This window comes from Lepidothrix coronata, unplaced genomic scaffold (genome assembly GCF_001604755.1).
Source record: "Lepidothrix coronata isolate B3197 unplaced genomic scaffold, Lepidothrix_coronata-1.0 Scaffold2, whole genome shotgun sequence".
Taxonomy (NCBI): domain Eukaryota; kingdom Metazoa; phylum Chordata; class Aves; order Passeriformes; family Pipridae; genus Lepidothrix; species Lepidothrix coronata.
The window spans coordinates 7,685,733-7,828,635 of NW_016690182.1; the positions used below are offsets into that span (position 1 = coordinate 7,685,733).

At 48.4% G+C, this 142,903-nt stretch overlaps 1 protein-coding gene across 2 annotated transcripts; it reads left to right on the plus strand.

The window, feature by feature from the left end:
• Window positions 1-12,327: 12,327 nt before the first annotated feature.
• On the plus strand, window positions 12,328-70,401 carry PCDH19 (protocadherin 19). Of its 2 annotated transcripts, none has more exons than XM_017819238.1 (5): window positions 12,328-14,468; window positions 17,482-17,809; window positions 39,462-39,520; window positions 42,849-43,021; window positions 66,273-70,401. In XM_017819238.1, the coding sequence occupies exons 1-5, from the start codon at window positions 12,328-12,330 to the stop codon at window positions 66,860-66,862; spliced, it is 3,291 nt and encodes a 1,096-aa protein (XP_017674727.1). In that variant the 3' UTR covers window positions 66,863-70,401. The 2 variants fall into 2 exon arrangements, with proteins under 2 accessions (XP_017674727.1, XP_017674735.1); XM_017819246.1 differs by having other exon boundaries at window positions 42,852-43,021.
• The last annotated feature ends 72,502 nt before the right edge of the window (window positions 70,402-142,903 follow it).

Sequence of the window (142,903 nt, forward strand, 5' to 3'; positions counted from 1 at the left end):
ATAATGGCCTTTCCTTGCATCTAGCTATCCATCACCACGTAATTCCCAAAATAAACTGGGATTGTGCAATATATGTGAGGTATGCAAATGTCACAGCAGGTCTGGAGTATTCAGCCCACAGAATTTTTGGCAGTGGTTGGGAGCACCCACACAAAGCTTTCTGCTGGTTGGTGTCAGCTCCTGGTTTGGAAAACCCCTGAGGAGGCTTGGGCTAGGAAGGGATGCTCTGCTAAGCCTGGGTGAGACCTTCTTCTGCAGCTTGGGAGATGTGGCTGTGACACTGATGCTTCTTGGTGTAACCAGGTTTAATAAGGGGTTTGTGTCTTACCCTACAGTTCTCCCTTCTGATTATACCAACCAGGATCATGCAGGCCCCCTGGTGACTCCACCTGTCTCAGGTCAGGAGGGGGCTGAAGAAGCAGGGGAAGGAGACATCTCATGGCCCTGTTCTGTGTTTCCTTGCCTCACATTAGTGGAGCTTTGTTAACCACACAGGAATTGTTTGGAGGGTGGAGAATCTGTGCTTGCTGCCTACAATGACCTTCTACCTGAACTTGGGTGCTCCCACCACAGGGGATATTTTGGCCATGGGGTGTCTCCTCATGCCATCCAGCTGCATTGACCTCTCCCCTTCTCCTCCAGCACTGGTCCCAGGGTGCCATCGTGCCTGGGAAGGTCCTGGGCTCATGCCCTATGGCATGTGCAGGGCTGGCAGGGGGGCTGCCTGTGGTTGAGATGCCCCAAGGCTGCTGCCATGGCACCATGTCCAAACCAGCTGGGGAGATGTGATCTTTCCCAGAGCTGGTGCACTCGGAGCACAGTGCAGATTGGTGGATATTTGTTTCAATAAGAACCATGCTGGTGTTTGCAAACCCTTTTAAATTGCTCTCAGCAAGAGCTGCTGCGTCTGGAGCAAAGTCTGCTTCCAGAAAAGCCTGTGGAAAGAGGAGGTCTGGGGGGCGGCAGTAGGAACCTGAATCCTTGCCAGGTTTCCGTCCTGCAGAGCCTGTCGGGGCCGGAGCAGGGATGTTCTGTGGCTGCTGCTTCCTTTGAACAACGGGTAGGCAGTCCCCACTCTGGAACATCCCCATTAAAGCATCCCTGTGCAATTTCAAATAATGAGCAAATATGAAGAAAATCAAAGACTGTTTGAACTTCGTTAATGAACAGAAAGAGGGCTAAATGTTTTCAATAAACTGTTTGCTGCAAATTTGCAGAATACCTAAACCAACTCTGTCCATTCCAGCTCAGGTTCTGCAGTGCCTAAAGCCATGAAAATCTCAGTGCTGGAATGATGGGAGCAGCCAGAGCCTGGTGGGCGAAGCTGCTGGTGGTGGCTGTGACTTCTGGAGATAGGAGACAGCCAAAATCCCAGTGTGTTCCATTTCCTGGTGTGAGCAGGAACATCTCTTTAGGGAGAGCAGCAGGGAACAGCTCGCTGGTGCTGCTGGCCTCGACAGCAGCTGGAAAAAGGTCCTGGGCTTGGAAGAAATCAAAGTTCAAGGGAGGTGCCTTCGGGTGGACTGGCTCACAATAAAGAGGATGGTCCCCATGGCATTTTCGTGCACTGCAAAGGAACCGTTTAGTATTTATTTCCCTTTATTTGTTGTTTACAGGAGGCTGAGAAGTGGTGTTGCTGCTTTGTAGGGTCCACCTGAACTCCCGGCCGTGCAGGCAGAGCCGGGGCTCCCAGCCCGGAGCAGCAGCGGGCTTTGTTTGCGAAGGCAGCCGGAATTTCAACAAGCTGTGTTTTCATTCTTCAGGGCTGGAAACCTGATCTCTGTCACGGGCTGGCTGCTCAGACCTTTTCCTACGGACAGACAGACAGGGAAGGATAGCTGAGCCCCCACCACTGCACCCTCCGAGCTTAACGCAGGCTCGGGGTGCCTTGCGAGGGTGGCTCACACCGGTGGCTGCCTCCACCGGGACCCTCGGTTGTCACTCGGTGCCAGCCCTGGCTCCACAGCGCCGTCAGCTGATTAGCTCGCCAATTAAAGTAAATCATGATGACAAGGCTGGGGTATATGTTAGATCTCTGCCGTGGGGGGTGTGTTTTCACGTAGTGTATCACGTAACTCTGACGCGTGGTCTCGGCTGTAATTTTGACTTTTCCCTTTGAACGTGGTGCCTGCCTTAAGTTTAATGGTTACTTATTTCCTGTATGCAGGAGAGCTTGGTGCTCTGAGTAAGTCACAGCTTGGCTGCATGAGGGTCCTGGATGCTGTTTAGAGAACCTGGGAATCATAGAAAGGCTTGGATTGGAAAAGAGCTTAAAGTTTGTGTCATTCCAACCTGCTGCCATGGCAGGGACACCTTCCACTAGACCATGTTGACCACAGCTCCATCCAATCTGGCCTTGAACACTTCCAGGGATGGGGCATCCACAGCTTCTCTGGGCAATCTGTGCCAGGGCCTCACCTCCCTGTCTTTTAAAGAAATTCTTCCTTACATCTAATCTAAATCTCTCCTGTTGGTCTAAAACTGTTACTCGTTGTTTTATCATTATCTGCCCAGGGAAGAAGTGTGTCAGGAGGATGTGCATGTGGGGCTGTGCTGTGGGCAACTGCTTTCTCTGGGATCCTGGCATGTTCCCCACAGGTTCCAAGGGTGGATCTCTGGTCCCAGCTCTGCACAGTGCCTGGGTATCTGTCCCCAGGCTGCTGCCACTCACTACTCTTTACCCAGAGCTGGGGTGATGGCAGTGGGGTGTCTCTATGCTCCAAACCTGTCCTGGACATATCCATGTGGCACCTGGTGCTGCTCCTGAGTGTGTCACATATTGGAGCAGGTCTTGCTTTAAAGGCAGCTCCTCCATCAGGTAGGATGCTGTCCCTCCTCAAGTGCCCTGCCTTGCTTCCAGGGGTGACTCAAGACTGCGGAAACACAAAATTTCCCAAAATGCTCTCAAACAGAAGACTGGTCCCTTGGTCTTGTTTACATCACCTGTAAACAAGATGAACCCAGAGAGCAGATGCACCTTTTTGCTGTTAATAGATTAAAATTATAGATGATCACAAAATAACAGTACAGAATAAATGCTTAGCTGATGTAAATTACTATTTCCTCCATTTCCTTCCATTAGCCACCAGCCATTTACCCCAGGCAGAGCTCTGTCCCTGGGAAACACCCAAGCTGGATGCGGAGCAGCAGGCTGGGTAAGTGCTGGGGAAGATAGCACTGCTGATGGACTGAGATGAGATGAAGTGAGAAAATCAGAGGGACTGGGAGATGAAGGATGCTACCTGTCATATTATCTCTATTTCTTAAAAAAAAAAAGGAGGAAAAAAAGGCTGAAAGCTGTTTCTGCCTTATTTGTGGTCTTCTGTTCTGAGTATCACTTGCTACAGGACAGGATTTGGCCTGCAGAGCAGTAAGGAAAGTTTGCAGCATTGGCAAGAACCCCGTGATTCAGGAGCAAGCCCTTAAACAAGATTATTACTCATTTTACCAGGCACAGCTATCCATTATGGTTAATAAAACACTGCATAAGTGATTCTCAGCCTGACCCAAACGATATGTCTTGCGGCCCAGCTGGGCTTACTTTTATCCTGAGCCTCATACTTAAGATATGTTGGTGTCCAGTAGACACTGAGATGTTGGTACCTGATGTAATGGACAGACAAGATCTGTCTCTTACTTTCCAAAGAGAATGAGTGGTGTGAGATGCTGGATATGCATGGCTGCCACCTCCCTGCTGTGTCCTTTTCTGAAGGATAGGGTCCATGTCAGCTGTGGTAGCACATTGTCTCAGGGTTCTGGGGAGAAAGCAGATCCACCCCAGGCTGGGCACCCTGCACACCTGCTCCATGGCAGGTTGGTGGCCTCTCGAGGGACCATGCTTCATACTTTTGCACTTCTGGAGATGCAGCTGCTGTTTTGGGTGCCCAGAGTGTGGTGTTTCATCAGCCCAGAGCAAATGAGGTCTGCAGGCTGGGGAAGGGGAGGAGGACCAGCCTGCGCTGCAGAAGCAAAGCTTTGTCCTGGCATTCCTGTTGGAAATGAGGCCCAGGAACTTGTTTGTGGAGGTGCACCTGATGCAGGGATGGTGATAAGGCTTCCTCCACGTGCTCATGCTGCTGAGCAGCCTGTGCCGTGGGAGGACAGAGCTAACAACCCTGCCTGTACGTTGCCTTTTGCATCCAGCATTCCACCTGTTCTGTGAGGCACCGGGAACAGCTCGAGGAGCGCTGGGGCAGTGGTGTGAGCTGGTCCCTGCCAGGATGCTGTTACCCCACAAATAAGGAACAAGCCCTTGCTCTGAGGTGTGCTGGTGGCTGGCTGGGGGGCTCTGCTCTAGGCCATCCATCTGGCATCTTTTTGAGACACTGCTCATTTTTTCCACTGTGCCAAAACAAATCCTTGCAGACTATTAATCACTGGCTTGGAACACCATCCACCCGGGTTCAGTTGTGGTAAGATATGCCAGCCCTTGTCTGACACGTGTAGCCATTTCAAGAGGACATAATTACAGCGATTGTTAGGCATTTTTCTAGCTTTTTCTCCCTTCCCTCGCAGGTAATGTTATGCGACAAATCACTTTCCCTGACATCCCACATCACCGAGTGCTCAGCTCAAACACCGCTGGTGTCCCGGCTGTGCTGCAGTGTGGGAACATCAGGCTCACTGCAGAGAGCACAGGTGGGGTGCCAGAACGTGAGAATCTCAGTTTGATGGGTGAAAATGATCCACGTGGCGATGCTGGGGCTTTGACAGGAGTATTCTGCAGTTTCCCTATGTCTGCAGTTGCAGGAGTAGCAGGGGGTACCGGAGAGGAGGGAAGCACACCATGACTGGTGCCTGGACTGCTAATTGCCAGGTGTAGGATAAGGCAGGCAGTGTTTGAAATGTCAAACCGTGGGATGCTGCAAAGTCAGTACCAGTGAGGAACCAGAGCCAGATTCCCCAGTGTGGGCACCTTGGTGGGATGGAGCTGTGTCCTGGCCCTGCAGCTGCTTCTCATCTGGTGCTTATGTGTCTCCATCAGCAACTCTGGAGCTGGGGCAAGTTGCACCAGCTGAGGAATGCTGCTGAAATCTCCCAGCTGGCATTCAGCGTTGTGGCAGGAGGCTGTATATCCCAGAAATGTGCTCTCCTGCCTGTTGGCATGCTGGGCAGGAGGCTTGTGGCTCAGGGGTAAAGGCAGATGAATGTCTGGGAGCTGTCAACATTCTGCCAGTGCCAGGTACCTAATTTGTGCTGGAAGATGGAAGAATTGCGCTCTCTCTGACCCCTTGCATGGGGTCAGCAGCAGATAAAGTAGCATGCAGGAATAAAGGGGAGAAAAGTAGAAAGAGGAATGTAGAATAAGTGATTTAGTTGTGTTCATGACTGTTTTGAAAGATGGGATGGGCGTTGCTGGAGCAGCTGTGTGGAGTTGGCTAAGCTCTATGTGCTCTCTGTGAAGCTGTTCAGACTAGAGGCACTGCACTTCTCTGTTTCACTAAATCACTGTCCTTCCCCAGGTGTCTTTATTCCCCGACCTTCGCAATCTGTTTGTCCACGCGGGGACCCGGGGACTGAATTAAGACATGCTATTTGTAAGCAGGGTAGAAAGAGCAGAGATTCTGCCATCACCCGGGATAACCTTCTCCAGCAGGCGGGTCTCCTGCAGAGAGAGGTTTGGTTGCCTCTTAATTCATCCATGGCAGTGTTGCCTTGTAAACCCTGAGGCCGTCTGTTCTTCACCTGTGCGGGGAACAGCACGTGTGGTTTGTAATCCAGGCAGGCGTCCAACGCGCTGCGCAGAAGGTCCACCATGGAATTGTGCACTGAGCTGCACTGCCGTGCTCCCCTGGCTCGGCTCCCACATGTGCCAGTGGCACACATTCCAGTTTCCTTGTGCTTCATTTTCTACCCTCCCTCTTCTCTCCTCCTTGCTTTTAATCTTTGCTTAACTTGTTGTGCAGGCAATTGCAGGGCATTTAGCGCATGGTGATGTGTGTTTGGGGCCTGAGCTGGAAATACAGCTCGTTATCTGGAGTGGATAATATTAAGCACTTCTCTCTGTTGGCCATTTGATCACAAGGTTATCCTGTTTGATGGCTTTATACCCTGGAATTGATTACATGGGAAATGTTTAGCCAGCATGCCTGGAACCTGTGTCTCCCCACAGGCTGCCAGGTGCAGGCGAGCTACAGCACTGTGGGGAGCCACTTGTAGGGGGTGACAAGCAGCCCCCTTCAGACTCTCAAGTCAGCTTTTCTTGCAAGCTATGGGATTAAATCAAACTGCACAGTGTTTTGGTGTGATCCTGCAGCAGCCAGTGGGGCACAGGGTCACAGCCAGTGAAGTGGGGAAAAAAAGCTGTATCACTTATTACAGCCCCCTGAATCGTGCAGCATTTTTTGTTTCAGATCTTGAAGGCTCCAGAGAGACCTTAGAGCACCTTCTAGTACCTAAAAGGGGCTACAAGAGAGCTGAAGAGGGACTTTGGAAAAAGGCATGGAGTCACAGGACAAGGGAGAATGGCTTCAGGCTGACAGAGGGTAGATCGAGATTAGATATTAGAATGAAATTCTTGCCTGTGGGGGTGGGGAGTCACTGGCACAGTTACCCAGAGAAGTTGTGGATGCCCTGTGAGTGTTCAAGGCCAGGTTGGATGGTGCTGTGAGCAACGTGGCGCAATGAAAGGTGTCCTTGCACATGGCAGGGAGGTTTGGAAAGAGATGATCCTTAAGGTTCCTTCCAACCCAAACCATTCTGTGATGCTGGCTGCCCTTGCCTTGCTATTGCTCTGTGCAGGCTGCAGAGAGCCAGCCACTTCCCAGCTCCTTGCTGTGTCCTGTGCTGCCTTTGTTCACACAGGATGTGCCTGCTTGGCTCCTTAGGTACTTCCAGAAAGCACCATCCGACCATTTCTCCCCTTTCCCCACATTTTGCTGCCAGGCAGGCTGTGTACATCGGGAGTGGGTCCAGCGGGCTTCCTCTGGACTGACACCAGTGTTGGAGCGGAGAATTAGCCCTGCACCTGTCACTTTTTTAATATAGGCTTTAAATCTGATTATAACTGCCTATCTGGCACTGCATTATGTGCTTCATGATTATTCAGCATTATGTAATCTTTGATAAAAGATGCTGCATCAGTAAAAGTGAATTAAACTATTGAGTGATAGGAGTTTATCGAATTCCTCGGAGTGATGTTGTCCTCTCTTTGGCACTTTAACCTCTCCTGTGGAAGGAGCGTGCCAGACGCTGCCCTTGCTAACAGCCAGGAAACCCTGCTGACTTGGGTGGAATTGCAGGAGTACAAATAAAGTTAGATTTCAGCTTAGAAAGACAGTTTTTTATAGTCTAAAGACTCAATATTTTACAGCAGCGGTCCCTTATCTGCATTATGTGCAAACTGCTAACAGAGTTACACAGACAGATGTCTGCAAGTCCTGAAGATGCTCAATAAAGTTTGGCTCTCAGAGGGCTGATGGGCAGAGCTGGCCAAGATCTCTTGACTCCAAACCCTCTTGAGAATGGGCACTGAATTCCCACAAGATGAAAGGGAAAAAAATGGGTTTAATTCTAATGTCTTATTTTCCAAATTCCCCCCTAAATATAAAATCCCGTATTTTTCTCCAGTTAGGCCTTTCCTTTTTCCTTCCACAGTAGATGTCTGAATGGTCCAGGGATTTTGCTCTTAGTTTTCTTATTTCTTCATTTCCTTTTTCTATACTGCAGGTTGGTGGTTTTTTTTACTTTACTGTGATATTAGAAACATTGCTAGGAGAAAAAAAGCACAAATCTAAACTGTAACTCCTGACACCAGATGCTTTGAAAAGCTTTCAAGTTGTGCAGAACTGGATAAGCAAAGAAAGGAAAAAATAAACCTACATCATTTATTTTATTTCGCCCAGGAGCTAAAAGGAAAAGGTGCTGGAAAGGGGAAAAACAACACTTCAGAAACATGAAATTAAAAGAAAGGTTCTGAAAAATTAAAAAGATAAAGTTCCTCCTTGATGTTTAAAACAGATTTCAAATTTTCAAACTATTTTGTGCACGTTCTTGTAGAGAAATGGGATGCTCGGGGAGTTAGAGAGGGCTTTACTCCCCCCATGCTGTAGCAGAGGATGTGAGTGATTGTTTGGGTACCACCAGCAGGGTCAGGATCCATAGGGGCCTTGGATAGGGAGGGATGCAGAGCGGGCATTGAGCCCCCAAAGCCCACCGTCCTCTGCAGTCTCACACCCCAGGAAAGGCAGGGATGCGAGCAGGAGCTGGTCAGGCAGGAGATGTTTGTGGGCAAGGGCCCATCCCCTGCTTGTCCTTTTCCCTCATCCCTGCACAAGGAATGTTTAATAAAACCCCTAGGCTTGCCAGCCCTCTTATATCATAGTTTTAAATATACATGTTTCAGATGCTGAGATTTACTCTTTGACAGGTACAAGAGAGACAGCTATAAATGCTGGGCTGGAAAGCAGACATCACATTAGCGCTCTAACAAAGGGCTGCAAGCTGCAACACTTGCTTTTGATCAAAAGCTTTCCTTATTCTACAGCGTGGGCAGAACCAATATCTCCATTCCATGCTGCCTGGACCCATCAATGAGGTGGGTGACTGGCAGGTCATGGTGCTGTCCCACTCCTCAGCCTTCAGGCTGGCCCTGTGGCCACCCTGGACCCCCAGTCTGATGCTGGGGTCGTCAAGCTGGCTCTGAGGGGGGTGATGCAGCTCCACAATGGCAGCAGGACTGGAGCATGGTACTACAAAGTGGGCTGCTGTCTTGTATGGAGAGCTCTTGCAGGTGGTTTGGCCAAAGGGGGCATGGGGACCACTATGCCACCAGCTCCCTCCCTCCCAGCCAGGCCACCAGGCATTGATGCTAGGGACATCATCAGGTGCATTGCAACAGGAGTGTTGGGCTTTGGATAAACTAATTGTGTTGCAAGGAGTGGAGTGAAGCTTTTAGATTTCAGAGCCAAAATGTGGCATCTTTATTAATGTGTCTACTTGAGTTCCCTGGGACGCGATGTTTTCTCCTCACCCTGGCCATCCATCTGAACTGATAATAGGACTATTAATCCATTTTGTTGACAGCACGCACAGACCTCCAGTGAGGCAGGAGATGGGGAGGGGTGGGGCTGCAATTGACGCTGTTTTGTTCCAAAGGGATCTTGTCACAGCCTCTGGCAAACTGAGCATTAGCTGGAGGTGAAAGGATGGAGTGTTAACCAAGGTTATGGGTGATCTGCAGCTGGCCAGCTGTGGCCTGGCTTCTCCTTGGTCAATTGGAGAGCATCCTGAAAAAAGCCACTGAGATAAGAGATGTTCTACAGAAGCCAAACCTGCAGGAGACCTTGTGCTGCAGGGCATATCCCACTGTGCAGGTTCTACACTCAGCAACCTCAGACCTGTCATTAACACACCTCTAATGCTCCTCCATACCTGTAGTGAAGTTTCTCAGAATTCAAGGCCTTTTCAGCTCTGCCTGGCACAGCATCTATCATGTCAGTGATTTTCTCTACAGTAGCAGAAGTACATATATATAATAAATAAAAAAACGCAAATCTTTTATATATGTGATATATGAAGAAATATTTCAGTGGAAAAAGAGCTGGGAAATGAAGTGCATCCCTGCCCAGCTCTTACTCCTCTGCACAGTCCCTGCCAGTGGCTGATCCCAGGCGCCTTTATATTCAGACTGATCCTGTCTGGTTTTAAATATCTCAAGCCACAGAACTTTCTCCCTCCAGGGAACCACGTCGCAGCCTCATAATTTTCGCTGTCAGCAGAGGGGATTTTTTCCCCTGTGACATTCAACCTAAATGCTCCATTTCTTCATTTCCTGTCATCCCTTCTGGTGATGCCCCTTGTACTCTATTAAATAATTCCTTCCCTCCCTCTCTATTTACTCCAACCAGATCTGTAAGGCTCTTAGTTTGTCTCCCCATGGACAGCTCTTAACCAAGCAATATATATATTTAAGCCTTTTAATCTTCTTTCAGAAATCAGTCTCCTTGTGCCTTTGATCATTTGTGTGGCTTCCCTCTGAACTGCCGCCAACACGTCTGTGCCGAGGGAGCCCTTCACTCCGGCTCCGGCCACACCTGAGCCTCCCAGTGCCTCCCTGCTGCCCTTGGATGTGCCAGGCCCAAACACCAGTGGCTGATCCATCCTTGCTGGCTTTATGCACAGCATCCTCCTGCATCCTCCTTGCTGACCTCCAGGCCCTTCACTGGGGAGTTGCTCCAGCACTTGGCTCAGCCCATCCTGCTGTTGTCTCCTGCTTGCCTTTGCCTTCCAGCTGCGCTCACTCACATCTGTCCAAGGCACAGCTCCTTTAGCTGCTTCCTGCCCATATTTCTAATCTCACTAGGCCCTTTTTGTGTTAATTTTCTATGCTTGCTGGAGCTCACAGCACCTCCCAGTATAGCATTATCTGCCAAATTCATTAATGTGTAGTTTACTCCCTCTTTCCAGGTCATTAATGAGGGTATTAAATGAGAGCAGCCCTAACCTAGATCCCTGCAGTACCCCATAAACACCTCCCCCTGCTTCTAATTACCCTTTGTTTATGATCCTTCAGCCAGGTTTTCAATCCACATGGCACAGTTCAAGTCATCAGAATTAATTTTTCCATGGAAGACTTCGAAAAGGCTTTGCCCCTTTGTGCTGTCCCCACCTGCCGCCTCCCCATGTCCCACCCCTACTCCTCCGTGGGTCACAATGACCTACGATGCTGCTTTCCAGAGAGGGTAAGGAACACCTGGCAAAGGCTGTTTCCTCTGCCGGGGGATGGCGATCGTGGATGGATGCTGTCGCGGGGAACGGTGTCCCTGGAGGCAGGGGGTGTCCCGGTCACCTTCTAGGCTCTCTCCCAGGCGGTGGCGGCCCGTGGCCGTGCTGTGCCGCCCGAGGGGCTCCGCCGTGCGCGGTCCGGGCCGGTCCCGCCGCAGCGCCCGCGGGCGGCCGCGAGATGGCGCCGTTGTGCCTGGGAAGGAGCGGCGGGGCCCGACGGCGCGGCCGGGCGGGGCGGGGAGCGCCGGGCCGGGGACACCGCGCTGTGCCCGCGGGGCGCGTCGCCGTCCAGGTGTCGGGTCCCGCTGCCAATCGCCCCGACGGGACTTGTGCCGCCGCAGATCCGCCGAGCCTCTGCCCCGCTGCCCTTCCCGCCGGCCGGCCGCTGCCGACGGGTGGGCTGCGGGGCGGTTCGCGGCGTGGGTGCGCAGGTATCGGCCCTTCTTTAACCCCCTGTCGGGGAGCGGCGTGTTGGGAGGTTTCCGAGCCGGGCGTCGACGGCGCCCGCGATGCGCCAGGGTTGCGCCTCCGCCCCGTCCCAGTGACACCTCCCCTGGGCCCCGTAACGGGACCACGGAACCCCGCGTACGGCGAGCGCGGAGTCTCGAGGTGAGGCACCGGCACACGGACAACGAGACGCTTTATTTCACTGTTAGGAGGAGGCGGCACCGCGGGGATTTGCCCAGGGTTCAGCAGGGCGCAGCGAGCGCTGCCTGGGCTGGAGCCTCCCGGGAGCGCCCGGCGTTCCCGGCTCCCAGGGGTGTCACACTGCCCAGCGGGGCGGGCTCCCTCCTGCCAAAGAGGGAAAGAGACCGAACGGGCCTGGGGGCGCTCCGCGCGGACCCGGTGGCCCTCCCGCTGCCCGCAGGGACCCACCGGCGCCCCGCGCGATGAAGAAGGAACAGCCGGTGACCGCGGCCGCGCAGACAAAGCGCCGGCGTGCCGGCAGCTCGCGGGCAGCGGGGCGAGCTCAGCGGCGCAGGGCAGCAGAGACAGCAGGGGCAGCAGAGGCACCCACGCTCCTGGCTGGGCGGCAGGTCCATCCCCATCTCATCCCATCCCGTCCCGTCCCGCTCCGCTCGGCTCCCGGGCCGCGCCGGCCCCGCCCCGGCCCCGCCCCCCACCCGGCGGAGCCTTCCTATTGGCGGCAGCGCGGCGGGCCGGCCACGCCCCCGCGCGCCCATTGGCCGCGGCTCGGCACCGCCCGCCCCCGCGCCGGCCGCCCCCGCGCCGCCCGCCGGCGCTCCGGACTGCGGGCAGTGGCGCGCGGCCGCCGCAGCGAGCGCCGGCGGGAGCGGGCTCGGCTCGGCGCGGCTCCGCTCGGCTCTGCACGGCTCGGCTCGGCTCGGTACCGCTCGGCTTGGCAACCCCGCACCCGCTCGCCATGCCCGGCCCTTCCGGGGCGCCGCCGGCGCGGAGTGCCTGAGCGGGCGGCGTTGGCGTGTGCGCGGCGGGACCGCGGCTCCCGGTGCCCGCACCCGCCCGCCCGCCCGCCGCCGGGGCAGCCCGGCGGGCGCTGCCCGCATGAGCGCGGCGGGCGCCTGAGGCTGGCGGCCGGCGGCCGTCGAGGCGCGGCGCGGCGGGCGGAGGGGCGGCGCGGCGATGGGGGCTCTCCCGGCACTGCTGGGGGCCGCCTTGCTGTGGGCCGGCGCTGGGGCCCTCGTCAACCTCAAGTACTCGGTGGAGGAGGAGCAGCGGGCCGGCACGGTGATCGCCAACGTCGCCAAGGACGCCCGGGACGCCGGGTTCGTGCTGGACCCCCGGCAACCCACTGCTTTCAGGGTGGTGTCCAACTCGGCCCCCCACCTGGTGGACATCAGCCCCGGGTCGGGGCTGCTGGTAACTAAGCAGAAGATTGACCGGGACCTGCTGTGCCGACAGAGTCCCAAGTGCGTCATCTCACTGGAGGTGATGTCCAGCTCCATGGAGATCTGCGTGATCAAGCTGGAGATCAAGGACCTCAACGACAACGCGCCCAGCTTCCCCACTGACCAGATCGAGCTGGAGATCTCAGAGACAGCCAGCCCTGGTACTCGGGTGCCACTGGAGAGTGCCTATGACCCGGACTCGGGCAGCTTTGGTGTGCAGAGCTATGAGATCACCCCCAATGACCTTTTTGGGCTGGAGACCAAGACACGGGGTGATGGGTCCCGTTTTGCTGAGCTGGTGGTGGAGAAGAGCCTGGACCGTGAGACTCAGTCCCACTACAGCTATGTGATCACGGCGCTGGATGGTGGTGACCCGCCCAACTTTGGCACTGTGGAGCTCAGCATCCGTGTCATCGACTCCAATGACAACAACCCGCTCTTTGAGGAGCCGGCCTACACCGTCAGTGTGCCTGAAAATGCCCCACCAGGTACCCCAGTCATCCGCCTCAACGCCTCTGACCCGGATGAGGGTACCAATGGCCAGGTTCTCTACTCTTTCCACAGCTATGTCTCAGAGCGGGCCCGGGAGCTCTTCCAAATCGACCCCCAGAGTGGCCTCATCACGGTGAGCGGTGCCATCGACTACGAGGAGGGTCATGTGTATGAGCTGGATGTGCAGGCCAAGGACTTAGGGCCTAACTCCATCCCTGCCCACTGCAAAGTGACCATCAGTGTCCAGGATGCCAATGACAACCCGCCCCTCATCAACCTGCTCTCTGTGAACAGCGAGCTGGTGGAGGTGAGCGAGAACGCCCCGCCGGGGTACGTCATCGCCCTGGTGCGGGTCTCGGATCGTGACTCCGGGGCCAATGGGCGGGTGCAGTGCAAGCTCCTGGGCAATGTGCCTTTTCGACTCCAGGAGTATGAGAGCTTCTCCACCATCCTGGTTGACGGGCGGCTGGACCGGGAGCAGAGGGACCAGTACAACCTCACCATCCAGGCCAGGGACAATGGCATCCCCTCCCTGCAGGCCACCAAGTCCTTCACAGTCAAGATCACCGATGAGAATGACAACCATCCCCACTTTTCCAAGCCCTATTACCAGGTTATCGTGCAGGAGAACAACACCCCAGGGGCCTACCTCCTCTCAGTCTCTGCCAGAGACCCTGACCTGGGCCTCAATGGCAGTGTCTCCTACCAGATCGTGCCCTCCCAAGTCAGGGACATGCCTGTCTTCACCTATGTCTCCATCAACCCCAACTCTGGAGATATCTATGCTTTGAGGTCCTTCAATCATGAACAGACAAAGGCTTTTGAGTTCAAGGTCTTGGCGAAAGATGGGGGTAATCCCTCTCTGCAGAGCAATGCCACTGTCAGGGTGATCGTCCTGGATGTCAATGACAACACCCCTGTGATCACAGCCCCGCCGCTGGTCAACGGGACGGCAGAGGTGTACATCCCCAGGAATGCAGGGGTCGGCTACCTGGTGACAGTGGTCAAGGCAGATGACTATGATGAGGGTGAAAATGGCAGACTTTCCTATGAAATGGTGGAAGGAGACAGAGGATTTTTTGAGATAGACCAGGTCAATGGAGAGATAAGGACCACCAGAGCCTTTGGGGAGAATGCCAAGACAGCCTACGAGTTGATTGTGGTGGCTCATGACCATGGGAAAACATCTCTCTCGGCTTCTGCCTTGATTTTGATATACCTGTCTCCAGCCCTGGATGCCCAGGAGTCCATAGGATCTGTTAACCTCTCCCTGATTTTCATTATTGCCCTGGGGTCTATCGCAGCCATTCTTTTTGTCACCATGATCTTCGTGGCAGTTAAGTGCAAAAGGGATAACAAGGAAATCAGGACCTACAACTGCAGGTAAAGACATATTTGTTTCTGTGCACCTGTGGGTCTGCTTTGATTTTTGCCATCGCAGTTACTTTTGCATTTGCTGCTGCATATCTGGTGGGGGTTGAGGGAGGGAGGTAGATTTGCTTTAGGAACAAAAGTGAGGTTTCCGTCCCTCTAAGAGAATTTCCTGCGAAGCTTTAAAAAATTGTTCCCTGGGAGGAGGGCAGGAGAAATCCCTGCCGAGTAACGAATCGACTTAATTGTGCGGCTTGACAATCTGTTGCAGCATCCCTGATTTTCCGCGCTCCGTCGCAGGGAGCGGGGAGAACGGTTTTACTGGGGGCATGGCTGCTTCCCCTGAGCAGCCCCCCACCCCCAGCACAGCTCCCAAGGGCTGGTGATGGGGGGAATCCCCCCAGCCACCGCAGCATCTCCGCAGCCGACGGTGCGAGCGGCGCGGTGGCATCCCTGAGCCCTCGCTCGGCGCTCAAAAGAGCTATTGTGCGCCCGCTGCGGCTCCACGCCACGGCCAGCGATGGGGCCAACTGCATAAAATAGTGGCCACCCCCCCCTCGCCGGTTGTCCCCGATGCGCAGCTCCAGCACCCGGCATGGCTGGCTGGGCTGGGAGCGATGGGGCGAGGGAGGATTTTTGCAGTGCTGTGTCATTTTGCCCTGGCTGGATGCGTGCTCCGGGGTCCGAAATGCCGGCGGGGAGGTCAACCCCGTGCCCGGAGCCACTGAAAGGCTGATAGGGGAAATCCAGTCCCCCTGAATATGTAACAGCCTGGCGATTATTGTCTCTCTTTTACTATTCTCTGTGTTACACAAGTTAGGAGACAAATGCTAACCACACATGAATATCAATCAGATGCCATAAAAGAGCAGCTGCAATGCCTCATAAATGGTTTAATCCTGTTACTAGTGAAATAGCCATGACTTCTCCATTCCTTTGGCACTGAGTCGTTTCAGAAGGGAGGGATGGAAATTAATTTTGCTCTACCTTGGAAACGCACGCTTGGCCCTGGCAATTCAGCGGCGCGGGGGGATGTGCGGTCTTTAAAGTTTTATTTACGCAGAAATAATGCCGGAGAGTTCGGGTATTGTACCCCGTTTTCACAGTGTAAAGTGCGTATATAAGCCTTTTTGCTCGATGGGGGAAAAATCATCTGGAAATAAAGGTCGGTCTGTGCTGTATTATGGGATGTCTAGCTTCAAGTGAAAGCTCACAGACCAGATTTCTTGCCAGCTCGGCCCATTAAATGAGGATAGGACCTGAATGGATAAAAATCATGTTGTGGTGGTGCCCCTAACAGCTTCCCACATATGTATAAGAGCTGGGTTTACTGTGACGGCTTAGGGATTAATGAAGTGCGGTTTAATTAAATAATTGGTCAATAGAGAAAGGACAGCAAAATGAATGCCTGCAGGAAATAATTGGGCTCTCGCATTGCCAAACTTAAACATTTAGGTAAACAAAACAATTAAAGCTTCATCAAGCATTGTTAGACGAGTCAGCAGCATATAGATTGTTGGCACAACAGAAATCCCTGCCTTCCCCTGATTTATTTGCACACTCAGGGGGATGCTTGGGCTGTTATCAGTGTGTCTGAGCAGAAGTCAGCTGCAGAGATGGGGGAGCACCAGGCAGGCTCAGCAGCGGCTTGTGACCATGGGGCACCCTCTCCCCGTGCCTTTAGGCTTTGCAGTGCCTTGATGTAGAGATTCTTCACAAGAGCTGCTGGAGAGTCTTCAAAAATGCATTAATTTATGAGACATATATGAGGGCTCTTTGACTTGGTGGCATTTTCATGCTCAGGCAATTAGCTTTCTGGAACAAGAATATTTACCCAATATTTGCCTTTCCAGATAAACTATATTATTTATTCACCCCATTATTTCTGTTGCAGCTATTGGGTTTTTTTTTCTTTCTTTCTTTCTTTTTAATGCTGTTATCATAAGAAGAAGAGGAGCAAAATCCTGACTTTCAAATGTGTATTCTCACTGTGGTTAGCATTTGTGTGCTTCCCTGGGAAATACTGAGCTGCCCAATGCCATGCATGTACAAATTCATGGCAGGGACTCTTTTGTTGCTCACTACAGAAAGAGGAGCCACAGACAGTCTGAGCTCAGCATACCCAGCTAATGCAAGGTGCAAATAATTTGTCATTATTTGCTTGGGTGGTGTTTTGCAGTAACTTTTTTCCTCCGATGTTTTGCAGAACACAAACAAGGCACTTCATCAGTTGATTCTTTTGGCAGGTGGGAAGCAAAGAGGGAAAGAAAGACAGAGGAAAACAAGCTTGCAGTAAAAAAAAAAAAGGTCAAAAAGCAAAATTTCTCTTTGCAAAACACGATTGTTGTTATCTGATTTCCAGAAGGTAAAAGCATTTCCCAGCAGAAGGGGATGTGTGTGTCAGGGGGTGAGAGAAGAATGGGATTCAATTGGAGAAAAGATTTCGAGTTATCAGGTATAATCAGGAGATAGTCAAAACACCAGCAATTTATATAAAGCATTAATAAACAAACAGCCTTTGGAGTGTGAGAGAATAGAGTTTGCCAACTAGGACTGCTTCTGGATCTGCTTTATTTACTGCTATGGAAGATGAACTGGGAAAGAAATCCGCTATTCATTTTGAATTTTCATTACAAGGAGCAAATTAAATCACTTTTAAAATCCTTATTACGCATGGAAATGAATGCAGGTACCCTTTTCAGTTCATGGATTTTTAACATCTCCATTTTTCTCCTCTGTAGGCTGGACTTTACTCCTAGTAACTAAATATCAGCAATTACAAACACTAGAATAAAACAGGGGCATTTTTCCTTCCCATTATTTTTCATATTTGACCCGAAAACGTTACACATACAAAAATAAGCTGAAGACGGTGTCGTGCCACCAGACCCAAAACATGACGTAATGTGCCTGACTAAGAAACCTACATGGAGAAGGGGGCCAAGCCCTCTGGGTTTCTGTATGTGTATTTAGCGAGACAGGATCTGGGATGCTCTCAGCTTCTCATTTTCTTTCTGTCCCCCAGAATTGCAGAGTACTCCTATGGGCATCAAAAGAAATCAAGCAAGAAGAAGAAGATCAGCAAGAATGATATCCGCCTGGTACCGCGGGATGTGGAGGAGACAGATAAAATGAACGTTGTGAGCTGCTCCTCTCTCACTTCATCCCTCAACTACTTCGACTACCACCAGCAGACCCTGCCTCTGGGCTGCCGCCGCTCCGAAAGCACCTTCCTCAACGTGGAGAGCCAGAACAACAGGAACGCCGGCTCCAACCACATTTACCATCACACCTTCACGGGGCAGAGCCCCCAGCAGCCCGACCTCATCATCAACGGGATGCCGCTGCCGGAGGTGAGTGCAGGTGGACAGCCCGAGCCCTGGGAGCATCGGGAGTGCGTTTGTGCCTGGACTGTGCGGACTGTGGAGTGTGGGTCTGTTTGTGTAAGCGCTGCCAAAACGAGGTGTGGAGCAAACAGGCAGTGGTGGTTTTTGTGTGCTGGACACCCCAGGGCATGGGAGTGATGGAGGGTGGACAGGGGGGAGCAGCAGGTACCCACCTTGTAAGTTCTGGGGTAGCCCCAATGTGTGGCTACGGGTGGATGTTTCACTCCCAGACACTGCATAGAAGGGCCCAAGTGGGGATGGGCCAGGCCAGGCTGCCTCAAGGCTGGAGGTGGCTGCTTTGCAGGTGGATTTTGAGTGTGGCAATGCTCAAGGCAGGAGACACTCGTTGCCTTCACAGCAGTTTTCTGTGTTCTGAAGTTTTCAGCAACAACAGTTGTTGAAAGTGGTGTTGGTGGCTGTTGCTCTGGAGGCAGCTGGTTGTATTGGGGATGCTGACAGCACAGGATACCCCAGTGGGATCACCTGTACACCTGGCCCAGTGCTGTTCCCTCACCATGCAGGACCCTTGCTGGCATGGGAGGGATGTGTGGTACCTGCCGAAGGCAGGGAAAGGGGCCACTCTGATCCACTCCATCCTCATCAGTTTCTTTTAATTCTTCGGCTTTCCTGTACATCACAGGCATCATTTAATGTTGCTTGTTTGTCTCTCTTTGAGTTATTGTTTCGTATTAAACAAAACAATCAAAGGTTTGTCATGTTTCCTGCTTTGAACAGGATAACAAAGCTGAAAAAGCAGTTGAAATATTTATGGCTTGCTCTGTTTTGTGTTGAGTGTGCTGGTGTAAATGCAAAACGATGTTGCTGAAGTCGGTGGAGCTGCTTCAGATTCATCTTGGTGCTATGGGGAGCAGAGCCCGGCCCTCTGTGAGAGTTCGCAGGGCTGCTGGAGAGGGCTGGTGCCGCTGGCCTGGTCCTGTGTGGCTGTATTGGCAAAATGTTCATTGAACCCTGGTGTTTAACCTCTGCTGAGGCCATACAGAACCAGCTCTTGAGAGGCTGTAGTCCAGTGTTGGCCCAGTTTTGGGCACTTGCTCTATGGGAATGACTTGGATATAAGCATTTGTATATTCTTCTTGCGTGTTTTCAGCCACAGAGCTGCGTAGGCATTTCTGCTCCCAAATGTCCTGATGGGTAGAGGCAGGGACTTTGCATCTGAGTCTGGATGGGAGCAGTTTGGGATAAACCAGTCTCTGGTAAAATAAGGCAGAAGAGCTGCTAACAAATCCACCAGCTCCTTGTGCTGTGCCTGGGCGGGTTAGAGGTGGGAAATACCACCCTTCATGTATTAGGGGGTCTCCACTGATGCTCAGATTTACCTGTGCTCTTTGCTGAATACCATCTGGGGCTCAGGATGCCCAGCTGCCTGGGTTTGTATCCCAAGGTTGTGGGTGAGCACTGTTGTTGGGATGCTGGGGGCAGCAGTCCCTGAGGAATTCCTGCCTTCCTGGAGCAGTGTCCTTTGGAGAGGGTTCTGGTGTGCATCTCTGGCTGGTGCCTTGCTATGGGCACTGAGCACTGGAACATCTTGTCAGCCTCTGATTCACTGCCACCAGTCATAAAATCCATCACATGTTGGCACTATCCAGAAGTGCATGCCAGCAGTGGGAGGTCTGTGGTGGCAGGGAGGAGGAAAGGACCATCAGGAACATCATAGCTTAGCTGATAAAGTTAACAGTCAGCTGCAGGCAGAAGGCAGTGCTGCCCATGCTTTTCCTCCACACAGCAGATAGCCTGGGGTTGCGTGGAATGTGCCCTCCAGAGACTCCCCTGCTTTGTCCAGCCTCACGTGAGGGATCTGGGACGGTTGTTGTCTCTCCCTGTAGCTCCAGCTCACCCCATTTCCCTCAGGCAAGTGGGATGCACTGCAAAAAGCCGGTACCTCATCTGGAGAAAGAAGTTTGTCTCTTGTAATAAGTGCCCTGGAGTGTCAGTGAAACAGCAGGAGGGTAGAGGGCGGCTCACCAGTCCTGCGAAGGGACCAGCAGCTCTTGGGTGAGAGAAGCATGTCCTGGTGGGGGTCTGCTCGCTCCCTGGGGATGCTTTTGGACAAAAGGGCAGGGCCAGGGCAAGGGGAGGAGAAATCCCAGCTGGAAGCTGTTTGGAAGTTTGGTCTAGGGTGGGAATGTTTATTTTTTTGGCAGAGTCCCAGTGTTATGCTTCCAGCTGTTGCTGGGGAAGTTATTGCACTGGAGGTGTGGGTTCTACTGGCTTCTAAAAATCCCAGTGACCCACTGAGGATGAGGAGGTTCAGTAGTGACTAGAGTGAGAGCCCTGTCCTACCACACAGGGTGACATGGAAATTCCATAAAAGATGCTTCCATGGAAGACCATCACAACCTTTCACCTCCCGTAGCACATCACTGCCGTGGCAGGCGCTGTGGTGTGATGCTGTGGCTGTGCAGTGTGCTATTGGTACACCTCTGGGTGATGAGGATTTAATAAACACAGCTCCTGCCCAGAGCTTCCAGAGCCAAACCATTCTCTGCACATCATCCAGTGGTACTTTGTCTGGGCTGGTTTGAATCGCCTCCAGTGATGAAGCCGCTGGCATTTCCCCTGGGAGCCTTTATGAGGTGTCAGCATCGGGAAGATATCACTGCTGCTCCACCTAGGAGTGACTTTTCCTGATGGGAAGGCAAAGCATCAGTTGATAACAGATAAAATACGGAGGTAAATGTGTTGCTGGCCGTGTCACTTAGCATATGATGGTTGTGGCTGGGGGTAAGTGATTGCCTCTGCAGACATGCACTGCCCCAGCAGCGGTGCATTTGTGATGTAGCTGGTCTTTAATGTGAGGCTCATTTAGTTTAACAGTCAGGGACCTTGAAATAAAAGTCCCCAAGGATGGCTTGTTTGTGGAGCCTCAGGAAATGTTTCTTCCCATGCGGTGGCAGTTCTCTGGGACTGGTGGTGCTGTGCTCGTGCTGGCAGTAATTGGGTTTGTTGGTGCTCCCCACCTTTTCCCTGCTGATCCAGAAAGGATTAACACTAGTGTCTTGTGGGGCTGCAATCCCACTCTGAGAATGCAAAAGAAGTTTGAAACCACCCTTAATAAGCTTTTCCCTTTGGGTGGGGTCAGGCTTGGCTGCTGGCTCTGCTTTTGTGCCAGGGCACGGCTTCCAAGAGAGCATTGGCAGGCAATGGGGATTATCCTGGGGTGTTCTGGCCCTGCTGGGGTTCAGTGGTCCCTTGGGTGCTGGGGTACTGCTTGAGAATGCCTGCCTGCAGCCTTTGAGCATCCTTGTGGCTGTAGGCAGTGATGGCAAAAAGCATTTGTGAGTAGCTCTGGTGATCATGACTGACAGCAGGAGGCTTGGCCCCCGTTAGTGTTTTGAGTTGTTTTACAGGAGGGAGAGTGGGACATGTTGGAGCTGCAAGGGCATTGCCGGTCAGAGGCTTTGCTGCTGCCAAGGGCTCTTTTTTATCTTCCTTCTGAGCTGGAGGAGAAGTCAGTTTTGAAACCAAAAGGGCTTGTTGTCAGGTTTTGCATGTATATTGCTGGGACTTGTACCAGGAGATTAAAAATCAAAATTAATAGGAGCCATTAGGCAGCTTCCTTGATAAAAATGCATGTTGCATTGGGATGGTGTGGAAACCGGTCTGAATGCCGAGCCTTTTAGGATCCCGGGAACGCGACTTGCATGTAGAGCAGCCACCCTTGGGTAACACTTACATGCCTGGATTTTGACTTCAGGGTTTAAAAAGTAAACAGTGTATGTGTAATGGCTGCATCTGTGTTTCAGAAACAGTTTTACATCCCAAATCTGCACCACTTTGGGAAACGGTGCCAAAGCACTGTTTGCTGTCCCGGGTTAGGGAATATACCCTGGGGAATGGCAGCTTACTCTGCCCCTTGGTCTCCCCTGGGGCCACCGTGGTGGCCAGTCCCAGACAGGACCTGGCATGGGAGAGGCGAGGAGGTGTGGAATGGGAGTGGGTGAGCCTTCTTTGCCAGACTGGATGTGCAAAGGTGGAATTAGCAAGGAGGTTCTTCACTGGGGGTCTGGGATGGCTCCATCATGGCAGCACTGGGGAAGGGAAGCAGCAGTGCTGACATTACATTGTAAGCAGTGTGTGGATCAGTCATGGTCTTGCTCTGGTGCTGCTTTGGTAGGTCCCACTGGAGAAGTGGGTCAAGATGGAACAGCCCCTGACCCGACAGGACCTGAGTCCTCCAGGCACTCACACACCCAGTGGCTCCCAGACCTGGATCTGGAGCTGGGGGTGTCTGCTGCCTCCTGAGCTGATGGCCACCATCAGTAAGATGGGGAATTACTGGTTTTAGTGATAATCCCGGTCTAATCCCCCAACCTTGATACACTCCTGTGTAATCCTCACTCACACTGATTTAGTTTGGGCTCCTCGTGGCTGCAGGGATTATTTGAGGGAGCAAGAGTTGCAGGATAAGGCCCTGTTGGTTTCAGATCTGCTTTGTACTACCTGGAAAGTGTTCTCCTCACTGTGGGAAATGGTTTTCTAAGCACAATAGAGCAATTTTCGTTTCAGGCAGCACCGGCAGCTTTTGCTCTGGCTATCTGATGGTGTTAACTAAAGCACATTTCTACAACACACAAAGATTTTTGTTTTGTCAGAAATGAAATCAGCGTGGCTGTTTCTCTTTCTCTGTCATTTCTCTACTTGTCAATTCTTTCTTCCCCTCCAGCTTATCCTCCTCTTCTCCGCTAGCCTTAAAAAGCCCCCAAAGTGTCTGTTATAATCACATTTTGTGTGTTACAACCAGAATGAATGTACTCACTTTAATATGCTGGGTTTGAGGAAATCAGTTTCTGTCTGGTATAACAGACAATTTGTTATAAACCATGCCATTTAGAAGTGAAGGGCCTTGCTTTAGTGCAGCGCTGGGGAAACGTCATGATACATAATTGGAAGGGATTTGGCTTGTTTCTGAGTAATGCTGAGCTGTATAGAGGAGGGGGAAAAGAAAAAAAGGAGATGATTTCCAACACGGAGAAAGTTTGCGGTGTTGAGACATGCCAGGCAGATGAAATAAGGCTGATTTTCAGCAGGGATAATAATTAAAGCATTATCAGTGATGATGTTCCACTAGCGGGAAGGCTGACTTCGCAGCCAGCGTTGCCAGTCTTGTTTTCTCCTTGGGAGGTCACTGTAACTCAGCACTTTTTTGTGCCTGCGACGTGATGTGCACCGCGACTGGTAAGCACAGGTCACAGCTCTCTCCTGCCTTGGTGTTTCGGTGCATCCCTCTCTGGGAGCCAGCCCCAGCCTTTATCCTCCAAGAACCCATCGGAGAGGAGCAATGCTTTCAGCTTTAGACAGCCACAGGTTATCTCCACCCTGGGGACAGTTCCCAGTCCCTGTCCGGGTAGCCAGCGTCACGCTGCATCGCCAAGGACCAGAGCCTCTGGGGTGGGAACCCCAAGCCTCCCCGGCTGCTCTCCCTCCTCACTCCAAATCCCAGCAGATCTCTCAGCTTAACTACTCCCAAAGTGTTTTGTGTATCGCTGTAGGTTCCCTGACCTCTCCGAGCGTTGGAGGCTGACATTATGGAAATCAGCCGCTTTTTATTCCATTCCGAGGTCAGCCTAACCAAATTATACATCTCCTAATGTAATCGCTCCAAGCTGTTGTATGGAGAAATTCATTTGAATACCTTGCAACAGAGATAAATACGCCAGCTCCCATTCATGTTTAACCACGACACCCTTGCTGTGCTGGGTCTTAGGGAAGCCTTTAGTTCAGCACGCTCTGGCTTTTCCTAAGATCACAGAATCATTTAAGTTGGAAAAGACATCTAAGATCATCGAGTCCAACTGACAGCTGAACACTGCCAAGTTCACCAATTAACCATGTATTATTTTGTATTGATGGTATGGGGCTGTGACCCCATCCTGACAACTCTTCAGGTTTTCCAAGGGTTTTCCAGCCTGCAGTAGGGTCCTGGTTGGGTCGGATCAAGGGGGTTTGCTCCAAGGGTCTGTGGAGGATTAGGGCTGGTGTGTGGTGTGGTGGCAGTAGCCATGCTGTATTTAACAGTAAAACCCCTCTCCTCTGACAGCAAGACCTGAGTACTCCCATGGATATGATTATATTGTTATGTATTACATACTGTGTATTATATCTTATATATAATAGGTCATATGGTACATAGAATCACAGAATCATTTAGGTTGGAAAAGGCCTCCAAGATCAAGTCCAAACACTGACCTAACACTGCCAGGTCCACTCCTTGTATCCATATGCAGGTAAAAAGTGTGTATAGAAGTTTTACATATTTCAGTGAGTGTGGAGTGTCATATAATCATATACATCTCGTTCATTTTTGTGCTTCTGGTTTGGGTTTTATGGTTCATTTTTACTAAACGTAGAGAGGCTCCTCTTGTTTTCATAGAATCCTAGAATGATTTGGGTTGGAAGGTTCCTTAAATATTTCCTCTTAGTAAATTTGAATTTCTGATTCATATTTCTGATGCATAACTTGTGAAGTCTATAAAAAAAGATTTTGCATGGCAGATAAGAATTTTCCCTTAAATTGGGAAAGATTTCTGCTAAGCTTTTTGTAAAATTACATCAAAAGGGTGATCTTGTATGCTACTTGTGGGCTTTCTAATAGCAGTTTCCAAGTGAACTTGTGTTGTATTGAGAAATTTGAACTTTGTGGTTTCTCCATCTCGTTTCCTTTACATATAGCACACGCTCATGCAGAGGAATCGTTGAGGCCAAGTGCAGTAGCCTTTGAATAACCTTATGTGCATCTGCTTGGCTGGGTGGAAGAGCTGTATTTTCCAGCTGCCATCTCCTGAAGTCCCTCCTGAGGGCTTTGAGCCAGAGAAGCTCCTCAGCCAGGTGCCCTCCCAGATCCTTGGGCTCCTGCCCTCCTTCACTCTGCCCTGCTCAGGTTTTTTCTAAATTCCCATCAGCCAGCAAGGGCAGAGCCCGGCCCACCCATCATCCCCTGCCTGCTTCCATCCACAGGCTCTGCCTGCAGGGTCTCCAGGGATGACCCCTCCATCTCTCTTGCTCCTGGGAGCCCTCTCTCCTGACCCCCTTGTCTGCTCTGACAGCAGCTCCTGCTCTCATGTGAGGGCTCAGATGGGCAGGACCCCCATCCCTGCCTGCTTCCTCTTTCCTGCCAGGCTGCCTAGGGGGCTGGGCACGGCTGTGCTTCAATAAATTATTAGATATTGTTCCCAGTAGTGGCTATAGTTGAGTTCCAATCATTTTCTGTTAATTAAAATACAGGATGGTCTTATTTGTAGCATAAACAGTTGTAATCTGTGTACTTATAAGTGTAATTATAATTTAAATTAGAGCGTGCTCTGAATTGGTGATAGATGGGGTGCTCTGCAGGCAGCGCTGCCCTGGCTGTCCCCAGGAGAACATCACTCCAGAAAGGGACACTGAGGCTGTTGATGGCTCCCAATTTTGCTGCTCCTGCTGGGGCAGAGCTTGCCAATGGCACCTGTTGGAGGGTCTGCTAGAGAAGAGAGCACAGCATCATTGCTTCAGTGTCTCCCTCTAGTTTCTTGTCTAAGTTTGGAGTAAGATAGTGGCTTATGTCAGCCAGACAAGTGATTAGTGCTGAGCTGTGAAGTGACTCCCTGTTTAACATGGAATTATGGTGAGTTCTCCTTAGGCTGTTGAAGGCTGGAGTGCAGTGACTGCTGATGCTGGCAGATGTGCATGGCAGGTATTGCACTTCATACACCCTCTGATGGAAAACTGGAGCATCCCACAGGTAATCCCAGCACTCCACCTGACACCTCATACATGGGGCAGGTCAGTGATAAATGGCAGAGGTCAGTGTGTGCTGGAGCCCTGTAGATGAGGTCCTTGTCTCAACACCCTGTTGGTCACCAGAGACCTGGATGTGAATCCTTCATGTTTCTCACGGGGATCTGGAGCTTGTTGGATTATACCATCTTTTGTAATGGCAGGTGTATGCCACAGGGCAGGTTTTAAAATTCCCGTGTTGGAGGATTGCATTAACCCATCCTAAGTCAGGTATGTAAAATTCCATTAAGCGAAACCCCTCTGGCATTTTCTCACCCGTGCTCGAGCTCTGCAGGCTATGCTAATGCAGTGTGTTTGCTCATCTATTAGAAGGATGATGGCTTTAAAATAATAACATTTATCTTTGGCAGCAGACCTACAATAGTGCACTCCGAGTACAATTTTGTGAAAGGCTCTGCAGATGTTGCCTCATTCAATCTGGGTCAAAAAGAGTGCTTAGAATCATAAAGGTTAGAAAGAGATCAAATAATTCGGTAGTTTTATTGCTGAATAATGTACTTGGAAAATATCATTCACCGTTATTAGACTAAGTGAGTACAGAAAACACAAGACTCAATAGTCATTTCTCAGTATTGGCTGATTTTACTGTTTTTATAATGTAGCTAAATTCCCTGTTATTGATTCTAGCATCGATTATCGATCTGGAAATCTAAATGTATGTGATGGTGGGAGTGCACGGGAGTCAGACAAGTAGGGAATTAGGCTTCCACACCTCCCTGCAGTGCCTAGTGCTGGGCAGCAAACCCGGGGGGAGATTGATGCTGCTTTTGGGGAGCTGTCAGGGTTTTGGGAGCTGTTTTCTCAAGCAAAGAAGAAAAAACAGGAAAACACCCATTATGCGTGTTCTTTTCCATGCCTGAGAGCTTATGTAAACTTGGTGAGACAAACCCAGATGGGCTGGGATGCCGGCACCAGGACGGGGCTCGGAGCCCACGCCTGTGCCTCCCATCACCTGCTCCCTCCTGGACTTTTCATATTCAGATTCACATCTGGATGCTCTGGCAGGGACCCAGCTTAGGCTACATTCAGTAAGCAAATCCGCACGGCTGTTGGCTTAGAAACAGTATCCAAACCTATCTGCCCAGCGAAACACTTTTCCAGGCGTTTGCAAGCGGTTCCTCTGCTTTCTTGTTCTCCCCCAGTGTGGCTGTGTTCCTAATCTGCGGGAAGTACTGTGCTTGGACTCAGATCCCTCCCTGTACAACAACTAATTGCAGGGGTTGGGTTAGTGAGAGACCAAAGCTGTGTCCCATACGGGCTCTGCATCCCGTGGTGAGCCCAAGGACCAGAGCTGGCAGCATCGCTGTGGGAGCCTCAGGCTCCTGCCGGGCTGGGGCTTGTTCAGCCATGCAATGGATTCTTTTGTTTGGAAGAAAAAAAGATGAATTTTGGAATATGTTCATCTCTTGTTCTTTGCACTTAGTTGTTGTCAGCATTAATATGCCATTAACACATGCTCATTAGGAGGAGAATGATTGTACCCTGCAGAGTATGGGGGAAACCTTCATTAGGCACTAACATATTGAACTGAGCTGCAAACTTCACTTGGGAAAACTGGGGAACGTTCTGCTCAGCATCAAGTTTCTCTAATTTCTGCTTGTTGGTCTGATAAAAGTGCCTCATCTCCTACCATGTGTATTTGGCCAGGACTAGGAGGAGGGATGTGCAGGAGGGCCTGGGCTCGGCCTGGGCTCAGGCTCCAGCACTGAAATCCTTCTCAGAACCTCAAATCCATCTTCCCTCAGATCTAAGATGTCCTCATCAGAGCTTATATTGGCACACAGTGAGGACACAAGTGCATATACCCCCTCCAAGGACCCTGTTGGCTCTTCGGGCTTAATGAGATGAATTCTTCGCAGAGCTGGGAGATGCTCTGGGAACAGATTTGTTGAGAAAGGAGGTGTCATTTCTACATCCTCGCTTTTCACACTGTAATGACGTTTTAAGCGTTCATCTGGCCTTGCTGCCTCCAGTCTCAAGCCATAACCTGCCATGTGTGACAGGGCAATTGCTCGCCCCGGTAATGATTACAGCGGAGCCCGGCGTTGTTCCCTTGTTTGCTCGGCGCGTGGCAGCTCGAGGCATGTGCACGGTGCTCTCTTAAAGTCAATCAATAAGAATAATTGCAAGTTCAGGTGGGGGAGAGAGAAGAAAGGGCTGCAGCAGACAAATATTTGCCGATTAAGACCCTGTTTACATGCAGATGCCTCTGTGATAGGTAAGAAGGGATGTACAATAAGAACCATATGTGGTATTTAATCAGAATTTATTCTAAATGGGGTGATTTCATAGATTTCCCCAGAGTTGGCAGCTGTCCTCTATATTAAAAGTGAATGTCATGCCTCCATCTCTGCCCCACTGCCCTCTCTGCACCAGAGTTTTGCAGGATTTTTTAGTGTGGGTGCAGTCTGGTCCCACCCCCCTTTGCAGAGGAAGAATGGTATTTGTCAGGCCTAGGTTTCCTGTCATGAATGTGATGAGAGCACAGTCATGTCAGGAGCTCAGGAAGGTGCTGGAGGAGGTAGCCCCTTCTTCTGTCTACAGCAGCCTCAGGAGCAATGATGCTGGGCTGAGTGATGCCTGCTGCCCACAGGACAGCAGTGTGCAGGATCTCCAGCCAGTTGTGGGGAGACCCAGTCTGCAGGCTGGAGGGTCTCTCTGTCTTCAAAGATGAAGATAGAGAAGGCTAGAACTGCCCACCCCCAGCTCATGTTGCCTTTGGTGATCTGCCCCCCTTTTGTCATTGATCCTGAAACCTAACAACAAGGAAGTGTGCCAAAACCAGAGGGGTGACCCATGATCATCTGTCCCTGACAGGGAGGGGACTGAGGTGCTGAGGTGAGATACCAACACGCAACAGGTCAAGTGTGTGGAAGGTTTTCAGTGCCATCATTAGAAGTACAGCACCGTCTCCTGGTGGCTGGCAGGGCGGACAGACAGACACTCCAGCCGTTGAGGAGGCAGGTCAGTGGCTGTCCTGACTCAACCCAACTTCTCCATGGTTGTTTCTCCTCCGACCCTAATGACGTCTCCCTCTCAGCCTGCTGTGCTGTCTGCAGGCAGAGCAGCCACAGGCTCCCACCTAATCACATCTCTCCATGTTGGAGATGTGGCGGTGTCCGTTTGCTGGATGCTGCATGACTCATGTAATCACCATGCGAAATGCATCATTCATAAACTGTTTAGTGCGACCTTTTGTACAGTAGCACTAATTATTATTATCACAGAAGACCAGTAAACTAGACTAGTAATTATCAGGGATTTATTTGAATGGACAGCTAAGCTATTCTTGGCAAGTTAGTCAAAGCAGTTGTCATGACAGCCACACAAATGTGTCTTATGAATTGGGTTAATTAGGGTAATTAATAACTGTTGTTTTGCCCTTTTTAACAAGGTATGACTTAGACGCTATCAAAAAATAGCAATTGTACCTAACAGAAATAGTCTTCTTCTAGCAGCATCCTTCACATCACAAAATAAAAGTAGTAAATACCTGTTGGGTTGTTGTTTCACAAAGAAATGTGTCATGCATCCTTCTCCTTGAGAAAACGCAGAAGGTTAGAGGGTCTGTTGTAATTTTTCTGCTGTGCTTCCTGTCCTGGGCAGTATTACCTGGAGATTGATCATCCTCATTATTGATATTATCATTATTTATTGTAATGCTGGGCTGCACTGAGCCATTGTCGCAGAGAGGCCTCTGCTGTGCCTGGCTCCTTGCGAGTGGTGAGGGCAGTCCCAAGGTGCTTCTGTCGGTCAGAGCAGGCCCCACAAGGACTTAAAGCCAATTTCAAAGTCATGACCATAAATTATTGTTGTTTTGCTGATGCATCGTCACCATCGTCGTCAGGACAGCAGGTGCCAAGTTGCCGCGTCCTCGCTCAGCAGAGCATCTGCTTCTTTTGAAAGGAGGGTTTTGCTGAATAAATGGTTTGGTTTTCATAGAATATCCTGAGTTGGAAGAGACCCATGAGCATCATGGAGTCCAACTCCTGGCTCTCTCCAAAAATCACACCATGATTGTTGTGGTTGTTGCTGATACTGAGCAATGGTGGTAACTAAAGCTCTTAATAACCAAATAGCACCAAAAAGCCTCGAAAGGAAAAAAAAAAACATAGTCCCTATCCCAGGGAGCACCCTGGGCACACTTTTCTGCCTCACAGAGGGTTGTAGCCCATGCCAGTGGTCTGGGTGCTTACCAGCACAGAAGCACCATCTCCCTGAGGACTGAAAGATTTGGTGCTGATTGTTGAAAATGGCCCAAGATTATGGATGCATCTGAGGAATGTTATGTAAGTTTTGTAGAAAAATGACCTGAATAGATGAGTGAAGGCTCTGGCTGGTTCTCCAGCTGCACCGAGCCCTGTCTATTTATATCACCTCTGGGCTTTCAAAGCCCTCTTTTAACTAAAGCTTATTTGATAATGCATGGTTTTTTAAAAAGAAAATAATAATAAAAGAAAAAGGAGGAATAAAAAAGGAAAGAAGGAAAGTGGTAAAAAAAATACCTAAAGAAAAACACCTCTATGAAGAAGGTAGGGTTTTAATGAAGAAATATTTTATACCATTCTCCTACAACCTTAGGGCTAATAGCCTGGAACTGGTACTTTGGCTCCTTAAAAAGCCCAACAAGACAAGCCAATTACGGCCTCTGAAACATTTTTATTTTTAGTTCCTTGTAATAGCAATTTATCCTTGGCTATGGTACATTAACTGGAAGGAACAAGAAGTAGTAAGGTTTTGGCATCTTTGTAATAACCAAAGGGCTGTGTTTACCAAGCTGTTAATAACGTGGGGTGGCTGTGGGCAGGGGAGAGGGCAGTGTGGGAATGGAGAGGGGCATCCAGGTCTGATCTCCTAACCTGGCAAGTGCTTTATTATCATTTATTTCCCTACAGTTTATTCTGGAAGAACACAGGTTCCTGTTGGGCTGAATTCCTCAGTTGTCTACCACCTCTGAGCTGGTAGCATGGCTCAGAGGGGAGGAAAGGCTCTTTGGAGGGTCCTGGTGTGCCCCCAAGGGTGCTGGTACCTTTGGGAGGCAGTGGATTTTGAGGGGGGATGAGCTGAGCTGAGCTGGACTCTGCTCATGGTGCCGTGGTGCCGAGGACAGCGATGGCAGCAGGAGGAAGGCTGGTCCTGCTCAGGTTTACAGCCAGTCTCATGGCTGCAGGGTAATTTTGTGGGCTGGAGAGCTGTGTTTTTCTCCCCAAGTAGGGAAAAAAAATTAAAACAGGGGAAAACTGGTTTTGATAAAGAGTTTTGTTGTGAGCGAAATTCCCTCGAGGCTTTGAGTGGGAGCTGCCTGAGGCTGTCCTGATTGCAAGCCTTCCCAAGCAATTCCAGATAAACAATGTAAATGATAACACCATAAGCACGCAGGACAGTGTTTGCCTTGGTTTTATTATCCACCAGTGCTGGGGGATTTTAGCTGAAGCCAGGTGGGAGCTGCTGGTGTGGAGGTTCCACTCCAGAGCTGGGTCTGGATGTGCATGACTATGTGCCCTGGGCATGCGTGGAACCAGATCCAGCCTCTGGTGAAGCCACAGGATGAAGACATCTGTGGGGTGTGTAGGTGACATGTGAAGCACTGTCTGTTTGCCCAAAAATCAGAAGAAATGGGGTTTGCACTGAAAAATGGGACAGGGCCAAGGTCCCTGTTCCCCCTGACTGCCCTGGAACTTGCTCACATTCGGGGATGCATCCAGTGGGGTGGCCAGCCTGGCATCCCATCACTCTGATGTGCAGAATTGGCAGCAGCATCTCACACCTTCTCTATTTTTAACCGAGCTGCAATGATTTTTGGTTTTTCTTTTTCCTTCTTTCGTTTTCTTTTTTTATATTTTTCTTTTTTGCAGTGACAAATCTGTGATTTCTCCTGTTCCCTACAAAACGCATCGGCCTGACCTGCCTCTCCAGAAGGTGAATGACAAGGAGTTTTATTTAGCCCTAGCGATGGGAACATTTAAAAAAAGGTTCATCTGTTATATTTGTTTTCATTCCTAATGGCAAGAGGCAGGGAAAGGACAGTTCTGAAAGGTTTTTTAACAAATCTGTAAGTCATGCCCCATTACCCTGGGGCTGCTGATTAGATCCAGATTGTTTCTTGCACTACTTAGGGAGGGGTGTAGTCTGTGCTGGGAGCTGCATGCATGGATCCATTACACATCTGAAAGTCCCAAGCATAGGTGATGGGAAAAAAACCTTTTATTAGGTTTATTGGCTTTATATCCCTGCAGGGAATTTTCCTTGGTGTATTGAGGCAGCAACCCAGTGCAGAAGGCTGTGCCCCAGGGGGCCAGCAAGCTGAGCCCCATGCCCTTCAATGGGCACGTGGGAGGGAGGCATTGCCCCTGCTGCCCCCAAATCCCTCCTGTCCCAGCCAGGGGGGAAGCTCTGGGCAGCTGCTAGGGCATGGTCAGACTCCTGGCTGCTCCTGGTCCAGGAAATGTGTCTATAAGCTCTCCCCTGGAAAGCCTACCTCACTTCTGGGTCAGTATTTTGATTTTCAATCGATTTTGAGGCGTGGTGTCAAACAGGTGCCTGCCCCAATCGTTCTGATGGAGAGACCCCTGTGCCACGTCCACCAATGAGTTCTGGGTTATAGATGCCATCTGGATGTAAGGCAGGTTTTTAGGATTGCATTTTTGCTCTTCAAAACCGTACTGTGTATATCTGATCTGTTGACAAGTCCAGCTGGGTGACACTATTTATGGCTTTGTGGGGTGCAGTTTTGGCTTTGTTGTGCGTTGCTGCTCTTGGGATTCAATCTGAGTTTTTAATCCTGTACCCTTTTTTGAAATCACTTCTCAGCAGCTCCTTTCCTCTTGCCTCCGATCCATTTTCAAACAAAAAATGACAAAGCCTATATTTATTTGGGGAGGGGACAGGAGTTCAGCACGGATTAGTGGGATAACTGCACTGTAATAGTCTGGTTTGATACTTCTGCTCACTCTGATGAGCAGAGTGATGCTAAAATCACTCTCCCAGTGATTTCTCTGCAATGCTTTTTATTTCATCAAGAGAAAATGGAGGCTGGACTCTTTTCCTTCGGTGTTTAATAAAGTCCATCAGAACCAAATGCCCTTTATTTAAGCTGCAGTAGTGATTAGAGGGTTGGTGGTGTTAAGTAGCCATAGAGTCTAGCTCTGAGGAATGTTCATTGTACCTCATTAAATTTGAAATTACTGCTTAAAAGACCAGAAATAAATATTCTGTTTATATTTCGGGGATAGTAAATCTAAATGGATGCTGTGTTTGCACATCCTTGTCTCTGCTCGTTCCTGCTGAAGTGAGCGAGGCACTGCTCCAGTAGACTTAGGCAGCAATCAGAGTGTCTGCAAAACAGCCCAACCCCAAACCCAACCCTGGTTTCATTGATCAAGGGCAGGAAAATGATCTGCTGTATTACATCTAATTATAAAACATCAATATCAGATGCTAAATGCACTTACTTTTTCAGAGACGCTATGTTGGTAGTTCACAGTTTGCAGTCTCCTGTATGGGAGGCTTTGGCAGCAAACTGGGTGTGGGGAGATGGCTGCAGAGGGAGATGCCAGAGGTCAGGTCCTTTCAGCTCTTCCAGGTGACTGGCTTTTAAATGCTGCTTAGAAGCTGAATCGCTTCATGTTTTCCTTCTGTCTTGCCTGGGGCTGTTGATGGTCAGAGGTGCGTCCTCTGCCCCTCTCCCCCGGCTTGTGCTCTGGTGCCCATGTAGCTGGAGCTACTCATGGACACAGGTGGACAGACAGGTCCTTTCCAGAGGCCCTGAGCCTGTGAGGGTCTCAGAGCCACAGCACAGCTTGGCTGTTGGAGGAGAGGGTGGTGGGCTGCTTGGGGGTGACACAGGCTTCGCTCTCCTCACTGTGTCCATCAGCATTTGCTGACTTTCCCCCACGGTGGAAGCCCCAGTAGCTATTTGGGTGAAGTTTGCACTGGTGTTTAACCCAAAGCCTTGGGCTGCTGCTGCTCTTACATCTCTGACACAGTGCCAGGAGTTGCCAATTCTGAAAAGTTAGGAAGTGGGAAATACAGGTCTGCTTGCTGACACACCTTCCAGGCTGTGGCCATGGTGCTCAGACCCTCACACACGGTTTCAGATGTCACAGATGCTGCCAGTGCCTGAGCAGAGCTGGTGGTGAGTGCAGGGAAGGAGGAGCAAAGCTCTTCAAGTGGGTCAGGCACCGTGTATGATCACTGGTCCTGGCCCCTGACCCACACTCTGAGGCAGCAGCGTCCTTGTGAGCAGCCAGTAGCACAGGGGCTAATTACGTGGCATCACACACAATGGGAGAAAATCTCTCCTGACGTCCTTTGTGATCCGCTCCCAGCCCGGAGCTGGATCTGACGAGTGTTCCACCGGTGTGCAGAGAGAGACCAGCTGCACTGCTGGGTGTGAGAGCATGAGGACTAGCCTGGCTGTTCCTCTCAGGGCCATGGGGTTAGATTTCTGTGGGGTTTCATACAGCGCCTGCTCCCAGCGGGAAGGAATCTCAGACCGCTTGCTTATTTCCCATGGGCTAAATAAGCAGCTTGGTAAATGATAATGACTTTCCCTCATTGCTGATGCGTACTTCATTTGACCTGGGCCCTACTTTGAAATTTTCTCTGTTTCCCAAGTGCAGCTGGAGTGTTCTTATTTAATTTGCATGAATTCTATATCACCCACAATATAATTCAAACCATAAGAATTAAATGCTGGCGAGATCTCCTAATAGGCAGCAACAGTTCTATTGCAGATGCTGGAGGCTGTGATTGAGTGGCCCATGGAGAGCAGGACTGAGGATACAGAAGGACCAGGAGAAGCGGTCTTGTGAACCCTGCCCTTCCCACCAGGGAGGCCCAGTGGATTTTTGGGAACAATTTGCCATTTCTGTGGTCCCCTATGATGCCTACAGCATGGAGGGAAAGTCAGGAGACCAGTGCTCCGGGTGAAGATGTGCAGGTTGATGCAGAGGATGAGAAGCCGTCGCATGTTTCTGGAGGACTTTCTGAAACCCAAAAGGAGAGATGCACATTGCAGCCTTGGAGAAAGGTCCGCTTTGTTTTTTAATAATAAAGGGTGACATGCAAGCTTTATTAACAAGGCACGTAGAGGAAAAAAAAAGGCTCAAGGGATAACCCTGAAAAAGTGGCGCTAAATGTGTCATTTTTATGAAGCTGATTTTGTGAAGTGTCCCTACATGCTTTGGCAGGAGGTTGCAGCAGGTTTACAATAATTTGTGGAAAGATAGAAATGTTTTCACCCTGAAGTGAGAAGAAGGGCAAAAAAACCTTTGTTGAGATGCTTTAGAGTCGTCTTCTGAGGCAGAGACTGGCAGAGGGATGGATACCTGTCACTTCGGGTCAGGAGAGATGGGTCCAGCTTTGAGCAACTGTGGACTTTGCTGGGGGCTGATGTGTGGACTGAGAAACCAAACCCTCCATCAAGAGCCTGGATCCAGATGCCGTGGTGAAAGATGGATTTTCACCTCCATGGTTATTAGTTTGGAAAAAACCCTACATTTGAAATAGCTGAAAAGAAGGAAGAGTCGTAAAGAACCAGATCCTGGGCATTTGCCCCGAAGCGAGCAGGCTACATGGGCATGGCTGTGCTGTTCTGAGCCTGCTGGCATGGCCCAGGACACATCTCTCACACCCTGGGGACCAACCCCAGCCAGCATCCTCTGTTTCTCCAGCAGTCCACAGCAGTGGTGGTGTCCGGAGTTGTTGCAGCCTGCTGACCTTTCCACTGGCACTTGCATTAATTCCCCTTAAACCACCTTTGGATCCTCTGGGTTTCATTTCTTTTTCTAAGGCAGAGAGTGAGCAGTCGTGTTGCTAACAGACCTTTTGCTGTCAGGGAAGTCACCCCCACCGATATCCAGGACAAGAAGAGTTGTACTGATGTTTGTATATCTTTTCTTTTTTTTTAAATTTAATGGAATTGGCAGTCCTAAACTGAAAGCAACCGCTGGGGGGAAAAAATAGTTTAATATTTCCCTCCTGATTGCTCGATTCTGTGTCTGTTGTTATATTTATATTTGTGTTGCTAAGGCAGCGTTTAAAAACATTTTTCAAATTAGGCACTGGTAAGCTGTATGCCGAGCCAGGGCTCTCTCATTGATGGCATTGACACCAATATGCCTGCATCTGGAGAGCAAATCCTGAGCCCAGAGGACAGCAGGATTTCTCTCCTCCAAGAGAAATGCAGGCAGAGACCATAGACTTTATGCTAGGTGTTTATCCAGTGCTTTCCAATGTCTGGAATGTATTGTTTATTCATAGCACAGAGGCTGAGGGGCTGATCATGACAAGTGTGAGTGTTCTTTATTTGTGTTACAACGAGCAGGAGATAAGAGTTGGCAGCGTGTTTGGGAGGTCCTTGCCATACCCAGCTCTGAACATGGAAAGGAGAGGCTGGACTTGGGGCTGGGCTCCCCTTTGATTTCTACAGGAGCAATGCTGATTAGTGAGACAGTGACAGTTTGTTTGCTTTTGCCAAAATAATGAAGAAGATGAGGGCCAGCCTCTTGATGATGCACTTGATGAAGAGCACACTTTTCATCAGCACCAGCCAGCCTTACCTTTTCCCTCTTTTTTGTGCTGTGAGTTTGTTCTTTGGGTCTCATTAAGAGAGGGAGCGGAGCCTTTCCCAATTAAAATGTTGAAATGTTGAAGATGCTCTCCTTCCCATCATTTTGCCTGTGTTTATAAGTGATAGCACCTCGCAGGATGAACTAGAATTAAATCAAGTGAACTTCGATCGAATAATGCAAGCTATAAAGCAGCCGTTCTCCATGAAAAATCTAATTTCTTGTTTATTTTTCTGTTTTTATCCCCTAGTCTGCATGGAGATAACCTTGATGGATAATCCCATGGCTAAGGAAAGGTCTTGTAAACTGCTGGGCTGCCCTGTGTACTGGCAGAAGTGTGCTGGTGTGTGCAGGACGGGCAGCCCACCCTCGTGCCAGTGTGGGCAGCACAGGCAGCTCTCACCAAGGGTGCAGACCCTAGCCCAGGGGGAAGCGGATTTCCCATCCTTGTGGCCACGTGGCTCCTTGTTTTGTCTGAAATCTGGAAGCAATTAGCATTACTCGTGCTGTGTCCAGTGGCAGGGGCATTGGAAGCCTGGGAACGGATGTTGTGACCGACCCCGCGGGAACCCGCTCGCTCTCACGTGTGGATGTCCGGGGTTGTATCAGTGACGTGGTGCAGAGCATCCCGAGCAGGGGGGCACGTGGGGCAGGGAGCTCACAGGAAGGACATTACTCCAGGCCATCAAACATAAATCACGGGGAATTTACTCGTTGGTGAATGGTTTCAGTTGAGCCAGGATATGGTCTTCTTTTTTGGTCTGAAATCAATAGCAAAGCTCCCAGTGATGTTGGTCAGAGGGGGATTTAGCACCAGGTCTGTATCTGGGCTGTGGCAGATGTGATGGCATCATGTGTGGCATTTCCTCAGCCTGCAGAGGGGTTTTGGTGGCAATGGTCAAGCGTTCCCTGCAGATGACCTTGGGTATTCCTTGGCCCTGAAGCCTGGGTGGTGCGGTGTCACCGCTCTGAACATTTTAAAGCTCTGTGATGTATTTGTATATATTGAAATTTGCTGTCTGAGTCCTCTTGCCCACCTGTCCCTCTTCTGGTTTTCCCAGGGCTTAACTGTGCACATACAGGGATGAAGGTGATGGAGGTAGTGGTGGGTACAAGGGGTCTCGCTGCTGCTAGGCATGGCAGTGGGGCTGGGGATGCAGGGATGGAACCAGCTGAGGCTCTGGGGTTGTGGGAGCTGTTCCCATGTCTGTGGGTGCTGGGTGATAGAGGGGGCTCCCCACTGAGCAGGGATTGTGTGGAAACTGGCTCCCATCCCTCCTGCCCTACATTGTTCAGCTGCCCTCATTCCTTTTGTGGGGCTGAGATCTACACTGCGGCTGCTGGGGGTGGATGCTGTGGGGTTGCATCCCTCCCTCTGGGATGGCTGCGTCAGAGTTGATGGATAAACACAGGATCAGGTATTTTCTGCGGCATTTAAAGTCTTGGGCATCATACACTTTAAAAATACATGTGTCTGTTTGCTCCTGAGCTCTAACCATCAAAGTCGTCCAGCAGGACTGAGGATGCAGGAACTGCAGGGACCAGTAGTTTGTGCAGTAAATCTCCTGCGTGACTCTCCAGCAGTAATTACTGTGTGAAAGTAATAACTGAGCTGTGCTGAGTGCTAGGCCAACTCCCCCGACTCGCAGCTCTTCGTGTGTTTCTCTCTGGGAGGTTCCTGTTTGGTAAATTAGATATTGTGCTGTACTTCAGAAAAGGTTACACTTAACCAACGCTGCCTTTGCTTTATTATCTTGGCAGAGTGGTGTAACCTCTGCTGGGGTACGATTGGATTTCATGTTCGGCTCTGCTGCAGCAGCCCCTCTCCCTGCCTCCTGCCATTGTGATTACGTTAGAAGCAGATTCTGCTTTCCTTTATTTATTGAGACATTAAAGATGCATGCATTTATTTTTACCATGTTCATAATTGCCATAAAAACAGGCCATAGTATCACAGAGTGGCTCTTTGGGAAGGCGAACAACCGCGAGGATGGAGTGAGGAGGAGCCACAGCAGAGAGGAGGCAGGACATGGCTCTGGGGCAGGTGGATGTCCCTATTTCTGTCCTGAGAGGATGCTGCTGTTGTCCTAGAGGAAGGAGGGCAGAGCAAAGTCTACCTGTTCTGCTTCCCAGGAGGCAAGGAGCATCCCCTGGGCTGGGGGTGATGCTGGTGGGAGCCTAGGTGGGATCTCTGCAGATCTGGGGGTCTTTGGGTGGATGGACAGGTGGACTGTGGTGCCTGACTTGTACAAAGGACCCTGCATCCTCCTGGGTCCCTGAAGCTCAGGAAAGATCCTGGCCCAGCTATGCAGATCCCACCATCTCCCACCACATGACATCCACTATGACTCACCATGCATCTCCTACCACATCCTACCATGCATCTCCCCCCACCACATCCTACCATGCAGCTACCACTGCATCCCACCCCATGGCTCCCATCATATCCCACTGTGAAGCTCCCACACGTCCCACCATGCAACAGCCACTGCATCCCACTGTGCATCTCCCACCATGTCCCACCGTGCAGCACCATCACATGCCCCCACATGGCTCCCACCATGGCCTTCTGGTTGCTTTTTTTGGTTGTTTACCTGCTGCCAGCACCAGAACCCTGGCACTGTGTAATCTGAGGTTATAAGATGCTGTTTTGAGTATAGAGCGAGTTAGTGGGTTTTGCTTGCAAGTGACAAGTCCTTTGACTTTTCTGCCCTACTTTCACTCCCCCCCAACTTTTAAGCATGTCACCCATTGTTTGCTTTTTTATTAATAACAGAGCCCACTGTCTCTGCAAATGAAATGATGTAAAACAAAGAAAAGTGCCCGCATTAAATTCTCTGGCAGGGGATTACCTTGCTGGCATTTACATATCTATGCAATAAATATTTTAACATGTTAATTATACACTAATAAGAAAAATACCTTTTGAACTTTCAGTCAAATTGACACACACAGAACTGAGTCCATCAGGGAATTAAAAGCAATTAGTTTTCTAACAGAGCATAGTCACATTGTTTCTTCTCTGCAAATTGTTCGGTGGTCACCACCAGCCTTTCTTTTTGTTGAAAATAGGTGGAAAGACTAGGGAGAACTGGAGTTTTCCATGCCTGGCTCTGTCCTGCTCGCAGGGGCCTGTCCCATGGTGTGATGCTCCTTCCCTCTGGCGGGGTTTCATCCTGGCCCTGCAAACCTGACTGTTCCCAGTCATGGAAATCAGACTTGTAACCATCTCCATTTTCTTTTCCTCCTTCCAGACTGAAAACTACTCCTTTGATTCCAACTACGTGAACAGCAGAGCTCATTTAATAAAAAGGTACGTAGGCTCGCTTGGTTTGCCCAGCCAAGTCTTGAGTGTTTAATGTCCTTCCGTACTGCGTTATATACTACTTGCTTATTTTAATATGCAAAACTTTTCAAGAGTAATCATTTGATTTTAAAAACAGTACTTACGTCCCATTAAGCCCCTCTGCTCTTGGTTTGCAATAAAGGAAAATCTTTTTTCCTTCTCTTTGGTTCCTTCACACCAGGAAGGTGCAGTGAGTGAGGTGGAGTGCTGTTACCCTGACAACTTTCAAATTCTGAGAGTTTATTCCATTTGATTGCACAGGAATAAAGGGATAGATTTGGGTGGTGGGATCTCCCTGCCATGTGAGGCGGGGAAAATTTAAAGAAAGAAAAGTTGTTTGGAGGCAGGTAGTTGGGTTGTGTGCACGCTCACTGTTTTAGTTTGAATAGCGAGGCAACCAGCACTTTGCTAGGCTGGTTTCTTCCATGGGTAAAAAGGAAACAATCAGTTCAATTGCAACTTGGCAATTGCCCTTGGAGGAATTTAGCCCTTTGGATGAAACACTGGTCTCCTCAAGGCTTAGCAGTGGTGAGGAAATGTCTCTGGGAGGTTAACGCCGGGGTTATCCGGATGAAACCCACTGGATTGTGTTAAACTAGAGGTGAGCATCCCCCCGCGGGGCAGGGGGTGAGGTTTGCCGCTGCCTCGACTGCCGAGGCAGGGAAAGGCACTGACACAGCACGATCAATACTCATCAGGAGCCGCCGCCGCGCAGGGCGGGAGGACCGGCTCCCTGCGCAGGATGCGGGCGCAAGGAGGTGGCCGGCAGCTCTTTACCCACCTCCCCTCTTCTCCCCACGGACCGGCCGAGGTGTGCGGCGAGCAAGCCATGCCCGTGCCCGTGCCCGTACTCGGTGGCTCTGCAGAAGGCATCGCTGAACCAAGGGTTTTACAGAGAGCAGGAGCCGGCTCTGAAGTGTTAAGATCTGATCTGAACAGTAAAAATATCCAATTATCTGCCTGGCTGAGATCCCATTTGTTTACATCTTAAAAATCTGAGGAGTAAGGGAGCTGCGAGCGCATTGTTTAAGCAGCGCGGGTTCAGCCGGAGAAGGGCAGGTATATTTGCCTGTGTGGCTCGTGATGTTTAACGATGCTAATGCGACTGTGAGAGTTGGCTTGCCTACACCACGCTGCTCCTCGCCAGAGAGTCTTCAGGCATGCTGAAAAAAACCCAAATCTATTAATCTTTCCTCGTTCACACCTAAGATAAAGGCAAACAGCGCTCCCGCCTGCCGCAGCGGGGCTTACTCCGAAGCTGTATTGTTTGGGAAATGCTGCTGCCGCTGATTCCCCCAGACCTGCCCATCCTTTAGAGGTGTCAGCCACGGAAACATGTCGTGTGGCTGCTGCATTACGGTCTGGTTCACTGCGGGGAAGATAAATGTGTTGTAACACAGGTTGCCTGTGCATTATGAACAGCAGCTCCGTGTAGGACAGCGGTTCCCCTCGCTTTCTACCTTTGTCTTGTATCTTAAGAACAACGAGTGCCAGGAATGCTGTGCAGACATCTGAGAACAAAAAATATTTTCTGTAACATACTGCGGCATCATTTTCATCCTTTGCCTTTATGAAGATGTTTTAGCTCTTCTATCTTTGGTGAGTGAATCTCCTCAAATCCAGCACTTAATTAATCTATTTGTACTTTTCCTGTGTTGTCTGCCTGCTTCCCTCGCTCATCTACACGCACACAAATGAATTGTAGATTTGTAGTGCTTTCTTAACTTAAAAATCTTTGATGTAGCCTGGAATCAAAGTCAGTGGCTTCAACAGGGACATCTTTATTTAAAAGGTAATGTTTGAAGGTTTACCAATTTATATGTATTTCAGAGCTCCCCCCTCACACGCTTTTGCAGAGCATCAGATGGTAGGTGGTCTGCTTGGTTTCCGTGGAGACACAAAAGGGCTTTTCAAAGTAATGAAAATCTCCAGCTCTTTGGGGCTTTGAAGCACAGGCCATGTCTTCCACTGATGTTTCACACCAAACCAGCCAGCGGGAAAGTTCGGAGTGGTGGGTGCAGGTGGATCCTCCCAACAAGTGCAGATTTCTCATGCCAAGGCTGATTGTGGAAGGAGTGCAGAGTGGCTGTACCACCCAGGGCAGGTGCATCTCAAGATGTCCCTGATGCTTGCTGCAGCCCGGTGTCCTGGGGCATTGCCCCTCTCAAGGCGCTGGGGAGCAGCAGAGGGGACCCGAATGCTTCCAGAAATGCAATTCTTCATAGAGTCTAGAATGGTTTGGGTTGGAAGGGACCTCAAAGATCATCTAGTTCCACTCCCCTGCCATGGGCAGGGACACCTTCCACTAGACCAGGTTGCTCAAAACCCTGTGCAACCTGTCCTTAAGCACTTTCAGGAATGGAGTATCCACAGCTTCTCTGGGTAACCCGTGCCAGTGCCTCACCACTCACACAGAGAAGAATTTCTTCTTAATATCTAAATCTCTAAATCTTTCTTCTTTTAGTTTAAAACCATTCCCCCTTGTCCTATTACTATCTGCCTGTGTACAAAGTCACCTTCCCTCTTTTTGTAAGCCCCCTTTAGGTACTGGAAGGGGCTCAGAGATCTTCCCGAGGCCTTCTCCAGGATGACCAATCCCAGCTCTCTCAGCCTGTCTTCATAGGAATCGCCCCTCTAGCCTGAGAGCTGGGTTCTATGGCGTGATGGAGCTTCTTAGCCCTTGGGGGAAGTCTGGGAGCAGCTCAGCCCTTGGATCTCCCCAGCAAGTGGGTGTGCTTGCAGGGGCTGTCAAGGATGTTTGACTGTGTATCAGATTTAAAGCTGTGTGAACTTGGACCCAGAATCACTGGTCTATTTTTAAAAACAAGAATGGCATCATCATGATGAAAAGAAATTCCCATTTCTAGGAAGACTTTTGTTTTCAAGCGTTAAGTGATTAGGATTTGACCTATAACCTGAAAAAATGGAGTTTAGATCCTATGTTGTTTCAATATGAAGTAGTACGATATGGGGGAGTCAAGTTATAGAAGCAGCTCACTTTAATGTATATTTTTAAAATTTTATTTCAAATCCTGTTTCACTCTCAGCTTCCATAAGACCCACAGCAGCTTGACTGTACCCACAGGCTCACACCATACCCATGGGCAGAAGAGATGGTGCAGGCTGGATGCTGTGTTTTGGGGTGCAGATGTGCCAAGCAGGGGGTGCTTCACTCTCTCCCCCTGCCCCAGCTCTCCATGCCTGGGGAGCAATCCCAAGGACCTTCCCTTCCCAGCTTGCTGAGGTGTCAGGGCCACCTTGTCCCACCCAGTAAGTGACAGCTGTGTTTTCCCAGCAGCTCCACGTTCAAGGACTTGGAGGGGAACAGTCTGAAGGACAGTGGCCACGAGGAGAGCGACCAGACAGACAGTGAGCATGATGTGCAGCGGGGCCTCTACTGCGACACGGCTGTCAACGACGTGCTGAACACCAGTGTCCCTTCCATGGGGTCCCAAGGCCCTGAGCAAGGTGAGCCACTGCCCTGCGCCCTGGGGGGCTTCTCATCACCCCCCATGTGACCCATCTGGTGGCTCTGCTGCCTCAGTAGGTGTGCAATGAGGATGCTTAGTGCTTGCTGGGGATAATGCTGCGCATCGTCAGAGTGCTGGGTAGATATAAATTAATCTTCATGCCACGCCTGTCAGGTAAGCAGGCAGTTAGGATTATCCTCTGTTTCACAGGCAGAAAACTCAAGGCCCTGAGCATCTGCCCGACAGTGAGTGAGCGAGTGGCAGAGTTGGGATTAAGGCAGGAATTACAGGTGCTGTGCCCAGAGCTGGTCCCTGCCCACACTCCCCTCTGGAGCACTGAAGGTGTGCCCTTGTCCACATGCTCCTTTTGCCAGCTCTGGAGCTCCTACGCAGGCGCCGTGTGGGCAGCTTTTCCAAAGGTCAGCACAGCATGTAGGCAATTAGTCAGACATCCCACGAGGGATTAGCTCAGGCCAGTGGGTGAGGGTTTGCATCTTTTCCCCTGCATAGGTGGCAGGTTTCAGCTCTTGTCATCCCCATGTGCAGGGGTGAAGCCCTGTTCTGAAATCAGACTGGTATTAGCTAGAGGAAAGAAGTCAGAGGAGTTCAGCTGAGCCCAAGTGTCGTTTGTACTTGGGCATGAATGTCGCTTTTAATGTCTGAGGGATGCAAACATCCTATGCAAACATCCTGTCTTTTTCAATTAAGAAGCCTGAATGCAGTTTGGTGCTCCAGCGCAGGGGAGCCTCGGGGCACTTGGCTATATCTTGAGATAAGCTGTAGCTGAGGCTCAACTGGAAGCCCCACTGCTAAAAGACTTAAGGATATGAAAACAAAATGCTGTGATTATGAACTGGTCTTCAGCTGTTTAATTCAATTCATGGTAAACATCATTAAAAGCCTTTGTTTTGCTGTCATAAAAGAGTCAAAGGAGGGAGAGAGAGTTCTTGCCATCTGTGCCACCGAATGTGAGTTTTTTTCTGGAGAGAAGCTGATCGCTGTATTAATTCTCGATAGAGTCTGTTAAATGGCCGTAGTTAACCCTGTAAGACTCCACGAGGAGGGGAACGCAGAGGTCACCTACCCATTCCATGCTGCCAGCCACACTAATTGGAGAGGGATGGCATCCGCAGCGATAATGTATTTCCAGACAACCCTACTGTGGCCAAAGATGAAAAAAATTAAACATTTATACAACTGTACAGTGGCAGTTTAATTCTCTGCGGACCGGCGCCGTGTCAGAGAATGCAGGCTGATAGCTATCATTTATTATTCTTCTACTACAAAGGAATGCTTTTTCATTTCGATCAGGAGAGGGTTTCCTGACATGCGTTTGCAGTAAGGGATGACTGTAGGAGCAAAAATGTTCATAATTGATTCCCATCCTGGTGAATGGTCTGAGCAACATCTGTTAATTTTTTGTCACATTTCTTCAGCAAAAAAAACAATCTCAGTGGACTGCAGATAGGGTTTTACAGGGATTACATTTCTGATAAGTCTGCGTGCTGGCTCTGATAACAATGCAAATAAGTTAAAGAGGATGAGTTGAAGGCAGAGCTCATTGGTAGAGTCAGATGGAAATAAATATGGTTCACTCCACTGTAGTGTGGACTCCTCATTGCACGCAAAATACACCCCAAAAATCAGGCGTGTTTCCAGAAGGCAACTTCCAAAAGCAACCTCTGTCTGTCTCCCAGTCCTGCAATGGCTGAGGGGATTGGTGCTCCTGGGTCTGGTTTATTTTTGGGAGGAAAAGTATCATGCAAGTGCTGCATTGCCATCCAGCTGCACCTGCAGGCAGGTGTGCTGGGGCCAGCTCTCCTGTCCCTCGGAGCCCATGCTGTCTTGTGCAGATGAGCAGGGGGGCTGCGAGGTTACTGGGGTGTTGGTGGAACAATGAGAGGAGCAACACAACTGGGAAAGTTAGTAGTCAATGCCATAGAAGCTGAAAAAAAGGGTAAAGAGAGTATTTTCTCAGCTGATTTGTCAGGCAGGGACTGCAGAAAATAATCAGGAAAATCAAGATGCTGAGATGATGGTGATGACAGTGGTTCCCACATGATTAAAGCGATGGTTTTGGCATGGTAATTTTTACCCGATTTGGGGACAGAGTGGCAGGGTGGAGAAGAAACATAAGAAGTTCAATGACAAAGATGTGCAGGACCAATGGCTGACTATTGTCCTGAACACACAGTCTGTGTCTGAAGGGGCAGCCTGGTGGCTCATGTCCCCATGCTTTGCTTTTGCTTGCTGTCCCTGCCCAAACTGCATCTCATGCAATCCCAGAGAAATGGAGTGGGAGAGTCGTTTTTGTTGGAATTTGCTTGTCAATGGTAGTGATCTCCTGGCTGGGAGCTGGTGAGGTGCACCTTTGGCCAGTCTCTGCAGGTCTTAGACTTCAGCTTATGACACCACGAGTCCTGTGTGAATGGCCAACTCTCGGACTTTGTCCCACCAATTTGTGAGTCTTTATCTGCTCGGTGGATAAGCCTGGATCTGCCAAGGCAGGCAGTGGTTGGCAGAAATCCTTGTAGCTGGGGAGTAGAGAACAATCCCTCTGTGGTGGCTCAGAGTGGTTAGTGTGGGCCTGTCTGGCCAGCCTTTGCCAACTGAGATGCTGGATTTCCTGCAGAAAGAGGTAGGCTTGGATGGGTCCAAGCTCCTTTGTCTTCTTAAACCAGTGCATGAGCTGGCACTGGTGGTGGGTATATGGGCATGGAAGCCCCAGGGAGGTGCTGGTGCTTCGCTGCCCTGGTGCCACTCTTGGGTGGGAGTGACACCAGCTGCCAGTCCTGCTGGCAGGAGCCCTTTCTCCTCCTTTGGGAATGACCTAGATTTCCAGAAAAATGGCAAACCATGGTGTGGAGAGTGTTGAGCTTTAGTGGGTAGCAGCAGGTCATCAGAAATACTGCCTGGAGCTCAGCCACATTGCTTATTTTCCGAGCAGGACTTCTGCCCAGTCCCTCTCTACCTCAGGATCTTAATTATTGATTATAAATTCATCAGATGAAAAGATGGCTTTAATTGCTCTAATATGTACCCAATTTGGAGTTCATTATCGCCCAGAATTGTTTTCCTTCCCTTGCTAATTGATACCAAATGGGATGCAGAGGAAGGCGGGCACTGGTGCCGCTCCACCTTCGATGATTGCCTCGCTGCCGTTTAGTTGTTTGTTTATTTGAGGAGGTGTTAAGTACTGCTAGAAGTTTGTATGCACTCTTTTCCTAACGGCATCCTCAGCTGAACTTCCAAACGGGTTTGTCTGAGAAAGGGCTGCTTTCAGTCGGCTGTTGGATCTTGGCAACGTTTTGGGTTGACTGCAGAAGTCTGTTGGAGGATGGGGATAAATCCTGGGGTCCCTCTTTGTGTCTCGGCCTATTTCACTGCAAGATGGGGTGGATTTTCTCATTTGTCTTGGTGTAACCTTGACTCAAAGTTCAGCACTGGAGGGAACTCTGATTTCCAGCAAGGAGACCCAGCACCACTTTGCCTCCCTGGACAGCGGTGGGGGATGTCGGCGTTCGCGGGAGCTTTGCCATCGGGTTTGAAGCTCCTGACACCTGTTCCTCCCAGCAACATGGGGAAGTCTCAGCATGAAATGTTTTCCAACGCTGCAGTGTGGTGGTGCTTTTCCTGGGAAATGGCAGTGAAGACCAGATGTTTTACAGGGTAATTGAAAATTCCATTTTATCAGAAAGTGTTTGCTGTCAAAAAGTTTTATCTTTACTTCAACAAAGAGGTTGATTAGATCCCTCAGGACCTGAATTAGCATCTTTGAGGCTAGATACTCTGTTTTGTGATTCAGGTAGTTATTCCTCCCTTGGTTTTGCTCATACTGGGATTTTTTTCTTTAAATCCCTTTGCCCTCTTCCAAACATAGCGTTTGTGCAGGTTTGGCTTGTTTTCTTTGTGTGGATGTATATGAGCACCTAGATCTGCTTAAATGCATTCTATTACCTTTTTCACCTTGCCTTGAGCAAGAGCCATTCTTGTACTCTATAAGTCATAGGAGCTCTTGCCATCACAGAAATCAGAAAGGAGATATTTCAAATATATGTTTTTAATGTTAGAAGCAACAGATTTCAAACTTATCTTAATTCCCAGTGCCAACCAGTATTTTAACCATCAATTGTAGAAAGAAAATCATTGGTCCAATGAGGCAGTGATTCTCTAAGATAAAAATAGAAATAGAAAATATGAAAATAATAAGCACACACTAATCATAAAAAAGACAGTGTTAGAAATAGTCCCCACAGCCATAAAATAGTGGAAAAGCTTTAAAATCAAAATGAGAGGGTTTTTAAGCAATGTCAGTAATGGATCTCTACAGAGAATTGCTTCTAAAAGCATCACTTCCACTTTTCTGGTGCCAGATCAGCAGTAAAGGTTTGCGTGAAATGTCATCTGAAAAGACCTGATCCTGCATACATTTCCACATCTGCGTAACTTTGCTCACAGAGGTGGTTTAATTGTGTCTGAGTCCCATAAACTCCAGCAAGATGAAGGGTTCTTTGAATAGAAATGGGTTATATTTAAATGGTTATGTTAAGTCTTCTTTATACTATCACACAATATAGAAATAAGCTTTGGATGTGAAGTAGAACTGGGCACATGATATTCACTGAAACTTTTCTTGCTGGTTGTGTCCCAAATTATTCACATATACCATCATTTAGGGGATCATGTTTTATCTAGAATATTCCAATTGGTTCTTATGCTCATCTCCATACTATCTGAGTGCATTTCAGCTGTGAATTGAGAACATGACTAATGTTATTAACTGGAGGCAAACACAGGTATTAGAAACTGTTGATTTTTTAAGCTGATTTCCAGCAGTCGTTCCACCTGCATCTCCATTTTACTCTGCAGAAAAGGCTTTCTGTAAAGGTGTATGTACTTGAAGACCTAAGTGACATATTCTAGGGCTTTGGAGGCTGCATTTCTCTGGAAGTTTCTACAAATTAATAAAAATACCTACTTTCTTGTATTCATATATGCAGCACAAGACATAAAGTATAACATTCATATGTGAGTGACAGCACATCCCTTAAGATGGATAAATGCTGTAAGCTTTCTTTGCAGGGCAATGTCAATTATTACAGCTCTCCTGATTTCTGTATTATTGCACAGCTCTCTGGTAAAGCAGCCTCAGTGAGCTCAGTGGTGCTCCTGCAGTGGCCAGCGTGGAGGGAACAATCAGCTTCTCACAATACTTTGAAACCCCAGAGAAGGATTTTTATGACGAGTGGGTAAGCTGGGCTTTGGGAAGAGGAGTTGATTGTTTTATGATTCCTGACTTTTAAGTGATTACTTGTTGAGCATCTAAGTCAGCTTATGGATGGCTGTGTGGTGGTTACTGATGCTTTTGTACATGTTCTCTCCATCCTCCCCAAACTCCTGCTGACGTTGCCCGACCGGGATTATGGGGGAACATAATATGTTTTGTTAGGCCAGTGAATGTAACTGGGAAAAAATTCTGTCAAGTGCTCAGGCTAATGAGTCTCTCTTCAGGATGTCCCTCATCGTGTCCAGCTATGTGGTGCTTAGCTCCCTCTGCAGAGGGTGTTGTGGACAGGCAGAAATGGACAGAGGGACAGGCTGCCCCACCGATGGGCTCAGCTCCCGTCACCACCACGTTGTGTCGCAGCAGAGCAGGTCACTCGAGGAGGTTTAATCCATGCACAGATATTCTGGCTGGCATGGACAGATCCCTTGTTGCTCTTCCTTAGTTTTGTAGCTCTGTAACTTTGAGCACAGCTTGGAGAAGTCCTTGCTGGATAGTGATGGTGGGGCAGGGGTGACACTGAAGTCATATCTGTAGCAATGAGTGAAGCAAATTGCTTTTTGCAACAGCAGAACTAAATAACAAACAGATGTGCAACCTCCTTTGTTTGCATAAGAAGCGTTATCCTATATCCCACATTTGTGGCACTCTTCCTTCAGTTTTCAGGTTCCTTCAAAGGTAGTTCTTGCAGTGTCTTCATCACTGAATTTACTTCATCCAGGGTCACAGGAGTTATAACCTTTAGATCCTCAAGTCCTTTCCCTCTAAGCACAGAGAACACTCACCAGATGTGAGCATTTTGGCAACTTCAAGAGGAAAATTAAAACTTGAATCTGTGCCCTGTTGTGTAGGTTTGTAATGGATGAATGATCAGCCCAGAAAGTTGGAGAGTTTCTAGTGTTTTATTGTACTTTTTAATGAGATTTTGTCAAATTCAGTCATTGCTTACCCATATTTTTGCTGGGTGACTGGAGAGCAATTTATAGAAGATATGAAGAAGTGCTATTTCTGATGAGAGAATTTCAGCTTCTATTTGTGCTTGGTTTTGTTAACTGTTCCTAAACTCCAGCCCAAGCAAAAGCTTTGCAGAGATCTTTGTCTCAGGGTTCAGCTGAAGGACAGGGCGGCTCTAACCTTGGCTCTTCCAAAGTATCCTTTTCTAAAACCACTACCCAATACTTGGATTTTCAGATACTTTAATACAAATAAACAGTTCAATCAAGCTTGCAGCTTCCTTTTGCCTTAAAAACAAGTCAAAAAAAGGCTCAGGTGGACATTTTTCCCCCTCTGTCAGTAACCTCTGAGGAAACCTTTAACACTTTCTATCTCACAGCAGTTAAGCTTAGCAAAATGGACAAGGTAATGGTCACCAGATTTAACAGTAGGGAAGGTATATGAATAAAACCAAACCTTCTGCTAACGCAGCAAGCCAGCACTTCCCAATCTCCTCCTGTAATCAATCTACATCGTTAATGACTCTGAAAACAGACTGAACTGCTGGGGCTGGCACTGGGAAACTTGCATTACAAACTAACCATCTCTTATTAACCTTTTGGTGTTTCCTTCACAACACTAATTAGAGCCAAATAAAACTACTGTTTGTGAAACTCTTAAGTTAAAATATAATTTTCAGAGAAAATATGGTAAACTCCAAAGCTCCTGTTTGCTTGGCCTTTCTTTTTAATTATGATGGAGGATGGCTGTTACTTGTTTAACAGAGGCTTACATGATTAATGCTGCAATGTTACTGTAATTAAAACAGCAAAAAAAGATGTGATTGGGGCCTGTATAATTTACAGACATCTCGGCATTCTGGTGGCAGAGCAGCTCTAAGTGTTGCAAAGAGGAATCATAAAAATTTATTCTAATTAAAATTGCCAGATTGACTAAACAACAGGTGACTTATGTAACTTGAGCGACTTGTGCTTGGAGTGAGAAATCATCTGAAATCAGTGAATTATACAAAGCTGCCTATTATTCTGCTAAATGGGAAAGTGTGTGCTTACCATGGCAACCTGCATCAATTTTGCAGCCGCTGGAAAATACAGGGCCCTTTATTAAAGGAATAATCACCACAAACAGCGCGCTGACCGTCGGCTCTGCGGGTGCAGGGCACACGGCACGGCGAGTTCAGAGCTGCCTTCTGGGCACTGGTGGTTGCCATCGGGTTAAATCCCTCCCACGGTACTGAAACATGCGCCCGGCAGTGCAGGGGTGATTTGGGTAAGGTGCTGGACCGGACCGGCATCTCCAGAGGGGCTCGTACAAGTTGGGTGCCTGTTGTTTTCCCTCTCCAAAAAAAAAGTGGTGTAATTAAATCAGTATCTCCAATAATGATAAATCATTTGGACCTCTCTTAATTAGGCTGCATGCTGTGGAGAGCTGTAGGGCAGGGCCCGCATCTCCCCTGGGTGCAGGGGAAGGAGCCCGCCCGTCTCCAAAATATGGTGATATGGGCGAGTGTCTAAACTGCTCCAGTTCCTGCAGATAACTGCTGAAGGGAGACACACCACTAGGTTTGTATGTAGGTTGTTTTACTAAATGATCTATGTAATAATATATAAGTCAAAACTCTGTAATAATTGGCACCAAACAGCAAAGAGAACTTGCAGCTTTTATCTGTCTTGAGAGAAGTGCTGCCACTCAAAACTTGCGAGCGCTATATTTTATTTCTCATACAGCATATATGAATGTAGGACTAGATATTTTTAAATGGGTCACAGAATTATTAAGGAGTTTGGCAGCCCTTCCTCATGGTACATGCAGGTATGCAGGAGAGCGGGTGAGCTGGGGAGCAGGAGTGTGGGCTGTGCCAGGCTCTGGCTGGGTGTGTGTTGCCTTTGCGCAGTGATTTCCCTTTCTATCCTGCATTTAACCCCTGTGTCTGTTTGGAAAATAAGTTCTCCATAGCAGATATTATAGATATATGTTAGTCACAATGCATATAATAATAGTAAGCATAATATGGCCCTATTTTTGCTGAGTATCTGTAATAGTAATGATCAGCTTCCCAGCTCTCAGCATTAGCTCTCTTAGTGTTTTTATTTTTCAGCAGAAACCCTTTTCTGTTCCATTTTCCATATTGTATTTTTCACCCCTTTTCAAGTGTGAAGAATGACTTGCTTTGTAACCAGCTTCATTAGCTACCAGCACGTTGTGTTTCATTACCAACATCCACAGCTGGCTGCGGGTGATGGCACATGGCAGTGGGTGACCAGCGGTCACTGCTGTGTCACCTCACCTTCAGGCAGTGACAGTCACACCTGGAGCAGGGAAGTGGAGCCAGGTCGAGATGGGTTGGGCTTGAGGTCTGGGTGTCATAAACAGGGGGACATCTGGATATGTGCAGTGATTAGCTGTAGTGAAATCAGAGCTTTATCCTGAAGAAATCCTGGGTTAACTCACTCCCTGCAGGAAAAGGAGTAAATTGAACCACAGGGAAAGAAAAAGGAGAAAAAAAAAAGATGAAAAAAACCCCTCTCTGAATTGAAGCAATAGGAAATGAAAATTGCTGAGATATACTGTCATGTGGGTAGTGGTGCTACCAACCTTGTGCTGCAGTAATTACCTCTATGCATGCAATTTGTGCTCGGCTACGACTGATTTCCCACATCATCCGGTGCCCAGGCTATATTCAATCAGTCCCAGCTGGAGAAAACTATCTTGGATCATTTGGTGAGATTTCACCACAGATGCTACCTTGCATCTTAGGGAAGTGCTGGAGAGCTCTGTGCTGCAGAGCCACCCTGGCACATGGCTGGAACTACGGGGACAGTCATGGGAGAGTCCTTGCAGTGAGGGGGTGCCATGTCTTGTGGGGTGCTGAGGACATGCAGCTAGTGGGGGTGGAAGGCGAGGAGCTTCTGGCAGTTCCTAGGGAGAAGACTTGGTGCTGAGTGCATGCTGGAGAGAGCAGGTTTTGTGGTTGTTCTGTGCTGTTTTATGTGAAAAACATAAGAGCGAAGAGCATTGAAAATTTTTGTGAGAAGCCAAGAGAGGTGGGTGTCCTCATCTCTTGCAAACCAAAATAGGTCGAGCACTTGATTTCCTCTGACTGCTTTGGAAGTGTCGGCTTCATTAAAGAGATGAGGCAGAGGAGTAGCTGGTGCGAGTGCAGCTGACGATGCTGCCTCCTCTGCTCGTTCCCCAGTCAGCTGGTTGAATGGCAAACGGCTCCTGAGCCAGGGGTTTGACCTGAGAGAGGAACGACCTCCTCAACTCAGCTACCTGCGCTTCTGGGTTTGGTACAGCTCAGTGAGAAGTTATATGGGGGCAGCTCCTGTTAGGGAAAAGGCATTTGGCTAGAAAGGTGAAGTCAAAACTGTGCATAGTAGTAATTCAGGAAAAGTCAGAGCGCTGGTGTTTTGGGAGCAGTAGCTGCATTACTGGAGAGTATAAATACCTTTGGGGATTGTCTGGCACACTCAGATGTGTCCCTGGGTGGGTACTCTATATATATTTGACTTTTTCACTCTCTATGTTTGCCAGTCCATCAACATCACAGAATGGTTTGACTTGGAAGGGGACTTAAGGATAATCTACTTCTAACCCCCCTATAATGGGCAGGGACACCTTCCACTAGACCAATTTGCTCAAAGCCTCATCCAGCCTGGCCTTGAACACTTCTAGGGATGGGGCATCCTCAGCTTCTCTGGGCAGCCTGTGCCACTGCCTCACCACCTTCACAGAAAAGAATTTCTTCCTAGTAACTAATCTAAATCTGGCAGCCTAGAGCTATTCCCCCTTGCCCTATCACTCCATGCCCTTGTCAAAAGTCCCTTCCAGCTCTCCTGTTGCCCCTTTATTTGTTATTTGTGCCACTGAAACTGCTGCTTACCAGCACTTTTCAGTGAGAGCCATGTTTTCTTGGCGCCACTCTCTGCTCGGCCTCGCTGTGTCTCCATCAGCAGGAGCCATCCCTGGAGTGCAGGACTGCTGTCTGCCTCGCAGCTCCTGCCAGGTGACTTCCATGTCCTGCATCTGTTCTGACAGGCGGTGCTTTTGCAGCCGCTCTCTGTTTAGTTTGGGTCCCTCAGATGCACTGATTTACAGACCTTTCCTCTGCAGTACAGCTTTTCTCGATGACAGTCCATGAAGCACATGATAACTCAGCAGCCTAAATTATTCAGGCAAATTGAATGTGTTTGGCTTGTTCCAAACTTTTGTTTCCTTTCTGCGCTGTCAGGAGCGCAGGTAGCCCTGATGCTTGTATCCAACTTGTTCAACTGCCAAGGAGACACAAACAGCTCAAGTATAACCCATGTTTTACCTCGTTTGTTGCGCTTTTCCTGGGTACTTCTGTGCTGCATAAAAATGTTTATCTTGCACCGAGGGTTGCTCCCCTCTGGTACACTGCTGGGATCTGGGAAGTCTTTTCATCTTGTGGTGAAAATGCCCCTGGAAAATCCAACAGAAATTCTGTATCTGTTCCACCCTTTAGCCATGTGTCCTTTTGTGGAAGTATATTCACTCATGCAAATATTTTGACCCATTAGTCATCACCGTAGGATCCAGAAACCTCACATTAATGAAGACAAGTAATTAAAATGAACAATTCTACCTGCAATTCCCTTATTGCCTGACCTCTGCTTTTTCAGTCTTCTTCCATTGTTACTGAGTAGATATGTTCAATTAATTCGCCATAAAAATCCACACAAGCCCTTCACTGGGCAGACGTGCCTTGCAGGGACCACTGAGCTATGGCAGGCAGGTGGAGAGGAGGTGCTTTGTCAGTGCAAACATGTCCCCTGGCTTTCTGGAGGCTGTTCTGCATCAGGAGCTTCTGGGTATGGCTGAAAGTATCAGCTTTCATCCTCCAAACACGTCTGGAGATTTAAGACCTCGCTCAAAGCCTCTTGAATCCAGCACGACTCTTTCAACTGAGACCACTGGGCTTGAAATAGGACCCGAGAGAGAAAGCATTCTCAGGGGATGTGCTCTGAACTTTGCTTGAGGCATTGGTCATCTAAGCCTGTGTTCAGAAGTGAACTTAGGGAGGAGATCTCTGCTGCTGAGCCTCTCCCTAATTCAGCGAACAAGGCAGAGCCGCTGATGGGGGATGGAGGTTTGCCTTGGAAAATTCCAGCTGCAAATGAGACGCATGATTTTAGGAATTAGAATAATTACCCCCTGGAACAGGTTCCCAAGGGATGTGATATATTCTGTATCACTTAGAGTCTTTAAATCACATTTGCATGTTTTTCCGAAAAGCGTGCCTAGTCACTCAAAGTGAAGGGCTGTGCTTGAGAAGCACAGCGTGACAGAGCTGAGCATCCCGTGGTTTGCAAGGGAGCAGAGCAGGGAGTCACCGTGGTCCCACATGGATTAAACTCTGCAGATCCCTGGAGGAGTGGGTTTTGGCACATCCTCAAGAAGAGCTCACGACTGTCCCCTTGGCTGGCACTGTCTGCTGTGCGGGAATGTGCAGAACTGAGCAAGTAACCACGCTGGGGATGATTCAGAAGTGAACTCCCCCAGCCAAAATCTGCCTTCCCTTTCCAAACACACTCAGTCCCTTCCTCTGAATCAGATATCCCCAGGCGCTGAGCAATCCTGGCTGTATCAGTGTTTCCAGGACCTTCCCTCCCACCGCTCCCTGAGTGATGAGAGTGTTTTTGAAGATCTCATTTCCTGGCCTTTCCCTTTCATCTCTCCAAACAGCAAGTAAACGAGCAGCCCTTTAGTTTTTAGTTACTGCGCTGCACCCAGTGAGCTATCAGAGGCTGTTGACGATGACTTTTCTCTTTTCCATGCTCCTGCCTGCAGGATTTGGGGAGATAATTCATTTGGTCCTGGTGCTTTGTCAACTTTCAGCAGTTGTAATTGCCTAATGATCAGTGCTGATGCTGTTGTTAAGCCTGTTAAAACTTTGTCCTGCTGAACAGCCAGACTGTGCCTGTCTCATCATGTTCTGCCTGCTGTGATGACTGGGGCCGCCTTTGATGCTCCCTCCCCAGCTTCAGCTGTGGTTCCTGCTTCCCAACCACCTCAGCCGCTGCTGAGGGGATGGATGGATGCAGCAGGGTGCTACCTATGCTAGGGAACCACACCTGGAGTTACAAATAGCTGAAGAATAATCCCACAGAGAACCAGATGCTTTCCAGGATGAATCTCCTCTTGCCTGCCCCGATGCCCATGCCAGCCCTGAGGAACCTGGAGCTGGGTGGTGAAGGTGGTCCATTGTCTGCACCCTGATGGGGTGGGCAAGAGAAACTCTCTGGAGGGGGCTGTCACTGGTAGGACATTGCTTTTTAGCAACCTGCATCCCATTTCTGTTCTTCCTTCTCTCTGGTGCCTTTTCCACCCTCATTATAATTTTTTTAGGGCTCTAATGGGCCATGTTTCGTGCTCTCACCTTCTTTGCTATGCATCTGAGGTGCCCAACTGGCTGGTGCCATCTCTCGAAGCCCCCGACACTCATTTTTGCCTCTTCCAAGGCTGTTTTTTAATGGCACACACTGAACATTAGTGCATTACCATCCCTTTTCCAAGAACAGTCTCCATCCACTCTTCTCTCGTCCCCCAGTGCCTCATCCAATTTAATTAATTATACTTAGTATATTACGCATCCTGTCAAAGTTTTTCCTTTCCGAGGTTTAATGGTTTTTTAATTCTAATGCATGCTGCATGTGTAAGTGTTTTAGAAATGAGGAGAGCGTGCAGTGGCAGAGAGGCAGCATTACATCCGAGTGCCGCAGACAGCCAGGGTGGATCCCTGTAGAGGGGCTCCAGCAGAATTACTGCAAGACTGTGCTGCCTGCCTTCCCCTTACATCCCCTTTCTTGTGCTAGGGGGGAAAATCAGGGTGATTCCCACTGCAGAGGGACATGTTTGGGTTAAACCCACCCACTTATGGTGCGTCTTGTGCTCCTGCTATGGAAGCAGGTGCCCGGCCAGCAGCTCAGCCCCAGCACTGGCCACATCTTCTCAGCTGCTGCAGCCGTGTGGTGAACCCCAGTGTAATGAACTTGACTCTTCTCCTCACACTAACTCTGTCTGAAAGCACCAATTACGTCAGTCATTTCAGCCTTTCTTTATCCCTTTGAAGAACAGCCACCTTAAGGATGTGGTGGGTACTAGACTAATCAGGTAACGCCAGCCGGGGCTTGTATCTATCGCTCTTTATTTCCCAGTCACAGTTAAAAGGTTTGGTCAGGAAAGTGGTTCAGGAGGAATGACTTTGTGGGATCTTATACCAACTAGCTTTGGGTATTTCCAGATAAAACCTGCTGAGACTAAGAGGGTTGTGGGTTGGTGGTTGTTTTTTTCTTGCCTGTCAGTGTTGCAAAGTGCTTAGGTTTTGAAAATCCAGCTGGGCTCTGTCTGTCTGTCACACCATCACTGGGAGTAATGATGCTGTGGTACAATTTAGCTGACAGCCCTGTGAACCGGAGCCAGTAGCCAACACAATCCAGCCTGACCTCAGGGCAGTGCTGCAAGAACGTGCCTTGGGAAACCAGAAATCATCAGAGGCTGTGCTGGCAGAGGCTGGGGCAGAGCCTGCTATGCTCCAGCAGCACTGGAGCAGCCTGTCTTGGGAAGCAGGAGCCTTCTATCTCTCTGTTGGAGCCACAGCAAGGGATGTGTGGTAGGACCACAGGGTGGTGTGCAGACCCCCCATGTAGGACTTGGTGTCACTGTCTGGGTGCCCATGGATTGGCATCAGCTTGGCCGGGAGGACTGGAGCTGTGGAGCCAACTGCTTTCCTTGTAGTACTTATGGAAGTCATGAAAATCTCCCTGCAGCTCTGCAGTTAACAGCCCCAGACATACTCAAAGGCTTCTTCTCCATCTCACCCCCATGGTTGTAGAGCCAACAGAACAGGATGGGATGGGATGGGATGGGACCCCAGCTGGATTGCTGGAATTGAGGTTGTCCATGACTAACAGGCAGTGTCATTTCCCCAAGCTTACAATGAGGTTTTAGATTTTATTATTGACCTTATAGTAATTTTACACGCATGTTTATCTGCACTCTGAATTAATGAAGGTAAACTTAATTGCGGTAATGAAGTTTCATCTAATTAAATGGGCCAGATTCCCAGACTTTGACAATTCCGTGATCTCTTCTGTTGGCCATGGGGCCAATCTGACCTGCAGCTGGCAATCCCTTGGCATCGGTGTTATCCTTCATTGATGTGGAGCTCGAGCCTCCTTTGAGCTGTCTGTGTAAATCCATGGCCATGCAGAGAGAACAGGAGTGTCCTTGTGAGTTGTGGTGCTGGGTCAGGCACTGTTGGGTGCTGGACAGCGTAGAGAAGCTTTTGCAGACCTGTCTCTGTGGCCACCCCATATCCCTTTGAGATTTTCTGATGCACTCACCACCCTAGGCCAGTATCTCAGCAGAGTAAATCCCTGTGCTTCAGATGAAAAGATCCACCAGCATGGAAAACTCCCATGTTCATCCGAAAAAGCAGAGCACCAGGGAAGGCATAATGCTGTGCTCCAGGGTGGAGGCATGAGAGGTCAATGTCATGATGAGAGATGGCCAGTAACCAATATTTTGGTTTTCTAAAAAAAAAAAGGGGAAAAATTCCTTTGCTATCTCTTGACGATGGGGAACGCCCTATCGTGCTGGGAAGCCTTCCAGCTCCCTCCACTCTTCAGAGCTGCACACTTTTAGAAAGTACAAAGAGCTTCTCATAATGTTTTGCCTTGTGGGTATGTCTATGATTAATTCCGTGCAAGCATTACTGGTGCAATAACAATACTGGAGGTCCTAAAACTGAAAAAGGAAACACATTTGGCTCGTACTTCATACACAATCACTTACACTTAAGCTATTGATAGTTGATTGGGATCTGTAGACTGCTGGGCTGGTGCCACTGGGTTTCTGAACGCATTCAATAGCTGGAACAGACAGCGAGGCTGTAGGTTTTGGCAAGCTGTAGGTCTCATTAGTCAGGCTGACTGTATCTGACACGAGAGATTCCCATCCACCAAGATGAAGCTCACTTCCCTAGGCTTTGGCTGACATCCCAACAATATTTACATGAAGGACAACAGAGGATCAGTGTTAGATTAAGGCTCTGAGTTTCCAGTAGGCAGACAGTTAAATATTCTATTGAAATACTCTTTTGATTATTTAGATAATAATGAAGTTTATGCATGTCCTTGAGAAATCTGGGGAAAGGCAGTTGTTTTATGCTAAGCATGCAAAGATGTGTTTAATCTTGATAATAGGAGTAAATTATGTATCAGCATTTATAACCTCGTCTCCTTTATTTCTCACTTGTTGTGTGGAAGCACCAGAAATGTTGCAGGGAAGGGAGAGCTGTGCTGGGCGGGTGGCAGGAGGAGGGGCCAGGCAGCATCCCGCTCCTGCCAGCGCCCTGGCCCTCTCATCCCTGCAGAGGGAGGATGAGTATGGGTTGTTCTGCTTCATCCTGGCCAGGGGAGGTGCTGGTTGCAGTAATATGTTCACCATGAGCCTCCCAAGCAGCAAACATCCACATGGCTGCAGTGAGGGCAGGGATGCTGCTCCGACAGGCGCTGGGCCAGGAGCTGGCCCAGTACAAGCATCTGGGAATTGCTTCTTATCTCCCCCCAACTGTAATTTCTGTTTTCTTGAATTTTTATCAGAATTGTTGAGTAACTATTTTCTGAGCAATCCTAATTTTGAATAGGACAGAGTAATAATTCGATTTATTGCTGCCATTGGAATGTAGCTGCCTGGCTGGTCCTGCATTACCCTGACAGAATATGTGAATTTGTTTCATCTTTGACAATAGCAGAGAACAGTAACCTTTGGATTAATGTACTTTCTAAAGTCCCATTAAATGGAAGGCAGCTGGTGTCAAAGGCATAAACGGAAACAAAGTTTTGCTCCCAATTGTGGGAAATATGTTTAAACAGACTAGAAATGTTTCCATCTCTGCAGGGTATAATATACTCAAATGGTTGCATTAACATGAAAAAGTATAAGAAAGAGTGTATTTAGGACAATCCCTCTGTATCCAGTGTTAATGAAATTGAATTCCAGTAATGAAGTCAAGGGGTTGTATTCTGCGCTCGTGCAGGCAGTGCAGTAGCTGCCATTAGCATTAATGGGAGCTGTGCTGATGAATTACGGAGCTGTAATGGTTCGAGATGGAAAAGGTCTGTCAGAACCTGGAGTGCTCTCCTCTCCGAGGACAGGATCCTGCATCCCAACATCAGTTAGGATGCTAATGAGCCCTGTATGGAGGCATGAGTAGCGGAGTTTCAGAGGTGAAATCCCCGCCACTCAGGGGCCAGCATGAGCTCCATGGACCACTTAAGAATAGGATTAATTGGAGTTTAAATGGTGTGTTCCGCCAGTCTTCTGAAAGGGAATTAATTTTTCCTTGTGAATGAGGTGGGGATTGGCCTGCGGTCCCGGATAAAGGGGAGCAGCCAGCATTAAATTACATTCCAGCCCATAATACCTTCTGGGTCTGACTCTGCTGTAGTGCATGGCATGCCCACACACCAGCTTCTTTTGCTTCAGGTGATCACCATCCTTCCCATAGCCTCCTTCTCATCCCAAAGGCATCAGTATGCCCAGGAAGGCATTTTTCTAGAGAAAATCTTTTGCATCAAATCTATCCTTACCCTCTGGTGTGCAGCTGCCAGGCATCCAGGTCTGTTTGTTTGTCTGTCTTCATTCATAATACAGGGACCATTCTGCAGAAGAAAGGGAGTTATTAATGGTAATACAGAGCCGGGAAAGAGGTGAATGGGCCAACCCTCGGCTGGTGTAAATCAGTGGGAGTCCTTGGCGCTTCCTGGGAGTGGTCTGTGTCTGCAACAGCTGGGAAGGAGCCCCCTCACAGCTCTCCCTTGACCATTCCAGAAGTGCTGCCTGTGAGTAGCATTCAGCCATGGGTCCTTATCAGCAATTGCCCAGTAAATTAATCTAATTCACATCTGTTGTTTCGTTAAAATAATTACAGTGCTTTGTCCAAGCACTGTTGACCTTCTGTGTCGGGACAGACAATCCAGGATTAAAAATAGAGCATTTTTAGCTTGCATAAATCCCAAATAATGGTGAAAGAGAGGAAAAGAAAGGCTCTTCGTTGCGGTAAAGAGCATTTGTCACTGTTCCTGGTTATTAGTATCCTCCGAGCATTGTGCAAGGGAAGCCACGCCAGGATTGCATTGCTGCATTGACTGGAGATTTCTTATTAGGAAAGGCAAGGAAGGCTCTGTAAAGCCCATAGGTCAAAAATGTAATACTCTATTCCCCACCTCTTGTTCCCTGATATTATGCTATTAGAGGAGATAAGGAAGAGGTGCAGAGTCTTAATTTACAAGCAAATAATGAACCATGGCTGGGGACTGTTTGTATTTTGCTCAGGCTTATTATTTTATCTGGAGCGTAATGCAGTGGATCACTGCTCCTGAACCAGGAACAGCCGCTCCTCTTGGAGTGGAGTGGAAGAGGGCTCTGTCAGGGTGGTGGGTGCTGCACAGGGGCTGGGGGGCCACACCCTGTGCCTTGTGGCATACATCCTTGAAAAAGTGAAGGTGCTGGAGTTGAAAAGAAACCCCAAAATAGCTGGAAGAGGAATGTTAAATAATGCAGTTGCACATTGTCCATGAAAGATGGCTAACCATGAGTAAACATCCACAGCAGTGTTTGATCCCTTCGTGTTTACTATTTATTCATGTTTATTATTCATAAATTCCGTCACAAATGTTGGGCCTGCACCCCAGTGAGACATTTGCATTTTATTTTAAGTTTGATTCCCCCCCCCTCAGTTTCGTGAACTGAGATTTAATGATTTGCTTTTCCACATCCCTCCCGTGCTGGGTCTCCCTGGTTCTCCTCTCCTTGTTTCAGGAAGAGATTTCTAACATGGAAAAGTGATATTTGAATAGATTCCCCTAAGGCAATCAATTTACTTCTAATTTGTCTGGAACTAAGCTTTTCTTTGTTGCAATGAGAAAGGATTGAAACTGCTGTAAAATTTATTAGCTTCCAGGAAGATTTTGAAATGAATTTTTTAATGATCGTGCTGTTTGCTGTACCCAGGAGCAGTGTCATCATGATTACAGTATAATCATACGGTTGCTGAAGGAACACCGAAATGTGGAGATAAAGCCAGGCTCCTGCACGAGGATATCTGTGGTACCAGCCCAGGTACAGGCACTGTGCCTGGCACTGCCACAGGGCTGGGGACTTTGGGCTGGGGCCACTCAGCACGATGCTCACCTATGTACCTGCTGCCCCATGCATGTCCCAGCAGGCTCAGATTCTTCCAGTCACTCTTTTTTTTTTTTCCTTATTTTTCATTTTCAAGCAACTCCTCCGCTCCTTTTCCTTGCTCCCCATGTAATAGCACAAATGAGCTCTACTTACTCACCTCGGCAAAGCTGCTCTGACATGGATTGGATTGAACTGAGCGGCTGTTTGAAAATGGAAACTCCAGGGACTATTGTCATCGCCCAAATTGCACCTTAGATTGTATAACAGCACATGTCATCTGGCCATTTATCAGGAATATTACATTCCCAGGCACTTGCACCTTGCTACGATTTAACTTTGTCTCTTTGGCCAGTGCTGCAATTCCACTGGAGATAATTCAATTGCTCTGAGAGCTGAATGGGCACCTCACACACCCGCTCCGTGTTGTTCTGCTGCAGGTATGTGGGTGTTGAATAGGAGACTGGAAGACTTGTACACCCTGGACATTCCTTAATCCCTCCTTTTGATGAGGGGAGACGCTTCCTGTGTGGAGGCGGAGGCTCTGTTGCTTCACTGACCATCACATGACCTCTGCTGCTCCTCCTGGGCTCTGGCTCTCAGGCATCCATCCTGTCTCCCTGCTCTTCTGACCAAGAGCTTTCATAGTGGGATTGGGAAGGGCTGAGAGTCTTGGCTGGGCAGAGGATTTTGTCTCTCCTACGAGGTCTTTCTGCAGCTGCTGGTTTTCGGCATCTCCTGCCTGGCTGGGACCCACAGGCAGCACAGTCATGGCTTGGGGCTGGCTGGGGCTGGTTTCTAGTTGCCTTTGTGCTGGTCCTCCAAGTTGCAAGTAGAAAAGCTTTGAAATCTGGAGCTCAATGTGGACTTTGCTTTGCTTGTTGAGGAGCATATTTATTCCAGAGGTGGCTGCAGGTTTTATATTATTTCATATTGGCTATGTGAGAGCTTATGTTTAGCAGTGACACTTTTTTCCTGCCAAGTGTGACTTCAGGATAATGCTTACCTTTTGATGAAGATGCTTCTGCCAGTACGTTTTGTACCTGGGGAACATTTTGAAAGTGACCTCTGAAACAAGGTTCAGGATTTGTGCTGGATGAGGGCAGACTGGCTGAAACAGGGACATTGCTGCTGCAGGACCCGCTCATCTTATATACAGCCATCACCTGTGAATGACACCTGTGCTCAGGTGAGCTGCTCAGCATCTCTCCAGGCCACCTGGGTGCCACATGGGTCTCCCCACAGCCCAACTGGCAACAGGACTATCACCCCAGTGTGTGTAATGTCCTCAGCTCATTAGAAAGTCCAGCCCAGCTCAGGAAGGCTTGCACAGCCCTGGGCCATGGTGTTCCCCATCCCAGGGCTGTGGTGTTCCCTGTCCCTGGGTCATGGTGTTCCTCTTCCCCTGGGCCGTGGTATTCTCCTTCCCTGTGCTGTGGTGTTCCCCTTCCCCAGGCCATAGTGTTCCTCATCCCCAGCCCATGCCATCCAGTAGGTCTCTGCCAGCCTTGTTGGGTCTCACCCCACTCTGCCCCTCTGTTGTTTCTCCCTCTCACCCAGCCCAGTCTGGCAGCAGTTTCACACCAGCTTGCTCAACCCCCTGCTATCCACGCAGAGGTGAAGAGCTGCCTGTTTTGTCTGCCTGCCACTTATCATGTCATGCGTGTGCAGTACTTATTACCTGGGCTTCGCTCCTTGCATTAAGAACATTTTTTAAGTGCAGACAGTAACAGTCGTATTGACTAGGGCAGACCTAGGGATGTAAAAGAATTTCCTGTTGTCCTATTTCCGATTGTTAAAGTGGTAAAAAAAAAAAAGACAGAGCGGTACAGTAATGTGAATGTGAATGTGAATGACTGTCCTGGGTGCTGTCAAGGCTGGGTGAGTCAGACTTGAGCTGCAAAGGGCAGCACCAGGAGCGTGCCCGGCGGCTCCCTGCCTGTCTCTGCTTGGGGAAGGAGGAGGATGTGAGGTAACAGCTCTGGGATCAGCCACTGGAGAAGCCCAGACCCCACTACACATGCCTTCTTTGGACCTGGGATAGCAGAGGAGTGGTGTTCCTGTGTATCAACAGGGCTTGCTTGTGGCATAAAAGTAGTATTTTATATCAACTACAGGGGTAAGACAGTGATGGATGGGTAGCTGAAGATCTCCATTCTGCCATGGAGAAGAGGCTTCTCCTCAGGGCTCTGCTGCCAGGTTAGGGCTTCTCTGGGCAGCCTAGACACATGTTGTCCCCGAGAGCAGGATGGTTTCTGGCTGCAGGATGTGGTCTCAAGGCTGAGATGTGTGGTGGGGACAGAAGCAGAGTGACAGAATGTACTGTGGAGCTACCTGTTGTCTCAGGTCTGTGGGTGATGGTGACTTCTGCCCCTCTGCCTGTCAACCCGGCCTCTTTCAGTCCTGTGAACATTCCCTTCCTAAAGTAAAAGATTGAAACACTATAATTTAATGTAATGCTTTTCAGCTCTTCTCCTCCCTGCATTTCAGCTGCTGCTGGTGTGAGTTCTGGTGTCCAAAGCTGATCACCTCCCTGGCAGATAGGCTCCACACCAGGTCTTCAGTGAAACTGCTCTTAAAGCATGGATCCCTTTCTAGGCTTTGAGTAGTATCCACTTGCAGTGATCAGGGAAGTCCTCCTATTGTTTTTAACTGTAAAATGTGCCAGGTTGGAATAAATGGATCAAGGCAAGACAAACCTGCCTGTGCTCTCTCTGGAAAGCGGTTTGCCTTGGCTGGATAGGTTCGGGGATGAGACGTAATGCTGGGTGAGGAAGGTGAGGAACAGCAGCTCCCCTGTGCCTTCCTACACTGGACCAGCCAACCCAGCTTGCTCCCAGATCTGGCCTTTCATGTTTGTGGAGAGACTGAAGTGATGTGTGCTCCAGCAACGTGCCCAAGGTCACACAGCACAATAAATCAGTGTCTCATCGGGGATGAGAATCCAAGATATTTCTGTAGCCCCTCCAGCCATCACCAAGTCCTCTGCTATCACAGCCAGAATACACAGCTTTGTATGCCTGTGGCACCCTTTTGAAGTTAAGCTGTGGATAAATAGGGAGACAGCAACACTTTCTGGGCAATTTTTTGTTTTTTTTTTTGTTTCTATTTTGCTCAAGTACTTGAAATTAACAGAATCAAAGTATAAGATCATGGGCTTTTAGAGCTTGGTGCAGGTTGTTCTGTGTGCAGGGCTCAGGGCATCCTGCTCTCAAGCTGCTGTAAAGGCAGCTGCCAAAACCCAGACTTCCTCCCCTCTGCCCAGAGCCACGCTCCACACCACCGTGTCACTGCTCTGATGTAGAGAAAAAGCCGATCTTTTACCCATAGATTTTTCAATTAATTGGCTTCTTCTCCTTTAAAAAAATCCTCTTTTGGTGTTATTTTTCTTTTTTTTTTTTTTTGAGGTCTGCCTTTTACTCGTTTATTCTCTGTAAGTGTTAAGCTGCTCATATTTTGGTGCATTGTGTTATGTGCTGAGAATTTTTATCAGCCGCCCTAGTGCTCGAATGTGGTGGAAATACCAATGTGTCTGAGGAGCGGAGGTTATGCACACAGATGTACAGAGCATCAAAATGAACGGTTTGCAGACAGACGGGGAGGAAACCCAGGCTGAGTCTGCACCTTTGCCACCTTCGATCCATCAAACCGGCACCGACCAAGCGCGGTCTCGTATGGGTAACGGCATTAGTGCTTTAATGCTGCTTTGTGTGTGTGTAGGTTATGGTAGGAAGGAAGGTAGGTCTTTGCGTAGGGAAAGGTTGTGCTTTAAGAGGGCCAGCTGAAATTACAAGCTCTTATCAAATGAAGGAAAAGCCGAGACTGAAAAGCAGCCAGGATCCTGTGGTGTTCGGTGGGAGCCACGGTCGGATGCTCAGAAAAGGCTGGGGATGGTGAAACTGCTGGATTTTATTTCCAGCTTTGCACTTGGCTGAGCCTGGCTGCTTCCTTGGGCCCCAGTTTGTCCATCTGTGATGTGGGGGTGAAGATGTGCAGTCCCTTGGGATCGACCGGCAGCGTGGGAATGCGTGCAAGCACCAGGCACAAGGGTTTGCACTTGCCTGGGAGCCCTTGGACCTACTCATGGAGGGTCCTTGTAAAGGGTTAAACTACCACTCCATATTTCAGCACTGTAAAGTGGTGTTGGGACAGCCCCAAGTCAAGAGAATGGATCTTTATTGCTCTCGTATGAATAAAGCCCCAGCACTGGGAATGACACATTTAATCTTCAGTGGAGTGGACAATCTTGGAGATTTATAAAACCTCTGTTGTGTGGGAGGTCTGTGGGGATCAAGCAACAAGTTAAAACTCACATATACACCAGAACCAAAAAGCACCTCCCTTCCTCCCTTTTTCCTTTCCTCCCACTGTTCCTTTCCCACCTATGCGAAAAGTCAAGCTTAAATGTCACGTCAAACCGAGCTTAAAACATGGTGGCCTTTAATGCTGGTCACTAAACCCAGGAACCACTGGCTCTGAGGGCTTGATACACAGACAGACCTGCTGTGATGGATTTGCTGCCGTCACTCCTTCCCCAGGTTTCTGCTCTGGTGGTGGCAGGTGACACACAACCTGTTGGAAATTGAACTCCAGTCTGTAGAGCAGCAAGAAATGGCAGTAAAATTCCTCCTCCAAGCCTTGCCTTAAAATCAGTTGCTGTTTGAAGTAGAACCACTGCAGTTTGGGGTAGGATCACCTCTCCTTGGGAGTGGGGGGATGCGCAGCACCCGGCTCAGCATGGTTGGTAGGCACCCCCAGCTGGGCTCCCCTCCTCACCATCCCTTGTGTTCTCCCCACGCAGATCAGAGCGAAGGATTTCATTGCCGGGAGGAGTGCCGCATCCTGGGCCACTCGGACAGGTGCTGGATGCCCCGCGGTGCCGTCCCCAGCCGCGCCAAGTCCCCCGAGCATGGGAGGAACGTCATCGCTCTCTCCATCGAGGCGACGGCGGTGGACGCGGAGCCTTACGCAGACTGCAGCACAAAAAGGACCTTCGCCACCTTCGGCAAGGAGGGCGGCGAGCCCGCGGCCGAGGAGCGGCTCGCCAACCCCAAAGGCAAAAGAACGGTGGACCCGCCCGCCTGCAGCCCCAAGGTGAGCGGTGCCGTCCGTGAGGCGGGCAACGGGTGCGAGGCCGTAAGCCCCGTCACCTCGCCCCTCCACCTGAAGAGCCCTTTGTCCGGCAAACCGGCGGCGCCCTACGGTGCCGGGCACTGTGCCGGCAACCGGGAACGGGAGCCCTTTGGGAACAGTGGCCCTTCCCGGCCAACGGAGGCAGAGCCCCGGGGGGCGGACAGTGAGAGCAGTGGGCAGGAGGGCAACCCGCTCCTGCAGGAACGCCGGGAAAAGGACTCGCCCGGCGCCCGGAGACTAAAGGACATCGTCCTCTGAGCAGCACCCGGCGACAGGAGGATGAGGATGCGGATGAGGATGAGGATGAGGGACCGCACGACTCCCAGCGCAGATTGTTTTTATTGCTTACCAATGGTTCACAGATTGCTGTATTTAAAAGCTTTCCCTAAATGTATTGTTTATAAATGAAGCTATCGTTAATGTGACAATCCCACTTGTCTCGACAGGCGGCAGGGGTGTGCAGCCGGAGCGGAGTAGCTGGTGTTTTGCTTTGCCGGGAGGCGGCGGGTGGCGGGGGCAGAGGCGAGACACCCCCAGTCCTCATGAGTGCTCGGTATCCCCTCCTTGGAGTTTATATATTTTTATATCTCAAAACAAAGATAAATTTCCATTCCTGGAAAAGAATTGAGTGGCAAATTCCTTATTCGGACATCTTTAGTAACCACCCCGGCGGTTTTGTAGTCTGGACAAAGTAGCGGCTGTTTCTTGTGTGCGACTGTTCAAAGCGACAGTCGGGTGAGTTTCAACATTCACCCAACACGAGGTTGTTTGTATTTTAAGGTGTTGGTGTTTTGCTATGGACACCCCTGCAATTATGAATCCTTTTGCTGTCACATGCTTATCTGTACTATTATTGTATTTGATATTGCAAATTACTGTATGTCTGGTGATGGCAAAAGGCTTTCAGGCTTAAAAAAAAGAATTTAAAAAAAAAAAAATCACAATCGTCTTACTTAAACTTTGGGGAACCTGCGGTTTGCAGCCCCGGTGGAGCAAGCGCTTCTTCCAGCCCCCACCATTGCCTGCAGCCTCCCCTGGCTCTTGCAGGGCAGTGACAGGGCATTATGGGAAGATGTTTTGGGGAAAATCCTGCCTGGATTGCAATTGTCGAATGCACTGTGCTGAACTTTTTCCCTTATCCATTTCTTTTGCGTAATTTCAAGGCAATGCATGGAAACTTTTTTTCCAGAAGTTGGTTGTTTTGGTTTTTTTCCAGTTCCCAGATTTAGATATCCCCTGTCTCCAATCATTTCCAAGTCAAAGAGATGGAATTATTTAAAAGATCTAAATTACCTTCTCAATTAGACACACACTTCCAAGTCAGCATTTCCCAGTCACAATTACGCCAAGTGTATGTGTGTATGTGTGTCATCATGGCATGGATTTTAGACTGTTCTGATTTCTTTCTATCCCTGCATCATAAATAAGTATGGAATGAGCAATAGTGATGTTAATTTAGGGGCAGACAGGTGATATGTAACAACGCTACTAATTCAATTAATGTGCCTTCTTAATGGAGAAAAAATTAAAGTAATTCATTATTTTTTCTCATAATTAAGGACTTTTTTTGTGTGGGTGCAAATTTACTCATATAAAATTGATTTAAAAATTGAGCTACTTTAATAGCCATTTTGTAGAAGGGAGAGAGGGAAGGGATTCCACAGCTCTCTGCTCTCTTGCAGTGATAATTCCTCAGTGAGGTATGAGTAAGGTAGGAGGATTTCAATTAGTGTATTATTATTTTTACTATTATTGTTAACCCTTCGCTGAACAGATTTTTCCTACCCTAAATAATATTTCCTAGAATTTAAAATTGATTATGAAAGGGAAAATATATAGCTCTTGCCAATGTTTGCTGTACCAGCAAGTTGAAATTAGTGGTTTCTAGAGAAAGAGTCTTTCTAGGTCTACATATCATGATAAAGTATTTGTTACTTTGATTTATTTAAATGAAAACAAGAAAACAATATCCAGTCATTGTCACCCTCAAAATAAAATTAAACTCCAGGCATTTGTTTTTTTCGGGACAAATTGATCTTGGCTGAAGCCATAGCCAGTCTGAGACAGGTCCACAGTCAGCCTGTTCCCCCTGCCACTTGCTAGGTCCAGGAATTGGGAAAGAATCAACAAAAAACAGTCATCTAATGAAATTTGTTACACTTCCCTCACTGGTGTGATGACTACCTCATTCAGCTCCCATCCCATGTGTTAATGTGATGTCCTGCATCCCTCCAGAAAGCAAACCGGGTTTTTTCCCTCATGTTCTGGATTCTGAGCCCATTTTTCAGGGATATGTTGTTTCTGTTCCTGCCGTGTTTCCTGCCTGTGTACCGTTACTGCTGTCATTTGTTTCTGGGTTTTTTTTCCCCAAATGTGTTTTTTATTATAACACAAGCAAAGAAGAAAGGGGCTGGCTTGAAACTGTTGGAGTAACTGGGTGTTCTGTAACCATCAGGCTGGGTTTATTCTGATGTTACCTGGTTTTGTCAGCTCTGGGAGGTTTTCTGGGGGGGAAGCTTCTCATATGCGTTTGCTGAAAGATAGAGCCTGCGATGCCCCATGTATCAGATGCTCTTGGCTTCACAGGGCAACAACCCCATGTGTCCCCATCGTCTGCCCTCCACCTCTGCCAGGATGGGACCCAGCTGCCCCATCGTGGGATGGGGATAGTGGCTGTCCCCCCCCCATCATCCCCAGCTGCCTGGAAAAGCACCGGCCGTTAATTTCTGCCGAGCGTTGCCCTCTGCCTGCGGAGCTGCCACCACCAGCCCAGCATTTTGGATGAAAAATAGATGCTAACTGAAAAGGAAGAGAGAAAAAAAAAAGAAAAAATAGAAACATTTCTCTAATTTACCCAGAGGAAACGTTCCTTGCCACTCTGAATAAAAGCACAGCCGAGAAAGAATGTGAAATAATTCTCTATTAAAAGGGGGCATTAAAGAGGTCAGTAAACCCTTATGCCTCCAAGAAAATCGTTTAAACATCAGTTTTCTGGGCTGACCCAGGCTGCAGCAGGGGATGCTGAGCAAGGGGCCCTTCCTTGGTATGGCCTCCCTGTGCGGGGCTGAGGAGAGACCCAGGGAGTGGCCCCAGCTTCGCTGCCTTGGCCCTCTCCAGAATATTTTGGTACTCCTGTCACTGTCCCTCTGTGTCACTTGAGATGAGTTCAGGCTCCTGGGCAAATCGCAGTCTCTTGGTTTTTTTCCTAGTTGCATCAGAACTGGCCATGCAAAAAATGTTCTGAGCTGCAGGGGGGCGGGAAGGCTTTTTGGGAGAGTTCCAGATGTAATTACTGTGCTTTTTAATAACTTAAACCTGTCCTCAGATTTGGTTTAGGAAAAATCGCTGGGATCTGTTGGTTTCCTTCAGGCAAACTTGCTCTGCTCCCCTGTTTATCCAGGAGAGCAGCAGCCACCGACGATTCTCCCCCGAGCATGACGAGGACCCATCTGGAGCAGCCCTGGGGCTCGGGGCTGGAGGGCTGTACGCTTCCCTGCTCCCTGGGGAGCCCCTGGCTTTTCTCACCCTCGAGGCTGCAGGACTATGCCAGGAGGAATGGTGGAGGGCTGGGAGGGATGACTGATGGCTGGAAAAATCCCCCTTGAGCACCGTCCTACTGAGGTTGTTTCCGTTCCCTGTTTGTTGTGAGCTGGAGGTGGCCTGTGGATCACACATTGTGCAGAAGTGAATTCCTTTCTTTTTTTATTTTTTTTTTTTTTTTTTTTACAAATAGGAAACAAGTTGCTTTTGTAAAGAACACACTTGTCTGATGGGTATGTTGAAATTATTCTTGGGGGAAAAAAAGAACTAATTATGAATGGAAAACACATTTGTCTGTCATTGGGGAAAATTGATGGTCTTGTTGCTACAGCTGCTTTTGCAGCTATGGGTAATCTCTGATCCAACCTGTGAGCTGCGGTACCCGCCGGGGAGAAGCCCAGCCGCCCCCGCTGCAAGCACTGCTGAGACGGAGCCTTCGCCGGCATCAGCTGATGTTCAGCTGATCTAAGCTGGGATAGAATCTCCAAACACACCTCACGGAACTGGCTCTCAGCAGCACACGCCTCCTTGCAGCCTGGCGAGGCCGGCGGTGGCTGGGCTGCCGCGGGACTGAGCGCGGTACGTCTCGTCATGGTGTCTCCGTTGCCGAGTATATGAAGAATAAATTGTTGTATATGCTGATATGTATGTTATGTACATTTTCACAGTGATTGAATCATTGTAAACAACAAAATGGAAAAAGGAAAAAAAAAAAAGAATCACCATTCTGTCTATTTTATGAAGATGATAAAGCAGCTTTATTAAATTATTACGATTCTGTTTCCAAATGGTGTACCTGCCACATTGGGATTTTTTCATCTGATGAGAACTTTGTTTTCCACCTAAATGTGATTTTCTTTTCTCTGCTTTGAGCATCTAATGCATTTTAGTATTAAAGCAATTATTGAATAAAATGGAAAGTAAGTGTTTGGTTAAATGTGCCTGAGTGGCTTTGCTTTGATGGGCTCCAGGTGCTGGTCCTGCAGAAGCCAGCACATGGCTGGGTGCCCTGGGTGCCACCCCAGCCCTGTCCCTGTCCCACAGCTGATCCGCTTTGGCACCCGAGAGGCTGCAAACCTCAGGCAGAACTTTCCTAGCCCTGAGGAGGGGTCATTACCATCCCCACAAGTGACCCACTGGGGCAGGCAGGCTCTGAGTTCCAGAGTGTCAGAGCCCCTCTCCTCACCCCTGTGAAACTGGGCATGGTGCTGGTCCTTTGCACTGCCACTCCTCACCTTCAGGGGAAACACAACTATGACAGCGTTGAGCACAGGTAGGAAACACCTCCAAAACACATTTCTCCACTGAAACATGGCAGAGGAGAAAAGACTTTTTCCTTAGTTTTTCAGGAGGGTGCTTTGGAGGCTGTGGCGAGATTGTGAGGAGCATCCACTGCCTCTGAATTAGGAGGCTGTTCGTGGACCACTCTTACACATGGAGCATCTGAGCACTTTGTGGCTACAAGGCTAAATGCTCCTCCCAATAGACTCTGCTCTGTCAGGGTGACACCAAGATGGAACTGGAACAGAGCAGTGACATGAGAAGCCCCTTCCCTGGTTTCGGAAGATGCTTGAACTGCACAGCTGAGCGTCACCCTGCATAGCTGGGGCACACAGGGAACAGGGGTCAGCTGGGGTTAATCACACCTGGATGGGCTCCCATCACTTTAAACCCTCGGTAAAGGCTCCAGTGATGCAGCAGGGGCTGTGGTCAGCTTTGGCACAGGTGTGTGTTGGCAGGGAGACCCCAGGTAACAGTTCACAGCCAGCCCAGAAACAGCACCTGCAGCTTGTTTGCACTGTCATTAGTGAGTCATTTGGTAGGTGGGGAAAAGGAGATAAATCCAGGCTGTGGAGGGGAGGTTGGTGATTGTTTGGAGGTTTGTACCCTATCTGGAGAGGAATGTTGCTGTTGCTGCAGAGTGATGCCTGTGCCCGAGGAGGTAGTGAGCTGTTACAGCAACCCCAGGCTGTGACCCTGCCTGCACCGAGGGCCCAGGGCCAGAGCTGTGCCAGCACCACGGACTTGTCTGCCAGGTAGGAGCTGACTCTGTCTGGGGAGGAATTGTCCCAGTGAGCTGCCCTTGAACATCAGCAGTGGGAGGTGGAGGAAGGCAGCAGCAGCGGGGCTGCCCAGGCTGCAGTGAGGGGCACTGGGGGACTGGTTTGGGGTCAATGCAGAGCCCCAGCACAGGGCCAGGTATGGGCTCATTGTGGGCTGAGAGACAAAATGGGGCTGAAACCGCCCCGGAGGGAAGACTCTGCTTGTAGCATCCCAGACCAGCTCCCATCCAGAACCTGCCAGGGCCCCGCGGGTGCTGCGCTTGCTCCCGGTTTAATACCCTCCCTCCACTGCAAGACCCATCAGCTCGCTGTGCCGGCTGTGGGCTGGGAGCTCGGAGGTGTCAGGTTGGAGACGCGTCCCTGCTGTGTTCCCCAGCCAGTTGTCACTGTCCCCGCCGGCGCACCCGAAGGAGTTGCAGCGTCTCCTCTGCTGAGACGGCTGCGGGACCGCGGCGCTGGGCTTCAGTAACAGCGCCGGGAAGGGCCGAGGTGGGCGGCCGGAGGGCGGGATTGAGCGTCTGCTGCAGACAAAAACGGGATCCTGCTTTCATGCGTGCCTGTCTGGAAACGCCGCTCGTCCCTAGGGATGTGCTGCATCTCACTGCTTGGCGGCTGCTGGGTGCTGAGGGAAGGATCCTGGGCTGCATTGAGCCCCAGCCAGGTCCCTGGGGCTGGGTGGGGGGACTTGAGCCAAGCAGGTCTGTTTCTGGCTCTGGCTGTGCCATGCACAACTGATAGATAACAGGGACAGTCAGTGTGGAGAGCAGGGTGCTGCAGGTGGGCTGGGCTCCCTAGGGAACTGCTGCCCAACCAGATGTGGGAGAACCCATCACTGGTCCCCTGAGCTCCCCAGCATCACTAAAAGAGGGTTCCTGGGGAACCCAGGAACCTTGGCTGGCTGTCACTCTCACATGGAAGAGAGGTTCTAGGGGTGCTGTACTGCACCCCAAGGTACAGATCCCCCACCCCTGTGCCCCCTGAAGTGAGGGGCTCAGCCGTGAAGACCAGCTTGATGAAGCCAAAAAGAATAAATTAGCAAAGAAAGCAATCAGCCCTCACTGGGCAAGGTTCAGAGCTGGTTCAAAGACACGAATCTCATTTCTGTTTCTTCTGGACATTATTCTATATTATATTTGATGTTAAACTGGAATATCTAAATAGAGCCAAATTGGATTAACAAGCAATGACTTATCATACGCTTTGACTGTTAAGCCCACAAAGACAAGAACAAATAAATTGGAGGAATCAAAGACCTAAAAGCACAGAGCAAAAATATATATAATATATCTCTGTTTGGAGCCGATCTCTGCAAACACGGAGTATTGTGGGTAGGGAAGGGGGGGACAAATGTCCCCGTCCTGCCTTTCTGTCTGAGCTGGACTCAGGCTCTGCTCCCATGCCTGCTTGCCTTGGGCAGGAACCAGCATCCAACTTTCCTGGCAGCCCCAGTAGGCTTCCAGTTGTTTAATTTGCAGCTGCTTTTTGTTTTGTGTTGTTGTCCTTTTTTTTTGAACGTGATGTAACCGAGTGTCCCCAAAGAGCCATCAGAGAACAAACACAGGCAGGTGTACAATTATAGAGCTCACCTCTGCTGCTGCATACAGCCCTGCTCAGCTCCCTCCCTGCTCCGGCCCTCGGTGGTGGAATGGACTGTGCAGGAAGGATGGCTCTTTGGGGACAAACTCTGGGCTTTAGGGTAGACATCACACTATTGGCGGGGGTGTCTGGGCAGCTTCTGTGGGGACGTGGCTGGTAACTGCTGTGCTGCAGTGTGATCAGTCACTGCAAGCCAGCCTTTAAAATAAAACGAGCCAAGAAAGCAGCACTGTAGTGCTGCTGTGGAAAACCCTGCCGTGGCACTTTCCATTAATACAGATAAAAAATTGAGACACAGGGCAAACAATATTAACCCCATCACTGATCAAGCTTAAAAGCTTTTCCCAAGAAAAATTGTCTCTGGATTGCAGTTAAATAATGGGCAAGGGGGTGGCTGGCTGCAGAAGCCTCTGCCACAGTGCGGACATGTCCTCCTGCCCAGGGCATGGGAAGGTGGCCGGGGTGGCAGCAGAGGGTCAAATACCAGGCTGTGATCCCTTGCAAAGCTTTAGGACAGAAGAAGCTCCAAATTGCCCCTGTGCTTTAGGAGGAGATGGCACACAAGCAGATCATCAACCTTGGCAGAGGCCAATCTATGCTGCCTGAGGGTGATGAATTGTTTTCCAAGGCCAAAATAAAAAGGAATTACGATAATAAAACCTCCAAGAGAGAAACTAAGTGTAAGGGTTTCCAGTTTCCCAGACAGGAGAAATGGGGGTTAATTGGTGGGAGCTCACATTTCCCCAAATATGGAGGAAAGTGGGGCAGGGGCTCCCTGTGCCCTTAGGGGAGGGTGTCCAGCTTGGCCCTGCTCCATGGATGCAGCAGAGCCGGTTTTCCCTTTCTCCCCAAACCTCTGCCTTCTCTGCCTTGTGTTCACTCCCAGCCCCTTTTGGAAGCAGCAGTTGTGCCCATGAAGGTGGATACTGTATCACCAGTGCATTCTGTCATTGCCAGGCTTGGCAGACATGAGCCCCCAGCACGTCAGACCTGCTCACCCATTGTGGTGCTGATGCAGCTTCATGGGTCAGGGGCCACCTGGGAAGGGCTGGATGTGAGGTGGGGGATCTGGGAAGGGGGCTTCAGGGTTGACGACTGTAGCAGCTACATTTCAGTCCTGCTACAAGAAACCCTCTGCTGCTCTACTCCCTCAGTGCCCATGCAGAGAGCCGGCAGAGGCGGGGTTGTTTTGACTGGGAAAGGAAAAATGAGCAAACAACATTCTCCAGGTTCCTTTCTTTTCTTTTTTTTTCTTTTTCTTTTTTTTTAACTTTCCTGATAAGGAAAGAGCCTTTTTTTTAACTACCCTCCCTGCCTCTGCTGCACACCGGCTCAAAGGCTGTTCTTTATGTATTTGATTCTCTGCAAAATTGATCTTATTCTCTTTGGAGGAGTTAGGTTTAAATCACAGGATGAAATTCTGACCACAGTGAATCAATAACAAATCTCCTATCAACCTCAGACTGGGGTTGAGACTTTGGACATGGAGCTTCAGTTCCCTGTTTCCCAGTGGGAAATGTCATTTTTTGATGGAGGACCTTTCTGTCCTTGCCCAGCAAGCGAGTCCCAAGGTCTCCATTAAAGCACATTGGTTTTGCTGTCTTTCTGTTCCAACCCTGCCTGCCCGTGCTTGAGACTGAGACAAGGGCTGAAGTCTCCAGTTCCAAATTCCAGTGCAAAACCTCCAACCCACTGTTAGTTCTGTCCCTGGCCCTCCTCTGGCTCATTGTCTGCCTCTGTCAGGAAGGTGCTTGTGGGTGTGAAGGCACAGCATGGCAATGGCCGGCCTGGCTGGGTGAGGCAGGAGATTTGCTCAGCCATTGAGCTCTGGCTCTCTGTACCATCCCTCCTCCATCGTTTGTCCCAGTCTCCAAACCCCAGTGTGGTTCTGTATCCTGCAGTGCCTCTTCTCTGGCTCATGGCATAAGGAGTTGCCCAGTACTGTCACCCACAGACATCCTAGGGGGGGTCTCCTAGGCAAAAAAAAGATCCTTTTTTACTTTTTTGGGTTTTTTTAATCCTTTCTTTTTGTTGCCATAGTAACTGCATCCCACCTCCTTGAAGGTGATGGGGGCTGGCTGGACAGCTCAGGCATCCACTGGGCCATGGGCAGGATGCAGCCCCTGGCATGGGAAGGGTAATCCTACGTCCCCTCCACCTGCAGTGGGTCTGGCAGCCACATTTCTGGGGCTGGACGGTGTCAGGGTCCCTGCTCCACAGAGATGTCCCCACAGCAGACACGTCTCCCCTTCCCACTGCCGGCGGCGTGCGGCTCCCCCGAGGCAGATGGTACAGCAAAGCTGTATCTTTATCGGAGGATACTGAAAGTGTTCAGCTGCTTTTGAAGTCTCCAAAGAGAGCTGGGATATTTCTTGATCTGCTCTTAAATAAGTCATTGCCACTGCTGTTAACTCGCATTAAGCGCTGGAAGATGCCGGGTGCGCGGGGAGAGGCGGGCGCAGCTCGGCACACCGGGACGGGAGCTGCCTGCACGGGGCACGCAGCCGCGGGGCCCAGCCTCGGGAACAGGCTTTGGGGTATTAAATATTTGATGTGCAAAGTTTATTTTAGCCTGAGCCAGACAGGAATCACTGTGACTCCAGAATGCAGCCTCGATGGTTTAGTGTTTGTTTTGCACCTCAGTTTCTCATTTCCCTGTCACACCCAGTTCTAGCGCATCCCCGGCCGTGGGGGCTGTGCCTGAGCCCTGCCTGCTGCACACAGCTGCTTCCTTGCCTCCCTGTACATCCCCACACGCGTCCTGGGGCATTACATCCCTTCGGAGGACCCTGACAGAGGCGTGCCTCACTCTTTTGTCTTGAACACATAACGGCTGGCACTCAGATATCCTTTTTTTCTGGCCCTTTGCTTGCACTAACTGGTAGGAGCGGGGTTTGCAGAAGGCTGAAGCAGTGCCTGGTGTCCGGGAGGCATTTGGTGTTAACAGAAATGTTGACAGGTCGGACTGTGTTTTTTAAATGCTACTTTTTCGCTTTTGCCTGTTCCCCTTGGACTCTCTTCCCACCCAGCAGCACCTTTAGCATTTATCTCATTTGAGTCCTCTAAGCAAGTCTTATCTCTACATTTATTGCATCTTTGGGAATAGTAATTTTCAAGTCAGCTTTCACATTACTCCATATTTGTTACTAGTCCTCTGTCAGGGGAAAACCTGGCTCTTTATTAGTTCTCGGCCTGATACAAAACATTTAATTTGAACAGAAACCACCAAGAGAGAGATACATATTGCTTTTCATAACCAAAGTGTCAACATCTTGACCAGACTGTAGCTGAAGCAATCTTTACCATATGGTGGATTTTTATACTTGAACATCACATCTGCATCCCCGCTGCCTCTCCTTTCATTCCAGAGATGCTGTGCTGGTGATAAAAGGCGCTGTCTGCGTGTCCTTCCACAACACAATCACAAAAGGACCCCTCAGCAGATAAGAAACTAAACCAGAGATACAATAGCTGTGGCTTCCCACTGGCTTTCTGCTCAATAGCTTTCTGCTATGCAGTTAAAAAAAAAAAAAAGAGAAAGAAAAGAAAAAAAGAGGAAAAGAAGGAAAAGAATAGCAATGAAGGAGCATGTGTTGGGAAAATAAGCCTCTGTAAATCCCAGGGAGGGTATGGCTGGAGAACATGCTGGGAATAGTGACTAGAACTGGGCTGAAACAAGATGAAACTCTTTTATCCAGATTCCTGGTATATGGGATGTTCCCGACAGCTTCACTGAAGCTCAGGGGCCTTCAGAGCATTCAGATTTGGTTTTCAGGAAAATGGGGCTATGTTAGCATTGGGTTTTATTGCAGTATAATGCAAGAATCTGTATTAACCTCTCTCAGATCCTGATAGGAACAGGATGTACAGTTTCTAGCTTGAAAGCTTGTTCAGAGCCCCAGTTGGGAGGCACCTGTCTGTATCTGCACAACCTGTACCTGTAGGAGCAGCAGGCAAAGGTTGTGCACAAACTGCTGCCAAGGCAGGGTCAGGGCTGTGCTGACTGTGTTGAGAGAGCTCAGAGCATTGCCTCTGATTTCTGCTTGCTCAGGCACTGCCTGTCCCAGCTCCTGACTGAGGCCCTGGCTCGATCCTGGTCCCGAACTATTCTCCCCATCCCTTCTGAAGGATGCCAGGTGCTTTGTTCTTTGAAGTGTGCTGCAAGCATCCTCCTCCTCCTCCTGGCAGCTGAATTTCTTGGCATGCCCTCAAACATGGCTACAAATGCCCATTTTTATTGTACTGAGGATGAACAGGCTCCATCACCAGCTCTTTCCTTTTCTCACCTGGGCTGGTGCAGAGCTCTGACCTGTGAACAGAAGAACCAGGGCTCCCATCCACTTCCCACCTCCACACTGGGCATTTTAACTCTGGTCTTTTCTTATATGCTTGCTTGTCCTTTTTTTTCTACTGCTAGGGCCTCAAGTTTTGCCCATCTGCCTTCTCATGCCATTTTCCACATCCCCACTTCACAGACCCTGTGGACTTCCCTTGGGTGCAAGGAATGCCAGGGTTGGGCTCCATGCTTGGCCTGTGCCCCAAACGCTTGCCTCAGCATTTTGCATGCCGCAGAGGATTTTATTGTAGTGCTTTAATGGGAAGTCATGCAGCTCTGAACCCCAAATACACAGCTTTGTAAGAGTAGTGGCTGGAGGAATCCGCAGATAATTCAGTCCTGCCTCCCTTAAGTGAAATAGGATGTTAATACAATACAGTGGAGAATCGCTAATACAATCCTATTTTTATACTAGCACTTTCATGTCATATTAGAAGAAGATTCGACTTTTAGATCTTTTTTAGCAATTTAGCACAGTAAGGATTTCATTATACTGACAGAACTATTGACAAAAAGAAACACATTAGAATTGGGAGGATAATGGTCCTGGGGAAGAGGAAGTTTTGCAAGGCTTTTCATTTAAAACTGGACTGGGCAAAGTAACAGGCAGTGTGCTGAGGGGAATAATCCTGCATTAGCAAAGGGGTGGACTAGATGACCTTTTAAGTCTTGTCACAGACTAATAGAAGTCGGAGATGGAAGAGACTTTTAGGTCACATCAAACGCTTCTTCCAAGCCAGCACAAGATTATTTCTCGATATATTTGATGGTGTTTTTTTACCACTTCTAAAAGTTCCAAGTCACGAAGCTTTCTCTCCTAAGGAGCCTTTTTCACACTGTTTTACTCAGTAAGCGTGCGCTTAACTTTGCGCGCTATCATTAATTCCCCTGAATTAAAGTTGTTAAATCCTGCAGAGACTTAAATTGGATTACTCACAGCCTGCAAAGTTAAGCACCTGCATAAGACTTTGCAAGAGGGAGGTTTAACAGATCTTAGCATTAAGTTCTTCTCACTTTTCCACCTTAATCTTTATTTTACTTCACAGCCCTCTCACCTTTCCTTTGCCTCATTCAGCTCAACCTCTCCTCTTCCCTCCTCCTGATGCATAGACAGTTCTCACCTTCCCTGAGGTTGGTGATGTCAACCTCTCCTCACCAGGCTGACTGTGGCTCTGCAGGCATGAGAGAGATGGAGAACTGCCTTGCCACCAGCGGTGTGGTTTCTGGCACTGGATTTAAATTGGGATGCTCTTGCTGCACCGAACAATTAAAATGGTTTTCCCGCCTCCTGCTCCATGGCTGCTTTGGAGCAAGAGGAGAGGGAAGCACGGGGATGCTGCCGGGGCTGATGGTGCTACCCAGCAGGTGATCTGGCAAGGTGGTGAACTTCACTCGCCATGGCTCTGTGACAAGAGGAGGAGAAACTTTCCCGTTCCATCTGCTCCCAGCCTTCTTGACTAGGTACCCACTTTCCACGCCGGGAGCAGATGTTCCTGCTGGAAATAGGCTTCTCTTCTGAAGTTGGAGCCATCACTTTGCATTAGAGCCTGCAAGCCTGCTTTCTGCCTTATAGTGCTTTCCCTGCTGACAGGGTGTGAGGCACAAAACATTTTAAATGAAGATCTTTACAATTGTGAACATGCTGCAATAAATATTAATGCTAACTTGTTAAATGGCGAATCAGCAATTTATATAATGGCTGGGGATGCCTCTCCTTAAGTGACACATGGCAGTTGGGTGTTGCTCTGTGTTTTCCAGCCTTGTCTAGGAATGGGTGGAGACGGGTGTTGCCTGTTCTCCTGATGCCCTGGGACATGGTCCTTGATGCTGTGCCACACTTGCCACCCTAGGGACTGCAGCACAAGTGGTTTGCAGGGAGGACTTGAAGCCCAAGATGCTCTGGCTGGTTCCAGTAGTATGCCAAGGGTGCCAGGCATTTCTCTGTGTGAACCATGTATGAGGGTCCGAGGGTTGCCCTGCAAAGCCCACTTCAGCCGGGCATCTCAGGCATGTTTGCAGCTCAGATTCCCTCTTCCTCTCTTTAATCATCTTGAAGGGACAGATGAGACCCTTCTGTACCTCTGTGCTGGAGGGTATAGATGTGTATTGGGAGAGTTGGCATAACTGCTGAATAAAAGGCACCTAAAAAGGATGATCTATTGCTGTTAGTTAACATAATACATTAATATGAGGGAGATCTGAATAGGCCAACCAAAGCAAATGCTCAGGTTCTGTTGTTTCCCTGGTGAGCTCTGGGGCTGTAAACAGTTTGACCAGGCTCCAGCCCAGCTCTTTGGCTGCCTCTTGCCTCCTGAACAGCCGTGTATTGTCCAGGCAGGAGGTGGGTTTTCAGCAGAGACAAAAGCAAGACAAGTTCCTTTTTTAGATTTTAAGCTTGAGTTCATCCAGAGGAGACAATTTACTTCTCTTTGTTGTTTCCAGCATCATTCATCCCTTCTGTTTGTGCTCTGTAGAGGCTGAGCCTGGGATATCATCTGAAAGAAGTTTCTCTTTCAGGATCTTTGATGTTAGGTTTGTTATATGTATATTTGAAAAGTACTTCTGCAACGACAAAGCTCGGTACTACTCCTGCTGGGCTGATGTGTGTGTGAACCTTGCCAGTGAGTGGCAGTGATTAATCCAACAGCACCATGTGCTTTTGTTACTGAACCACTTGCAGTGTGGACAAAGCAGCAGCACGCTGGATTTAAATTGGTGACAAATGAGATGGAGTAGTTTTCCTTGTCCTCAGGTGTGGAGGAGTTTGAGGGGGGCACTGGTGTGACCCCCACAAATGACTAGGCTTTCATGCCTGGGCTGTTGGGAATGGATGGGCTCCTGCTGTTTTGCCAGGGGAGGCTTCCAGCTCCCAGCCCTTTGTGCCCAACGAGGCCAGTCCAGACAAGGCATGTGAAATGCTGCAGTGACCCAGATGAGCCTATGAAGATGGGCTGACTCGTGGCCCATTATACTGATTTCAAAATGAAAAGCCCTCCACATCCTCTGCAGGTGGCTACCCCAACCAGGAAGGTTCTGTTGATGCCTGGATCTAAATCATTGCTCAAACACCTGCCCTGCATCACACAGCTGGATCCCTTGCCAGCTCCTGCCAGGGTGCCATTGACTCCAGGTTTGCTCTTTAGTACCTTCCTATCTATGAGCAGAGCAGAAGGTGGCTGTGCCAGCCCATTTCAAAACTCGGCTCTGTGCTCAGCCTCCAACACAAGCCAGCAGCAGATTCTGGGAGAAGGTCTTGGAAACAAGGGCTGAGCTCTCCTACAGCAGAGCCTGCCGGCTTCCATCGGTGAGAGACATTGGGATGCCCTGAGCCAGGGATGGCAGCCAGGCTGCCAGGCCTGGTAGCCAGCTGATCCACTCCCCTGTTTATATGTCTTGTCTCTTTTGAAGCAGCTTGTGCCCTTGGCTACCGCAACATCTGGCGGTAATAAACTGTACCATGTAATTGAGCTCTGTGTGGAAAAGGGTTTCCTTTTTTTTCCCCATTTAAATTTATTACCTAATAATTTCATATGCCCAGGGATGGCTGGGAATGTCATTGTGGCACTGGTGGTAATTTGTAGGGTGTTCTTTTTGCCACAGTCTGTGGTGCTGTAGAAGACCTGATGCCCACGGGGACACACTGAGTGCACCAAGAAGGCCCAGGCGACCTGGCGCGTGGCCCTGCCAGGCTCTGTGTCCCTGTTAGATGGGGCTGAAATCTGCTTTTGTTTGCTAGATGCTAGATAAATAAAATCCAGATCTGTCACATTTGCTGCTAATTGGCTTGCAAGGACTGCTTGTTTGAATTGTGGAGCTCTCACAGAAATGGGTGACCTTTGGCAGCGCTAATGTTTCCCGAGAAATCCCCAAAGCTCCAGGCCTTCCATCGCTCCTGCTGTGAAATCTGCTGAGAGGAGCTGTTGCCTTGCTCTCCCATGCCTTCTCCCCTCTCCCCTGCTCTCTCATGCCTTCCCCCCCCTCCTCTGCTCTCCCATGCCTTCTCCCCTCTCCCCTGCTCTCCGATGCCTTCCCTGCCACTGCACTCAGCTCCTCTTCAATGACATTGCCAGGAATGCTGCTCGTTAATTAACAACGAGTTAATTAATGAGCAGCAAAAGTCCAGTGCTTGGAATTGATAAGAAAGGGCAAGCGAAGGAAGCTTTTGCCACTTTTGGTGGCTTCTGGGCTGTGTCTGCGGCAGCATTCAGGGCACGGGAACATCTCTAGGTTTTTTGCAGGCTGAGCTGCATCCTGGAGAGAAGCAAACACTTCCCTGCAGGAGAAAATCCTGGCATGGCTCGGATGGTGATTTTCAGAGGACTCTGATGTGGGGGGCAGTTGGGACACAGGTGCCAAAGCAGGGTGAGGAGTTGACTGGGACAGCACCCTAAACCTGCCCTACAGCACCCAAAACCTACCCCACAGAACTGCCTGGAGCTCAGCAGGATTTGTGCTTTTTTCCTAGCAGGGTACTTGGCTATTTCTTTCCCGTCCATTCTTGCAATGTCTCTTCCTATTATTCCTTTATTTGTATTGATTTTAGTTCACTGGAACCTGAATTGCTTGGTGTGTAAATAGCTGGAGTCTGGCTTTCCCTTCTGTGTGGCTCTGATTTGGGGTGTAATCCCTCAAACAAAATCTGCCCCGAGGGGTCAAGCCCCCCATGCCAGCCCACCTGTCATGTCCCTTCATCCTTGCTTATCCTCCCAAAATACCCATGGGTTCTGCTCCTGGCAGGGAGTTTTGGGTGATGCCTGCTCAGCCCCTGCTATTTGTGCTCTCAGTTCCCAGCTTAACCACGGTGATTTACATGGCAACCCGATGAGGCCTGGCATTTCAGTGCCTTTATGCATTTAGCGGCATCAGCTCCCATGTAATTTAATTGTCTGTGTTTTAAACATAAATCAGCAAACTGTGGGCTGGAGCAGAGCAAACTCCTCACTGGGCATGGAGACTGCTCCTGCTGCCTGCCCCTCTGGCGAGACACAGCCCATCCTGGTGTCCCTGCTCCTCAGGGATGTGCTGCAGCAAAAAATTAGGCTGTGGGTGTTTCACTTGGATGAGCCTCCCTTTGGGGCTCCTAATTTAGGTCAGCCTGGAGCTGAGTTCTGTGAATGGTGAGACTGGGAGGTGGGTTCCTGCATCCCCCTCTGGAGCAGGCTCTGCAGCTGGGGCTGCCACCCCCAAAGCCCCTTAGAACAGGATGCCTCAAGGTCTCCCCTTTCAGCCAGTTTTTTCTGAACTTGGCCAAAGGGCTCAGAATTCATTAGGCACTGTGACTAATAGTCATGACTCAAACAGCCTCATTTCCTGAGGAAATTGGGCTAAATGCTTCCCCCCCTTCCCCATAAGTTCATGGAGAGCCGCTCCTCTTGTCAAGGCTTTGATCACCCAGAGTCAAGCATCTGGGTAAAAGGGTATTTGAGTTTCACTCTTTCTTTGTGCAGCAGCTCCCTCATTTGAAGAGGGTGAGAGTAGTACCCCTGCTGCCTGCTGCTTCATGTAGCCCCAGGATGTGGTGTAGGGGATAATGTGCCAACAGTGTGGGAATGGGAATGAGGATGTGCTAATTGGATGGAGTTTGGACTGAGGGACAGGCTCCCCCTGCCCTCCCCTTGGTGTATCCCTGCTGGCACCAGGGGATTGCCGCTGACAGATTCCCACTGCCGCAGCTGTGTCCCTGCGAGTGACGGTGGGAAGCGCGCGCCAAAATCCTCGAGGGCTGTTGGCCCTGCTGTCCTTCCATGCCCAGCAGGAAGGCTCTGTGCTGGCCAAGGCCACTAGTTCCCATCACGGCCAAGGCCAGGGATGAGCTGCATCTCCTTGCCAGGTCCCTGGGCTGTGGGGGGCAAACAGGGAGATGATCCCATGCTGGGCAGGTCACAGCTGCAGGCTGAGCAAGCCAAGGTGATGCTTTTCCCAGACTTCCCACAGCCTACTGTGCCTGTCCTGCCTGCAGTCCACTACAGCCACTACAAAGGTGGGAGGGGGACTGGGATGAAGCTGCTTGTGTGGCCACCCCAGCAGTCCCCTGCACATCTCTTGTGTTCCCTTCCTGTTCCCCTGGCCAGCTGCCTCCAGCCCACAGGAGTAGCAAATATGTCTGCAGTGAATGAATGTGTGTTTCATCTTTCTAAATGTTTTGCTTTGCCCTTCTTTTGCACTCTTCCACAGAGGATTTTGCAGGCTCTTTTGAGTGTACAAATTCTCCTAAGCAGGGTAAATCAAGGACCAGAGGGAGGTAAAAAATAACTTAGGGGAAAAAATAAACCTTACACTGCCAGGTCTTAGCAGATGTATGCCAGGGTACATGTTATACTCCTACTAGATTGGAGCTATGGCAATAAGGATCTTCTTTACACCAGCTTTTTGTAAGCCTTTTTGTATGCAAGGGCTCCCTGTAGTGTAAAGCAGCTTTCCTGCAGCAGTACGGCATCTTCACACATGATCTGGGGTGGGAAGGGGCTGGAAGGGTTTTGCTGCAGAGCCGGCCACAGCCGGGCAGAGCATCCTGCCAGACAGGGCTATCTCAGCGTGGAGCCTGGCTCTGCAGGCGACAGGAGCTGCGCTGCCTGTGCGTGGTAGGAGCAATGTGTGGAGCTGATTACCATGGTTAATTCAGCTCCGTGATTTTCGCTGGAGGAGGTTGGTATTTTGGGATGCATCAGGTGAGTCGGGGTGAGCCAGGCCATGACCTGCAGGCACTCCTACAAACACCTTAGTGGGCTGGGGCCAGGAGGGCACAGGGTAGCTGAGAGCAATTTATTTCCTTAACTACATTCACACTCTGCAGGCTTGAATGGAGAGTTATCTATTTTTGTGTACTGGGTTTATGCCCATGGAGAGACTTGTCTTCTGTCCTGAACACAGATCAGTTGCAGGAGCACGTGGCTTGTGCTGAGCAGTCACCTTGTCTCCCGGGATGGGCTGAAGGTGGCTCTGCTGCATGAGAGCATATCTGTGCTACAGACCCTCCTATTGCTGTGGCTCTGCTCTTTGTGGCTGAGTCCCTCCTTGGTGGTGCCCAAGGGACTGCTCCCCCTCCTTAGCAGGAGAGCTTGGGAAGGCAATGCAAGCTGGTGCTGCTCTGCCCCCCGAGGCAGAGGGACTCCAATGGGGTCAGGGTGCAGGCCAGACAGGGTCCTACTGGGGCACGTGGGCATGAGTCACTTGCTTACAGTAAAAGGATTATCCTTGCTGGCATCAGGGCTGGAGTCCTTGTGGCCTTGTGGAGCCACAGTTTTTGCAGAAAGAGGTGGAGTTTTGTACAGACACTGATGGCTCCGGAGGATGTGAGAGTGATGCAGAAACTGCCTCCCCCTACAGACTCGTGCTCCCAGTCACACTTATAGCAGGTCTTGCTCCAGCTTGGCTGTGGCTGAGGGATGCTCTGAGCCCACTCCAAACCCCGATGTACAATCTCTCTCTCACCACCCAGGTCGGGGCCATCTCCCAGCTGGAGTTTGCTGCTTCCAGCAGGGTCCCTTGCATCCCACAGGAATGCAGGGAGGGTAGGGAGCTCGGCCACCACGCATAGTCCGGCCACTGCCTGGAGCCTGGGCACGGAGGGGAAGGTGCTTCTTGGGCTCTCTGCCTGTCTCACCAAGCAGCTCCTCTATAATTTACGAGGAGCCTCTGCTGTATGAATATTTCCCATAATGAGCAGCAGGCTCATTTTCACACTTTCCCTCTGCTCTGTTTGTTTTATTTTATTTGCTTTTATCATGGGAGATCCACTCTCTGCCTCCTGCCTAGCCCTGCTCTTCCCCCTCCCGGTGCCGCGGTGCTCCCTGTCCCGCGTCCCTGCCGCTTTGTTGGCTCCTTTCAGAGGTCAGCGCCGGCCTCGCCGCGGCGCGGGCAGCGTGGGGCAGGGGGAGCAACAAAGGGAAGCAAAGAATCCTCTTCAAAAGGCCGGGGAGGAAGGCAGGTGGCCAGTGAGCATCGGGCAGGAAGACAAAGAGCTGGGAACAATGGGAGCTCCGTGGAGCACAAACACTTGCCGCTCTCATTATCCACCCATTGCCCAGATGAGTCACAGACGGGGGATGAGCTCCGCATCTCCGGAGTCGGAACAGGGGAGGAATGGCTGGATGTAAAGAGCTGGGTCCTCAGAGCACAGCACTTTGGGGTGGTTAAGGGTCAGTGCCAAGGGACAGGGCTCCTCCGGGGTGCAGGCACTTGGACAGGGACAGCCTCAGCCACATGATTACTGGGGCCACCTCCAGGCTGTAAGGATGGGGCTAACACTGATGGCCAGATGCTCGCCAGTAAAGCCAGGAGGCAGGGACTCCTCAGGGGCGCTCCATGGTTGCCATAAGGGAGATTTTATCTCCCAATGGCTCTTAAATGGCTTTGGTGTCTGCATGCAGCCTGAAGAACAGGTCCTTAGGCGAGAGAAGTTAAGATGCACTTGAGGCATTTCACATGGAAATCTTCCTGAGCGGCTCCTGTCCTCAGCGGGACCATGCTAAGCTGCTTCTAGTGGGGAGAAATGTGTGCCTTTTGAAAGATGACACTGTCAGGAGTAAAGTAGAGGAAAATAAACCTCTTAGCCAGATGAATTCCGCAGGTCAGGCATTGGCTGCCAGCAAATACAGCGCTAATGACTTGGTTTTTGTCATGTACCAGGCATAACTATTCCAGGGACCTGCCAGTAAGCAGATGAAGGACAGGGGCAAATTTCATCTTAGAACACTCATATTTAAAGGTGCTACTTTGTGACTGTGTCATTTTCTCCACCTTCTTCCGTTCATCCATCTCTCTCTGTGATGAGCATCTGTTTGTGTCAGAACAAGGGGCTGTTGACAGCACTTGAGCTGAGCTGCTTTGACCTGCACTTCACTGTGCACAAAGGCTTTTCTTTTATGGTGATTAGCTCTGTGGTGCAATATTAAGGCTCTGTCTTCCTCCTTACTGCCTTTTGCAGAGTCTGTTAGGTGAGGAGCTTCAAAGGGCCTTGCTGGAGGGTCCTGCTGCTGTCTGACTCAGATCTGCTGCTGCCCTCATTCCTCCTGGAGCAGGAAAACATCTGACTCAGTGTGACTCCATCAGAAATGTGCAGAGGGAGAAGAGATGCAGGGAAAGATTACCATGTAAAACTAGGAGCCATAGACTGTGCAGTGTTGTTCTGGGTGAGATTAGACATTTTTAAGGGCAGTGGCAATGCCGTGAGTTAGAGGAATGTGGAAGCAAATTTTCAGGAGGAGACACGGAGGTGCCCGTAGGAGGCTCGGGACCACCAGAACTCCCCTCTCTGCCTGTTCTGTTGCTGGCTGCTGCTCTCCTTCATCCTGCAAAACAGCAACTGTGGGCCCTTCTCAGCATCGAATTAGCTGGGAAAGAAATCCAGTGTACTCCCAGACTGTGAAGGTAAACTGTTCAGTGCTTGAAGGTCCTTCTGAGCTATTTCATGGACTCTCCCATAGATGGAGATAGTATTTTTCCTACATGCAAAAACCTTGATTTCACATTGTTTGGGACTCTAGCTTTCTGGAAACATTTGGGAAGTGTCTTGTATGACTCCAAATGTCTTTGGGCTTTCCACTGTCATCTTGACTCCTGCTGACATATGGACCAGAGCACAGGGTGACCATGGGCTGAGTCCCACTGGGCAGAAACATTGACTGAAGCTGGATTTGAGCTTCAGCACAGATTTTGGACTTGCATAGCACACAGAGCAGATGACCTCACAGGGACCACTCTTCCCCCACTTATGTGTGACCAGAGAATTAGTGATCACATTAATCTCTTCCCAATTCTTTGGTAGGATCTAAGAAGGAAAGCCTTCCCCTCCATCCCTTTTCTTTGTTAATTAATTAAATAAATAGAACCCTTGAGCAAATGAAATGTCATTTCACATTCAGGCAAATACATTTAGGTTAGAAATCTAGGTCAGAATGTAAATTATCTTGCTGCCTTCTTGAAGGTGAAGTCCCTGAAATGCACTCAATTTAACTGAAATTGGGGATTTCCCAGTTTTTGCAAGCACTTTATTTTCCTTCTAATGAATACAAGGAAAAAAAACTTTTCTGAAACTGCCAGGGGATACAATCTATCTCGAGTGGCTGTAATATTGTATAATAAAATAAACCTTAACAATACAAGCCTTATGCTCTTAGAGCCTCTATTTTGAGCATGACATGTAGGGTGTTAAATTTGGTGGAAAATCTGACCAGAAGTCAGAAAATCAATTGGTTTTTTTCAAGATTGCTGCTTGATGAAGAGGCTTTGATTTTGGTGCCATAGAGAAGAGGGTGCCTTCTCACACAGGGCCAGGGATGCAGCAGAGTACAGCAAATTTCCTAGTGCTGGTGGCACTTCTCTGTGCCAAAGTGTGAGGACCAGGGCTAAGTGCATGTGAAGGCAGAGAGAGAGGGATTTTTTTCCCAGTTCTCCCATCCTCTGGACACTGCTTTCCCTTTGCCCAGCTGAAGTAGTCCCAGCCTGCCCAGCTTAGCTGGACATGAGCCACTGGTGGAAGCTGTAGCAGGAGTGAACACAGGAGGGAACACATGAATTCAGTCTTGTATTTGATAGGAAAAGACAAACTTCCAGTATTACCCTGGGGCTACGACCATTTGGACAGCAAGAACTACATTAGCACTGTAAATCTTTTGTAGGAAGGTACAACCAGGAACACAAGCTGCAATCAGTTCTGAGGAATTCTATGGCAGGAGCTCTCTGCTCTCAGTGCCCCCTCCCATCTCCTATTCAGGGAATTAAATCCTTGAGTGTTTCTATTTACCACACAGTCAGTGTTTGTTTGTCTCAATGTTAACATTTCCTTTCTTTTTTGTCTTTAATCAGCTGCAATTATTCAGTTATATTCATGGGTAGCACTAAAATAAAAATAGGTGCATTATGAATATTAAACTCCTGCAAACAAAGCCCAGAATTAGATGATTCCTGTGCTTTGTGTACATAGGTTTTTCTGCTTGGAGTATACAGTGAGCCATATATTTTTCCCCCTCCTTTCATGCAATGTAAACCCTGAAGGATTCACAGGGAAGGGAGACAGAGAAATTCTGGGTGCCCTCAGAACATCATTGTGAGGTGCTGCTCACAGTGGAGTCTGCAGAGGGGAGGCTGCAAAGATGAACTTCAAATTACACATCTGGATTTCAACTGGGAGAGTGAGGACAGTGGGGAAATGCCTTCTGCTGCTCTTCCCAGAGAGAAGATGTCTTGGTTATCTCCTGTGCCTGAGCCCTGCTCAGGGGAAAGCCAGCTCTCGAAAGACATGGCAGAATGATCAGTCCCTCAGCATCCTGTATGCATTTGCAGTAAGTCTGATTTTGAGGGTCCTCTCACAACCAAGTCCCTCAGTGTGGTCTCTCATTAGGAACTTACATCATCCATGGCTTTGGGCAGCATTAGAGTGGAGGGTTACAAAAGGTGGAAGTTTTTTTGCTCTAGATCACTAGAAAACAGAGTGGGATACCTGAGACTAGGCTTTAAGAAATTTGGGATCTCTCCCTGCTGCCATGATGCACACCATCATGTGTTCCTCTTTGTTGGCTGCACTGGGGAGAAGATGGACCTGACGCTCCTACCTCCAACCAGGGCTGCTGCCCTTGCTCCTGTGGAATGCTTTTGTGGGCAAAGCCAGGATTAAACACTAGCTTTTTCTTTCTCTTCTTCTGCCTCAGATTCCCTCGGGTTTGTCAAAGGAGAGCTGGGAACCAGTGCCACAGCCTGATGATCCTGCCATTGTTCATATCCCATGTCTTGTCTGGGTGGCTGGTTCTTTACATTTTTAATGGTATTTTGTATTGCTTTTCTTGTACTGCTCCTGGATATTTTGCAATATGCATCTTTGTGGATGGATGCAATGAATCAATAACGAATAATAATCTGAGTCTAGAGGGAACAGAGTTTGCAAAGCAACTCACCATTCACACTTGCTGGCAGTGCGATGAGAAATCTCCACGATAAGGCCGAGTAGAGAGAAAATTACCTGGGAGAAGGACAAGAAGGAAATCCAATCTCTGAAAATGAAAATAGATTTTTTTTTTAAGTGCTGTGTAAAATTATACATTTAATTCTTTCTCTTTTAGCATCAAACCTTGCAGCAGATTGTGCTATAGCAGCCTCCTTGCTGCTCCTGCTTTCTAACTCAGGAGCTGGGGTGTTAGCCACTTATTTTTCCCGGTACTGCTGTAGTTTTCTATCTTGTTCCTTAAAGGATTGGATTTGGGAGGCTTTTAAATCACTCCAGTCATCTGGGGTGACTGGTGCCTTTGCTGTTTAAGCCCTGCAAGCTGTCCAAAGGGGACACTGCCATCCTTAGCCTGGCTCTGAACAGCCCTTGACACAAGCCCATTCCTGGGGCTGCACCTCCCGCCACTGTTCTCCTTTGAGCTGAAGATGGACTGTGCCTCTCAGGCTGCCGTGGCCTGATGAATGTCCCCAGTGTAAATAAAATCTGATACAGGGTCTCGAGCCAATGTCCACGTTCATCCCTGCTCCCTCCTGCTGCCCACTCTGCAGCCGGGACGATTGTCTCAATCTATCACAATTACGAAGAGGCTTGAACTAAATAACTTCGTAAAGATCCACTGGGAAAATTCATTGGTTTGAGAGCTTAGAAATGGATTTTATTTACAGTGTCCAGAGAGCCGCAGAAAAGAGCTGGGAGCATGAGCTGGGCCATGGCCATGCTTGGGAGCAGCCCAGCACCATTGTATGGGCTGTCTGTGCCCTGTGTCCCCCCAGTCCTTACCACCCACCAGCACCGGGAGACCTGAAAGTCTTCTTGGAAGGGGATTCAATAACACAGAAGAATAGAATGGTCTGGGTTGAAGAGAACCTTAAAGATTATCTAGTTCCAACCCCTCCATACCATGTTTAACCCCACCTTTACTGGGAATAAAGGGATAGAAGGGATTTTATGTCTTAGAGGATTTGATGGCAGTGCCTCTATCCTGGACAAAATTTTCCAAACCCTTTCCTGTCTGGACTGCCCCTACTCCATTTTCAAAACTAATGTTAGCATGGGAGGGCTGGACAGAGATAGGATCGTGTTACGGCAACATAACAAATTACCTCCTGTCAGCCGAACCGTGATAGCCGGGTATGGATGTGCTCTTCCTCTGTGATCTTTCACTGACATTTAAACTAAGCTGTTTTAAGGATTTAAGAGCAGTCATAACAGGTCATAGCAAAGGGCCAGCCAGCCTGGGAGGGGCTCTGGCCGCAGCCCTGGGAAGCGCGTAGGAAGAGGCAGACCCACCCCACTGCCTCCCTGAGGGCTCTCACCGCCCCCAGCGCTGCGGTGGGCTGGAGGAGCTGGGATGGGATGGGATGGGACACTTCAGCCCACAAGGGAACTTTCTCCTACTCATTTCTTTTCTTTTCTTCAACTCAAGTAAATTTTTATCATCTGTAGAATCCTGTGATGAGATATTTCAAAGCTTAACCCCATGCTGGGCTTAGGGAAGTTTCCTGGTTCAGTTTTTGATGTTCCATGGATCATTTCTGCTGTGGTTTGGGGTGCACACGTGTGACAGTTGATGTGTTCCCGTGTCCCAGGCCATATCCCTGGGCTTAGCAGGGGTGAGGTTCCTAAATCCCACACATTTTGGTGCCTAAACCCTGTGCATTCCAGGAGACCTTATACAGTGGGTTAGGACCAGCAAGCACTCATTGGGTAGGGTGAGATGCCCATTCCCTTCCCACCATGTGTTCGGATGGATCATTGCATGCTGCTGTGGGTGTGCTGGGCAGAAACAGCCTGACCCTGCTCCAGTTGTGTCCTTGCTGTCAAGCATTCCAGGCAGAGTGGTGCATACAAGGAATAATCATTTGTAAAAAAATTATGTGAGTGGTGGTAGCTGAATAAATCATGCTTATTTGGTGCTGTCTGAGGGAATGTGCCCCACATGCCTACGCCTCGTCACTCTCTGGAAGGCAGTCGTGCACGCTCTGTCGGGGATAACACTTGTTCCAAGTGCTAAATGCCAATTTGGCTTCCTTCGTCCATTCCCATTTTACTACAATTAACTGTCTCTCTGCCGAGTGTGATTGTGGCAGTGAGTCTGGGCACTGGCTGGATCCTGGCTCTGCTGGAAAGGGGCTGGTCGAGGTAGGGAGTGGGCAGGAAGTGGGGATCCATCTCTGCCAGCATCCATGTGGACTGCTGCATTGTCCCTGCTGGATGGACCTTCCTTTCCTTGCTAATTTAAATACGATCATCTTCATTTAGCTACTGCACGCAAATCCCTAAATATCGTAATTTTGATTGCCTCCCTGGCAGTTTAAAGGATTATATCTAGGTTATTTTTAGCTCAGATCATTTCCTTGATCTGATTTCCAGGCTCTGCCCAGAAGGAGCATGAGGCAGGTGGGATGCAGAGAGAAGCTGTGGGGGCTGAGTATCCCAGGCAAGGCGGCAGCTGCAGTGAGGGGTGAAGGAGGGACCTCCAGGGTGTAGGCGCAATATTTCCATCTCCTGGAGAGTGATGAGTTGCATCATTGCAGCACAGCTGGGCCGGTGGAGGCGGACTTGGTGCTGCAAAGTGGTCCCTTGTTTCTTCATGGGTTTGGGGAAAAGCCCTGTCATTTTCTTTGCCTCCCTCTCAGAGCCAGTTTAGGACAGACAGGAGGTGCAGGGCACTCTTCGGCAGCTCTAGCTGCCCTCTTTCCTTCACCTCCATCCAGCTGGCACAAGGTTCCCATGCAGCCTCCTCCCTCTCAGCCTGAGGAGGGGCATTATCTCCTGTGCTTCAAAGGCAGCATCAGCAGCACAGCAAGCCCCCTTGCTCCTTTCACTGGGGGATTTAGCTAATGCTCTCTCCAATCCATTTTGCTTCCCTGCAGCTTAGTGTGGATTTCCATCCCCATCTCGTCAGCCCACTTAGGGTGTGCAGCCCTCTGCCAGACTGGAGGCAGTTCAACCCTGCAGGCAGCCTGCCCATACTGAGGGCTCCTTAGGGCTGAGGCAGAGCCAAGGGTGCTGAGCACCAGGGAAGCACATTGTTGAACAACTCCAGAGCCAAGAGAAGAAGTTTAAAAAAGAAAAAAGCCTGTTATGTCATGTTCAGGCTCCAGAAACCCCCGCTTCTCCCTCCCTTGTGCCTGCACATCCTGGGGGGCCCTGGATGTAGAGCCCATGGAAGAGCAGCAGTATGGCAGCACCAGCTGCGCCATTGGTCCAAGTGATGGCTCTCAGGCTGGTGAGCCTTCCCTGGTGATGGAGCAGGAGGTCTGGATTCATCAGTCATGTCACATTATATTATGTGATGCAACGCAACATGGCATGACTGATGCAACCCAACGTTAAATGTCATAGAGCAATGGATCAGCTCAAGGCTACGGTAATTTTATGTGCCCATTTAATCTGGTATTTAAAAACAAACACTCATAGCAATCTGCATCACACGCTACATTTTGCAAAATTGAGCAGCAAATCTGTACCAAGCAAATTATATAATTCTGTCATCTCTCAGCCTTATGTACATGTGTGTAAATACTGCAGTCAGATTTAAATTGGTGTCTGACTTTCCTCTCACACCATGAGCATCACCAGATGCTCATCAGCCTCGCAGAGCTGTTGCGGACTGACCAGGGATGGGGTCTCCACTCTTCAGGCAGTGCTGTAGGCAGGAACTGGGGGCATGTCCCACTCCACTGGGCTGCCACTCGTCACCTGCAGTTGGAGCAGCCCCTGCCATGGGCTGCTCCAGGTGAATCAGCCAGGCTGGTTTAGGTCAGTCATTTACACTCTTAAGCTGAAGATGATAAAAGGTTTTGCCTGAAGCTTGTTTTGGGCATGCTTGCCTGAGCTAAGGAGTGTGCAGGCATGGGGCATGAAGTTCTGCCCCCTGGCACAGCTGCACCCACAGCTGTCCACAGCTGCACAGAATTTTGGTGCTTCCCTCTCCCTCCTGGCCTGCAGATGCATCTGCTGTGTGTCCTCTCCTCTGTGAGGTGCAGGCTATCCTGCAGACTCAGTCTTGTTGTGTCTTTCAAAGCATTTTGGTGTTTTGAAAGGGAAAAGCCTTCCTGTTGTTCTTCCTCCCAGCTCTGTGTCTGTGTGGCCTTGGTCTGGCTCTGCTTGGAGAATAAAAAAAAACCCTTAAGTGCTTGCTTACTCCAGTCCAAACGAGGGAAACACTTGGACATGAGCTGAATTTTAAGCAGGTTTTTAAGGGCTGTCCTGGGATGCTTTCCCAGATCAGACCAGGGCAGACCTCTCCAGAGCAGGGACCATTCCTCCTTTTAATGGCTGGAGCAACAATAATGGTAATTGATGCTTCCCCAGCCTGTCGTAGCACCGTCAGATTTTATGACCAAAAGAAGTGCTTCAGTCCTTTTGCCTTGTTGGGCTTCTCTCCCATGTCCCTGAGCTGGGACAGTAAGGCAGTGACTCTGCAGACAGGTTCCCAGCCCCCTGCCTGTCCTGCCCAACCTGCTGGGCAGTGATTCGTGGCAGGGAAGGCTGTTTTTCCTTGAAGAAGAAAAAAGGAGAAAAAAATCATCGAACCAAAGTAAAGGAGCAGACTCACACCCAGGTATCTCTTCATGTGTGGGTGTTTTCTGCTGGCATGTGGTAAGGATCTGCCACTGGCATCAATCTATGTGGATTTCTGCTCATTCTGTCCCCAATGTCTCTCACCTTTTTGGCACTTGCTATGTTTGCAGGGCTCGTGTCTGTGTTTGCTAAACATGCTCGTGTCACAGCATCCCCTTTCTGACCAAAGATTGCCTGTTGAGGCCTGGAGGTGAGCAGACTTGGGAGAGCATGGGCTTTCCCATCAAAAATTCACCTCTCCAAGGCTGGGTGTTCCCAAGGCACCATGGCTCGGGCAGGAGAGCTCACTACAACAAAAACCAGAGTGAACAGCGGAGCTGGTGGCCAGGCTGGGCTCAGACGCTGCCAGGCACGCTGGCTGCTGAGCTGGGATCCTGTTTTTGTGTGCACGGTTGTTGCTGCGCAGACCTTTCCATGGGGTTCTGTGTTTTCCAGCAATTGCCAGGATTTTTTTCCTTTAATTTCTGGAGCTGACTGGCAGTGTGCAGCCAGATAGGGATGCAGAGCAGGACTCAAGTGAGCCATTTCAGAGAGGCCCGGCAGCAGCCGACAGCACAGTCAGACGCTGTCGCTGTCTGCAGGGTGTGTGCTCAGCAAACCCATCTCCAGGGCTCTGGAGGTGGGGGAAAACAGGTAGATGCTTGCAGCCTCGGAAGTCTGTTTTTACATCTTGAATCAGAAACATGCAATGAAAAATTCATATTTCAGTTCAGATCTTATTTTTGGCTCAAGATCAGAAAAAAAAAGTTAAGTGGGGAATCTAATGTGCATTTATATTTGCGTAACTCGCTAGCAGTGGAACTGCTTTGTGTCTCATACAGCTCATGCCAAAGTGAAGGATTTGCTCTTTCATTTTCAGCCTGGGGTGAAATTTTACAGTTGAGATTATAGGATCCTGAAAATAATTGTTGCCCCAACCTTAACTCTTACATTATGAATGAGGATGCATCATACTCAGCATGACTGGGAATTACAGAAATTAAGGATGAAAAAGACCTCATCTTCCAGCCAGTCTAGGATTATTTTGTATGGTGTATTTGATGTCTTAAAGCATTCTCTCCTTCATCATGATGACCATTTTTCTTCCAGGGCAGTGCTGTTAATCAATACCTCCATTTCAGGAAAGACACAGTGGTGGTGCCTTCATGCTGCTCTTCTCCAAAAAAGACAAAGGCAGTTTCTTTACCTTGCTCTGATATTCTTCAAAGATGTCCAGGGCTGAGATGAGGCTGAGGTTTGCATTTCAAGGGACAGCTGGATGCCAGGTCTGCCAGCGTGTGGCTGGCTGGGCAGTTGCAGCCAGGTGCTGGCACCTGGGCAGGCACCTTGTGCCATTGTCAGTGTGTGAGCCTGGGAACAAGGACATTCTGGCTCCATCCCCAGCAGTGAACTCTTAAACTTCCTCCCCTTCCTGCCCCTGCTTGCCTCACTGCCCCTCCTACCCCCCCATCCCCACCCCCTGGGCTCAGGGCAGCAGCATTGGGGCTGTCTTCACCAGGTCCCCACTGTCCCTCCTGCACAACAGCACCAAGGGAGAGGACAGTCACAGAGCCACAGCTCTAATGACGCTGGTTTTCTCCCTAAGCCTATCAGGACAGATTTCTGTGGTGGAACAAATAACCAAAAGCTGTAAAAGAGAAGTTTTTTCTGTGCTTTCTTTTTCTCCCTCTTTGCCCATCCAGGCTGGCTCCTTTCCACCCTCCTTCCAGTTCTCTTTGTTGTTGCTAAAAAGATTAAACTTGTTTGACCAGGTTCTGAGTCAGCACAGTTGTAAGGGGAAGATGAATGAGGCTCTTTAACCCTGCTTATCCCTCCAAATGCCCTCCTCCTGGAAAGAAACACACACACGTTTGCTCCGGGAAACATCAGATTTAATGTTCCTTTTATTTATAAGTCATTCTTTCCCCCAGTCTTATTTCTACTTCTGTCAGATAATGGGGCTGTTCTCACTCCTGCTGCTCTCTGTGCTGAACCTTTCTCTGCTTTTCCATACTGAAAGGGCTCTCCCTTTCTTCTGGATCTTCTGCAGTAAGCCAGAGTAGGACGTGTGATCCTGGAAGGGCAACGTGGCTTTGTTCCTTTGTCCCCAAAACCTTTCCCCTCTCCCCTTGAGTCTCACATCTTGGTCCTTTTTTTTTCCCTTAGCCCTCAGAGGAGTCTGCTTTCAAAACCCTTTTATCCTGGTAGTAAAAATTGGAAGTGTGAAGAGAGAGATGAAAGATGGTACAGAGGGATGGGGCTTATACCCAGGGAGAGCAGGTTTGGGATGGGATGGGAGGGCAGGATTTGGGGGCTCCTGGGGAGGGATTTGAGGTTTGGGATGGGATGGGAGGGCAGGATTTGGGGGCTCCTGGGGAGGGATTTGAGGTTTGGGATGGGATGGGATGCTGCTGAACAGTGAGGGGAACACATTGGGGTACACACTGACCTTGGCACTTGGATCTCCTTGGGAACCACTGTGTAGTCAGACTTGACATGCCCCCTCTGTCCATTCCCCATGCACTTGCACCGAGCACTGGCACACCGGCTTCCTGGGGCTTGCAGCCCCTGGCACTGTAGACAGCATCCCGCTTTGCCAGCACCTGGACCCAACCAAAGAGCACCTTCATGCCCCTTGGTATGGATTCCAAGGCAGAATGAAACTTCAGGGCAGGATCTGAAACCTGGCTGTGTTAATTGCTCCCTGAGTTCCTCTTTTGTTTGACAGCCTGTCCCCAAAGTCCAAAGGGCTCCAGGAAACTTCTTAAGCTTAAGGCTCGGGAGAGGTAAACATTTTCATTTTCTCTTTTGGGGATAAACAGAAGTAAATGGTGCATCCATAATCCTGGAGTCTGCTCTACAAATGCCTTGTGGTGGTACTGTGTGTCATTCATGTAGGTGACTTTTACAATGAAAAATCCCATTTAAGCCTGACCTTTCACGTTCTGGAACATAATAGACTGTGCAACCAAATTGCATCCTGCTGGCAGGGACACCAGTGAACTGGAATATTAGTTTTGTAAGGGAAGGGGACATTTGAATCCTGGAAATTCATTTGTCAGAAGTTGTGTTTCTAACTATGGGTCCAACACGGGGAGTGGGCAGAGGGAGCTTTGTGGGCATGGAGGGCGCCCCAGCCTGCCAGCACCGTGGTTTGGTGCAGGTGAGCATCTCCCTGGGGGAGAGTGATTTGCATTTGGGAACAGGACCCCTGGGAGCCCTTTCTGCAGGGATGTCTGTTTGCCTCCCAGGGAGCAGGAAGAAGGAAACAGAGAAGGTAAATGAGGTAAAAACAACATCTCCCGCTCTTCTACAAACACAGGGTGATGAGAAGTATTTTGCCTGAAATGGATGGGATGGGGTGGCCTGAGATGGGGTGAGGTGGGATGGGATGAGGTCTTGTTCTTGCTCCCCAGCACCACTCCCTGTCCTGCCCCTGCCTGGTTTGCAGGGCAGAAGAGGCAGCTCATGCAGGTGGGCCAATTTGGCCTGTTTCCAGCCAAACAATAAATTATCGCTGCTATGTTCCTCGTGGGGCTCTTTGTGCAGCAGCTCCCTACACTGGCTGACAAGGATGCTAATTCCCCCTGTTCCCGCTGGCTCACGGGGCCGTGGTGACTGCTACTTGAAGCATTTATGTTAATACACTATCAGGCAGCCACATCCCATGGCTTATCATTTTCATCAAGTCTTGGTTTTATGGTTGAAAAGAATTACTTTCAAAAGACCATTACCACCTCCCTGTTTCTCATGGCCTTATGCCTACCTGCTGTTAAGCTTTCATAAAGGCATATTTTTTTTGTGTAAAGCTCATAAAAGCTGCTACTCAAGTCCCATGCTTGAGTCCACTTCCCTCACTCGTTGCCTGGGACTCTGACTCAGTTGATCCCAGCTGGTGCTGCTGGGAAGCTGGGCAGTGGAGGAGAGAGAAACTACTTCTTCCCTGGGGCTGCAGGGCTGAGTGATGGTGCCTGCACGGATTTATACCAGGCACGATTCTGATGATGATGTCCCAGGTTCTTCTTGGGGAGGACAAGGTAGGCTTGGTCATCTACAGATATGGAGAAGGCAGAATGCCAGTTGCCTGGAGCCTCTGTGGTCCTGCTCATCCCAAGCACAAATTTCAGCACCTTCTTTACCTGTAGATCCTGCCTTCCTTTTGCAACTGAGCTCCTCACCCCTGTGCCAGTCAGGTGTTCTTGCCCCTCGGGCTGCACTGCAGGCTCTAGGGCTGGGGCAGGCACCACTCAGAGCCTGCCAGCAGGGCAGTGTCTTCTTTAGCATTCCTGTCACAGTCACTGCTGCTTTACTTCTTATTTTTTCACTAGTGAGTTGAAAGGGGGCAGGCAGCTAGTCACAGCGCCTGATAGTCACTTGCCAGTAACATAAAAACTCCTATGCGCCAATATATCAATCAGCATTATGTGTCAGCCTTGACTACTGCATTCAGCTTCCATCACCCAAACAAAATCATGCTGTAGCAGCTGAGGAGGAGGCTAATACCGATGGCTGGAGGCATGGCTGGGCATACAAAACACGGGTGGGGAGCTGGGTGGCCAAGCTGACTGCTGGAGCTGCGCAGAAAAGCCAGGAAAAGGCAGGGTGCAGGTGGGGAAGGGGTTTGGCCAGCAGAACCTGTGGGGCTTCCTGCCCCATGGGGACAGATGTGGTGTTCAGGATAGGGTGAAGGTGCCCTGCACACTCACTGCCCCTTGAAGGACCATGGCACCCTGCAGGTTCATGTCACTCAGCAGCTGAGAGATGCCTGTGGCCCCAGGCAGAAACAGCCAGGGGTCACTACTTACAGCCCCCCCAACCTCCTACTGCTAGCCTCTACACCTGCTCCTCCTCTTTCCATCCAATTAGAATAATTGCAGCTAATTAATAGGAGGTAATGGTTTTCAAGAGGGGCACTGTGTGCTCTCACAATCTCTCTTTCCACCAAGGCTGCCGTGAGGCAGTTGCTCCTTGTTAGCACTCTCTGCAAGCACAGGCGCCTGTGGTTGTTCCCAGGCAGGGAGCACAGCTGTGCCCTGGTCCTGGGAGGGGTAACAGTGCCCTGTGCAGGGCCAAGGGACTGGGGAGCCCCCACAGCTTGTACTGGACCAGGCAGGCATGACTGACAGTGAACACTAAGGTCCAAGGTATACTTTGGATAAAATGTGCATAAAAATGTGACCGGGGGCAGCCCCCAGGCCGTTGGTAACCTGCTGATGCAATGCTTGGTGTCTGCATCCCTCTGGCTTTGGGGAGGAGAAGAGGTGCAGCGGGGACTTCCTGAGGACCCTGTCACAGACCACCTGTGGCCCAAGGCTGCTGCAGGGACTGGTGATTGCTCCTTGGCTCCCGCAGCACCACTGCTCCTGTCCTGGCTGTGGCTCTGTGGAGTTTGCTGGATGCAGCCATTGGCACAGGGTTGGGGTCATCCTCACAGCGCTGCTCCTGGCAGGAACGGTGCTGGCATCGGCTCTCCCTGGGGTAGTGACTCTGGCATGGAAAGGCTGCAGTGTGGGTGCTTTCACAGCAGCAGAAAACTCCAGGGTTTGTGTTTCTTCATATTCAATATGCGAATGGCCACTGTATCTCCTGATTATTTAATTTGACTGGAATAAGAGGTATTTGTATTCATTTCCAGAGATGATGTACAAGCCTGATCTTAAACTGATTTAGACAGTATTGTACATCATGAAAAATGAGAATAGGGAAATCTAATGTATGGTGGTTTTTTTTTTAAATAGGGCACTTCACAAACCTGCACGGAATTACAAGTGATAGGCAAATGCTGTCACAAAAGTCTCTCTTAAATGACAAAAGGACATGAAGAATGGCACAATACAAGCTCCAATAATACCATCACATGCTTCCTCTCGAGTTGTTTGTAGTACGAGGGCTTTGACAGATGTCCTGTGTCAAATCTTCCTCTGGTTGCTGGAGATGTTACCTGTGTCTCCTGTGCCCTCTGCCAGCAGCCCTTGACCTCTCAAGCAGGGAGCTGGCTTTTCCAGGTGCCTGCACATTCCCTGGGCACGTTCACCTCTCCATGCCCACGCTGCAGGTCTGGACTCATCACCAGGATTCACTTTGTGCTTGCATTTTGACTGGGCCAGGTAGAATGCCATATCATAGAATCATAGAATGATTTGCGTTGGAAGGGACCTTAAAGATCATCTGGTTCCAACTCCCCCACCATGGTGTCATCCCTGCTATCTGTGCGAGGAATGGATTGTGAGCCTGGAGGTTTCTGCAGCCTGGAGCCCTCTTTGGGATGTCTTTGTCAGGGACAGCCCAGGTTTGGGAGGGTGAGTGGAGAAGCAAGCAGGCAGAGCCAGGTGAGGAATGCTGTTCTGCACATGGTTTCAGCAGCATGGCTCTCCTTGCGCACAGGGATACATGGAGATAGAGGTGCTGCTCAGCCTCTGGAGCAGAACAGTCTCAGTGCTTGGGTGGGCTGCAAGCCACCCACTGGGAGAGGTGACATCAGTGGCTTAAAGACAGCACTCCAGGCTGGAATTAAAGCACTAGCTGTGCCTTAGAGGGTGCTGCAATCTCTACAAGGTCTGATTCTAAGCAGTCATTAAAGCTGATGTGATGAAAGGGAAGAAGCTCGAGCGAGTGCCCTGGCTGGGTCGGAGCACAAGTGCACACCTTGCCATGTGGTTCCTGTAGCATTCGCTGTCATCTTCCTTCTACAATCATTGCAGAGCAATTCTGGGAGCTGCTAGGAAACAGCTGTATTATTGGAGGTGTCTGTGTGCCTGTCAGAGGTATAGCACATGGATCCTTTATGGGAATCTCTTAAGATCAGTTCAAACCTTTCCATGGAAGTACGTATGCCTTGGATGAGGGCTGTATTTTGACCTTGAGTGGAAGAGAGGTTTTAATTATCAGAGCTGTCTGAGTAAGACACAACATTTTGCCACGAGCAATTTCTAGGAATTATATTTAGCATTGCTTACACCTTCTGGGCTCTGTGTGTATGAACACACAAATAAACCCACTCCAAAGCAGGTATTTTCACCTAAGTCAGGTGCTGAGGGGACTGTGATATTGTTTACATGCTCTTTATGCTGCTTCTTTACCGTGGGTATAAATACAACTTACACATTACTCTGTCTCTGAAAAAAAGTGTGAGATCCCAGTTTCAAGGAGTCACAAACTTTCAGTCAGTGCTGCAGGGTGGTTCAGGGGTCAAACCTGGATTTGCAGCTCTCCAACACCTGCTCCTGTGTAGTAGAAGCAGAGGAGCCATTGCAGACAGCATGACCATGCTGGGGCACAGCCTCTCCCACCCTACCTCACCTCATTCCAGCAAGGTGCCTTCAAAGGTGTCCTGCCTCCTTCACAAAGAATCCCAAAGTATTTCCTGGGCTGCCCCTCCAGAAAACCAGGGGAGCATTGGCAGGCTTGTAACTTTGATCTTTAAGAGACGCCTGTTGCTGCTTAAATATATAATAATCAAATGAAAATGGTCTTTTGCCGACTCATGGGAGTGTTCCATCTTTGCAGTGGCATGAAGTGATTTAGCCATTAAGGTTAATGCTTGTCTCCCTGCTGTCTGTTGGAACTCTGGGCCAGGCAATGCAAATAGCTTAGCCAGTACTTTTAAAGGTCATTGTGCATGAAAAAATAAAGATCATACACCGCTCATGGAAATGTCCTTAGTAATCACTGCCTGCTCAGGGGAGGAGGGACGAGGCGCTCCTGGAGTGTTTATCTCATCCTGCTGAGAGTTCAGTGACAGCCCTTGAATTTTTGGCAGCTTTAGCTACAGGTTGGCATCACCTCCAGTACCCATGTTCTCCCGTGTGGTTTGTGTGCTGGGTGATGGTGGTGCTGGCAGTCACTGAACACGGGGGATGCTGACTCCAGGCAGGGTCCCCACCACCAAGGCACACGCTGCAGTAATAGGCATGCAGGGCAAGTCTCACCTCCAGGCTTTTCTCTAGGATTCTTGCAGGAACCCTTTGGGTTTAGATCTTCCTTCCTTTACCCTTCCCACAGGATATCTTGCTCCTGATTTATCTAGGAGGTAATTTTAATCCTTCTCTCCTCAGACAACTGGCTACCTCAGTGCATAATTAATTTATTAACACACTAACCTACTTTAAGGTGATAATCTCTTTTAGGGTCACAGCAGATCTCAGCCTGGCCTCGTGGCAGGGGTTTTCAGGGAAGCTAAATTCCTCGGCGTCAGGAGGCATCCCTCTGGATACTGACTGTGTCATTGTCTTCCTGTTGGATCCACTCTCTGCAGCCACTCCATTCCAAATCTCGGGGCTGACCCACAGCCCCAGTCCCATAGCAAAACCTCTGCATGCAGAGGAAGTGCTCATGCGTGGGAGCGGGAGGACTCAGTCCTTTCGGCGGTGTCCTTTAGTAGTGCCTTCCTCTTTGTCTTTCTGAGTGGAGCTGTTGGATTGTGACTTCCCTGAGGAGAGGAGGGAGCCGTTGCTTTGCAGCCGCTCTGATGTGGGTGTTTAGCACCAGCTCTAATAGCCTCCCCTCTCAGAGAAGTGAACTACATCCTCTGCTCATTACTGCAGCCCTTCAGAGGAAGAAGAGAGGGGGAAAAAAAGATCCCATTCATTCCCGCTGTTTCCAAACAATGCAAAGAGGACGAGGACTCCTGTGTTTGTAGTGAGCTCATATAAGAAACAAGCAATAAACGAGGAAATCCTGGTGACCTGCAGTGTGCCCCAAGCCCTAACGTTTCTGGAGTTTTACTGTCGATGGACAGAGCTGCAAAGTGAAATGAAAGCAGCTTTTAAAGTCTCTATTCTTCTCGTCGGCTGTGAAATCTCTGCCTCTCTTTGTTGAGTATGATCTTTGTTGGTGTTTTCTTTGTGCCTGGAGTAATTTCTGTGTTGAGAGTCTGTTGTACCGCTTCCCAGCGCTGCCACGCAGTCATTGTTCATCCTGACACCGACCCTTCCCTGGAAGCGCCCGCTCCGCGGCTGCAGCGCTGGCTGCCGGGCGGCTGCGCCGGGGAGGCGGACAGGGCAGGGGGACATCAGAAAGGCTCCCCAGTGCCCCTGGAGAAAGCACCCACAAAGCCTTGGGCTCCCCTGAGGCTTTGTGCAGCCAAAGGGAGTCACGAACCTCACAGAAATGTCCCTGCCCAGTGAGGTTTGGAGAGTGTTGTACTTCAGGTGGAGAGGAGAGGGTGACACAGGCATTGCCCAGCCCTGTCCATGGCTCTCATGGCCCCAGGGCTGGAGAGATACAGTCCTGCAAAATGTGCTGGAAGAAGCAATCCTGCCTTCTGAAAGAGAGCCCAGAGCGCTTCACAGGATCCCGAGACTGTGTTCTATGCCATATAGAATGGATATTAATGAATATGAATAAATATTGATATTAGTTATCTCAACCTGCGTGAAGCTTCTGAAAAGTACATGTTTGGGGCTCTGCAAGATGTGAGCTGACCTTAATTCTGCTGGCACTGAGCTGGATGTGCTGACAGCCTTGCACAGGTGCCGATGTCTCTGCAGTATTGGTTGTCCATGGGGACAGGTGGGATTATGCACAGTGTGAGAAGTGAAATGTGCCCCGTATATCTGCAGGAGAGCAGGGATTACACACTGTACTTTATAACTTTCCCGGCTTCTCATCTGTAAACTTCACAGTCAGGGTAACAGATGGGGACAGCTTGGATGTTGCAGATACAGTTTGATGTATATGGACTTGAGCCAATGTCCTATTGAAGCTGAGGGTTGTCTTCCAGCCTCTGGATCACAGGAAATGAATTAATGCAGGCTCTGGGGTCATCATAAATACTCCCCCTGTCCAAGGAGTGATGGTGTCTGGTGTGTGGCTGGAATATTACACCTTGCAAAGGCAGGCTCTAGTCCAAAGCTGTGCTGAGCTGTTTCACCCCTGATGCAACACTTGTTCTTGCTGGGAGTTTTTTCAGGCTGGCTTGGGAAAGCAGGGAAGCACACACAGGGAGATAATGAAGTGATAACGGCAAATATTCCCAGAGAAGTCTGCATGGCTGCTGTGAGACCAAAGCCAGGGTTTGGGAAGGGTGTTTTGCTGAGCCAGCTCCTCTGCAGAGAGCAGTGGGAGCACAGCAGTGAGTGCCTGTGGGGGCTGCTCACACCTGACAGCAGGGCTGGCCAGGTCCTGCTCCTCAGCTGGTAGTGAAGGGAGGTGAGGGGGCACCCAGCCTCTACCCATTCTACTCCGGAGGGGTCCCTGGGGACCCAGTGCAGACCCTCTTCCTGGTTTAGCCCATCTGGGTGATGAGTTCACCCTCCTGGAAATCCATGAGCCCCTCCCTGCCACTGCAGACATGGGACAGTCCCTTCTTTCTGTCACTCACCCATGTGTTTCAGTGTCTTGCTGCCAATTCGAGGCATTACAGCCTGGGTAGGTGACAGCATTTATTGGTTTTGTCCCTCTGTTATAGGATGTCTCCTGGGTGTTTGGAGAGGCAAATCCGAGCTTGTGCACAACTTGGCTGTGTGACTGTGAGCTGGTAAATCATGCAGAGAGACATGTCACCCTGGCTTGAGATCCTGTGGTTGTCCCTGGCTTGGCTGACAGTGCCTCACTGTTCCCAGTGGCTCTGGGGACGCAGTGCCATGCTGGTACTAAAACCTGGCTGTAAAATTATAGGTCTCTCTGTTTGGAAGCAGAAATGGGGGATTCAGTGTCTTCCCCTTCTCCCCTCCCTTTCCATCACGTTTCCTTGGAAAAAAGCTGCTTTAAACTTCTTCCCTGGCTTGTCCTGCTGAGGCAGAGCTCAGCGAGTTGCATCTGCCTGTCATGTCACGTTAGTGTTCACTGTGAGCCACTCCATGACATCCCAAGCAGACTGGCGTACCATGGAAATAAAGTTGCTCTATGTGAAAATGGAAAAGTCGTCGCTTTCCAGAAAACAGGCTGGAGAACATCAGCTGCAAATGGGGGAAAAAAAAAAAAAAAAAAAAGCTTGTCTGAGTGGATGAAGGGATAGCTTTTAAAAGGCAGACCCAGCTTCCACTGATGTCAATGGAAAGCCTTACACAAACGTTAATGGCTGTGGAGTCATGCCCTAAAGCATTATATTTTTTGGGATGATGTCAAATTGTAGCATCCTAAACGAAGCTTTTGTGTTACTATAATAAGGGGTTTTTTTGATTCAACTACTTAGGTTAGGTCTTTAGTGAAGTCACTTCACCTCTCCTTGCCCCAGAAAAGCAGCTCTCATGAAACCTGTGAAACTTTATCGAGCGCTTTGAGATCTATAGGTGGAGTAGGCTATTGGGGATGCATTGTTATCACTCTCACTAGAGAATGATTTGAGGGAGGAAAAATGTTTGTGGTTCTTTGGACTGATCTGCAGAGGGTGGAAAAAAATGAGTAATTTGTCCCCTATTAAAACATTATGAAATAATTCAACTCTGGAAGGATTTCCCTTGTGCTTTTAGAAACCCCCTGAGTTCAAAGCATCCACCCCCTGACGCTCCAGCCTAAGCTGTATCTTGTAATCTCCGTTGTACCCTTTGGGAAATCTCCCCACGGCTTTGTGTACACAAGAGAGACTCTTCTAAGGAAATTTTATTAAAAAAGACATTTTTTTAAAGTGGGATTTAAATAGTAAGCTACATTCTCTCTGTCAGCAGTTCTCTCCCTTCATGTATAGTGGATCTTGTTCTTGAATAGATATCCATCTCCTGTCTGGCACATTGGTATCCCTGATAAAAAGGGCAGGTACTGGATGAAAAGATTGAAGAGAATGGTGGACCTGCTGCTCCCCAGCTGGTTTGTGAGTGTTTGGAGCTGTCAACTGGTGCAGTCAGCTGCCACCACTACTCACACCATCTCCACGGATCCTGGATGCTGGGAGAGGTGACTTTGCACAGAGGAGGAGCACTCACTCACAGAACAGGTCCACCAGCCTGTGGGAGGTCACCTCCAGCTGGCCACAGGACAAGCATGGTGCTCACCATTTGCTTGTCTGTAAATTACATCTCCATTCAAGGACACGTGTTGAAGCAGGCTGATAGTTAATTTTTATTGTCCGTGGTGGTCGTCATGTGTGGTCCGTGTTGGGGAGGACACTGAAACTTGTCCAGGTGTTTCCTCGAATTGCCATCATAATCCTATCATGGAGGTAGCAACAGATAGCTGAATATTATGGATTCTTTTTGCATTGCTTTGATAAATACTGTCTACAGGGTATGTTGCAACAAATATTACAAGTCCCAAATAGAGCATTTCACAGGCAGTACACAACCCGATAATCTCATTATTTGCTACTCCTACACAATATAAGAGCATCATCAGATCAGCCTTATGTTTTGCTGCAATAGAAATAATTAATAAAAATCAAACTGCCACCTATAATGTCTTTAAAAAGCAATAGAGAACATGGAGAAGCTTCTCCAAAACGGCTCTGCCTCCCAGGACTGGAGCTGAGGGTAATATCTTCTGCAACTTCTCACATGAAAAAGGGAAGAATTGTTTTGCATTCAGATTCACTTTGAACATTGTGAATACTTTATGGTAGTTTACTTGCAGAAAATGGTGAATTTTTAAGGGCTTATTTGTAAAACATGAATTTTGAGCCTTTAGGAAGAACTGGTTTTACCAGGTGCTTATTCTCAGTGTTACGGATGGCTGAGCAAAGCACAGTACACAGTGCAGAGCCTCACTCACAAGTGTCCACAGCCACCTTCCCATGACAATCTGCAAACCTCAGATTTTTGACATAGGTTAACAATCATATCATAACACAAATCTACCTGCCCACACTTTGGTTCTGAACTGCTCACTTGGTTTTGCCAAGTGTGGAGAAATCCACTCCAGAAAGCAGGAAGGTAGATGAGGTAGGACATTCAGGGAACACTGTGGGAAGCATTTCTCAAGGTGCCCTCATGGGCTGCAGCTCAACCAGGAAGGAAAAATCACAGAATAATGTGAGATGTAGAGCTGCATGACGTTAGTCCCTGTAGTGTGATTGCCAGTTGTCTCTGGAGGACACAGAATCATAGAATATCCTGAGTTGGAGGGGACCCACAGTCCAATACCTGGTCTTGCACAGACTGCTCCACGAATCTCACCATGTGCCTGAGAGTGTTGTCCAGACAAACTCTGGCAGGCTTGGTGGCATGACCACTTCCCTGGGCACCCTGTTCCAGTGCCCAAACACCCTCTGGTTGAAGAACCTTTTCCCAATATCCAACCTAAATCTCCCCTGACACAACTTCATGCCGTTCCCTTTGGTCCTGTCACTGGTCACCAGAGAAGAGATTAGTGCCTGTCCCTCTGCTTCCCCTTGTGAGAAAGTTGTAACTGCAATGAGATCTCCCCTCAGCCTTCTCTTCTCTAGGATGACCAAGCCAAGTGACCTCAGCTGCTCCTTGTATGGCTTCCCCTCTGGGGCCCTCACCATGTTCACAGCTATTTTTGGATGCTCATCATTATGTTACAGACATCACCAGTATGTTTGGGCCACGGTTTGAGTTTGGGCTAGCCTAACTCAAGTAGGAGTGTTTCCAGTACAACATTCCCCTTATGGTGGCTACTGGATTATTTTCCACTTAGAAACACAGCCATACTCTGACCTCCCTCCCATTACCAGCCCTCCATGCTCAGGGAGGCTCAGGCTGTGTCTGTGGTGTACCCCAAGGGTTTGGCATTACTAAGCACCATTTAAAAGCAGTGGCAGCAGCAGGAGCTCTGTATTCATAATGAAAAATTCTTCAGCAAGCAAAGCAGTATAAGGAGATAGAAGGGAGCCTGCCCAGTTGGGAGTCATTTGCAGATAGTTCTGGTTCATTTGTTGGCTGCTTTTTCTCTGTCTTCATCAGCCACCACTTCCTTTGGCTTAGCAGCACACTCAGAGCACATTCTTTGCTTTAAGTACCTGAGAAGTCCTATTGACTTCAATGGGGCGACTAATGTGCTTGATTAAAGGTAAGTACCTGCTTCAGTGTTTGCTAAATCTGAGGTTTTGGAATAAAAATAAATGGAAGAATCCTGCCTGCACAGGGAGGACCTTCTGGGCAAGTATTTACTCTGGAGGTAGAAGATACTAGTCCTATGGCAAATTTCCTATCTACAGTGTCTTTGGTGATCTTCTTTTGGGAAGATATCCACACCAAATGTAGGGATCTGAACTGAGCTTGGACCGTTTACTGTCATGGTTGCAGGAGGAGAAAATTTATTTCCCTGCCATGGCCTGGTATGTAAATGTAAGAAAACTGTGAGAGTGAGTAGCTCTTCTCTTGAGGGGTGAAGAAGGCACTGTTCACCCTTTTTATCTTATGTTATCTTGCATTAGGATTAATTTAAAGCTGGGAAATATAGAAGTGCTGTAGAAAATCTGGGTTAGATTCCCAGCATGCTGCCTGACCTGAGTCAAGCCCCATCTCACAGCTCCCTGTGTGCCCTGCATGGCTAGTTTATCCATCTGCAAGACAGGGATGATAATCCAGGTGTCAGTAGTGAAGTGCTTCACAACCTATTGACAGCAAGTCTCTATTTACAGTGGTGAGAGTGAAGAGGTCAAACTTTGTGCTGGTGCAAAGTACTCAGTCTGTGGTGCTCTCAGCTCCCAGTCAGTGGGAGCCATGGCTGGAGATCCCTCACTGCACTCATGTCCATACACACAACAGTTGCTGAGCTTAAGGGACTGACAGCCTAATGAGGTTTGTGATCTTTTGTCTCTAATAGTTATGCCTGCTAATTATTAGTATTAATTATGTACAGAGTGGTGTTTTATAGGCAAACAGAAGACAAGTTTCCTGTCTCATAATATCCATAATGTCAAATCAAGGATGAGAGAATCAGAGCAGACCCAGAATGTTTTGGAGGAGGAAGAGGAAGGTGAGGAAGCCCATCTCACCTTTCAGATCCCAAAGACCATGGCAGGATGACCCTGCTCAGTACCAAACCAGGGCAGCAGAGGTAAAACCAGCACTCCCCGAGCACTTTGTTTGAGGCTGGCCTTGTAACCCCCCAGGCTGGGCCCCTGCAATGGCTCCCAGTCAGGGATGCCAGGTGGGAACAGGTCAGCTATAAACACTCTGCCTGGCGGCGAGAGTGAATCTCTTTGAGAGCAATAAGTGCTGGCAAGGACCAGGACAGAACTAATGGGCTACTGGCCTCGGGGGACTAATGGGCTGGCTAATAAGGACATGGATTTTGACATCGCAGAGCAAATAAGAATTGGCAGGCATTAACCTCAGACATGTCTGCTACCTGGAGAAATCCAAGCCCCTCTCTCACTCTTCATTCAGTTTAGCATATTAATGTTTAATTCCATTAGCATCAGCAGTGGGGGCTGCCGTTCAGCCCGGGAGCTGTTTGGGCGAGCCTCAGGAGGTGCCACTCTTGGAAGGGGGACCTTGTGGCTGGCTGGGAGCCAGGATCAGCCCCTGCCCTAGCTCGGCAGCAGTTGCTAACGCTGCTGTGGCTCCCAGCATCTGCCTCTTGTTTGTGCTCCCCTGCTAATTCAGCATCAGGCACTGCTGCCCACTCCACAGGCTGTCTCCTCCCTGACACATGGCTTGTGTGTTCCATTTCTGTTCACCGAAGGGATCTTCCATCCTTCTTTCTCTCTCCCCCCTCCACTTTTCACCCCTTTCTCTTTCATGTTCAGAGTGCAATTCCTATGTGCCTTCCAGGAGAAGCAAGGTTGCAGGGGCTGCTTCCAGGATGGAAATAGGACAGGGCAAGAGCTCCTCACAGAGAAATGAACCATGTTGATTCATCTCCTTAAGTCTCCCTGCTCTGCTTTCCTCACTAAGTGGCAGTGGCAGCAGCAGCATGGTGTTCAGTGGTGCATTTCCCTGTGTTCGACCCGCCAGCCCTGCACCTCTGGAGAGAGGATTGATCACAGGAGGACAGGAGAGAAGCAGACCCAATGTCTGGTGTGATTCCTTACAGAGCTTACAAATCTAATCAGTGAGGTGGTGTTCTATTTTTCTCTCCTTTTTCCCCTTAATGTTTCCCTTTAAACGAGATATTAAAAATAGGAATATTAATTTGGCAGATGGTGCAATTGGGCTTTTGGCAGGAGTCTGCACACTGTGCTGCGGAGTTGCAGACCTCTGTCTCCATGCTGGAGCACTGAGCGATGCTCTGGCTCCTCTCCAGGCTCTGCCTTCCTCCAGCTCCTGCTCCCTCCTCCAGTTCTCAGTGCTGGGGCGGAGGGAGCTCCGATGGGTCCTTGCTCCAGCTGCAGCCAAGTAGGTTTGATTTCTGACAGTTCTGAGCCATCACCAAAGGGTGGAGAGCTCGTTTCTGCTTTAATTGCAGCAGGTCTGATAGCAGTGGGAGTGCTGTATGTGTGGTACATTACTGCTGCAGGGGATAGTTGACCCTCAGTCCTGAGTTTATGTGGAGCTCCTGGGTGCCCTGGGCTTTCTGCAGCATCCAAGTTTCCCCTTCTCAGGAGGGTCTGTAGGGGCTGAGTGTGATGGGGCTTGTTTCAGATGTGGCATGGAGGTAGGTGGAACATTTCCAACTGGAGACTTCTCTGGACCCTGGGTCTTTATTTTTTTTTTTTCTTCTTTTTTGTTGGTGGTGGTCTGGTTGGTGTCAGCTCCGTTCAAGAGGAGGGTTTTGGTATTTCATTGCTTTTCATTGCCTGAATTTTCAGACACGCTACAGAGTTAAATATCCCCTAAATTTTCCCTGCTGGAGCTTTGGCCCAATGCTGCAATTTCACCAAGGGCAAAGTGAGCCCTAATTAACCCCAGCATCTATGTTGCATCCCTTTAGTCCATCTGTAGCATCCTGTTGTTTAACAAGTCTCTCCCCATGCTGTGCCTGAGACCAGCCTCAGTTTCTCGGGGCTGCACCTCAGTAGGGTCCTGGGAACAGCAGGGACAGGAAAAGCAGAGTCAGGCCCCTCACTTGTAGTTAATTTCTCACATGCACACAAAGGTTTTTGTTTTCCAATTCTTTTGGTATTTTTTTGCTGTCCTTTGAACTCCTGGCTTGTCTGTCTTTGTTACAATGTGATGCCCAGATATGGGTGTGCTGCTTCAAACAGCAGCCTGACGAGCACTGGGGGAAGAGCAGAATAATTACCTTTCTGGGCTGCAGCAGCCTGGTGTTATTGACTTCTGTTCAATCGATCATCCCCCCAGACCACTCTCTGTTGTATAGCTGTTTGCCCAGATATCTCCATACAGCCTCTGTCCTTTTGTTTATTCCTTGCTATGTGTTAATCTTCTGCATTTGTCCTGCTGAATCTCTTTGTATTGATTGCAGGCCACTTCTTTAATTCATCAAGCTTGTATTGCATTTTATTTCTGTCTTGCAAATTATTTGCTACCCTCCCATCCTGGTAAAATGCTTAGATTTCATTAGCATACCCCTAGTCTGGTTTCCAAGTTGTTAATAAAACTATTGAATCATATTGACCTTGCAGGACACTCAGTGGGACCCCACTTAACATTTCTGCCCACTGGACTCTGAACTGTTGAGGTACTTGCACATGTATTTTTAATCAGCAGTACATCTCTGCTCTTGTAGTTCATCTCATTTACACTATGTAAGCAGCCATATAATGTTTTGATAATAAAAATTATGATCTGTGTAGTTCCAACCACCCACCTGAGGATCTTCCTAGTGATAGATATAGTATCTGACACGATGGTCTCTGAGCCCTTCTCTGTTGATGAGCTGCCAATAACAATGAGCAGAATTTGTGTAAAATCTGAAGTTAAAATATCACATTTGCACTGTCAGAAAGACCTCTTCAAGGCCTTGATCATGTAATGAGACTCCAGAGCTTTCCTGCCCAACAACCTGGCCAGACTGGGGCTTGGATTTGTAAAATCATGGTTGTGCTCAGCATCTCTCTGGTCCTGCTCAGGGAAGGCTCATCAGCAAGCAGCTTGCTCAGAGTCCTGTGGACTTGGTTTAATTGTGAGCATAAAGATGGGCAGTTTGCAGAGGCAAGGGCTGTGCTAAGCTAGTGTCAGGCAATGAGACTGTTGCCTGGACTGAGGGGATAACCCCACGGGTCAAGTCCCCTATGCCAGAGTGGGTGGCAGCATCTCACACCTTCTCTGGCTGTTCCAGCCCCTGGGTGTTCTTGCCTCCCTACCAGATGTTCTGCTCCACAAAAGAGCTTATCTTTAGCAGGTTTTCCTCGCTCTGTTGGGGATAGAAGTTGCCTTTAAGTAAAGGGAGAGGTGACAGAGAAAAAAAAAATCTCACCAATTCAGTTACATGCTTCTGACTGCCAGAACCAGCTTGCATTTCACATGCCTGTTTTAGGTGGTTGCTGCTGCCAGGACCTGGTACTGCTCCATTTGACATTGACAGAGAAGGCTCAGTTTTGGTCCTGACTGACACCATGGATCCTTGGCTAGTGAACATCAGCGTGTCCTTGACCACTGATGGCAAACATGTTCCCTGCACGTGAGAAAATGAAGCCCTGATAAAAATGGATCCTACTGCTCTTAAGGCCTTTTTAGAAAAGTTGGGGATAAATTGCTCTGACCACCTCTGCCTGGATGGGGCTTGCCTGACTTTCATCTCTTTAGTTGGTCAGTGGGTACTCCCCTGCATGATTCATTTAATGCCCTTTCATTTTATCTAATGTTAAAAGATCTGTGGTTTTCCCAATTTTCCCTTGCTGTCCTGGGAGGCAGGATGTTTTCCCCCTCACCTTCTCTCATCCTCCCCGAGGTGCTGGGGACAGTCCAGAGGTCTCACACAGGTCCTTCCAGCCCTAGGGCTGTGCATGGCTGTGTCCCACTGCTCTGTTCCTCTGCAGGGTGTCTGTGCTCTGGCAGTCCTTCTTCTGCCTATGACAGCTCCTTTTCCTGCTAACTGTTATTGAATTACACAGTCTCTTAATTGTCTCCTTTTCCTTGAAGACTAAATCAAAGCAACTCTTTAGTTCATTAGTCTCCTTGCTGTCTGTCAGAACTGACTTTTTTGACTGAGCCTGTCAGGCGATGCTCCTCCTCCCCTCTCTCCCAGCAACTCTGAAGGAATTCAACCTCCAGTGCTGTTTCTTATGCCTCAAAGATGCATTTTGGGGACTCCCCCTGTGATTTCCAGTGAGAACCACTCCCAGTTGCATGGGGGGATGAACCGAAGTGAGGGGATGGGATGGCCTGTCCTGTCCCACCTGTACAATACTGTACCCCCAGTGGACAATTGAGCTTCCAAAAGCACTCAGTTTGAAGCTGAAAAATCTGACTGAGAGCGACACGTCCAAAGTTCCTGGCCTATGGGGCAGAAGCATCTCTTCCCCCAACTCTGGGACCCTTGGACCTCAGGAAACCAACAGCTTTTGCTAGCAAAATTATGAAGGGCCTTAAAGCTGAGGGGGTTGAGATTCAGTTAGTGAGGCTAAATACTACTTGAGACAAACGCTGTTATTTTTACATCATGTGAGAGCTGTGTCTCCTGACAGTCTGGTTTTCTTCTTTGGGACTCCTTGCAGAATACAGCAGTGGTCTGACTGCTTTGGAACGAGGCTGCAGAGATGCCATGGATCCAGATACATCAGACCTCAGCTGGCACGATCAATCCCAAGCAACATTGAGACAAGAGGCAGAAAGGTAAGATGGTCCCTCTCTCACAACAAGAGATCACCCATCTGCGACGCAGAACCAAACCTACAGGCTTCCCCTTTGCCTGCCCAGTTTGACCAAACCTAGATAAAATGAGTCCATGCTATTTGGGTGTTCCCACAGAGATAGGTGGGACTAGTCATGTGTGAGAGTACAGCTGCACTTGGGGAAGGCTGGCAGGATCTGGCCCATGGAGGCTGACATATGGTAAAGCAAGATATGTTTCCAAGCATGTGGATCTAAAAATTATTCCTACAAGGTGCAGAGTTACATTGATTGTATTACTGGATTATCAAATGATTAAAGCCATTAACAATCCACTCTTGAGCAATCAACGTAACAATGTTTAGTTGCCTCGCAGTAACAATTAAAAGATGAAGCAATTTGCAATAATTAGGTAGTATCTGGAAAAAAGTAGTCCTCATTAAGAGAAGTTAAAAAGACTTTTCCTTATGGTTGAGATGAACTTAGCAGGCCAATTTTGCTCCTTCTTGCCCTCTCTCCTTCCCCCCTCCCCCCTCCATTTTAAGAAAACAATCTGTTCTTTTTTAGTCTTTTATTCTGGAAAAGATCAAAGGGGACCTAATGACTGGTTGTCTCCCTCTACACTCAGGGGATGGTGGGAATCACAGGACCACGGTGCTGAGTTTGGGAGCTCCTTTTCCTGGGGAAGATGTCCTGAGTCGGTGCTGAGTCGTCAGGCTGTTTTGCTACCCAGTGGGATTTCAGACTGCAGAGTCTCAGCAGTTTCTCTAGCAGGGTTTAGGGAGCAAGCACTTGTTCAGGCATGTGCCTGGCTCTTCCCCTTCCTCAGCCCCTCAGAGAGGACTGGGCATCCCTTACAGACTTGTGTTGTCTTGGCAACTCATCGGGTGTCAGTGAGTGAAACAGGAGGCAGAGCAGTCTTGGACAGGGTCAATAGCAGACCCGGCTGCTGCAACAGGTGATGTGTTCTCCTTGTGGCACTGAAGCAGCCACTTGCAGAGGGGTCAGAGCTGCTGCCCCAGCTATGAGGTGCTGCAGCACGCCCAGATCCTGCATGACCACAACAAACACATGCAGATGGGCTCACATGTGAACTCTTGTACATGAGAAGATAGTGCATCCTCTGTGTTCAGGAATAGGAAAGGGAATAAGAGCCCAGTATTTATTTTCTTTATAATTATTTAGCTGAACTCAAGCATTTTGGGTCCCTGAGTCAGGATTATGGATCACTTGATGCTGGACATACCACAGATGAACGTTGGAATTCGCTCTAAAGGAAAGCTCATCTATGTACATATATTATTATTAACATATATATTAACAGGCTTTGCTGGGGTTGGTGATTCAGAAGATGTTCCATTTCCTCATGCAGTGAAAAAGTAGACATACTCCTCTTCTGAGTCCAGTCTCCAGGCCCATACTTGGGTGATATTCCTTTGTGTTTGGTGCCATCAGCCACAGGGAAGTGGAGAAAGAGGGATGTGGGTTGTGTTTTGTGCTCAGGCTTTGAAAGAAACTTGTGTGTACAAGTGTTTGTGTATGAAAATAAAAACTCATCCAGTGCCTGTGCATGGAAGTGAATATCCATTGAGGAGGTGTACTGAGGAACTTCCAGTAACAGGTTTCTCAGATCCATAGCTCATGCAGGGATGGGTATGTTACTTCACTGAAAAATAATCTCCTTGGTGACAGTCCAATCATCCTGTCTGGACGATTCTGCTCCAGAATGTCAAACAGATTTTCTACCTGAAGGTACAAGTGAAAATGTTCAGGTCAATAAGTAATTACAGACATTGGGATGTGGCTAGTATCCTGGGATTCCCTCTTCTCCTCTGGCAGAATGAGCAGTGGCCAGGATCTCCTCTGGCTGGCAGCAGGCAGGGTTTGGATTTTCTGCTCCACCCAAATGGCAGCTGGTCTGTGGCCTCCAAACCAAACTGGGACACATGTGACCCTGGAGAAATGCCATCTATCTCCACGTGGAGTTTATAGCTATCCTGATGGTGCTCAGGAACTTGTGGGTGGAGCAGAAACAGTGCAAGCTCAGAACAGCAGCTTGGGGCAGAGTGCACACAAATAGGGTGGCCACACTTGCCTGCAGCTCCCTGAAGCAGAAAACTAAAGTGGCCTCCACCACATTTTGGGTCTCTGTAGGATGCAGAAAAGAACAGAGAACTTGAGATATACGATCCCCAACACCATGTACAGCCTTTAGAGAGAATATGTTGAGGGGGAAGGGCCTGGATTGCCACTGGTGATGCAACACCAGTATGTCCTCCTCTGCTGTGTCCATATGGAGTACCATCTGGTGGCAGGATGCAGACTGTGCCTTCGCGCTTCCCTGGAACACGCAGCTGCTGGGATAGCATTGCCATTTGAGGCACAAAAATTAGAAATTATATCAGATACTGTAAAGTTGTCATGAACGATACGAACTGATAGGAGCCGATGTTCTTTAGCAAACTACTGCTGTCACAAATAGAAAATGAGAATGGATTGAGCTACATTAGGACTGTGAGAGTAAATCATCTGCAGTTTCTGGAATATTTAGAAATACGGGGATACCCTGAAGGTATGCTTTGCTGATGAGAAGACTGGAGTGAAAAAGGCATTTAAATAGTGGATAGACAGGAAAGATGTGGTCACTATGATTATTTATATAATCCTCAGAAGCAGAGCAGCATTTGAAATGAATGGTCAAATATACCTCAGAAAATACTCTTGCATGTATTGCCTACAGCTTTTTTGGTCTTTAGTGTCATGGCTGAAACAGGGCTGACACCAACAGAGATCATTCCATGTCTGCTCTTGGGTGGGATAGATGTAGATCAGACAGGTTTGTTCTCGTATTCAATGAAAGGTGAACGTGGATTACAGGGCAGGTGTGGCAACGAGGCCCTGACTCCATACATCCAACACTAGTTGATGTTGTTGGGTGCCACTTGAATACATCATCCATTTTGAGCCCAAAGTTCATGCAAACCAAGCACTCCCAGCAGGATTAAAGCTGGGGAATCCCTGGCACACGTGCGGCTGGAAGGAGCCCTCAGCTCAGCTGCAGCCTGTGGGGTTACACCAAACCTCAGGGAGAGAGCTGGAGGCAGGCTGAGCAGCCTGGCCAGAGCTGAGGGTCTGAGCAGGGCTGCTGTGGGGTGTGCAGTGCTCTTGGGCCAGCTGGGAGCTGGCACATGAGGGTGGCAGAGCATGGCTGGGTGGTGTGGGCAGCGTGGCAGTCACCCCTCACTTCTGCTTTGGGCAGGTTGGTGGCAGCCCTGACCTCAGTAAGAGGGGATCTAATGCAAAAGCAAAGTGACTGAAAGATGTTTTGATGATTCTCTTCACTGTCATTCAGTATTTCTTAAAGAATACTGCTAGCTGCATATTTAAATGGAAAAAAATTATTTTTCCACTGCTGTCCTTTTCAACTGCTGCCCATTTTTTCTCAAAAAGTACCAGAGTGCTCTCTCTCCCACAGGGAAGTGTCTGCTATTAATCATTCCTTGTAGGGAGCCCTAAGGGACCCCAGCCCTCCCCAGTGCTTCTTGTTTGAGGTGCCCATGGGCTGTGTGTGCCCAGGCTTGCAATGAGAGTGCTGGCACTGGGTCTCTTGGGTGTTGGCACAACTCAACATGCAGCAGCAGCAGCTGACTTGTGATGAGGGTGGGTGGGTAGAAACCCAGGTGTGAGGCTGCTGCTTTCCATGTGGCAGCAGAGTGAGCCCCTTGATGATGGACCCAGGGCCTGTGGGCAGCAATGGGAGGATTCACACTGTTGGTGCTTTGACTTGTGCTCAGCAGAGGTAACGTGGGAGTCTGGGACAAGTGCTGCAAATGCTGGTGACAGACTAGCGTTAGTCTTGGTCTATATTTATGTTGCCAGCTTGGTATTCAGACTACTTCCCAGAGTAATGGGCTCTGCCAAAATAATTTATTCCTGATTTCAGCAATGTGTGTGCATCTTTCTGCTTTTATTCACAAATAAAAGTTATGTGGAATGCTGTCTTACAAGAACAGAAATATATTTAGTGATTCAGGTGGTGTTATAAAGCATGAAAATGAAGCTCATGTTGTCAGTCACTGGTAGGCTAAGACGTATTTATACCTTTGGTCATAATTTCATTGCTTTAAAATACCTGGTTCAGGGTTTGAAGTTGCATAGGAAAAACAATAGCACTTAGAGAAGAAATGTAACAGAAATGCTTTAAAGTCCTGTGTGTGTGTATATATGTATATCTAATGTATATTTTGTAATATATATCTGTCTATAATAGGTTTTAAACAAAATATACTGTCAGTGTAAGACAGAGCCCTGTACTTTGCTGAATTTCTTAGGAATTTTCAGAGTCTGAGCATGTCATATGAGCCCTGAATTGGCAACACTTACTAATGCTGGGGTTTTTATTTTAATGGGGCTAGACACCCTGCTGTACTGGGCAACACACAGCTGCCTGCAGCAGCTCATGGTGCTGCTGCAAATTAATAGAAATAAGTTATTTCCATTTTGGAAAGGGAGATAAATGGTATATTTGGTCCCATCCAGGAAATCTGCAGCAGAGTAGAAAATTGAGCCTCTGTCACTGAGTCTCCTCCAAGCACTGCAGACATGAGGCTGTCCCACCTCTTGTCTCTATCAAAGGTTTCCAAGAATTTTGAAGTCTTGAGCTCAGTTTGGCACAGTTCTATGGTGCTTTTATGCCAATCCTGAAAGCAGTAATTATATAATTGCTTGCAAAATCACCTATAGCGAAAGATTACACAGTTCCTGACTACAGCTGGATCTCCTGGAATGCCTTTCAGACTGCTGCCCGCTCCCCTGGGCCATATCCAGATGGATGTGAGGTGCTCCATGCAGGTCCTCCTCTACCATCATGAAGACCTCTTTATTTCTGGTTTCATCCCTGTGTGGGTTCCCATGTACAGCAAGCCATGAAGGAAAGCTGAGCCCGGGGTCTCTGACCGCTGGCAAAAGGAGCTGTTGGGGAGGGACTGCCATGACCAGCTCCCATGTCGTGTTGGTCCCTGGCTGTTGGGGCACAAAGTGTTTTGGGTGCATGAAGCAGACTGAGCGCTTCCGTGCTATGATTTATGCTGGCACTACTTGTCCTTTTCCTCAGGAGGAGCACAAGGCACACCTGCCCTCTCAGGAAGGGAAAATCCCATGAAAGCAAGGTCCATGACCCTTCCTCCAGCCCAGGTGAATTTCCCCAGCTAGTGGCTGGTCATAAATTCTCATTAGGCTGGTGTTGCCACAATGATGGGTGGCTGAGGGTTGGCAAAGGATAAGTCAGCTCCTGACTACTCGGTCATATTCACACTTGGACTAATTTCTGGTTGCAATGACGGCTGCTCAGCAGCACACACAGAGCACAGTATGTGGGGAATTAATTAGCTATGTACTTCTCCAAGGGAGTTATTCTGCTGGTGCCTTGGGCACCGCAGTGATAACGTGCCTTCTCGAAGCAGCAGGGTCAGCCCTGCCTTTCTGCTGCCATAGCAGCTCTAGAGCAGCCAGGGCAGAGTTTTGCCTCTGTTTCTGCATTTTTCTCTGCTGAGGAGGTGAAGGCACCTCCGGGGCTGTCCCTCTGGTCCCTGCTGGGCCAGCAGCAGCTCCCGCTCCGGTGAACGTGCTGCTCACCCTGCTGTGCTGGTGAGGAGGCTCGACCTGCTTGAGAGCTCTCTGCACCCACAGTAGGGGATTATTATTTTATTTTTTTCCCTACTTGATCTTGTAATTTCACCTTGGGCTGCCGTGGAAATAAGCTGGGAGATGGGCTGGGTGGTGGAGTTGGACCAGAAGCTGGCCAGAGGCCCTTTGCATATGTGGTTGTTTGATGTCTGCTCCCCGTCCTGATCTATTTATAGTGAAGAACTTTCTGCAAATTTGATATTCGTTTTATGAAAACTTACCCAAACTTTCTTTAAATGCTTCCTTGTCCCTGCAGTTCTTGTGGAAAGGTCAAACTGTACTCATCAATGCATCGATTACGCATTTCTCCTTCTATTGATCCTGGTTAAAGACTCTCATGATAGGTGCCCTGGATACTAATCCTAAGTGCACTGGAGGCTGCAGGAAAAGAAGAAGAATCTCCTAAAATTTTTTCAAGGTTTACTGGCTTTTTCTATATCAGGCAATGATTTACCCCCATAGAACAGTCCTGAAAGCTTGGGGAAAAGATGATTCCTCTGATTTCAGGATTTTTGATGTTAGGTATTTAGGGAACAACAAAGATTTAGTTGCTCTGTGCAGCTTGAAAGGAGGAAGTGGGGTTTTTTTTCCCTATGCCAGCTTTGTGAAAGAGTATCTCTTTTGTACCAAAATACAGAAGGAAAAATATAATCCCGGTTGAGACCCGTCCACATGTAACTTGTCAGAAGTCTTTATGTTTCAGCCTCAGCAGCTCCTCACAGCCAGGAGGAGCTGTATTTCTTGTTACTGATGCAAGGCTGTGGCTTATCAGGAAATCTTCATTTCTTTTATTATGGGGCAAAAGACCCATGGTGGCAGATACATTTAGTGGAATTATCTCCTGTAGTGTTGTCACGGCTCTGCTGACACTCAAGTTTCACTTTCTTACACCGTGTTCAGTCCAATTCTGTCAGCTTCATTGTGAATTCCTTTCAAGCTGCAGGATGTAACGCAGTAATTAGCACCATTCCCTGCACAAGCGCCAGAAAAGAGGCACCAGGGGATTGAACTAATATCCCCTCTGTAGGGGCTTCTTGCAAAGCAGTGGACAGGAGCAGAGGAGAAGGAGAAAGCCTCAACCAAACTGTGCAGCTGAACACGCTCTGAAGGTTTGGCACGGCAGGGGAAAGGAAAACTCCGGGCGGGAAGCCAGGCCAAGCGGGGTAATCATGTCAGGGATGTGATGGAGAAGTTCACCTTCACTGTATGAAGCAGATAATTTAGCAGGAACCTGTGGCTGATTATGTTTGAGCACAAGAGGATAGTTCCCAGTGGCACACCTGGCAGATTTCTGCTGTGCCCTATATAGCAGGGGCTGGCTCCATGCTGTGCCAGCTCAGCGCACAGAGCTCCTGGGATGAGGAGGAGGAGTGGAGTGGCCAAGACAAGGCTGTTTCTGCCACCTGTACTGGTTTAGGCGACAAGGACAGCAAGCATGGCAAGGGCTGTCTGACCACCCTGCACAGAGATAAAGAGAAGCAGGTGCCAACCACTCACAGACCCAACCAAACTGCCCTAAGACCATTTGGCTCTAGTTAATTAGTTGCCAGAAAGATGGTAATTGGAGCCATCTTTGCTGCTGTCAGTAAAAGAATTTAATGTGCAAAGACCTCGTGCCATCCAGGACACTCGAGACCCTGAAGGCTGCAAGCAGAATGAACACAACAAGCTTCAAGAGGATGCTGGTCAATAGCTGCCTGGGTGGGAGAGGTGCCAGCTCCAGCACCGCCTGGCACAGCCCCTCGCAGCCACCGCTCCACGTTCGCTCAGCCGCGCTTCAAGGCAGAGCAGCTCTGCAAAGACAACATCGATCTGAAATTTAAATCCAATCTAGTAACTTAAGCATTTTCAAATGCCTCTGAATCAATGAAAATGATTGAAGTAAAAATCCAGATGGCCACATAGCTGTATCATATAATACCGCCCAAAGGTTGTCTTTTTCTGAGCAAGGGTATCTTCTAACACAGACTTAATCTTCAAAGATTTTTAAATGCTGCAAAATACTCATCCTAGCAAAAGTCTTTAATATGAGCCTTTTCTCAGCCCCCCTTAGTAATCGTCAGTGCTGTCACTGGGATTGTGATCTAATGCTTTATGGATGTTTTTCTGCTTCATGCTTCCTAATGTTCCGTCAGTGAGTCATGTGCACTGGTGATCCCAGTACCAGAAGCGAATCTGATTGAAAAATGCACGGAGATTGTCTGAGAATACGCTCAGGGTCTCCCAGGATCTTTGCTGCAGACCATCGTAGCAGTTCTAGCTGGATAAACCGGAAGATACTGAATGTGATGGGTATTTAGGATTTGTTTTCAGAGCATAATCCTACTAATACTTCCCTCTCCATTTGTCTGATCGATGCAAACATCACTGAAGCAAGCTGGCCAAAGCCTGCAGGATGATTAGGTGGAAGTCATTGCCTCTGATCACACATAAGGGACTTGGAGAGACAAGGAGTGAGGGACCAGGATTTCTTATGGTACCTCCAAGGTCCTTGCACTGAATTAAACTGTAAATGTATGGGATTTGCTCGGGGTACTGGACTTGAAGGAGGAGCTGTCATAGAAGTCCTATCTTTGGAAGGCTTGACTAAGCCCATGCCCACGTGTGCCTAGGGAGTCTTCTCTGATATGTTTCGATTTAATTTAAAAAAGAACTTCTATCCCTTGGACATCAGTGACCAACAGCACTGTGTGCCTGCAGAAGGCGTTTTGGGGCCTGCTGTACTTTAGTTTAACTATACAGCATGGGAAAAACTTATTGCTTCGGTTTCTTTTGAACCTGCTATTAATCATTTCTAGACAGTGATATCTCCTACTTCTTGTGCTGTGGGAAACAGTACATCATTGTCCCCTTTATTTTTCCTACGTGACGTTCCTGCTTTTATAGCCTTCTTAGGTATATTCATCCCCGGGGGTAGGGAATCCCAGCCCAGGTGATGGCTTCTTGGATGGGAGCCCTTTCACAGCTATGTTCACATCTGTACTCTTTATGTATCATTTCCAGTTGAACTCATCTGGAAGCTGCAAACCAAAGCAGAGCATTTCCCATTTCACAGAGAAATATGTTGGGCAGACTTGAGTGCAAATAGCTTCTTCCACTGCAAGCACTGACCATTTATTCCTTTTTTCAGTTTTGTTTCTTTGGAAGAGTTGTTATTTCAGAAGAAGTTTTGATTTTTGCACTGCAACACCTCATTTTCTTTAAAGACCCTTGGTGCCAACAGCACTTTGAGGACTCCCATAGGTTACATCAGCTGGATCCCCCTTATTCCCACACCAAGGGGAAATAATCTGATTTTGGTGCTCTCCACAGGTACCTCCCAGGACAGACAAGCTGATAGGATATTTACAAACAGGTGGCATCAATGCCTGTGCTTCAATCTCTGTCCCACATCCTAAATTTCCAGTTTCACATGGCCTCTACAAGGTCAAGAATCCAAGCATAAGACACTCAGCTATTCCAGTGGTGAAGACTCTACGTGCACGCAGGTATACATAAAGATTATTTCCACCTTCAGATTGGAATAAAAATTCCACATGAGCCATTTGGGACTACCCAATCTATAGATTTTATTGAGCTAGAATCCTGTCTTCTGAAAAATCCCTGTTGTAAGGTTTTGATTGCGTCTCAGAAACTGCTAGAGGAATTGTATTTTAATGTGGTTTATTTTCCTCTCACGGCTCTCAGGAGGCACACACCCACATGAGGCTATTCTAAATGATAGTGTCGTTACATTTGAACCCTTAGTAAAAGGGTGTTTTTCAGCAATAGGAATTCAAATGTTTAATTTTAAATTTTTGTTTTGTTTCTGTATACAAATTAAGGTCTCTGCCAGTACAAACACATCTTTCTAGTAAGCCTGGAGGTGTTGAAATGAAAATTAGAGCTGTGCAAAGGTGGGGGTTTTTGTTTGATTTTTTTTTTTTTTTTAGTGAGGTCTGTAAGGCATGGGTTTGAGTTTGCTGCAACCTGAAAGTTCAGTCCAGACCTGAATTACAGCAGTGTTCCCAGGGCCTGGCATTGTGGGACCCTTGTGAGTGATGTGTAACATGAGTGAGAGGAGCCAGTTCTCGGTGACAGCAAATGCACCCTTAATGCCCTTTCACACGCTCTGCAGTCACATGGAGTGAAGTCATGGGTTTGGCAAAGTCAGGAGAACTTGTGGTAGCCATTGGGTCCTTTTGCACATACTAGGGATGCCTGTGTTAGGGTGTAGAATCACAGAATTGTTTGGGTTGGAAGGGAGCTTCAAGATTATTCAGTTCCAACCCCTCTGCCATGGGCAGGGACAGCTTCCAGTAGACAAGGTTGTTCAGAACCCCATCCAGCCTGGCCTTGAGCATCTCCAGGCATGGGGCATCTACAGCCTCTCTGTGCAACCTGTGTCAGTGCCTCACCTCCCTCACTGTAAAGATTTTCATCCTAATATGTAATTAGGAATCAAATATCTAATGTCTAAACCTGCCCTCTTTCAATTTAAAGCCATTCCCCCTTGCCCTGTCCCTCCAGGCCCTTGTCCAAAGTCCCTCTTCAGCAATCCTGTAGCCCTGTTAGGCACTGGAAGGGGTTCTGAGATCTCCTTTGAGCCTTCTCTTCTCCAGGGTGAACAGTCCCAGCTCTCTCAGCCTATCTCCGCAGTAGAGGTGCTCCAGCCCTCTGAGCATTTTCATGGTCTCCTCTGAACTCACCCCAACAGGTCTATGTCCTTCCTGTGCTGGGGACATACTGTCTCAGACACTAAGGACTGACCATTTTCCTATGACCTGAAGTAAATCATCAGAATGCTACTTTGTCCCTCAACACACAAAAACTGTGTTTATGTGTCTTTTCTCTGGACATGGGATTTTACCGCCTGTGCTCCATCACAGCAGAGCAGGAGCAATATAGACTCTGATTCCTCTCCTTGCATTTTAAGTTATGATTTGGAAAAGCAGCAAGTCCTGCTTTACTTCCCACATCTGGGTTATGAGATATCCATGTCTTGAATTATAATGTTTTAATACAGACACATAAAACTTCCTGCCTTAAGACACAAAATGATCTGTAACTATTAGGGATTACAGTTGAATGTTCCTGTTGGGGGAGTTTGAATCCTAAGGCTGCTCATGGGATTTTAATACTCTTGTCTGGAACAGCTGGTGCCAGTGGAAGTGTGCTGGATGAGACAGGCAATGGGCCTTGTCTTATCTCCCATTCCTCTTTTCATATATTTTTATTTCCATCTGTGCCTGTGTTTCAAGATATGAGCAGAGAGCAGGCAATGTGGATTATCAGTGGAAAAACTGAAGAGGGAGGCAGGAGAGCCCAGAGAAGTAGGAATGCGGCAGGGAGACAGAGCAGAACTGGAGACCAGGAAATGGCAGAAACAAGTGAGGGTTTTGGTAGGCCATGAGTGATAGAAGCAAGGGGGTTATATGGTGGAAAGGCAGATGGGCAAAAACTCCAGAGGGAGACCGGTAAAAAAAGAGAAGGGAGGAAGTTTGAAATGGAGAGCAGACACTGGACAAGGAATAGAATTTCCTCAGGAATAGAATAGCAGAGGTCTGCACCATTAGGCTAAAAAAGTGTCAGCTTGGACTGGTCAGTTGTGTGGAGAACATGGGGAGATGTACAGGTTATGTTTGGTACAAGGATTGGGGCTATGGGAAGGCTGTACAGAGTGGTGATATGGGCAGGAAAGGTGCTGATTTTGGCAGCAGTGTTCACCGTGAGATTTAGTTCCTTGAGATCACAGAAGATGTAATGTTAATGGAGGTCTGGAGATAATGAGAGTGCAGACAACAGCTCTGGTGATATAGCTGAATGCGAAATGCAAGGAGACATAATGCAGAACCTTTAAAAATTCAGACATGCTCTGGATGTGAGGTTGCAAAGGCTCCAAGTGGGAGCTGGTGTCTGAGCAAGGTGCCTTGATGACCAGCAGCACAGTGACAGTATGAGGAGAAGGGAATGACCATATGAGGGAAAGGGATGTCCTTCGCCTTGAGAAGCTGGATCCACTGTCCATGGAGGAAAATGAGGACAGCAGACAATGGAAAGAAGTTATCTTCCCGTGTGTAAGAAACATTCTTTTAGCACAGAAAAGATTTACCCAGGGCAAGAGAAGAAATAACACCACCCACCTGCTCTTCTCAGGCATCTTTGCTAATGCTTCACTTCAGTGTGGTACTTCACCAGCTGAGGCAGACTGAGATGAAGAACTGCAGTGCACAGCTCCTCCATTTACCCTTCTTTCATCCTCCCAGAAACCTCTCAAACATCCAAGTGCAGGAATATTGCAGGGTTATTGTTCATCTGTGGATGCAGAGTGCAAGTGTGCAGTGCAGGCTCACAGCTGCTCAGACAACCTGTGCTTATACCCAGCTGGGCAAACATCTGCTTAGGTGCTTGAAGATGATGATTCTGTTGGTCATTTATGTTTAACTCATCCTGTGTATCCCAGGATACTGTAGGGGAAGAAGAGAGAATCCTAAGCCATTAACTGTGAGCATTAACACCACAGCACTGGATTTTATTCAGCGTCTACATCCTCACTTTGGCAACCAAAAGTCTCTAAGGCAAAAGCCCACTTGCCAGTGGCTGTGCTTGTACCATAGGCTTGTGGTGACTTTCAAAAGAGCTGTTCCACAGTCCACTTCTTAGGGCTGGGAAACAGTTAACACCTCCTGTATTTCTCTGCATACTTCCCATACTGCTCTACTTTATGCAGTGTCATTCATCACAGCGTGAGAAGTGCTTAGTGAACACCCACGCCAGCCAGAGCATCACTGGAATGCCCAGTCTGGCTCTGTCCATGCCTTGCCATCCTCCTCACACCCATCCCTTGTGCTGCTCTGGGAAAAGACATCTCAGCCTGCCTCAGGAGCACCATTAAGGGAGAAAACAATCTGGCAGATATCAGTTTTGAGCCACTTTTATCTGATTTATTGTGGAAGCTACCTCTTTTGATTTAGGTGGTGCTGATAGTGAATGAGAAAACATGTGTTTCTAAAACAATGGCAATGAAAACATTTCTTGTCAGGGACTGTAGTTTATTGTCTTACTGCTTGAAAAGTAAAATATCCAGCAGGGAAGACACTGTGTCATCATAAAGCAAATGTGGATTATACAATACGACAATAACTTCACGGGTAATGCTCAGAGCCGCTTCTGAGCACAAGTTATATCAAGTTGTTTGTGCTTGGCGATGGTGCGAGCCCCCTTCATCACCCCGAGGTTTTCCAGGCCTGGCTTTCTACAGCTGAAAATGTGACACCTCTGGCTGTGACTCTTATTCTTCATTTCATATTAGCTCCTGACCCGGGCTTTTCTCCAGGGAAGGATCCCTGTGGTTTTGTTCAGCACCTCCTTGCTTTCCCGTGTTAGGTGACCCTCGCAAATGCAGCTCCACTGAGACGTGTCTCAGGGCACCTGGGTGGAAGAGCCTCTTCAGAATCAGCATTTGTGTTCATAATTAGTGTCTGAGACAGAGCATAACTTTGGCTTCCCTTCTCAGAAGGAGCTGCCGGTGTTGGCATCTCTCTGCCCCTCTCGTTTCACTGTGTGCGCTCCTCTCCCTGATTCTGTTTGACGGTGTTTTCTTTCCCCATTTGGCAAGTCAGCTCACCTCTAAGCCTTATCATATTTAAATGTTTAACTACTCTCAGACCTTAATTAAGAGTAGTAGCAACAGCAATAGCTGTAGCTGTAGGAATGGCAGCGATTTCTCCTATCTTAAATTTTAATGGCTTTTGTACAAGGCTTTCCAGAAAGGGTGATTAATGGCACCCAGAGAGGCTGAGGTAAATGTTTCTCCATGCTGATTTTTACCCTTTATATTCATGACCCCCTTTCTTGACATGAAAAACTAAAAAGTCCATTTAGAAATAATTCTGTGATTATATTTTCTCTGGGGTTCAGTAGGTGCTTAATACAGCACTTAATATATGTGTTGAATAGGAGCTGATCTCTTAAAGACCCAGCTCTTGGTGGTCTCCATGCCAACTCAGCTTTGCTTTGAGCAGTAATTACTAATATTGTTGGTAGTCTCCAAGGATTTGATGGTTTTTGGAGACTAGCCTTCCCTAGACTAACCTTTATTTTTTTCATCTTTATACCAGGCTGAAAAGAGTAGATGGACTTTTCATTTAATAGAAACATCAGTGCCTGAAGTTTTATTGTTTTAGGTTTGTAGAATGGGTCATTGAGTCATAAGATGTGAAACACCTGTTTGCATTTGCAGTGAGACAGCTAATAGAGTCTTAAGACTGAAAAAAAAGAAAAGAAAAGGGAAAAAAACCCCAACATCAAAAGATGCGAAACCCCTCAGGTCAAGTGGCAGCATCATGATTATTTGCTCAGACAGAAAATATTTATTTGGCTTGTAACTGTGTCCACCAGGCGGTTAATGAGCAAATTGTATATATTGTCACAGTGGAAAAAGTGAATGCAATTCATAGAAAATCCTCCAAGATAAGCAGCAGACACAAAGGTGATTAAGCTGTCAATAATGAAAAAACACAGAGCAGGGGGAAAAGCAGGTGGACTTCAGTACATGCCCACAAACTAAACCTAGGCCACAAAGCAGGGCAATTGTTTACATTGATAATATTTGTACTCCCACAACGCCTCTGAGCTTTAGCCATGAACCAGGTTCCCACACCACACTGATCCTGAGCAAGAAATGCCTCTGCATTAAAGATCTTATGATTTAAACATGAGCCAAGAGACCGTAGATGGGCAGGAGCAGACAGAAGCGTGTCCGTGGTGCCGGTGAGGACTGCTCAGCGTGGCGCAGGCTGGCCCAGCACGACCACAACCTGCCTGCTGTCATTTGCTTGTCTTGTAAGCAACATGGCAAAGGCATTGGCATTTTGACAGTGCAGATACCGTGCAGAGATCTTCCCAAACGTTAATTAAGCATCGTGGAGCCACAGCGGTATTATTACAATCCTCGTTTTGCAATCAGAAGATCCGAGACAGCTTTGTGATGCTGGGCTGGGTAGCCCAAGGCTACTTGGCTGCGCAGTGGCAGCGTGAGGGGATGAACCTTGCCATCCTCACCAGCATTCCCGTGCTCGCCTCTCCCAGCTGACTGCACACAGAGATGATTATTAGTGGTATTTACTCGTATTTCAAAGAATGTGAACAAAGGCAGTAGCAAAAGCAAAACTTTAGATGACAGAGTGAAGAAAAATTATAATACATTTTTAGAATTACAGTATTGTCATCTTGAGTTGGAAAAAGCTCAGATCTAAGCTCCCAGTTTATTTTTTTTAGCTATGTAGGAGCATTTCTGCTTCCTCTTAGCTTGGCACAGTCTAAGATTAGCATGTGAGCGCCTCTGGCTTACAGAGCCTAGCTGTACACGTGCCTTCTTTCTAGATCATCAGAGTACTGGATCCAGGTTTGGACAGGTTGTTTCAGATTATTGGGCCATTCATGTGATGATAGACTTCTGTAAAACCAGTACTGCGACTCATGCAGTTTATAATAATATACACGTTTCATAACAGGTATATGGTGTTAAATCTAAAATACTTTAACAGATGTTTTTAGGCTGTATCTAGGAAAGACAGTAACCTTTGATGATTTTTATTTTGTCTTTCTGGAAACCTAATGTGTTTCCTATAGCTTATGACCACAATTCATTTCTAAGTGCTTTTCCCTGGCCAATTTCCATTTATCATTTAAATAATCTAGCAACAAAGATGAGGTATTCTGCAAGAAGGTATATGACTCTGTAATCATTCTACCTTCATATCCCCTTTGGGGGGAATTATTTGAGACTAAATGACCTTCCTGGCTATCAAGCATTACCACTGTAACACGGATGGATAATATGACACCCCTGACACAGAGCCAAAGGCAGGTTGAGCTGAGTGTGCTGTACCCGCACCTGAAAATGACAGAGATTTGATTAAAATGAATGTGAGGAAGAAGTCCAAGAATGATGGGAGCCCTCTGCTAGCTTGCAGGAGAGTGGGGAATCTCACTGTGATGTATGGCCTTTGCTGTACTTCTCATTTGGATCATGATGAGGGAAATTTACCATCTTTACTGTCCTCTTGAGGGACTTTCTTCTGTTCCCTTCATGCTCTTTGGGAGAAAACCATGCCTAGTGGATGCCTAGAAAACATCAGCTACTGGCATCCTGTACAACAGTGTTTGACACTGCTGAAACTCAGTTTCCCCATTTGTCAGGTGATGAGTATTGTACATCTTTTATATGAGCTGCTGAGAGCTTGGGTTGGTGAGCTTGAAGCATCTTGCATCATACAAAACTACATGGAAAAATCAATATTATATATTAGTGTGATTGTTTATTTTTCCTTCAGAGACTTCTAGAGCAGTCAACAAAATACAAAATACTTTAGCACTTATTTACTCAACTTTTGGGCTGAGAAACATACATAAGATTTTTGCTTTTTATATTCTCAAGAGCTCTTATCACACTTCTTGGGTAGGCAGCCATATGTGGCATGTAACACTGCAGAACAGTGTCTCACAGATCTGAATTTGCAGAGAAAAGTCTGGAAAAGACCATGTAGACCCTCAAACTTGGATTTGGCCAAGGGAAGTAATTCTGTTAGTACTATCAATATTTTTGCTGTTAAGCAACATATGATAATATATGAGAATTGATATGGGAGCACTAATGGTCCCATTGTAAGCTTACTTAAAGACTAATTTAGGGTGTTCATTAGTAAGGATAGGGCCAAGGGGACTGACCTGACTTGATGGTGAGGACTTTGGCTTTTGTCATGGCTGGTGTGACTCTACTTGTATTCATGTCCTTAAAAAACAGTGTTCTATTTAACACAAGGGTTTGCAGAAGGAATATCCTAAGGAGCTGTTTTCTTTAGATACCATCTTCCTTTAAGTAAGAAACACTGAACCTGGACTGTCAGGGAGAAAAATAAGCAGAAGAGATGACCAAGAATTAACTGCCTCAGATGTAGGAAAGCAGGGGCAGAGGCACAGCTCTCGACAGGAGCCATGCAAGCCTGTGGATCTGAGGGAAGATGAGTGGTTCCACTCATCAGGTCGTGTTAGTGCCATCGGGATGCACTTGCTGCTAAGTGTCCTGCTGACGGAGCAGAGAGGTCCTGAAGTCCTCTAACTTCATTTTCTGGTTCATCTTCAGGAATAGTTGTGCAAAGAGCATGATTTATCATGACTGTTATGGTGATCTACCTTGATTTAGTGGTGAAATTACAATGATGGATCATACTTAATTATGATCATTAAAAGACATCAAAAATGTAATCGGCTGTTCATCATAAACCTTATAAAGGAAAAAAAATACCTCAGGATTTTAAAGACTGGGACTCTAGCTGTTGATAAAATTAGAATATGTTTTATTCATGCTGTGACACAGCGTTCTTTCTTCACTGATCTTCTCGTCTGGGCGTTTCTCTTCAGAGGCATTGGGGAAGGATTTGAACGAGGCTTTGATGAAGTATAAACAACCATGGGTCCTGGTTTTTCCATGGGCCCCGTGGGGTCCAGGTCATGCCCCATGTTAAGGAAATCCATGGGGCTCTATCCACAAGGAGAGGTTGTGCAAGAACACAGGCTGCAGATCAGCACCCTGGCATGAGCTGTTTGGATTCTGGAAATGCAGATTTGCCCCCATTTGACCTTGATTAAAGTCTAGCACAGTTTAATGAGGCAACATAAAATGCAAGTCAAATGCTCAATAGGGAAAATCTTGTCAGACATAAGGAACAATTGGGATCAAGTCAGTCAGGGCTTCCTTGGGCTTTTAATGACCTGTTAGATTCAGCTTTACTGAGGGTTTTATAAAAAAAAATAAGTGATAATGACTGAAGGGAGCATCATTAGTATTGGAGTGAAATGGCTAATGGCTCCAGATTGCTCACAGGTGTCAGAGAAGAAAAGTTTCTCCCTAGGCAGCAAGCTCTGTGATCACCACAAGCGTTATTATTTGCACTGCAGGAGTGCCTATCAAGGTTAATGGAGACAAGGCCCCCTTTCTGCCGGGGAGCCATTGGAATTTGTGCAGAGGAGAGGAAAAGGGAAGAGCGAGCTCAGTGCTGGCGTCCCTACCTTGGTGCAAAACCCACTGAGGGGAGTTTGGCAAGATCCGGGGAGGAACCAGATGGCTGAAGGCAGGGACTGGAACATTTGATAAATATTACTATTAGAGTGTGTTACTAGAATAATTCAGTGCCATAATAGAAAAGGTAAGGTGTGCTTTGATCCTGGTCTGTAGCTATCTAAGCAGCAAACCTTTTTGTTGGACTCTCCTGCTCAGCAAAGTATGGGAGTCTATCCAGGGAGCTGAACACAGACATATCTGTCTGTGATGGTAATTAACATTGGCACCACTTACCACATTTCCTTTGGATCCTCAGAGTCTAGCTATGAGCAAATCAAAGCAGGATACATTTTCCAAGAGGTTTGCTTTGATTGAAAAGAGAATTCAGGGAAGTCCAGTGGCCTCTATTATACAGCACTCCAACTCAGATGATTGCTTATCCTATTTGGCTTTAAAACCTGTAACACATTGTCATGCCCCAGTTAACAGATGGCAAACTGAAGACCAGAGAAGATGTGCCCAAGGTCATACAAGGTTGGGAGACTCAGAGGGTATGGAAAACATCTGGTAATTGCATGTTGTAGTGAAATAGTGCCACAGAGAATCTCTGCCAGTGGTCAGCAGGAGAAGCAGAGAGGGTCCTCGTGAGGTCTTCACGCTCTTTGCTCTCACAGAAGACAGCTGGGTACCCAGTAAAGGCACTGCTGCCTTCATTGAACAACAGATACAGGTTGAGCACAGTGGGACATCACTGGTTCACTTTTTGCCCTTCTTCAGGGTGAGGCTGTGGCTCCCCTTGTAGTTGGGGTGTGAGTGCACTCGGTCCAGGGCTGAACTAACTGCTGGGCTGCTTGTGCATGAGGAGAAGGAACCACTCTTCCTCTTCTCACTCAACTGAGACAGGTCTAAGTCTTGGACTGGGGGCTGAGGTGGGGTGTTCCCAGGGAAGCTGGCATGGAGGAAGGACAGTCATGGTGTGGTGAGGCTGACTCAGATTTCTCCTTTCTGGACCTGAGAGAGGTTGGACTCTAATCTGCTCTCTGCAGAAATCTGAGTTCCAGACAGTGGCCGTACAGCAGGATTTCGACCTTTTGGTTTAGAAAAGCTTCACTTCTTGCCAAAAGGGCAAATACTTACAAGTGTGTTTTCTTCTCTCCTGTGGGCCCGGTACGCACGTCACGCACTTTTCGTCCTAAGAGCAAAGTGTTTTTGCAGAGACAATTGAAAGAAATTAAGAATGGCACATCATGATCATTTATATCATGTGTATCTCAGAAAGTTCATCAATTCATATTACATTAGGGAATATGTAAACTAAATGTGCACTCATTTGGCATAGTCCTCAGAGCAATTATTCTTCAGTTGATTTAGTACACTTGATAAAAATAAAGGTTAAGGAGGATGTTAATTTGGGATTTTTTTTTTTGCTGGTTTTTATAAAGTATTAGAATGCAGATTAATTCCAGACTTTATAATACTGCATTCAATTCACTATCATATAAAAATAACTTGCATAAATCAGAGAAGCGGGCCTGATCCTTGTGCTCTAACACTCGGAGGGAATTTTGACATTGAGTTCTATAGGAGTAGGCCCAATGTCAAAACCTAGATATAACATGAATCCGTGCCAGACACGTTAGAGCTCTGCTAGGAACATCCTCATTGGAGCATAATAATTTGTGAGAGAGAGACACACACTGTGAGCACTCCTGGGGTTGGGGGCCCTGGGCAAAATGTTGGTGGCAGAACTAATTCCAGTCTGAGGAAATGAGAAAGCCAGTGTTGTAAAATGTTGTTGCTTCCAAATCTCAGCCCATCAGACTACCAAGGACCTACATTTTTCTGTCCGATTTTGGGGGTGGGGAAGTGTTGGCAGGACATCCTCCAGAGACAGTGAAAAGAGATAAAACTACTGAAGCTTTTTTTTTTTTTTTCTGAGTTCAGGAGAGAGAAGTTAAAAACCTGCCAGAGCTGCCCTAAAATTGCTAATGAAAGAGAGTGAGAGAGGCATTTGCTTCAATATGCTCAGCCAAAATGGGATTTTCAAAGGAGTCTGGATAAAGACATCAGACACAAAGAAATCAGTACCTAATAAAAGAACTTACCTGAGTCAATCCTGCTGATTGGCTTCAATAGCAGACATGTGGGTGTTGAAGCAGAATTCACTGCAGAAGTTAAAAAAAAAAAAAAGAGAATGAAGAGGAAAAAGAAAAATAACCTGCAAATAGTAGGGAATGCTAATAACACGAGTAGGAAAGGGTTCTTCCTCTGCAGGGTTAAAGAACTGCTTCACAGCATCTGGGAGGAGTGGTAGTAGCCTTCTCCCTTAGGAATAAATCAAACCTATGTCCTGATGTGGATCAGGGGGCAGAAGTAGTGAGGGAAATCTCCCCAGAAGAAAAATGAGATTATAGAAGTATTGAATAAGGAATTACATGGGAGTTATATATGGGGGATTTCACTGTAGAAAAACAGGGTTACATATATAAACCTGTGGCTTAGTTCAGAAAACTCTTATCCATGGCTTTCTGACTGAGGAATTGCATGTCTTCATTTTTTTTTATTTCCAGTCCCTGTCACCAGTGCTGGGGAGACAACTTTTGTGTCCCTGGAACTGCCTCAACCCATCACAGCCATGGGAAAAGGATTTCTCCATGAATTTTTGCCCATGCACTGACCCTGCACCCCTGGTGCATTTGGGGTTTGCAGAGACCCATCCTCCCTGGCAAATCCTAGCGTCAGCTGCACAGCATCAGGAGCAGTTGAGAACTCACATGCAGGGAGTGAGAGTTGCTCACCATCCTTTCCCCATTCCTCGGCATCACTGATTCTGGGAAATCTGTTCCAGAGGGTGCTCTTAGCAACTGCATCTGCAGAGGGATGGAAAGTCATTTTATCCTTTCTGCATCACCCTCCTGTTCCATGCCCAGGCGGGTCCGGGTTCTTCCAGGCACACGTAGGTAAGCAGGGAAGATTTTATTTCGCTCCTTTCACATAGACTTTATTTGGATTTGTAGGAGACAGCTGGATTCATGAGACATGCCAAGTTTCAGACTTCCTTGGTCCAAATCCTGTTGAACCATGTGCATCCAATTCTCCTCCCTCCCCCGTGTCCGCAGGAGCGGGGGAAGCGCTGGAAAGCCCCGCGTGTGCATCGCCGCTGAAAAGAGCCTCGCCTTGGCTCAGGAGACAGGGACTATAATTAGGTGCAGATCTTCTGTCCTAAACACAATGTTCTGAGGATTTATTTTTATCATTTGCCCATCCTTGGGTTTTTTTCGGTAGCGCTCTCCAAATGTGGGCCTAGGGGGTTCCACTGCGGGTGGTTGGGAGCTCTCGTCTGCAGGGGGGCTTTGCTTCATATTATCGGGAAGCACAGGCAGGCCCATGGTGCCTTACTTCCATTAAGCTCATTTTTTGGACCAATGAGTAAAACCACGCATTTCTACATTTTTGTAATAAGAGAAGCATGCTGAGCTGGAGTTCTTGAGATGCCAAATGTGATTTCACAGCCGCTATCCAGATAGAATTGCCCTTTAACATCATCCAAGAAGTTCTTACACACCAAAATTATTCTGTCATACATAAAATGGCCCAAGTAATTTGGAGCAAGTTATTTAATAAACTTTGCCTTGCTGTAATCCACGAACAATTTATGATGTTCTTGAATTTCCTCATAATTCAGTTATTTCTTGCTAGATAAGTTAGATGAATGAGCTGTGGCCTGTCGACTGCATGCAAGTGATTAATTAATTGCACATTTCTGGATGCTGGAGTTTAAGTGTATTGGTCAGTTTAATCGGATCAGTAGGTCACATGGTGTACTTCTATTCTCAGATTGGATGGATGCTTCTCCTTGAAAGAATCCTCCAAGAATAAAAATTCCTGATCAAGCATTTAAGCTTGAAACGCCAGGATGCAGGCAACCACAAACTCAATCAATTACATGAGTGCTATTGGCATCCTGGAAAGCGAAGTGCTGCATTGTGCAAGCCTTTTTCCAAAAGAGACTTTCAGCTCGACAAAATATTCATAGAAGTATTACCTAATATTCACTTTGCCAAGCTCGCTCCTGCCAGTAAGTTCAGTTGTAAAAACATGTGTAAAGTACAAGCTCAACTAAAGGAAATTTCTATGAAAATTATGTACAGCACATGCTTTCATCCGCTCTCCTGAGCTCTCGCAGTGCTGATATTAGAAGGATCAGCAACACACCTCTCTTTGCACCATGTTTATTGCAGTTTTCTATAATGTGAATGCCACGTATGTTCTGGCTCTGTCATTAATTTTAAGTTAGGTCAAATTCATACATATTAGATAATAAGCATTTTTAGTCCCCAAATGTGTGTGTTAATTAATTTTATTTCATTCAGTGTAATTGTCCTTATAGCTCTGTGCTCATTAAAAGAAAAGGTTTAGAATCCTCCTTTGTGCTAGGCTTAATTTGGGTGGAAATCACAGAAGCTGCCTCACACCTTCTCTGTCAATGTAGATGAGTTCTGACTTGCAGGCAACCCCCCTCCTCCCCACCACTGTTACTAACTCAGGAGTCATTTCCAGTTCCTCAGTGTAAGCACGCATCACTCTAAGGAGACAGAAATTACATCCAAAGGAGTAGAAATAGCCAGGAAGACCTAGTTTTGTGTATTTTCCTTTTGAAAGATCTGAGCACGTAGTACTGAATGGAAACACCTATAATGAAGCAGGTGCTGGAGGGCCTGTCCATCTCCCCATCATCCAGCTAACTCCAGGGGATAAACACTGGCAAAACCATCCTCCCTGGGGGGCACTGAGGGTCTGTTACGGTGCATGTGCCCTATTCAGTGGGTTTCTAATGTGTGGTTGAGAGCAAGTATAGATATATGTGCACTGGTAGACTATAGTTTATAAGTAGCTCATGGGTGATGAAGTAGAGCTTGCAACTATTATTTATTTATTCATTTATTTTATTATTATCTAGCATCATTAGCAGGCTTTGCGTGCCCTAGACTTGTCTTTTCTCTTCTGCACTGTCAAGAACATGAGCCTTGAGACCACTGCTGCAGTTGCTGTTCATTAAAGAACCTATTTGTCATTTATTAGGAATTTGTAAATGAATCCTGAACAGACTGGTCTCTCAGTACATCCTCCAGTGCTGGTAGCACTGGTTCTCTCGTGTTTATGACTCATTTTCGCTGTGAGAGAAGGGCTCTTTAGGGGGTTTGATGTGGAGATGGTATTTGAGATGTTGGATTTATACAGGAGGTGTGGCTCACACTCAGCTCTCACAGATCAGAGAAGATGATGTTGTTCATCCCCTGCTTGGGTGGTGAATATCCCCCAGTGAAAGCTGTGCACAGCTTCTACCCCCTGTTCCCCCACTTTTCACTTGCATTTGACATCTTTCCTGAGTTGACCAGACAGATAATACTGAACAACACATTTTAGCTACTTTGAGGTGTGTCTAAAAAATACATGAAGCACTGGCCTGGGTCTTGGCTTCTTCGGTGAACTTCTGGAGATGTAATCAGTGTGGAAGTGTCTGAGGAGGAAGCAGTCCCACAGGGTACGTGTCCCTCCAGAAGGTGATCCTTAGGGAATATAACAACTCAATCTCTCCTATAAATACACCATTTCTCCTCATCTGAAGAGGGCACTGAGATGTGCAGAGTGTCCAGGTGATCATCAGACACATGCAATTCCCTGGCCAAAGGGGAAAAGGCCATCTAAAACCAGAGGGCTTGTGGAGACTTCTCTTCCAGATAATAGACTTTCACAGAAAGTGCCTCTGATGGCACTGCACAGGGAAGCCCGCTTTTCTCCAGCCCTCTTGAAGGTTTTTTTTTTTTTTGCACTGCTTTTGCAGCGCTGATCTTCTTAGCTAATGTCTTGAATTCCTCTGCCTGGTAATGCAGTGTGGTCCTCTGAGACCCCTGGGCCTATTTAATTTCATGCATGTGTAAGATACCTTTTCCCTTTTGGCACTATGATACCAGCTGCAGTCACTTTAAACACTGCCAGTCAATCCTAGTTATCAGAATCTGTACAGGGGACAGGAGGAGGGAGAAGATAATGGATTTGCCTTGAAAGCTCATCTAGAAATCCATCCCTACACAGCAGACTGCCTACGTAATGTATTACTTTTTAATAATGTAAATACATTAACATTAGAGCGGTCTTCTCAATCTTCAGTACCTAAACATTACATCACTATCAGAAGCAAATGTAATTAGATATCATAAATATGAAAAATATCGGGACATTAACATAGAGAGCACCAATAAGTTGCTTTGCTTGTCATGTAATTGGAAAGCATTAAGGGTGCACTCTGCTGTGTGCGTGGTGAGCAGGGATCAAGCCTAATGCGAAGGGACAGCTCCGGTATGCAGAGCCTCACCCGAAATAACTTCACAGGGACACTGTCAAGGGTTTTTTAGGTCTGAAAGTTAACATTTCTGTGAAGTTGATTAGTGCTTGCAAATGCTCTGTGCTATTTTCTAATCAGTGACATTCGCTCTCTTGGTTATTTAATGGTATTAGCAGCAGCAGAAGTGGAACCATTTGTTTCAGGCCAAGCAATCATAATCCTGCTCACTCTGGATGCTGGTATTTAAATATGCGTGGGATGCTGTTTTCATCCCACACTCCTATTCTGTTAGATTTTTGCTTTGCAAAGTTTTCCAGTCTCTTGGTCTTCTGCTTAGCACCCTCCAGGTAAGCCTGGAATTGAAGAAATGTCAACCATTTTAAATAAGGTACAATGCCAAAATGACAGATGAAGATTTTAAACTTCCAGAGCAAAAAGGAATTATTTAGCATGACTCTACTGGGAGTACAGACTCAGGCTGAGAAAAAATGGGATGCTTTGAATGACTTTCTGGCAATGAAATCTGTGGAATAGCCCAAGAGGGAAATTTCAAGTCCTTGTTGCTGGGGTAGATTAGATCCACACTAGAAGATATCTAATCTTGACTGAAAGACAAGTCAGTGGTACTCTCCCAATAGGCTGTACAAGGGATTTCCTAGGCTGGTCATGAGCTCCTTAGAACACCTAGTTGCACATTATCCAGGTGCAGGGGAAAGGTTTGGCTCAACACTCTCTCAGTGAGGACAGGACTTGGAACCAAGAGTGACATCCTCATGGCACAGGGAGGAAATAGAGCAGTGCAGCATGACTGTGTGCAACCAGGAACACTGTCTGGCCTTAGATAAGGTTGTCCCTCCTTCCCTCTGCCCTGTGCTGTTTCTCTGTGCTAAGTTTTTGAAGCATCCACCATTTCCCTACCTGCTACAGCACATGAACACACAGCAGGGATGTGGATGGTGCGTGGAGTCAGCCTGGGTTTGCATGGAGCACCTGCCCTGCTGGGCTGAGCAAGGAGGTGGGATTTTCCTGATATGAAACACCCCTGAGCTCAAGCCTTGTCCTGAGCTGCTTAGTGTGAGCAAGCCCAGCCAATGGGGTGTTCAATTGGCCTGGTCTTCCTTGGGCTTGGAGAGCCAAGTGGTCTGTCAGGGGGTGCTCTCTTGGGTTTAGGGTAGAAGGGGCCCCCCCCGAGACCAGTGGTGATGACTGGCTGCTCTAAAGAAGCCTGTCACTGGCATTTCTTCATGTTTTCTCTCCTGGAACTATCCTTGTTCTAGGTTTGATGCCAAATCCTCTTTCACCTTCCTCCGTTTCTCTTTCTGTACACACCTTGTTCTCTAATTAGTTGAATTTCTGTCTCTGCTTTGCTTCTCCCTTAGTCCTTTTCCCAGCTCTGCGCTTAGATCTTACTTTTCTTTACTTTTTATCTGCCCTCTCATGGCTGGATATTTGTTTGCTTATTTTAATTTCTCCTGTGGGAAAGCCTTTTCCGCACCACATCTTGTAGACATCAGAGGATCCTCTAGGCCCCTTTCTGTCCTCCCCATCCCTGTGCCAGCGTTTTTCCTTTGCTCTCTCCCCCTCTGTGAGTTGTGCTGTTGCTCTGCTCTCACTGCCATGGTAACTTCAAAAAGACACGGCCATTTGATATACCAGAAGAAGGAGAAGTCCGCAGGAGTGTGTGCGTGCATGTGTGCGTGTCAGGGGAGGGGAGAGAACATCCTTTTCCTTTCTCTTTTCATTTTTAGGTTCAAAGCATTTCATTACAGCTGCTGGAAGGAGGCAGGCCATCTCTCTGTGGGACTGGAGCCATGAGCCTCATCCTTCTGTCCATCTTGGGGCCAGGGATGCTCGGCTGCTCCCCAAGCCCAGCTCCAGGCTCTGCAGGAACAAGGAGATTAAAAAAAAAAAGAGGCAGCAACATCTTAAAAGTCTAAAGCATAGTAAGGAATAGCTCTGTTCCTGAGGGGAAACATATGGGGCATTAGGAACACTTTCCCCAGCTTGCACATTTATACTTGAAAGTTAACAGTGAAAGAAAACAAACACAACAGCTTCAAACCAAACAAGCCGTAGGGGATCCCAGGCTGCAGCAGCTGCTGGGGTGAAGCCAACAGCACACTGAGGAGGGGAGTGGGGACCCACTGGAGAGGCTTGGCAGCACATGAGCCACCCTGCAAGGACAAGGTGTGCTGGACCCTTCACTAAGCATTTGGGCTGGAAGGGGTGGCAGTGAGGCCAGCCCTGCCCAGCTAGAGGTGTCTCAGGGGTGTCTCAGGCAAGCCTGTTAATTCCAGCTGGGAGTGCTGCACCCTGCAGCCGAACCCTGGGTGGGGCAACAAAAGCATTGGTGGAGGCTATTGCTGCATTTTTCATCCCCAGAAACATCCCTACAGAACAGGTAGCACCATTAGCCCATGGAATCATAAAATCATAGATCACAGGATCACAGAATGGTTTGGGTTGGAAGGGACCTTAAATATTACCTCATTACAACCTCCTTTCCATGGGTGGGGATACCTTCCATTAGACCAGATTGCCCACAGCTCCATACAACCTGGCTTTAAATACTTCCAGGGACTTCCCATCCCTGCCCTGCCCCACAGCAGTAGCACTCCGGGTACTCATGTCCTGTGCCCAGAGCTGGCTGTGGATGAGGAACCGGAGCCGGGTTCTTTGCGTGTCTGGCAGCAAAGGGCTCCTCCAGCCCTGGGAAATACAATTACTGTTTTGGACTCAGTGTATATTTTCTCCACAGTCTCATTTTGAAAGCGATAATGATCTTTTCCTCTCCCCTGGGTGCCAGGAAGCAGCTTGGGAATTAGTTGCAGAGAGGGGCTGTGGGAACTGCTCCTGCCTGGGAGGTGCCTGCAGCGAGGAGGAGGAGGAGACCTCTGCTTCTGATTTCCCTAGTTTGTTAACAAAAGGTAAAAAAAACCCCCAAAACAACTGCAGAAATTCCTCTGTATCAAGATGTTTGTCTTGTCGAGCTGCTGGGCAGGAATCAATCCCTCATGCTGAGGACAGAGAGGTGCAGCTCAAGAATCCCAACAGGGTTGCAGGACCATGGGAATCCCATGTGCCACCAAAAGAAGGACTGAGATATGCACAAGGTGAGGGCAATGCAGTCGTGTCCTCACTCCCAGCTCAGGGAGGAGTGGGATCATCAGTGCTGGGGCTAGCATGGCTGTCTGCATGAGGTAGGGTTGAAAGCAGCTTTTCTGCTGCATGGAGCTGGGGAAGAACAAACCCAATGCTCCACAGGGACCAAGCAGGGGATTCTCTGCAAAGATTTCCTCGCATAAATACCCTCCTGTGGCTTTTAATATGGCCGGGGAGGAGGGAGGAACAATCTGGGCCAGCAAAGCCCTGGCTTTCTAGTCTGTGAAAACCAAGCAGGGTAAGAATAGGAGGGAAAGAGCAGAGGTGACCTTGCTGCGTGTCTTGAAGGAGCAGAAAAAGGTCCCTGAAATGATGCTTTACCCCACACATCTAGAGCTTTGTAGTGCACCTTTAATGACTGCATGAGGGATGGGGCAGCTGCTAATGAAGCACGATGTGGTTAAAGGCTGTTCCCTGATGCAGACAGAACTCACTCGGGTCTGTTATCTTTATTGTAATAGCATCGTGGCCAAGCTATATTAATGCAGAATGCTTTTCATTATTAAGTTATTCATGAAAGGATTTGACCAGATGCACATATTCCTGCTCCTTGGCTTGGTGGAGATGATGGTTTTGCTGTGTTTTCACAGAGAAGGTGCAGCTTGAGACATACTGGAAGAAAATGCAGTCAATTTTCTTTGGCACTGGAAAGAAACAGAGGAACACCTGGCCAGGTAGGGGCAGGCTGCCTCCAGTACTGGCCATTCCATGATGCTTGATGCAGACTCTCAGTTCAAGTGATGTGGTTCAGGCAGGAATGGAGCCATGGAAACTCCTTGGGCTTGACTCTGCGTCCTTGAGCAGAGCTACAGAGCTCCCTGGAGAGGTGAGAGCTGATGGGGACAATCTCAGAGGGAAAATTCAGTGAAAAAAGAAATTGAAAGAGGAAAAGGGAAATGTGTTTCGGGTTAATATTGGTTTGGTTTTCACCTGAAAGCATTAAAAAAATTGGAGGAAACTTGCAAATGAAATGATGTTCTGAGCTGAAAAGACGTGAAAGTCTGCTAGTGAAGGCTTTGACTTTTCTTTTTATTTTTTTCATAAGCAAATAGCGGATATGTTTTGATGCTTAAGCTCATTTATTTTTGTTGGAAAGGGTGTTTGGCTGTTTGGTTTTGTTTTCACTGGCTTTATATTGGAGAGAAAACATCCTGGATGCAAATGGGTGATCCAAGAGGGAATCTGTAAGTCTGCCACCAAACACATCTTTTCGGTACAAAATGTCTCCAGCACCAGAATCCTGGGTTAATTTGCCATTCTTCCTGGGCTACAAACTGTTTAGCTGATTAGAGATGTGCAAACATTCCCACCATCTCATACACTGATGCTCATAAACTGATAAATAACAAACCAGAGGCTGGTTTTTCCTCCCCAGAGCCGTTTAGTCTTTTTCAGCCCTGCCCAGGTTCAGTGCCTGGTGTAAATATCAGCCTGTCTTACCCAGAAACACCTTTAGATTCATGAACTCTTATTTTCACTTTGTTTTCTTGCTGCCTTCTCC

What these genes read in the sequence shown, in the direction of transcription:
- PCDH19 (XM_017819238.1), top strand. Translation starts at nt 12,328, where the DNA reads ATGGGGGCTCTCCCGGCACTGCTGGGGGCCGCCTTGCTGTGGGCCGGC. An exon ending in ATCAGGACCTACAACTGCAG is followed by an intron (nt 14,469 to 17,481) that starts GTAAAGACATAT and finishes TCTGTCCCCCAG; the next exon opens with AATTGCAGAGTACTCCTATG. An exon ending in ACGGGATGCCGCTGCCGGAG is followed by an intron (nt 17,810 to 39,461) that starts GTGAGTGCAGGT and finishes TCCTCCTTCCAG; the next exon opens with ACTGAAAACTACTCCTTTGA.